Raw genomic sequence first — 144,179 nt, 5'->3', positions numbered from 1 at the left:
ATAATCAGCCCAGTTCACATGTGTCAGAATAGAGTCACCTCTGACAATTTAAAGCAGCTTGATTTAGGATCTATATTAATGCAGATAGGTGTTGGTGAGGTATGCAGCTGCTGGGTCAGAGTGCTCACCCACTAGCTAAGTGACTTAATCTTGATCATCTCTCTCCCAGCAGGCAATTCAAATGCAGGTCTCTGGAAAATTACAAGGCACTACACATCATAGACATTCATAGTCACTGTTAATTGTCAAAATGATAAAACACAAACCTGTCAGTGTCAGTGGTCTACTGTATTCATTATAAATGTAACACTTAGTATGGTGAAAATAGATTTCGAAGGTGCAGTGATTAATGAGATCTGTGATTACCTTCATATTGACTTTTTAAAGTAGGTAAAATGGTACTGCTGTATTTAAAGGCACTTAAGTCAGATTATTATTCCACCTAGGAAGGGCATATTTATAAAAAAGAAATCAACATCATTATATTGTCCTCGAAAAGTACTTACTAGAAAAATTATACCGAGAGGGTAAAGATTAGATTCCAAATCCTTTTCAAAGAAGGAAAGACAAATAGAGGTTTTCAGGTCACTTTTGAATTCGATGGGATTTAAACCATCTCTCTATCCAATAAGGGGCCCCCAATTCAAATATCACCACTTGCAGCAGTATTTGGCACTGATCCTTGTCCAAGTTCAAATTGTGTTTTTGAAATGTTCTTATTACATATTCCTTTCTCTTCTTGAAAGGTATATTCTAATTATATTTCATCCGCTCTTTAGTTTGTGGATAAAAACCATAGATTAGAAATAGAAATAGGAAGTTCAAGGCTAGAGATCCAAGCTTTTAATGGTTCACAAAACAACAAACATTGACAAAGTACTGAATAAATATTCTCTTCTCGAGGTATTAATCACAGTTCCAATTATACAGTGGGCAGGAGATCTCTTGAGTGTTTGTTTAAAGAGCCTTTGTTCCTTGATGTGATTTTTCTTTTTAATTATAAATATGTTCACCTCCATTGTGTTATGGTTGGGTGAATTGCTGTCTCCTGCCTGTACCCACACCTTGTCTTCTGACAGGAACAGACTTTGCCTCATCCTCCACTTGTGGATATAGCGGCAGTTACTGCTTGTAACTAAAGGCCTATTGCGTTTCTGCCTGTAGCCACGGCTTGCTTCTACCTATGGCAGGTGAGGTGGGTTCTGTTGTCTGCCCAGAGCCTTATTATCTGTAGTGATTTTCCTTCTTCCTTTCCTGTGTTTGCTAGTACTATTAATCCAGGGTTGGCCTACCCTTGTGGCTTTCAGATTTGACAAACGTCTGAGAGCTTTGGGGAAGCTTTCAGGGCCTGAGGGAAGAGCGAGCTTTTGAATGCGTGGGCCCAGAGAAGGCGCTTTCTTAGAATTGTCTGCCTCATAGAGCAGCCTCATGTTACTTTCACAAAGGATTTGGTAAGGTCTTGCTCCTGATTAAAGCAAGAAGCCAAAAATGAAATCGTTAAGCCCTTAATCCCCATCCAACCCCACCCCCCATTTGCATTAGGAGGCCCCAGTGGAGGTGCTAGAAGAAGACCTCTTCCTGAGGCCCCAGACAAAAAGACCTAGGAATGAAGGTTCTGGGCCACGAATGTAAGTAAGTGAAGAACACGGCTGGCCAGTGAGTCTGCATCCTTGACGGCACTCCCCTTCAGGGACTTCCACGCCCAGGCTGTGACCTCAAGTCTGGTGTGAGGAGGATAGCTTTCCCAGGAGGCCTGGCAGGTAAAACCTCCATAACCATTGCCTATGATTTTGAAGAAACACACATGGATTTTAATGCAGAGCCAGATTCTTCACTAACCTTTGTTTTCTTATAGCTTTTCTTACCCCTTTCATGTCTCCTGAAAGCTGTACTCTAATGCACAACCTCTTAGTGAGGTCTTTTTCTAAATTAATTTTTTACTTTCTTGTATTTGCCCTTTAGGAAATCGTACCATTCAGCAAGGGATGGTGGCCTTTCTGTCAATTATCACTAAAATGTCACCTCTTTTTTGATCTTGTTCATTTTTGAACTTACGCTCCCAGTCTCTAGCACTGATGTGTTGTAAGGATAACTATAAACCTGTTGTGTTGTAGTGTCTAACATAGAAACTTGCCTGTCTTCTTTCTTCTCAAAAGGTGGGGCCTTTCCACACTCTTCTCTTACAGGTAGGTCCTTTTTCTGTTACAACATCAGGCATGTGTTATGTGCTCCAAAAATAATTGTTGACTTAAGTAAAGATGACCTCCATGAAAAAAATTAAAAAGAACCTAACCTTCCAGAAGGAAATAAAAGAAAGCTGTGTGATCCCTAACCTATACAGAAATATGTCATTAACAGTGCCATAAGTTAGGGATTCAGAGAGTGAAGGCAACATTTCCTGAGGCCTGGATAGAAGTGAAACACCTCATGATCCTGGACATGGGGAGGGTTGAAGACATAGTTCTCATTGTCCGGAGTCCTTGCTTGCTGTTATCCATGAAGGAGGAAGTTACGTAGAGGAAACTAACATTAAGTGAATAATTAGATGTGAAGGAAGGAAAGATAGGAAATGAGGCAAGGGTGACAAAAGATTTCAAGCCTCATCTTTCACTAGAAGATGTTGATTCTATTAATGTTGGATTCTGATTCCACTCCCACTCATTGCTTCGCCTATCAGAGACCAAAAAGGATATCAGCGAATGAAGCGGTTTCTTTGTGGACTGCACTATAGATTGTGAGACTAGCATTCAGCATGCTAGATTTTAGGTAGAAATGAGAAGTCATTGAAATATCCAGCAGACACTTTGAGGTGTGTTTTAAAATGAACAGAGATGTTGATTTGGATATCATCCAAAGAACGATCATCATTAAATCAATAAACAGACACAATAAAATGACCGCTACCCCCAAAACAAAAGCAGATAAAATCACTGACAGGCCAATATAGCTACAGTCCGATTTAACTTCCATATAAAATGCAAAATGATGTATCATTTAATAATAATGGAGAATATCGTAGAGATGCTATTTTGGAAGAAATCGATGTTAATACTTGATCTATAAAGGATCGCACAGAGGATAAGACAATAGATTTATTTCTGTTTTTGCCTTTCAACCATGTGAAAATTTGATTTGATATTTATTACTCTTCTTAACAAGAGTCAACTTCAGGGAAGGATAATATAAATGAGAATACATTTCTCTTATTTGGAAGAGGTAGAGGGGTAGAGTAGGGTATAGGAAAGATGTTATATTCTGAACTTCCTGTGTTTCCCTTTCTTGTACAAGAGAGAATGTTTTGCATTGGAGAATGCTTGGAGTTCATTGATTTAAGAGAGCAAAAATAGAATTAAAGAGAAAAGCACTTTTATTGTCTCTTTGTAAAAGAAAATATCTTTCCTTTACCATTCTGTTGCTTAAGATTAAATACCTCATTAAGTACTTCTTTCTGCAAACTACTAAGTTTGTTGCGTCGAAGGTGTTTTCACCTCTTAGCTGTATGGCAAACCAGTGATAAATTCAGCATCTATCAGTCCAGGTCATTGTGTCCCTGGGAAAGGTTGTCTTCTGCCCCCTAGATACACACCAAAATTATTATGTTCTCTTACCCCTGAAACATTGCATCCCTTGGGGTCAGGACAACTTATCACCTAAGTCATCTAAATGTTATTTCTGCCCTCCCTGAAGTTATAAGCATTGTCCACTCTGATTCTAGGTACAATATATGTTGTTTGTTTTTCTCTCTTTGGAATTTGGTTTTCTCTTCATAGAGCACAGGTGTGTCTTATGTGTATTTGTGGTACACTGTTGTATTTTGACTTTATAATTCTTCTTGTTTATCTGGTCTTTCTCATCAACCTATGATTTAGGATTTTCATCACCAGGGTCAAATGAAATGTACGACCTAGAGAATTCCCTCACTTTTTACAGATGGGACTCATTTGCCTGTCTTTCAGAGAAGGATTGCTAGATTGTACTTAGGATATGATCGCCTTTCTGGAAATGGGAGTTATAGCAAGACTAGTAGTGATAGAAAGGCTCCATTTTTCATACTGTGTTTTTAACTTCCCTGCATCCCCAACCTGCCCTTTTAGTCGCAAGGTCCCTTATTCAATACCTGTTCCCCTGGTTGGCTCCTATCAGTAACATATCTAAAGTTCTTTGAGGCCAAAATGTATAAACTCTTTCTAAGGCTATTTACATTTTTAAGCCTTATCTTCAAAATAAAAATGAAAAGTTTTGTCCCATTCATGGGAATTTCAAGATTAGTTTAAGGTTATATGCACCATGATTTTGACTGTATGGTAGTGTCATAAATTTATGTTTTGAACACAAGAGAAGGGCAGCCACATTACCTACGAACAGTTTAGATTCTATCTCCTTCCTACTCATTCTGTGAAAACAAATGGGGATCTTAAAGTTTCTTTATTTTCTCAAAGTACATCTGTTTCTGAAAAATGAATAATATTTTCACCTATAAAGACTTAAAACTGCCTATTGTTGACTTGTGAATGGTCACCTATAACAAAGAGATTCCATATAAACAGAGCATCCTGTTTTCATAATTTTTAGAATATGAAGAAGAAAATTCAAGTACATACGAACAGATGGATTTATTTTCAGAATAAATAATAATTGTCTGCCTGAGAGGAAAAACCAAGTTAGAACTGTGCTTCACAAAATGTATCTAAATCAGTAAACGGAATTCAGTTGATCCTAGAACAATGTGGGTGTTAGGGGCACCTACGTGCACAATCAAAAATCCACATATAACTTTTGACTCCCCAAACACTTAACTACTAGTAGTCTACTCTTGACCTGAAGCTTTACTGATAACATAAACAATCAACACATATTTTATGTGTTATATGTATTAGATATTCTTACAATCAAGTTAGAAACAAATGTTATTAAGAAAATCATAAAAGAAAATTTATTTAGTGTACTGTATTGAACAAACAAGTTGGTGTATAAAGGGACTAGTGCAGTTCAAACCCATGTTGTTCAAGAGTTGACTATAATACGAAATCATAAAATATATACTCTATTAAATATCATATAATTTGTTAAATCATAAAAGAATAAGGAGAAATATGTAAATAGGTAACAAATAAGTGGAAAGGGAAAGCTTTTAAGTAGAAAGGCAAAGAGAAAGCAGATAGGAAAAAATGATGTATATATGTGTATCTGAATAAATTATAACATCTTCTATATATGGTAAAAAAATTAGACAAAAACAGGGAAACCTTGGCACATGAATTATATAATGAAATTAATATCTGTAATGTATAAGGAATCCTGAGAGAGTAATAATAAAAGAATGAATGATCCTATTGCAAAATGAGGCCAAAATAGGGATAGAAGACATTTATAGGACTAAAAACTGAAAAAGAATGTAACAGGGTCAACTTCATTAGTATTCAGGGCGATACAAATTAAAAGAGGAAAATGCAATTTTTTTTAGCTTATCAAATTGGCAAGTCCTTTTTTCATGTGGTGCTTAACCAAAGAAAAAGATGATCTATTTAAACCCAGCAGGAGATATGAGCTATGTTGGAGTTCTATAGAGAGGACAGATTAGACTAGCCTCAACATAGTTGCTTCCAAGAAGAGATTTTTAAGGGTGGCTTTATCTATTGTTTTGAGATTTTATTCTTTTGTTCAATCTGTATATTTTTAAGCTCCTTTATTGAGGCATGATTGACATACAAAAACTGTGCACATTTAATGTGTATATCTTTTTGAGTTTGAAGATATTTTAAATGAAATTTTGCAAGCATAAAAAATAAAGAGAATTGGGGCACCTGGGTGACTCGGTTGAGCGTCCAACTTCGGCTCAGGTCGTGGTCTTGCGGTTTGCAAGTTCGAGCCCCATGTCGGGCTCTCTGTGGTGACAGCTGGAGCCTGGAGCCTGCTTCAGATTCTGTGTCTCCCTGTCTCTCTGCCCCTCCCATACTCATGTCTGCCTCTCAATAATAAATAAACTTTTAAAAAATTAAAAATAAATAAATAAAGAGAATAATATAGTGAATCTTCAAGTATCCATCAGCTACATTTAACATTTATTGAGATTTGAAGGCAACATTGATTGAAAACATTTTTTGGCTTTCTGACCTAATCTTGGATACAATGCAAGTATATGGTTCATCACAAAAGACTTATAATGTGCAAATGGTACTTAAACCTCTTCGATATTATTCTAAGACAATAATCTAACATTTGAATGGTGAATTATTTTCTAGATGTTAAGACCAATAGAAAGTACCTTACTGATAAACTTTTCCTAAATGCACACTTCTATGCTTTATGAAATCAGGCAGAAAATAGCCACCCTGCTTAAATGAAAGTTGAGACACAGTCCAAATCATTAGACTCCAAAACTCCGCTCTTTTCACAACTTCAACTAGAAATTAACAGCTCTTAAATGTGTGGGGAGCACTTAGTGATTTAATACATATTTTCATACCCTTATTAAAGATCTAAGGTTGATGCTGTGGTTATCCCTCTCTCCAAGATGAGGATTATAAATGGCCCGGTATTAAAACATTGACATGATGTTAGCATCTGGCCATCAGAGATCTAGAGCTTCCATGGTGAAACACCAATTCCTGCTATGCTAAACACAAAAAATAAAAGGAAACTCTAAAAAATGAGTCAGTGACAGATGAATCCAGAAATGATGAGTCCTGAAGATACACTCAGCATTTATTTTGCTTTGTTTTGTTCTTTAAGAAAGGCATTGCTGCTTATTTATTTGTTTGTTTGTTTGTTTATTTATTTTTATTATTATTATTTTTATTATTTTTGAGAAAAGAGTATGTAAGCAGGGGAGAGGGTCCCAGGGAGACAGAGAAAGTCTTAAGTGGGTTCCACCCTCAGCACTCAGCCTGCTGCAAGGCTGGGGCTCTCTCCCATGACCCTGGGATCTTGACCTGAGCAAAATCAAGAGTTGGACACTTCATGACTGAGCCACCCACGTGCCCCTCCCTTTTCTTTTAATTGACTTTAATATTGTCCCACTAAAGCAAATGCCCTAGACACAATTGCAAAGAGCCTTATATGTAGAAAAGATATTTCAGCTCTTAGGTAGAGCTCAACTCTCCTATGAGACTTTTCTTTGTTGTTGTTTATATTTTTTTATAATAAAATACACTTACCAAAAAACCCACACAAAACAAATATGTGCTTCAATAAATTATTTCAGAGGACCCATTTTGTAACTATCATCGAGCTAAGAAATAGAACTCTCCTACCTACCTCAGTGTCCCTTGCCTATGCTCCTTCTCAATCATGTCTTTCCTCTTCCCTAAATAGCCATTACCTAAATTTATGGTAATTATTTTTAATGTTTTTATTCACCCAAATGTCCATCCTTAGCCACATGAGTTTATTCTTGCTCCTCTATTTTAACCTTATGTATCTTTTAAGTCTCTCTTAATCTACAGATTCTCACTCTATTCTTTTTTATTTCTTATAATTTATCAGCACAATATTACTCTTAAAACCATTTTTATATGTGGTGGCAGATTTTCCTGTAAATAAATTCAGCTGTTGAACATGGGTAGTTATTCTGTGTTCAAAGACTCATGAATCACCCTTTAAGTCACAACAAATAACTCTTAATTTCAGGTCCCCCAATATGAATCCCCCTCAATCGTTATTTTAATGCTGCTTGGAGAAAGAAATTGTTTTGGAAATTAAATTTAAAGTTTCATTTGTTTTAGGAAATAAAATTGATTGAAGAGGTAAAGTGGGGCTCTCTGGAGTCTTCTAGTAGCAGGTAGTAGAAACCCATTGTGGTTAGCTAAAAGACAAAGGGGTATTTGTTACAATAACCCAAGAGTATTGTAGGGAAGCAAAAGCAATGACTGAGTGAGGCATTGTAATAAAGTGCTGTAGGGCAGTGCATTACAAATTAATGATTGTACACAGCATCTGAGGAATTTATGAAAATTTAGATTGTGATATAGTGGGTCAAGGGCAGGGCCAGAGATGATGCATTGCTAATGAAACTGCCAGGTGAGGTCAGTACTGCTGGTCCCCAGAACACTCTCTGAGTGGCCAGAGACCACTCACCAACTGCAGCCAGCTGGGTTTTGTCGTGTTTATTATTGTGGGTCCTTCCACCATATTCATGTGTCAAAAAATAGGAGGAACATATACATGTGTGCAAGTGGGGTGGCAAGCACATAAAACAACAGGTACCCATTGCAGGCCACCAAGGTGGAAACCCTAACAAAATTTGGTCTCGGCTGATCACAGAGAAATGGGCTTCCCCTTGTCTGGAGAAATCACACCTGGAAATGATCAGCTTTCTGCTCTAGGCTCTCACGTCCTTCCAGTACCCCCATACACACCTCATTCCTAAATCTTCTCTGCCATTCTATGAAATGAGGTTCATAACAGCGATTAGAATCTGCCTTGAGAGAACAGATAAATCTATTCTATTGCTTCCTCTGTAAATGAAATTATCATTCTTTAAATTTTGTGGATGAGGTAGAAAGTTAAAAGCATAGAGCATGCTGGGCGGTCCTGGGTTTATTATTTAATCTTAACTCTGTCTCCTAATTAAGCGTGTATTGTTAAATGAAGTAACACCCAGGCTTAGAAATTGCCAAGCAGGTGTTTAAAAGCCATCAGTAAGCATTTCTGCGATTGTCTAATTAGTGTCCTAATACATTTTACAGTGCACTGTCATCAGTATTTCTAATTCATTAGTTGTTGATATATTCTACAGTGCATCTTGTAAAAACGTACCTACCAAGTTTCAGAAAATACGACCATCTCCATGGAACAAATGCTACAAATATGTGTTCTTTTAAACACATGAATAAAATATTTAGAAAAACAACCTCTAATCTATGCATAATGTTTATTTGAATATGATAAATAAACTTGTAAATATTTATATTTGTGTAATTCTATTTACTACGTATTGCAGAACATTGCACAGAAGGATGAGCCATAGTCATTGTCATTTTTGTGTCAGGAAGCTAGGAAATGAGGTATTTCACCCCTACTACTCCCCCGTCCTCTCACCACCACACACGGTACTGGGTAACAGCAGCTATCACGCACGCGTGCACATGCACACACACACACACACACACACACACACACACACATTTTAGCTCAGTTGAGTTAGAGTTGGCATATAACATTGTGTCATTTTAAGGTGATGATTTAATACATGTATGCATTGCTGCAAAATGATTACCACAATAAGCTTTGTTAACACCTCTATCATCTCACATTGTTTCCTTTGTGTGTATGTGTATGTGGTGAGAGTGTTTAAGGTTTATTCTCTTAGCAATTTTCAAGTTGATAATACAGTTTTGCTACCTGTAGTCACCATGCTTTATGTTAGTTCCCCAGAACTTATTCTTCTTATAACTGGAAGTTTGTACTCTTTGACCAACATTTCCCTGTTTCCCCTACCCTCCCACCCTGGCAACCCCCATTCTACTCTGTTTCTATGAGTTCAGCTTTTTTAGATTCCACATCTAAGTGAGGTCTTACGGTATTTGTCATTCTCTTTCCCATGGATTTCACTTAGCATAATGCCTTCAAACTCCAGCCATGTCTCAAATGGCAGGATTTCCTTCTTTTTTATGGCTGAATAATATGCTATTGCATTTATACACCACATTTTCTTTATCCATTAGTTTGTCAGTGGACACTTAGGTTGCTTCCATGTCTAGTCTATTGTGAATAATGCTGTAGTGAACATGGGTGGGGGGTAACACATATATTTTTAATGGAACGGAGGGAGGTACTGCCTGCAAAAATCTCTCCTTAAAGAAATTAACTGTAAGTTTAAGTTAATTAAAATAATCAGTATATTAATCAATTTTATTTTATTTTTTAATTTTTATTTTATTTATTTATTTTTAAAAATTTTTTTTTCAACGTTTATTTATTTTTGGGACAGAGAGAGACAGAGCATGAATGGAGGAGGGGCAGAGAGAGAGAGGGAGACACAGAATCAGAAACAGGCTCCAGGCTCTGAGCCATCAGCCCAGAGCGGGACGCGGGGCTCGATCCCCCAGACCGCGAGATCGTGATCTGGCTGAAGTCAGACGCTTAACCGACTGCGCCACCCAGGCGCCCCTATTAATCAATTTTAAATAAGTTTAATGAAATACAATTTTCCTCCTGAGGTTGGGGTGTGGAGCATGATAGAAAAGCAATGGAAACAAGGTTCTGGCTCTAGGTACAAAGAGCTAAAAGCACAAATCATGAATTCAGCTAATATTTGTAGGGCACCGGTCAAGTCTGAGGCACTGTACTGAGAACTCGGGGAAGTCTGAAAGAGAAAAGACTTGTCCATCTAAATTACTTAAGACGTTTTAATTTTTCCTTATATAATTCTAATGAAAACTTGGTTAAAAATAAGTACATTTGTTATCACACCTACTTGTCCCAGTCCAGTGACATGTCAGCTCCAGGTGAGACACTTTCACTAGATCAATACTGTCATCATCAGCTACTTGTTCCACCTTTCTTTCCTGTCCTGATAGCTCTTTATTCCCATTCTGTAAATTCTGTTCAGCAATGAGTTTCAATCAATTATAAAAACATGAATAGCCACAAGTTTATTTATCATAGTAAAATAAAGATTGAGGCTTGTGAGTGTTGGCTTCCATTGATTGATTCTGTGTTTATTGCTGCTGCCTAGATTGTCTAGTAGAGGCAGAAACCTGCACCCTTCACAGTTTCTCTTTATTAGCCGAAAAGCCCCTTATCCAAGCCCCAACAGCTCCCCGCCTCAGGCTACCTCGATAAGGAACAGGATCACAGACAGGCCACCATATCAATCATTAGCAAAAAGAATAAATTTTCTAAAATTGAATTAAATGGATCATCTCAGGTACTCTTTTTCTTTTTAAAGCTTTTAATTTTATTGTTATAAAAGTAGTGAGTTGAATTAAAGGTTGAATACGAAAAAATTATATAAGGAAAAACATTTGAGAATTTACCACATAAATTCTACAAGGCATGGTTTATATTTATCATCCAAAGAAATAATGATGAGCAGAAAAGAACAAATAACTTAGACCCACTGGAAAAAGCCTAAAAAACAAATTATGTAAGTAAGAAGAATAAAACATACTAGAAAAACACACCTGAATCGTATATTTTTTACTTTTCACTTTGCTCTTTTCCTAGCTCATGAAGGAAAGTGCTTTGATAAATGCCCAAACCCATTATGTTAATAATTTAATACATTATTCTTCTTAATAGTATTTTATTCCCAAATTTTACTTAGCTCATTCTGGAAAAAAAAATGCAGTCAAATTTTGACGTAAAGATAAAATCAAGTGAAGTATGAACAGAGCCCATTTAGAAGTTGAAGGGAATTAATTTCACCAGAAACCTGGGGTTATTTTTATTTTTAATTTTTTTTAATTTTGTAACATTTATTTATTTTTGAGAGAAAGAGAGCATGAGGGGGAAAGGGACAGAGAGAGAGGGAGACACAGAATCGGAAGCAGGCTCCAGGCTCTGAGCTGTCAGCACAGGGGCTCAAACTCATGAACCATGAGATCATGACCTGAGCTGAAGTCGGATGCTCAACCGACTGAGCCACCCAGGTGCCCCAAACCTGGGGTTATTTTTAGAAGCTTAAATTTTATTTTTAAAATTTCTTGCAATTAATTATAACGATGTTCATAATGAAAGATGTTCATGTGGGGGTAAAATCCAAGAATTAGTGGATTTTCAAATTGGAAATAGTGAAAATTCCAAAACTGGTGAGATTTCAAGGATGGCCCAAAGGTTTCAGGTTAGTTTTTTTTTTTTAGTGTTTATTTATTTCAGAGAGCGAGTGAGTGGGAAAGGGAAAGAGAGAGAGGGAGAGAAAGAATCCCAAACAGGCCCTGCACTGTCAGTGCAGAGCCCGATGCAGGGCTTGATCTCATGAACCGTGAGATCGTGACCTGAGCTGAAAACAAGTGTCTGATGCCTAATTGATTGAGTCACCCAGGCACCCCTATTTTTTAAATAAGCTTTTAATTTACTATAACATGCATACAATTATTTTAACTTATTATAACATATATGCATATTATCTGACTACAGCTCAATTTATTTTCCAAAAAATGAGCCCACCCATGTAGGAAGCACCTAGAATATTATCATCTCCCAGAAATCTTCATACTCTGCCCAATGGTACCCTGTACCACCAGAGACTAATTTTGTGTTTTGAATTTTACATAAATGAAACTTTATATCTTATATTCCTTTCTGGCTTCTTTTATTCAGTATTATGTTTATGAGTTTCATCCATGGTGCAAATAGTTTAGTTTGTTCTCATTACTGCATAGTATTACATAATGTAATAGATAATGATACTGTAAAAATGTTATTTATCCATTTAATGATGAAGGCATTTGGGTGTTTTCCAGTTTTTTGTTTGTTTGTTTTTTGGGTTTGTTTTTTTTTTTTTTTTTTTTTTTGCTATTTTGAACACTGCTACTATGAATGTTCTTGTGCCTATTTTTTGGTAAATATATAGACATATTTTGCTTAGGTATAGCATTAGGCGTGGATTGCCAGGTAGAAGGGAATGTACATACTCAATTCTTACAGATACCATTGTTGTAGACTCTGGGTCTAAAGTTCTCTCTTGTCTAGCAAAAGAGCAGGACGCAGGATTGAAAGTGAGAGATGGCTAATGTCTGGGAAAAGACAAGAGCCCTGAATAAGGGTCCTTGCCCCATTTTTATTAGGATCAGAAGGCTTACAAACATGGCGATGGACGTGCACAAAGGGACAATGAATCTGTGAACATTAACTATGGAACATGAGGGAAAGGGGGTCTTGAAGATATTTGGGGTTAGGGGTTTGGGTTAATACAAAGCAAAATCCTGATGCCTACAGACAGTAGAGTGGGAGGTTGGTTACAGCAGACATGAGGCACCACCTCTGTTTACCTTAGGGAACCTAGGGGAGGAGGCAGGTAGGGGGAATAATCTCAGGGTTGACAAGGCACCCTTTCTTTCATTAAACATCTCTACTCTGGGCTGCTTTGCCTGCAGTGCAGAGGTCCATAGTCCAATTCACCAATTTACCTACCATGGCCCTATTCTCCTATGAAAGCTTTTCTGCTATAGTACTAAATTGGGGGGCATTTTTGCCTTGCATGCCTGATCTTGCTTACCTCATATACCTTTGTATTGGGAGCCTTTGTGTCCATTCCTATTTTGGGACTTTGCCCCTCTCTATTCTGGGGGCTCTGCACCTCCTCTCTATTCTGGGGTGCCTTTGCACCTCCCTATTCTTGGTTGCCTTGTCTTGTTTACCCAAAATTGGGTGTGAGCATCCTATGGCTTTGTATTTCTTTATGCCTTGTTAGCCCATTGGTGTAAGCCTGGAGGATTCCTAAGCTTATAACCCACATACCATCCAACAATTTTCCCAAGTAGTTGAACCAATTTGTAATCTAAACAATTTACAGTGAAACATTCACTTAATCTGCATCCTCACCAGCACTTGGTATTATCATAGTTTTTCATTTTAGCATGACTCTCTCATGGTTGTTTTAATTTGCATTTTTGTGATGACTAATGAGATTGATCCTTTCACAGAAGTATGTAAGTTATTTTCCTATCATCTTTTGTGAAGTGCCTGTTTAAGCCTTGGATGGCAATGAGTTTTCATCTCCTATACACAAATAAAATAATGTTCACTGCTATCTTATGCTCTGTTATAGAAAATATTTCTGAGATTACACCAGGGTTCATTTGGAAATACATCTATGACAGGTTAGTGATTTCTGCCTTGGGAAGGGGAGAGAAGGTACATACACATATTTGCCAAACTTCATATGGATCATGACAAAAATTAAGAAAAACAGAATGGTAATTTTTAAAAAGCTTTCCATTGAAGGATTGTTTAAATGTTTTAGAAAAGTAAACTCAGTGGAGTGCCTGGATGACTCAGTCATTTGAACATCTGACTCTTGATTTTGGCTCAGGTTATGATCCCAGCGTTGTGGGATCAAGCCCCAAGTTGGGTTGCATGCTGAGTGTGCATCCTGCTTCGGAGTCTCTCTGTCTCTCTCTCTCTCTCTCTCTCTCTCTCTCTCCCTCTCACTCTCCCTCCCTCCCTCCCTTTCTCCCTCCCTCCCTCTTCCTCTTCCTCTCCCCGCCCCCCTCACCCCTGCTTGTGTTCTCTCTCTCTCTCAAAATAAATAAATAAATAAATAAATAAATAAATAAATAAATAGAAAACACTTAAAAAATAAAGAAAAGTACATTCAATGAGATAATTTTAAAATTGTCCTTCTTGTACTCCTTATAAAGTACTTATTCAGGGATGCCTGAGTAGCTCAGTTGGTTAACTGTCCGACTCTTGTTTTCAGCTCAGGTCATGATCTCACAGTTGATGAACTCAAGCCCCTATCGGTCTCTGTGATGACAGCGTGGAAACTTCTTGGGACTCCCTCTCTCCCTGCAACACGCCCCTCAAAATAAACAAATAAACTTTTTGTTAAGGTACACTTTCATCAGCGAGTAGAGCTGTGACTGGTCCTTCCATAGTTTATTAATAGACTATGTTGCCTAAAAGAATAGGATAGAGACCATATCTTATTTACTTTAATGCCAGTACCTGGTGTAACATTTGGAAAATTGTAAACCCTCAAATATTTTTGAATGAAATAAGACACAGCAATAAGATATAGAATATTAAAGTTGGCTATCTACTAATTAAGGACTTTTAAATGACCAGAATAGTATGCCAGTTTCTGTCAACCTGCTGATATATAACCTTTGGCTTTAAGCTTATCACCTTTTCAAAGTGCACACCTCAATCTTAAGTGGAGAAAAATTGATGAGAATCATTAATCCAACAAGTAACAGTACACAGTATAATCTAAGAAAGAATTTTATAAACCTTTCCCTGAAATGATAGCTTTCGCTTTGTAGCAGTGAGGACAAACAAACACCCATCAGGTACCTAGAATGTAAATTATCTTGTAATAAACCTTTTTTTAAATGTTTTTGTTTATTTTTGAGAGAGAGAGAGAGAGAGAGAGAGAGAGAGAGAGACAGAGCAAGTGGGGGAGGGACGGAGAGAGAGAGGGGGACACAGAATCCAAAACAGGCTCCAGGCTCTAAGCTGTCAGCACAGAGCCCGACGTGGGGCTTGAACTCACAAACTATGAGATCTTGACTTGAGCCGAATTAGGACGCTTAACCGACTGAGCTACCCAGGTGCCCAAAACCTTTTTTTAAACCTCCTCAAACTTGCCTCCTCTTGAATTCATTTTTTTAAAATTTTTTTGAATGTTTATTTATTTTTGAGAGAGAAAGAGAGCACTAGCAGGGACGGACAGAGAAAGATGGAGACACAGAATCCGAAGCAGATTCCAGGCTCTGAGCTGTCAGCACAGAGCCTGATGAGGGGCTTGAGCTTACAAACCATGAGATCAAGACCTGACTCAAAGTCGGACCCTCAACTGACTGAGCTACCCAGGTGCCCCAGTTCTTAACTGCACTTCTTCATTTCCTAAGCCAGATACATAGGGAATCTGTTGCTTGTCCTGTCACTCTCCTAAACAGCCAAAAGTATCCACTGGTTTCTTTTAGGAAATTTCTTTCAAATCTGTCCACTGTTCTCTGCGCCTAATGTCACTGTCTTATTTCAAGGCTTTTTTCCACCTTCATAGATGATATAAGTTCATTGTCTTGCCATGGCTTTGTCCCTACTCCAGTGGGCTTTCCATAACACTGTTAACACTGTAAAACAATAATGTTATTAGAAGAATCTAGTGGTGCTTATGTGCTACACAGGCTAAGATGGAGGCCCCAGGTCTGAGACGTGGTTGGTGAAGACAGTATGTCTCTCCATTCTGATGCATAATGCTGCTGGGACTCCATTTCGACCAGTATACCATACGTTTCCTCGTCATTGGCTGGCAAAGTTCTCAGAGATCTGCAACACGCCCCTTTCCCTGCTGGCTGTCCCAAACCCTCTCATCTTCTCTACGCTCCTCATATTCAATGTGCTTCACCTATACTGGCCTTTCTTGCCTATCCTTTTCACACCGGTTATGCTTCTGCTATTTTCCTTCCCATTCCCTCTGATAAGGACATGGTTATTCCTTCATTGTCTTCCAGTGTTTGTTGAAATGCTGCCTTGTCATAAAGGCCTTCTCGGATGATGCTATATATGCTCTTGAATTCCTTACACGGCTTTCATTTTTTGTTCTCAATGTGTTATCAGCATCTGGCATATTCTGTTTGTGGCCTATTTTCTCCTGATTAGAATGAAAGTTCTGTAAAGGCAGGCCTTGTTGTGTTGTATACACTGCTATAACCAGAGTGCCTACAAAAGGCTTGGTTGTATGTTTGTTATTCAATACCGATTTATCAGGTGACTGAATCGATGAATATTTGGGGGCACTGATGGTAAAGATGAATTTGGAAATGCTCATTATTACAGTGTTGATTACATGTTGATAAGGAGATGAAGGGTAGAATAAATGAGCTAAGTCCTCAAATTTTAACTAGATATTTAATAGTGTCTTGTATTGATAAATCTAGAAGTACCAGTGTAAGTGAATTATTTAGGATTAGGAAGTAATAATTAATAGATCTAAGATCAAAATATTTGAAAGTAGTGATTCTGTGTAATTGGAAGACAGGGAGGGGAATAGTAGAGCTAGATACAATTGTTTCATTTTTAGTACTTTGATTTCTTTACAACAGGAATTGTTTTGACATTATTTTTCAGTTCAAGAATGTTCCCCAGCTTTCAAATATGCACATTGTCTCTTCTTACCACTATGACCCACTTGCAAAAATAATATATAAGAAAGATGGGGAAGGCATAGACTTCACTTGAAATTTCTAAAAGACTCTACATTACAAAAGGAAACTATAGAATCTTTCAAGGAAAAAAGGAACAATTGATGTGACTGAGTACCTGTCATATTAACCATCACAAAATGCACTGGGAGAGGGGGAAAAAAATGAACACAGAAATTCAGAGTAAATTGGTGAAGCGGTTTTGAATTATCCACTGTAAGACTTTGACATTGAAGTTGAATGTCTGGCTTAGATCCATCTAATTCAATTTTTGAATTTCTTCCTTTGCAAGCCTCTGCCATGATGTCTGTAAAGCAACATATAAACATAATTTTTGAATAATCTCACTTACTTAAAATTATCCCTAGACATAATCTTCTCATTGTGCATCAACAATCCAAACACCTGTAGCTATGGTAAAAGAAAGTTACATAGGAATATGAACTGTAGTTCACAAAATCAGAAACTGGAAGACTGGGTCTAGTCTCGGTACCAATGGTGCAGAAGATAATAAAGCAATTTAGTATATGAGGCATGATGGACTGTTTCATGAAATTGTTTGGAATGGATCTTCGGGTTTGACAACTTGTTAAAAATAGGCTAGGGAACAATGGAGGTAATATTTGGTCTTGAGGCTCATCACTCCAGGAAGCTAAGGTCGATAAGTAAAAGCATGACACCACATAGAAATGTCACTCAGTGAAAACTACAACTGAAATAGCCATTTATTTTGACATATGTTGGAGACTAAAGAGTAACACTTGTTTGTTTCGTGTATAACACATTATTGAATGATGTCAAACAGTATAATATCAGAGTCGAATGCTACCAAACCTCTTGACAGAGTTTTGATTATCAGGGAAGGAATTCAAGTACACTTATGGTGTGTAGCACGTCTTTTCTAAAAAAGAGCCACATTGATTTGGAACTAAAATAATGTACAGTGAACAGTCGGAAAACAGTACAGAATAAGGAGTATAACATTGAGAATTAGCTCCCCTAATAAAAATAAATTTTGGATGAAGATTTAACTTGTATGTTCAAAACTGTGTTTTTCTGCCCCATCTCCCAAAAAGACAAAAATATAGACACACTGTTAATGAGAATATCGTGGCATATAGACAGAGTACAACAGAAAGGGTAGTCATACAGTTGATAATAGCTTAAAGCACGGATGTTAATTTTGAATTGACATTTTGGTCATCCCATATACAATTAGTTGTGTATGAGTTTCAATTTGTGCTTATCTGGAATGTTGTTGACTCTATGAAGTAAGCTGATTGACCTATTTATCAACTAAGTGTAGGAAAGCTATTGTGCTTTATGACCTCTGAAGTTATGTCCATCCATGTTAATGAACCATGAAGGAGGGTTTAAAAACCCATTACGATAGCAGTGCATTGCATACCTGATTATTCCTGAATGACAAGGCCTATTCTGTAATAAATGACTTAAGAGCCCAAATATTGAAAGTTCCTTTCTGGTATATAGGCCAAAAGAGTTTGAAGACAGACTTTCGTTGTTAAAAAAACCAAGTGAAAATCCAAAGCTCATTATTTTACGAATTACTCTTACCACATATTTAGAACGGCATATTTTCAGAGCTATATATTATTTGGTTCAAGCCTGTTCATTTTACAAAACTAAAAATCAGTGAATGTGAGTAACTTCCTAAAGGTGGGACATAGCCCTTGACATGCCTCTCTCCTGGGGTGGATTGAATGTTGTATCATATGCTCCTTCTGTTTTCCTTACCCGTTTTCTCTTATGGGTCAAATGAAGCTGGGACCTCTGATGCTCTTGGCTTCTTGGACTCACATCTGACTTTTCCTTCTGCCATTAGCTATTTTACTGGACCCTCAGGATCTTCAGTGAAACCAACACATTTAAAGAGTGTAGTAATGATAAAAGATTTCTGTCGAGTTCCTAGCCAGAGTACTCTGTACCTCTTAGGAGAATTTCGGCAAACTATGAATAATTCATGGCTCTGCTGTCCATGTGGGGAGACCACCTGATGTGTCCATGGCTTCTCTCAACCTGGGAGACATCTTTTTTTTTTCTAATTTTTTTCATTGGTGCAAAAGAGGCATGTTTTCACACCAAAAAATTCAGAAGAACGTAATAATGCAAAAAAGGAAATAATTTTCCTCTTAGAGAAAAATTGTAAGGTAATGTCCCATAACCTGAGCAGCCATCCCCAACCCCTAGTGGCAGTAAAGATGAGATTCCTATCTGTGACCAGGTCCCCTTTGTCACCATTTATTGGATCGGAATCCATATGTGATCCAAGTTAGACCAATGAGATCCTCCTATAACTTTTGAATTTAGGGAGACTAGTCAGCCTTCCCTAATTGATTGAAATGAGAATATGTAAACTGGGACATAGTTGAGTGTTCATCTTATGCCATGCACACATGGAAGCAAAGAGAGCCAGTCTATAGAGGAGAATAAAAACAGGTGTTCAAAGGAGCAGAAGCCTTGAGGAAAGCAATTCCAAGAATGTGACATCTTTGTTTCTCAACAGCTCTCCAGTGCCCTGTTCCCATTTCTCCTGAGGCCCAGCTATACTTCTCCCCTTGACTTCATTTAAATGCCCCAGACCTCATGATACATTCACCTTTCTTGTTTAAGCTTGCTCTAGTAGGTTTATATTCTTTGCGATCACCAGCATTTGCAAAGAAATTCCCAGAATCCCTTTATTTAGTGATAACCAAACATTTCTCTGTGCATGTATTAAAGCAGAATTAGAGTCATATTATGCATAGTTTTTAAGTATCTTACTTTGTTTTATATGTTTATCATGAACATTTTCCATGTTATTGTGTATTCTATGAAAATATTTTAATGGATTCACAGTATTCCATTGTGTAATTAAGCAATAATTGCTTTACTCAGTTCTCCTTGGACATTAAGTTGCATTGTAATTTTATCCTATTCTGAATTGCTTTGAAATGTACCAAGTTGATTACATGTAACCATTTAGGAAATATTCCTGGCATTAACTATGATGATTCAAATGGTGTAAGAACTTTTAAACCTTTGCAGCATGCTGCCAAATGCTTCGGAAAAGTTGTACCAATTCACAACTCCAATAGCATTTTTTATGTTTGTTGGGGAGGGGACCTGATAAGAGAGAAGTCAGTAATAATAGAGTTCTAGGTATGTAAAGGTGATTCAGTTTGAGCTTACAGATATTAAAAAACCCAGTTTTTAAATTGTGATAATACAAATATAATCAAAAGATATCTCTGGATTGGACAGGGCTGGCAGTAGAAAAGGATGTTTAAATCAGATAGACTCAGATTTGAATCCCAGCTCAGCAAGTTAACACTATACCTCTGTCTCTTGGCTTGAAGGGAGGGCTACTTATGCCTATCTGAAACAGTCATTGTGGAGACAAAATGAGAAAATGTACAATATACCCAGTTCAGAGACTGGCCCATTGTCAAAGCTCAATTTTAAAGATAGTACTTCTGGCTGTTTTATGAAAACATATTTTATTTAGTTAGGAATCTGAACTTTAATCATTCCTGTTCTTTGGAACTCAACTGATTACTTAAAATCTAGTTTAACTTCATCATTCCTACATTTAATTAAACATAATGACTTTGCTGAAGATAAAGAATTAAGTAGCTGAATAGAGACTCTCTAGAGAATCACCAAGACCTTAAGGGAAGTGGGGGCTTTTGGTTAGCTGGGTAGGGTTTGGTCTTAAGTGAAGACCTTTTGTGCCTTTAATCTCTGAGCTGTGTCAGGCATCATTTACTGAGCAATTCACTCTATTAAAATTGTATTAGTTATGAGGCTTACGTGCAAGTATCTGGCTTGGTTTTGCTACATTAGTTACTTTATCACATAATGGTTTTGTTGTCCATATGTGTATGTTCCCCCCCCCCCCCGCCCCCGCCAATTTTTGCTAACTTTGAGTGATTTGTTTTCAGTGGTAGTAAATTACTATAGTGTCCCTAAAAATGTAACCTCTCAGGTTCACATATGAGGTGGCAGGAATAAAAGTATTTCTGAGAAAGTTCAGAAAGATGCTATGTACTGGATCATATGTGCATCCCTAGACAATTGCCCGGACTAAAAAAAAAAAAAAAAAAAAAAAGTGGTATTCTCATTGGCTTAGATCAGGGACATATGATCCACTCTTGAGCTAAGTGAGAAACAAATTGGTTACTGAGAGGAAACTCTAGGTTACCCTTATCAGAAACAAATTGTCTTAATGCTATAATGGAAAAACACATGCCCATTAATTAGTTCATGCTACCTGGAAACAAAGAATTGCTCTGATTCATATCGTTTTAGAGAGGAAGTCATTCTTCTTTTGATATTATGAATTGTCCTGTTTCCTTTCAATTGATTTGTGTGTGTCTGAGTGTGCACATGCACCCATAAGTATATGTATGTGCTTAGTAACTTAAGTCTCTTCCCAGGGCTTGCAGTCAAGAAAGTTATGTGCATTTGCTTTCCCTCCAGCTATCCTGGTCATTTCTCAGTTTTTCCTTTATGGTCAGTAACACTTGTTTTAATTCTTCTCCCAAATTTAAACCTGTAACCAAAGGCAACAGAAAAATCTAATAAAATATATAAGACACAGTCAAAATTACTGGGAGGTATTACATATATCCTTTGTTTTCCCAGATATCAGATTTGTTGTTCAAAAATACAAGGACGTATCTAGCTTATCTCTAAGGTCATTTGTATAGTTGTAGAGTTTTTAATGTTGGAGCATCTGAAAATTTTTTTTTCAGGCTGTCAGGATAGTAATCAGACTTTGAAAATCAAGTGCAACATGTTTATAATTTGATATGAAGTTGATTTAAATCTCATTTCAAAAAAAATTATTATGGCCACACACAAAAATTCTCAGCTATAAAAAGAAATGTTCTCTCTCATGACTTCTAAAATTCTATTTCAGACACCAACTTAAAAATATGTTAATCAGGAAATCAACAGAATACCACCTAAAGTGAAAAAATAGCCATGATTTGGGGGCAATTTTGCTCCCTGAAACTTTAGGTTATATAGCTTTCTCAGCGTGTGGCCATTTCTCCTGAGAATCAATTATCAGAGGCCTATTCAGCTTATTTTACAATAATAATTAAACAAGCATTTTCCCCTTAAAAGACAAATGTAAAATTTTTTTCCTCATGATTCGTTGAAATACCCCCTTTCCCTGGGTGGTGGTGTTTGACTTTACAAACCAGAACCATCAGTATAATCCTTAGAATCTAATAAAGATTCCATCAGTGTAAAATTGTTATCCTTAGGCAGAAAGAGAACCAATTCAATTATGATGTTGGTTGAAAAATTGAAAGGCTTTTTAACTTGAGGGTGGAAAGTTGTAGTACATATTAAAATGGTTAGTACAAAATTCGTGCATCTAGGCTAACAAATGCTAATATGTTCTTTTGTTACCCTCTAATTTATATGATTCATGTAAGCCTCCAGCCAGCGAAACTTGTACTAAATTTCATGTGCATTAAAAAATAGCAATGAATTGTGAAGTTATTAGCATTTGTGTCTACTTACATTATTAAGCCATACACATCAAATCTGGTAGTACAAGGAGAGAAATGTCATAATGAAGTACAAGAGTGTTTAATCAGATGAATTTCTAAAGGTCATCAAAGCATCATATAATATCCATTCATGCATGGCTGCAATCTGAAACAAATATCCAATATAACATAATAAGAATAAGTTTAATAACTATTCCATGTACTGTTTCTGTTAATGAAGGGATTTACCATTCTAATGTTGGAGATAAAACTGAATCTAGTCCCAAATCATATGTGCTGCTTCCTAAATTAATTACAGATTAACAAGGAGATAAGAAGGCACTAACACAAAGATTAGTATGGGGCTTATTTACTTTCTACCAGTGAGCAGATGACTGACAATTCCAATGTATACTTAAAAAGAGTTGCTTGACTTTCATCATCTAGGGGAACCACAGGCTGTGCAATTCAAGTAAGCAATAATTTATTAATATTTCTTGTTTGTGGTGGTGCTTTATGTGCTTGGGGACAAGTATTCATATTTTCAGTACTTAAAAGCTGCAAACATTTGACCCCTCTAAATATTTTATATTAACGTTCTAGGGACTAATATGCTTTCTCCCTTTGTTGGGAGGCTTTAGTGAGGAATAACAAAGTAAATGCCCATATAAGTGCTTAACTCAAACTACAGTCCTGTCTCCAATTTTTAATACTTGGGAATTTTGCAGTGGCTTTAAAGGCGATTGTAGTTTGTGCAGTTGGACAGACCACCGGGGGAACAGAGCACAATTTAAGATGGTTACCATGGATTTGTGCCTGGAACCAACTATCGCTTTTTATCACTGCCCTTCACACTTGAGTTTGACCCTGCGTTCACAGTCCAAGAAAGTCTTTACGCTTTTATAGACTTATGCCTGGCCAGGACATCTTTTCTCTTACCTTAGAGACTCTGGTGACACCATGTGATTAGTAAGTAGTCTCCTGAATTTTCTTAGAGGCTTTCATTTGCTGCTTATGTTTCCTGCTCACCTCCTTGCTCCCATCTCCCAAGCATTTACCCTGTTTTACCGCTAAGATTGTTTGGTTCCTCTGTACTTTCTACCTTCTGCCCAGATCCAAACCAGGAAAATGAAAGTCTTAGATGATTTCACTTGAAGATGATAAACTGTCTGCTTGTATCCCGTAATGATTGAAGGATATGAAGTTGAATAGCCAAAGCAGCGTTTTCATAAAATAATATTTAATTGTTACCACTTGCTCCATTTAATACGTCAGTTGTATAGCTAGTCGCTCTGTTCAGTGGCCAATGAGTTATGTTGTTGTATATGTATATGTTATATACAACAAATATAGTTGTATAATATACATACCGAAAAGTATACACCTTATGAATAAAGATAACAATGCATTTCCCAAACACATCCATATAACCAGCACCCTTAAAAAAATTAACATTATCAGTGTCCCTAAAATTCTTCTCCTTCTCCATCCTGGTCACTTCACAAATTAAGGATAACCACTATTCTGACTTTGAACAGCTTTATTTGTCTCTTTTTCTACTTTACACACGGATTCTCATAGAACAAACTAATTTGTCTGATTTATTTTGCCAAATATTGTTTGGTTGATTCATCCATATTGTCTGTAGTTGTAGACCATTTATTCTCTTTGCTGTAGAGCATTCCGTTATGTGAGTGTACCGCAGGTTGTATATCTACCCATTGTAGTAGGGAAAGGTATTTTGCTATTTTCCAGTGTAAGGGTATTACCAACAATATGGTGGTGATGTGCCTTTTGTTCAATGTACCAACATGTGGCTATAATGAGTATAATTCTAAAAGCAGAATTGCAATAAATAGGAAAGCCAGGATTTAAAAAAAATAAAAAATAAAAGAATTGCTCAGCCATGGCTATGGCTATGTAATAGATACAAAAACGGAAGTAATCTTTGCTAAGTTCCTTTAATGCCACTGTGATGTGTGAACTCAGATAAAATGGCAACTGGGGAAAGCATCATACTAGATGCTAGTTATTATTTTAATTATTTGGGAACAGTATGGGACTGTTGTGAGATCTTGGCTCTGTGACTTGAGGAAGGGTATTGACCGCTATATGCTTCATTTTCCTTATTCACAAAATGGAGACAATACAGTTCACCTCATATGCATGTTGTCAGGATTAAATGGCATACTGTGCTTGGAGTAATTCCTAAGTGGTGGTAAGTGCATCAGTGTTGGCTGTTACTCTTTTATAAACATGAATTCCAAAAGGTTATTTCCCAGAACTTCAGACTCAAAGAAAGCAAAACAAACAAACAAACAAAGGAATTCAGTTATAATATTATAGCTTACAATTATGGTTTGATGTTATCTAATTACCAAACTCTTTGGGTAATATTAGAATTATAGATGAGTGGATAAAATTTCACATGAGTGAGTAAAATCATAACTTTCATTTCTAGGTCAGAGCTCCTACATGTACATTCTGCTCCTCAGCAAAGCCCCTTTTAAATCCCACGCCACCATCCTGTTTCAGTTTCTTTTCTCTACATAATCTCTAACTTATATTCGTTATTATTCTTATAGCACTTTATTGAAGTTGTTTATAGTGGGGTTTGCTTCCTATGTGAGGCTGGGAGCTTCCAGAGTGCAAACTCCATGTGTCAAAATAGAAGAATCGAATGAGTGTGAACTGAATTTAAAAGATAACAGAACTTTTCAATATCCAGAAGCATTACCTTTCCTTACATTGGTACTGGTGGAATTCTTGACCCTAATAATGCCATTAAGTCATCACCATTAAGGAATTGAAGTCTATTTTCCATAAAGTTTTTTTAATGCTTATTCATTTTAAGAGCAAAAAAGGGAGAGAGAGAAAGAGCGGGGCAGGAGTAGAGAGAGAAAGAAAGAGAGAGAGAGAGAGGGAGAGAAAATTGCAAGCAGGCCCCACACTGTCAGCGCAGAGCCCAACTCAGGGCTTGATCTCATGAACCGTGAGATCGTGACCTGAGCCAAAATCAAGAGTCTGAAGCTTAACTGACTAAGCTACCTAGGCGCCCCTTCCATAACTTAAAATGCATTTTTCAATATAAATGACACATTTAGTGATTGATTAGTTGAAATAATGCTATATTTTTCAAATACATTAAAAATTAAGCAGAATTGTGTAGAATGACTCTAGAAATGACATATTATTACAAAGTGAGAAATGTGTTCTAACATAGAACAAGTGCCTTAAAGCTGATTATCTAGGATGTAATTTATAAGCACTCTGGTTGACTGTATGTGATGGAAAAAATCTTGAATTGAATGGCATTTAGGGAATAGACTTCCATACTTTAGTTTTTTTGTTTGTTTTTGCATTTTATACCACTTTATTCTAATCTAAGCCCCTCCATATAAAACTAAATACTGGTGAACCATTTTCCTTACTAATTCTGAATTATTGTAAATGTATAAGTTCCACTAGCAGTTCAACACTTAAAGAGATTACATCATCTCTGGTGTGGTAGATTTCATATAAGTAAAATAACTAAAACAGTTAGTGCAATATACTGAACTGATTAAAATAAAATAAACTTTGTAAAACAAGGCTACAAGAGTGTTACTAGCATATCACAATACTCATGTTACAAATTACTGGTACAATGTTTATTATGGTTCTAACTAGTCATGTAGGAACAACAGAAGCCCCTTCTTTTCAATGGGAGAGGGAAGAAAAAAAATCAGATATTTTAGTAACTATACCTTTTATGTATTCCTAACCAACTCTTAAATATGACAGAAAAATGATAAACATATAGGGAGACTGTATGCAGTGCCCTGTTTACAGTACAGATGAAGATCAACTCGATCAACTTAACAATAATCAAGTTTGAAGGTACATAACTGTTAGCGCATTGACTATGACCAAAGTGAACTAAAGCCCCCTTCTTGCCATTGAGCAGCAAAACATATGTGAGGGCCAGAAGTCATTAAACTGAAATCCCAGACACCTCATTTGTTTCATTTTTGTTGAAGAGCTCACATGTTCGAAGGTAGCATTATGCACCAAGAGGCATTTATCAGTTTCCCTATTCGTAAAACAAGATGGGGTTACATTTGATTTATTTCTAGAGGTATACTTGTCACACAATATTATATTGACGTCAGGTATACAACAGTGATTGACATTTGTGTATACTGCAGAATGATCACCACCGTAAGTCTAGTTAGCATCTCCCACCATAGATGGTTTTTACAATATTATTGACCCTCTTGCCCATACTATGCAATACACCACCATGATTTTTAATTTTTATACCCGGAAGTTTGAACCTGTTGACCACTTCCGTCCTTGTTACTCACCCCAGCCTTGACTTGGGCAACCACCAATCCATTCTCTGTATCTGTGAACCTGCTTTTTGTTGTATTTTGTTTGTTTTGATTTGTAGATTCCACATATAAGTGAAGTTATGCTGTATTTGTCTTTCTGTGCCTGGCTTCTTTACCTTAACATAATAACCTCCAGGTCCATCCATATTGTCACAAATGGCAGGATTCCATTCTCTTTTATGGCTGGTTAGTATTCCGTTGTATATACAACATCTTAACCATTCACCTATCAATGGGCATTTAGGCTGTTTCCATATCTTTGCTATTGTAAATAATGCTGCAGTGAACATAGAGGTGCAGATATCATTTTTAATTAGTGTTTTGTTTTCTTCAGATAAATATCCAGCAGAATTGCTGGATCATATGGTATCTATTTTTAATTTTTTGAGAAACCTCCTGTTTTCCATAGTGACTACACCAGTTTATGTTCCCACCTTACTCTTCACATCCTTGCCAATACTTGTTATTTCTTGTCTTTTTGGTAATACAGCCATTCTGACAAAAGTAAAGTGATACACTATTATGGTCTTAATTTGCATTTCCTTCATGATTACTGATGTTGAGCACTTTTTCATGTGCCTGATGGCCATCTGTATGTCTTCTTTGGAAAAACGTCTGTTCAGACACTTCGCCTGTTTTTTCCATGTGATGGATCTGATGGATCCTTTAAATAAAGAATATTTAAAGGAGTTCTTTAAATATTTTGGATATTACCAACTTATTAAATATATGGTTTGCAAATATCTTTGCAAATAACCTACATTCAGTAGGGTTGTCTGGTTTGTTGATAGTTTTCTTCACTATTCAAGTGTGCAGAAGTTGTTGTTTTGTTTTTGTTTGTCTTTTTTTTAGTTTGATAGTCTCATTTGTTCATTTTTGCTTTTGTTTCCTTTGCATTTGGAGATGTGGAGTCAGATCCAAAAGAACAAAACAAAACAAAACAATATGAGCTCCTAAGAAAAGGAGCTCATTTTATGGTTTCAGGTCTTACATGCGTGTGTTTACTCCATTTTGAGTTAATTTTTGTATATGGTATAAAATAGTGGTCCATTTTCATTCTTTTGTATGTGGCTGTCTAGTTTTCCCAACACCATTTATTGAATATACTGTCCTTTCTCCATTGTATATTCTTGCCTGCTTTGTTGTAAATTAATCGACCATATATGAGTGGATTTATTTTTGGGCTTTCTATTCTCTATTCTTGATCTGTGTGTGATTTTCTGCCAGCACCATACTCCTTTTTACAATATAGTTTTGTAGTCTAGTTTTAAATCAGGGAGTGTGATACCTCCAGCTTTGTTCTTCTTTCTCAAAATTGTTTTGATTCTTTGGAGTGTTTAGTACTTCCATAAAAATTTTAGGATTATTTGTTCTAGTTCTATAAAACGTATCATTAGAATTTTGACAAGGGTTGTATTAAATCTATAGATTGCTTTGGGTAATAAGGACATTTTAACAACTCTTCCAATCTATGAGCTTGGAATATCTTTCCATTTATTTCTGTCTTCTTCCCTTCTTTTCATCAATGTCTAATAGTTATCATGCCTCAGGTCTTTTACATCCTTGGTTAAATAAGTTTAACTAGGTATTTTATTGTTTTTGGTGAGATTGTAAATGGGATTGCTTTTTTGATTACTTTTCAGGATTGGTTGCTACTAGTGTATAAAAATGCAATATTTTGTGTATTGATTTTGTATCTTGCAAATTTCCTGAATTCTTTTTTTAGTTCTAACAGTTTTTTGGGCAAGTCTTCAGAATCTTGTATATCTAGTATGTATAGTATCATGTCATCTACAAAGTGGACAGTCTTACTCCTTCCTTTCCAATTTGTATGACTTTTATTTCTTTTTCTTACCTAATTGCTATGGTCAAGACTTCCAGTACCTTGTTGAATAGAAGTGTGCATAGTGAACATCCTTGTCTTGTTCCTGATCTTAGAGGAAATTTTTCACTTGTCACCATTGATTATGATAATAGCTGTGGGTTTGTCATAGCCTTTATTATGTTGAGGTGTGTTTCCTCTATCTCCACTTTGTTGAGATTTTCTATTATAAATGCATGTTGAATTTTGTCAAATACTTTTTCTGCATCTACTGAGATAATTATATGTTTTTTTGTCTTTCATTTTATTAATGTGATGTATTGTGTTGAATGAATTTTGGATGTTGAACCATCCCTGGATTTCTGGAATAAATTCCACTTTATTACAGTATATGATCCTTTTACTGTATTGATGAATTTGGCCTGCTGCTGATACTTTGTTGAAGATCTTTGCATCTATGCTCATCAGGAATACTGACTTGTAATTTTATTTTTTGTCTGTGGTGTCCTTGTCTGGCTTTTGTGTCAGGGCATTGCTGGCCTTGTGAAATGAGTTTGGAAGCTTTCCCTCCTATTCAATTTTTGGGAAGAGTTTGAGAAGTATTAAATCTATGAATGTTTGGTAGAATTCACTAGTGAAGCAATTTGGTTCTGAACTTTTGTTTGTTTGGAGATTTATGATTACTGACTGAATATCCTTATTAAAAATCTGTCTATTTGGATTTTCTACTTCTTCTTGATTCTGTCTTGGAAGATTGTATGTTTGCAGGAATTTATCTATTTTTTCTAGGTGGTCCATTTTGTTGGTGTATAATTATTCACTTCAGTCTCGTGATTCTTTATATTTCTGTGGTATCAATTGTAACTTCTGTTACATTTTTGATTTTATTTATTAGAACCCTCTGTCTCTTTTTAATTTTCTTGGTGAATCTAGCTAAAAGTTTGTCAGTTTTGTTTTTTTCTTTTTAAAGAACCAGCTCTTGGTGTCACTGATCTTTTCTATCATCTTTTTAGTCTCTATTTCATTTATTTATGTTCTGATCTTTATTATTTCCTTCCTTCTACTCTCTTTGTGCTTCATTTTTTCTTTTTCTATTTCCTTTAAGTGTGAAGTTAAAGTAGGTAGACCTGTATTGCTAATTGCCTCTTAAAACTGCTTTTGATGCATCCCATATTTTGGTATGTCCCTCTTCTGTTTTCATTTGTCTCTAGGTATTTATTTATTCTTTGATTTTTTTTTCTATGACCCAATAGTTGTTCAGTGTCACGTTGTTTAATCTTCACTTATTTGTGGTTTTTCCAGTTTTATTATTGTAATTGATTTCTGGTTTCATGCTATTCTCTTTAGAAAAGATGCTTGGTATGATTTCAATCTTACTGAATTTATTGAGACTTATTTTGTGGCCTAACATGTGATTTCTACTAAAGAATCTTTCATGTGAACTTAAGAATAATGCACATTCTGGGGCACCTGGGTGGCTCAGTCAGTTGAGCGTCTCGCTTCGGCTGAGGTCATGATCTAACAGTTAGTGAGTTCGAGCCCCGCATCAGGCTATGTTCTGACGGCTCAGAGCCTGGAGCCTGCTCTGGATTCTATGTCTCCCACTCTCTCTGCCCTTCCCCCATTCGCACTCTGTGTGTATCTCTCTCTCTCCTCATCTCAAAAATAAACATTAAACAAAAAAGAATAATGTATATTCTGCTCTTTTGGGGTTGAATCTCCTGTATATATCTATTAAATGCATCTAGTCTAATGTGTTGTTTAAGGCCGAAGTTTCCTTTCTAACTTTCTGTCTGAATGATCTTGATTTTGATCAGTGACATAAGTGGACTATATGGTACTGTTATCACTTTCTCCCTTGAGCTCCTTTAACATTTGCTTTATATATTTTGGTGCTTCTATCTTGGGTGCATATATATTTATAAATGTTATATCTTCTTGCTGGATTGACCCCTTTATCATTGTATAGTGCTCCCCCTTTGTCTTTTATTACAGTCTTCATTTTCAAGGCTGTTTTGTTTTATATGAATATTGCTTCTCTGTGTTTCTTTTTATTTTCATTTGCATGAAATATCTGTCCCCATCTCTCCTCTTTAATCTGTGTGTCCTTACTTCTAAATGGAGTCTCTTGTAGGTAGCATAAAGATGGATCTTTTTTTTATCCATTTATCCATTTATCCATTTTATCCATTTTTATCCATTTTTTCCATCTATCTTATGATTGGAGAATTTATTCCATTTACAGTTAATGTAATTATTGATAAGTATGTTTATATTACCATTTTGTTGTTTTCTAGAAATTTTGTAGTTCTTCTGGTTTTTTTTCCTTCTCTTTTTCTCTTGCCTTGTGGTTTGATATGACTTAGTTTAATGAGATGTTTACATTCGTTTCATATTCTTTTGTGTATTTACTGTAAATTTTTGCTTTGCAGTTTCCTTGGGGTTCACATATAACATCCTATGTATATAATTGTATTTTAGGTTCACAGCACCTTAAATTTGAATACATTCCCAAACTCTACATTTTTACTGCCTTCCCATGTTTTATGTTTTTGATGTCACTTTTTACATCTTTTTATTTTAAGTATCACATAACTAATTATTACAGTTTCAGTTAATTGTACTATGTCTCTCTTTTAAATTTCTTGGTAGCATCATAAGTGATTAATCTACTGCCTTTACTATATATTTACCTTTTCCAGTGAGATTTTACTTTAGTATGTTTTCTTGTCACTAATTAGTTCTAATTATTTACATCCTAAAGAAATCCCTTCAATATTTCTCATAAGGCAGTTAGTTGTGATGAAGTCCTTTAACTTTTTCTTTTTCTTTTTTTCTCTCATTCAAATATGAATGATAACCATGCCAGGCAGAGTATTCCTAGTTGAAATTTTTTCCTTTTGGCACTTTGAATATGTACTACCACTCCCTTCTGGCTTGCAAAGTTTCTGCCAAGAAATGTGCTTATAGCTTTATGAAGTTTCCCTTGTATGAAACAATTTGTTTTTCTCTTGTTGCTTTAAAGATTTTTTATCTTTAACTCTTGACATTTTAATTATAATGTGCCTCAGTGTGGCTTTCCTTGAGTTATTTCATCATATCTGGAACTTTTTGGGTTTCCTGGACTTGGATATCTGATGTCTGCATCTTTCCCTAGGTTAGGGGAATTTTTAGCCATTAGTTCTTCAAATACATGTTCTGGTCCTTTCTTCTCCTTTTGGAAACCTCTGTAATATGAATGTTATTCTACTTGATGTTGTCTCAGAGGTCTCATAAACTATCTTCATTATTTTTTTTTCTTTTGGTTACACTATTTGCATGAATTTCATTGCTCTACCTTCCAGCTTGCTGATCTGTTCTCCTTCATCCAGTTTGCTGTTGAACCTGTGTATTTTTCAGTTCAATTATTTATTCTTCATTTCTGTGACTTCTGTTTTGTACTTTGTTTTCCATCTCTTTGTTGAAATTCTTGCTGTCTTTATCCCTTCTTCTCCCAAATTTGCTGAGCATATGCATGACTTTGATTCTTTATCAGGTATATTACTTAGCTCCATTCCAATTAGGGTCTCCATTTGAGGTTTTATCTTGTTTCATTTGGAACATATTTCTCTGTTTCCTCATTTTGCTTGACTCTCTGTGTGTGTTTTGATATATTAGGTGAAACAGCCCCCACTCTGCCTTGATAGAGTGGAGTTGTGTAGGTGATAATTCTCATTTAATCTTGCCTTAGCTCTTGGTTGTCTGTTAAACGTTGTGGTTGTCTAAACCACCTGATTTATTCTTCATATGCCCTCATTATTGAGGGTGTGCCAATACCTATTATTGATCCGAATAAAGGAGTCTTATTTTTAGCACTTAGCTTCAGGCTGATCAGAGGCCAGACCCTCAGGCAGCAAGCAGCTTTTAAAGTATACAAATATATACAGTCCTGTGGGAACACAATTGTAATCCCTCCTGGTTTCCAGGCCAGAAAATCTGGAGGTATCCCTGAGAGATAATTGCAAAGATCGGGACTCCAGTTGAGAATATAAGTTCTTTTTGGGAAGCTTCATTGAGCTGTAGCAAATCCAGGGGGGTGCACAAATATGGTGCTTTCCTACTCATGTTCCCTGGGAGCACTTTCTTAAGTTCTGGATGTGTGGGGCACCTGAAGCCTATCTGTTAGGCTGAAGCTCCAGAATAAGCAAATAGACCTTTTTCATAGGAAAACTAGGGTTTTATTTTGCTCTGCTGTCCTTCAAGTGCCCTACGGTGGTGGACTGCCAAGAACTATCTTATTGTTACAGTCTATGGAGCTCTGGAATTCCAGCCATCTTTACAACCAGGGCCAGGTGATCAAGGGGTGTCCCATGTGTGGATTGTGAATACTTGCTGGTTTTAGCAAGGCATGTGGAGACTGTAGGGGGTGGAGCACACTCACTAGCCTCAAGAAAGCAATGAGAAAATGTCCTGTGTGTGACCAAGGACTTTAGCAATGTAGCAGGATAGTGCTTTCTCTTTATGTGCCAACTTTATGCAGAGAATGGGAGAATGCTGTCACCGTTTATGCTCATCAGCCCCAGCCAGGGGACTGGGAAGTATCACAACTTCCCTAGCTTGCAGATTGTAGAGAGCAGAAGAACTCTTTGACCATTTGCACTCACCCACTCCAGTCAGAGAGCAGGGGAGTGCTGCATTTGTCCAGGCTCTTCCACCTCAACAAGTGCCAACTGCTCACCCCCCCATACCATCCCACTAAGGTGGCAGAAGGGTGCCTCATTTGATCTTATCCACCTGTGCTAACAGTTTATGTGGAGAGTACATCCAAGACATCTGCCATCACCTCTGTTTCCAGAGATTGTCTCAGCTTTCTCCTCCCCCTCCAGGCAATGCCCCCAAATCAGCAAATGAATCTCTCTCATATATAATCTAGGTGCCTTTCAAATGCCTGTATTTTCATGGTATGGGGCAATTAAGGTCACATACAAGCCCTGTAAGAGGGGAATCTCAGTTTCTTATAGCATTGTTGGACTCCCAGATGTCAGCTGTATTGATTTTCCATGCAGACATTCTGAGAGTTCATCTTTCTGGTACAAATCCCAGAGGCTAGAGTGCCCAGTGTGGACACCAATCATTTGCTTCTCTGGGAAAAATGCCTGTCTATTTAGAGATCCCTCCCTATTGTGTGCTGCAGTGCCACGGGTTGGGTATGTTGCAAGACAATGTCTCTGACTCTGCTCCTTCTCCCTGTGGTCATTTATCCTTTGTTATGGAAAGCAATCTTTCCAGTTTTCAGATCTTTTATTTTTATTTTTATTGTAGTTAGTTAACATACAATGCAATATTGGTTTCAGGTGTAGAATTCAGTGATTCATCACTTACATGCAACACCCAGTGCTCATCCCAACAAGTGCCCTCCTTAGTACCCATCACCCATCTAACTCATCCCTCCACCTACCTCCCTCTGTCAACCCACAGTTTGTTCTCCATCATTAAGAGTCTCTTGTGGCTTGTTTCCCTGTCTTTTCTTCCCCCCTTCCCATATGTTCATTTATTTTGTTTCTTAAATTCCAAATATGAGTGAAATCATGATATTTGTCTTTCTCTGATTGACTTACTTCCCTTAGCATAATGCATTCTAGCTCTAACCACATCATTGCATATGGCAAGATTTCATTCTTTTTGATGCCTGAGTAGTATTCCATTGTATAGATATTCCACATCTTTTTTATCCATTTATCAGTCATTGAATACTTGGACTCTCTCCACTGTTTGACTATTGTTGATAGTGTTGATACAAACATTGGGCTGCATGTACACCTTCAAATCTTTTTATTTGTATCCTTTGAGTGAATACTAAATTCTGCAATTGCTGGATTGTAGGGTAGTTCTATTTTTAGGTGTTTTTTTTTTCTGAGGAACTTCCATACTGTTCTGCAGAATAGCTGCACCAGTTTGCATTCCTGGTACAAAAGTGTTGCCCTTTCTCCACATCCTCGCCAACATCTGTTGTTGCCTGAGTTGTTAATTTTAGCCATTTTGACAGGGGTGATATTGTCTCATCATGGATTTAATTTGTATTTCCTAGTTTTCAGATCTTTTTTAGAAGGAAATAATCGTTATGTAGCTGTAGATTTGATATGTCCATGGCAGGGGGTGAGTTTGGGATCTTACCACACCACTGTCTTGGATCCCCTCCAGTAATCTACATTTGATTTTTTTTTTACCCGATTTATAAAATAGCAGAACTGGCTATAATTTCTAAAGATATGGTGTGATATAAGATGTCTGAGGAAAGTGGTAAGTCATTATTAAACAGTTTTTAGCTTTTCTAGAGGGGACATCACATATGTGCATTTGTACACACAGTAACCCCAAGGATGAGTATTTTCAGATCTCAGACACTTAAGGTTGACAGTCCTGAAGACAACTGAACTAGCAGATTCAGCGTGTTTGTGGTTTATTTGCTCTGTAGCACTGAGTATTGATTAATGACATAATAAATCTTTTTGAGACTTATTTTCCACTGTGAACATACCATCCTGAAATGAGAGCTACAAGCCCGAGTAGAGGTGATGAGATGTATGTCAAGTAAGATAAGTTGGTCTGAGCTTGTGACTGATGAATAAATGCTTTGGGGAAGTAACCTGCTTACTTTTCCTCAACCTTACACTATAAAATGTCTTTCAAAGCCATCAGATGCTTTCATTAGTTTCTGTAGCATTTATTTGGATCTAAAACTTTCTATGGTCTGCGTAATTCTAGGAAGCAAAATGAAAAAGGTTGATACTATAATAGATGATTCTACTTTTTCTGGGAATGTTAATTTTAACTCCATGATATCAAAAGAACACTAAGTCTACATGAGGATTTAAGAAGATATGCAATGAAACCTTGCTTCTGACTCTTACTAGTTGTGTGACTTTGAAGTAAATACTGGTTTTCTTACCTATGAAATGGGATTCTGTCACCATCTGGTAATTAAGAGTTCATTGCTATAATGTATGTAAAGAATTTAGGACAGTGCCTTTGAAAGATGAGGACTCAGTGCATGGGAGGAGGCATTTCACCCCTTTTAAAAAAGGAACAATTCCTCCAACCAACCAACATTCATATATTTAACCATCATTCATAAAATACCTCTCATAAGCCAAGCACTGAGCTAGCTACCAGATATAGATAATAATAGGGTGATGATGGTGGAATAACCCCCTTCTATATTAGAATATATAATATTTAATTCTAAATAGACTTCCCATCAATTATTATATAATACAAGTTATAAAATATAATATTTATACAAGAGCATGAGGCCAGATAATTGGGAGTTAACAAAGTGACATAAGATCAAGTCCCAGCCCTCAAAGAACCTAAGACTAGAATAGTGGTTCTTAATCAGAAGGTATATTTGGCAGTATTTGATATTTGGCAGTGTCTGGAGAAATTTTGGTTGTCACACAATGGGAGTGGATGAATGTTCCTGGTATATAGTATCCTATAATGTCACTAAGCATTCTACAATACACAGTACAGCCCCCGACAACCAAAAGTTATCCTACTCAAAATGTCATTAGTGCCTGGGCTGAGAAATCCTGGGCTATGTGAAACAATAAAGCAAACATATGCAGAATTAATCCATAAAGTACATTGCACAGCTATTTACAAAAGTACAAACAGTGGTTGTAATCATAATAACCACTAAGTGTCTTGGTGTGGTTTTTTTGTGTACCTATATGTCTTAACCCATTTAATCCTCTTTTAATTCTATTTTATGGAAGTATGATTATTAAATCCATTCCACAGATGAAGAAACTGGGTTCTAGAAAGATTGTATTAATTGCTGAAGTCACAAAATTAATATGAGGCACAGATAAAATTTGAAACCAAGTTGTCAGCTTTAAAGCCTACTATCTTAACCATTACCCCAATTATGCAAAACTTTTTGGGAGCTCTTCTAACAAGAATAGCAATTTTTTTGTCAGAGGAGGAGTCTGAGGATCTGGGTCTTTAGGTCTCTGGTAGCCTTGAAATTCGGCAGCCTTCCAAACCCAGTATACTTTGAAAGTAGTGGCTTAGCAATAACTGGAGGTGCAGAGTTGGTTTAGAGCTTCCCTCAAAATCACACACCCAGAGAATTGTCACTATCTGATCTGTCTGATAGCTCCCCAGAAAAGCTCCATTTCTAGGGTTTGTCTATTTGACTGAGTCAGACCATACTCACTGGGGAAAGCCTTTTCCTCAGAGTTATGGTTAAAAATAATCAGGAGCAATTGTTTAACTTTAAAGCTTTCTGAGGCAGTCATATAGCAGTTAAGAAACATAAGAAGCTGGCCAAGAAAACATAAAAAGAAAAACTGAGGAATGAGGTGTCATAGCAGGCTTTGAAAAGCTCTGACATATTCTGGATGATCTTGGAGGCTGTGCATATATGCGGGGCTATGCACATGCCAGGAAAAGCCAAGAAGGAACTTACTTCTCATCTCTGTCTGACACTGAAGCTCTGTGCAAGGAGGAAGTGGAAACCAAGGCAGAGATGTAAACTGCCAAACTTTAAAGATTTCTCCCAGAATACACAACGGCCTTTGGCAAAGGATGAGAGAGTTATTCATCTAAGACAATTAAGAAATTCTCTGTCCATTGATCAGCCAGTCAAAGTTAATTGAGCTGAGAGTTCAGGGGCATATAATAAAGAATACAGACTTCACATGAGTGGTGCAGGAAAATCATTAAACAAAAAGACTTCTACAACAATAACAACAAACTGGGGGGTGGGATGGGGAAAGTAGGATATAATTTCCAGAGTTGTCCCATTAAATGATTTACATCATCCATTACAGTAGACACAAAGAAACTTTCCCATACTTATGGTAAAGTATGTCCCATAAACAGGAAAAAAAAAATCAGTGAATAGAAAATATCCCAGAAGAAGTGCAGACATTGGACTTACTAGTCAAAGACATTAATCAGCTTTTTAAAATATTTTCAGAGAATTAAAATAAAACATCTCAGCAAACAAGAGATTAAAATGATTTTTAAAAGATCAAAAGGAAATCTGAAACTAAAAATTACAATGACTGAAACAAAAAATTCGAAACAGAGACATACTAGCAGATCTGATTCAGCAAACTTGAAGATAAGTCAGTTCAGATTATCCACTCTGAGAAAATAAAGAGGCAAAAATGAAGAAAAACAGAGTCTCAGAGAACTGTGGGACACCATCAGGTGGTCCAACATATGCATAATTGAAATTCCAGAAGGAGATGAGAAAGAGGCAAAAATATTTGAAGAAATAATGGCTCAAAGTATCCTAAATTTTCTGAAAAACATGAATCCCATGTAAGAAGCTCAACAAATTCCAAGCAGAACGAACTCATAGAGATCCACAGGTGGACGCATTATAGTCAAAATACCAAAGGTCAAAAGCAAAGAAAGTCTATTAAAAATTATGCACATGGATGTTTATTGAAGTTTTATTCATAGTTTCCAAAACTTGGAAGCAACCAAATTGCCCTTCTGTGGGTGAATGGATTAATAAACAGGGGTGCATCTAGATAATGGGGTGTTATTCACTGCTAAAAAGAAATGAGCTATGAAGCCATTAAAAAACCATGAAGGAAACTGAAGTGCACATAACTAAGTAAAAGAATCTGAAATGGCTACATACTGTATGATTCCGACTATATGACATTCTGAGAAAGATAAAACTATGGTGATAGTAAAGAGATCATTGATTGTTAGGGGCGGGGGGGGGGTAGGAGGAGGGATAAATAGGCAGAGCTCAGAGGATTTTTAGGGCAGTGAAACTGTTCTCTATGATATTATAATGATGGATACATGTCTATACATTCATCCAAGCCCATAGAAAGTACAGCTCCAAAAGTAAATGCTAAGGTAAACTGTGGGCTTGGAGTAATTATGATATATCAGTGTAGGTTCTTCATTATAACAAACATACCACTCTGGTGAGTAATGTTGATAATGAAGGAGCCACTGGATCTGTAGAGATGAAAGTAAGTCTCTGTACCTCTGTCTTAATTTTTCTGTGAACCTAAAACTGCTTCTAAAAAATAACATCTTAATACAAAACTCATCACCATACAAAAAAGTTGTCTTCAAAACAGCAAGGAGAAGTGATTCATGAAGTAGAGGGAATTCTCAGAAAGTTTAATAGTAGAGTTTTCATCAAAAACCAATGAAGCAAAAATTACTTGTCCCATTATTAGAAGCTAAGGAATGAAATTAAAAGGTCACAGCCAGGTTTCTGGATGAAATTCAGAAAACAGGACTGGTTTTTACTGTGACCTTGCTGAATGGAATTGCAAATAGTGATGGGGGTGGGATTAATGTGCCATCTAAAGAATAGAATCATCTACAAGAAAAATTCATTTCTGGCTTTTATTATTTTATAAATCATGTCCCCAATGTCTCTTTGAAATGAAATTAAGCCTAATCTCTCATATCATAGGCTTACTCTTTCTAGAACAAGTCAAATTGATGCAAATAGTTTACAAGTGTAATGACAGATGTAACTGGTGGAAGAGGTGTGTATTACGCATTTGATACAGGTTTTATAGATTAGTACAAATATAGAGTTTTTATTTTTTTAAGTTTATTTATTTATTTTGAGAGAGAGAGAAAGGGAGAGAGGCAGAGAGAGAGGGAGAGAGAGAGGATCCCACGCATGCTTTGTGCAGTCAGCACAGAGCCTTATGCAGGGCTCAAACCCGTGCACCATGAGATCATGACATGACTCAAAGTCGGATACTTAACGGACTGAGCCACCCAGGTGCCCCAACTATCTAGAGTTTTATACTTAGAACTGTCAGCCTCCAAACTTTTGACTAATAATTTATTTGCATACATTGTTGGTATGAGTGACAAAAGAAAACCAATAGCCTGGATGCCAGAAAAACAAATCCAGAAAAGATCTTTGTAACCTAAGAAGTCCTGCAACAAAAGAATTTTTCTGAGATCAAGGATGGAGAATAGATATAAATTGTAACTAGTCAAGCTAGACCAATTAAAAACCTTACTTGACTTCAATTAATTAATTTAATTCAATCCTCATGAGTGAGGAATACTTTCATTGTGTGGTCACATGTATGGTGAGCCACACTCTTATTTATGAGGCAATAAATCATCTATGGTTTCTTTATTGATAAGAAATCATTTTTTATATATCTTGATCTGGGTCTCAATGGCACCCATCCTGTCACTTCTTAACTGGTTCAGAAGAGCTTCCTGTCACATATCATTTTGTAATTTGGTTCCATTTTGTGACCTCCATTTGAGCTTTAGCTGACTGTGAAGAAAAATAAGTGTCACTTTGAATCATGCCCACTCAGACACTTACATAAGCGTATGTGTGATCCTTTATTTCCATACTGTTTCTTATTAGTACACATTTTCTGTCATTCTGAGCATAATCGTTGGCTGTTTGAGGCCAGGGGCACTCCTTTATTTCTCAGTTCCTCCTACCTTGGTTCACAAAAACAGCTTAAAATGTGTCTGGGTGAATGAATAGCTACCCTTGGTATGTAAAGCAAATCTAATCAGTTTATGGTAGTTTGGCTCTTTCCTAGGCTACAGTTTCTTGTTTTCCATATACATGTTAGAGCTAATTTCCAGTAGCCAGCCATTATCCACTCTGAAATTTGAAAGTGAGTACATCACCCCCTCATATGTAAAATGAAATAAAAATAGCCCTTACCAGGTAGGGCTATGATACAGATTAAATATTTAGTGTATAGAAAGTACCTGTCACATTCATTCATTTATTCTGCATATTCAAATGAGAGCCTACTGCTAGAGATACATCAGTGAACCAAGCAGCTAGAAAATTCCTACTTTTGGGGAGCTTATAGTCTCTCAACAATAGGAACACATAGTACAGGGTTTACACGTAAACTTGCCACTAAGCCAGATAAAATCCAGAATAATGAGTAAGGTAGACTTGTAAGCACTTAGAAAAGGTAGTAGTGATTGCTTAAATCCAATGAAAAATTTCACAGTGCACTCAACCCATTCCCATTATATTTTCAAGGCCAGTAAACTATAAGAATGACAAATAGGATGCCCTTCTCTCTAGTCTAAATATTCCAGCTGTGCCGTTACAGGGACAACACAATGAGTTAAACCACCTTGTGTGGGAAATCTTAAAGAGTGTAAATGACCACAAGATCAATACGAGGAAGTAGTAAGATACGGATACAAAATGAAAGGGAGAGAGAAGGAATTTGCTTTTAATTCTAAGGCTGCCACAGAAGCGTAATTCTACGAGTCCTCTGATACTCTGAGTCATTTCTGAGCTGAGTGTGGTAAGAGTCTCAACTCTGAAAGAAGTATGAATAAACCAGAATGCTTCTGGGTAAGACCAGTCAAGAACAACCAGAGTACCAATGTGTGAAAAATAATGTTATGTGGTAGGACAGGGATTCTTTTTTTTTAAATTTTTTTTTTATGTTTTCATTTATTTTTGAAGGAGAGAGAGACACAGAGCATGAGTGGGGGAGGAGCAGAGAGAGAGAGAGATACAGAATCCAAAACAGGCTCCGGGCTCCAAGATCCGAGCTGTCAGCGCAGAGCCTGACACGGGGCTCAAACTCACAAACAGATCATGACCTGAGCCGAAGTTGGACGCTTCACTAACTGAGCCACCCAGGTGCCCCTAGGATTCTTAAAGAAACTCATCGATCTCCCTTGCAGAGAAGGTTTGAGGGAAAAGTAAGAGCTGGAAGAACACAGGGAGGAGAAGCAACAGGACAGAATTCAGATCCAATGAGCAAATCTAGAGAAAAGCAGATTTAAGCTAAATGTAAATATGAAGAGCAAAAAGAAAATAAAGTCCATGAGCTAGTGAGATACATGAAATCAGTACTTACAGAACAGTTTCCATGGAGGCTGGAGGAAGGCGGTGTCCAGGTCACGCCCAGTTTGGCACCTTTTCACTTTGATCTTCTTCTCAAGATCTAATAGTTACTTTTTTGGACAAGTTTACATAGGCTCGAAGCCTGTAAATTTAGAGCAAATAAAAATAAATGTAGATAATTTTCAAAAGAGTAGGTTTTATTTTTACTGCTGTTAATGAAAGACTTGCTCTTGGGAATCTACCAAGCATGAATTCATAAGATGGTTAGTGAACCTTGAAATTCATTTTTCCCTCAAAAAGCAATGTCTTAAATCATGATTAATTATCCCCACAGGCCCTTTAAATCATAGAATCGATGAAGATTGAGATCAAGAGAGTATGGGAGGCCTATAACCGGCCTCCCTTACTTGAAAGCTGTGTTGACAGGACAGGTGGCCAATAGGTTTCTTCTTTTTGATCAACTGCATTTAATTGGAAACAACTGCCTCTATATCTGTGTTGAGAAGGATTCTGAAGCACAGTCTCTGATCGCTGAGGGGAAAAAAGACCACGCTAAGCATTGTTTACCATTGGCAGAGGACCTGTACTTTGTAACATACCTGTCACATAGCAGATATTCCTGATGAAATCAAGAGAGCTGTTTGCCTTGGTGGGTTATAGTTCCTCCTTCCAGATTTCAGTTTATTCTTGGGGCCCCACTTCATGTCCAGCTTCCCCTGCCAGAGGACAGCCCATCTGAACCATAGCCAGCAAAGCCCCAAATCAGATGCAGAAGCTATAGCCTTGCATGGACCTGCCCCCACCCCACCCCCTGCTCCCACATTCATGTAAGTTCCTATAATCATAAATCACTCACAGTAGTCCTCCTATGATGAAGCCATCACGGATCCCCTTGCTGAAAACCATGCATGAACTGGGAACAGATGTGGAAGGCTGAGAAAAATGTACAGTATTTTCTATTTATAATAGTCCCTGATGAGAACAAATGCCTAGTGGTTTTTATTTGATATCTAAACCATTAAGGCAACACAAAAGCCTGTAAAAGCTCTTGATTCAGTAAAAAAAAAATTTAAGTGTATTTATTTATCTGGAGGGTGTGGAGGTGGGCAGAGAGAGAGGGAGAGCGAGAATCCTAAGCAGGCCCTGCGCCGTCAGAGCAGAGCCTGATGCAGGGCTCTATCTCCCGATGGTGAGATCGTGACCTGAGCCAAAATTAAGAGTCACACTTTTAACTGACTGAGGGACCCATCTGCCCTGATTCAGTCAAATGTTGAGTCAAACTTTATATAGATGGCCACTCTGATCAAGCAATAGGAGGCACCCACACTGCATTTCATGTGTTCAGGTTGCTTGTTTGTCAGATAAATTGGAAATGAAATCCTCTGGGCAGCTCTGTTTCCGAGGGTTGATTTGGAAATTGATTTTAAAGTTAATTGATATACCTTGTAGAATGTTCAGATACAATGCCTTAGTTTTGGAGAAGGGAAGTGATTGGATCCTTTTGTCTTATTGTTGCTACCTGTGAATAAACATTTTTTTTTTAAATGCACAGATACTTCCATGAAAACAGAGGAGCCTGGATGGCTCAGTTGTTTAAGCACCTGACTTTGGCTCAGGCCATGATCTTGCAGCTTGTGAGTTTGAGACCCACATGGGGCTCGCTGCTGTCACTGCAGATTCCAGCTGGTGAGTTTGAGCCCCTCATCCGTCTCGCTGCTGTCAGCGCAGAGCCCGTTTCAGATCCTCTGTTCCCCTCTCTCTCTGCCCTCCCCCTGCTTGAGCTCTCTGTCTGTCTCTTTCTGTCTCTCTCAAAAATAAATAATAAAACTTCCATGAAAAGAAATGAAAATACCATATAAATGACTTTTCCCTCTTTAGATTTATTAATTACAGGAAATGCAAGATACCGTTATGTAACATGTATTGTTTTTATAGCTTCTTAATACCTACGGGCAGCTGATGAGGAAGCCCTCTCTCTCTCCCCCTCCCTTCCATCTGTGTCTTCTACGCACACGTGAAAGGGGGTTACCCCTCAAATTAACAAATTAAGGCAACTCTGTCCATTTGGTAGAAGGAAAACATTTTATAGATGCAGTTTCCTCTCCTTAATAGTGGACAGTTTACAATGTAGGAAAAGTTCTCATTTCTACCTAAGGCAATTAAAAAAAAAACCTCATAAAATACTGCAACATTTCTGCTCACTTATACATGGCTCAATTTCTACAGCTGGCTTGAAGAAGATGCCAAAACCCCTATCTGAAAAGAAATAAATAATAGTTCTCTTATTCTGAAAATGTGTGCATAACTCAAACTCAATTTTGAATGAGAAACAGAAATGGAATTCAGAGCTCATGGTGAGTTTATTTGACGAATGTAGCAGTGTTTTCGCTTTTTCAATTGTATGCTCAACTTCCTACTTTAAAAATATCCTAAAATTCATTAAGTGTTCAGCCCTACTGGGCTGTGAGGAGATAGAGGCACAAGTTTTTTCCTTAGGGATACTCCTAATTAAAAAATGTTGTTGCTTGCAAGTAGCTTGAGTTGTTCTGTACAGAGAGCACCATGAATTCTCAACCTCTATATGGGTGAAGATTTCGTATAATGAAAAAAAGGAAAAACCTATAGCAAGTAGAGTAAAGTGAAAATGTCTCTTGGATGGCCAAGTAAAAAAGGAATTCAAAGATTCCAGATTTAACACTCGTCTCTTCTGCTTAGAATTCAGGGTTTTTTTTTTCTCTTGATCTCTCCAGTTCAATGGATCTTAAATGTCAGAATGCATCAGAATTGCCTGGGAAAGTTGTCTTAAAAAAAGGCAGATTGGGATGCCTGGGTGGCTCAGTTGGTTGAGCATCCACCTCTTGATTTTAACCTGGGTTATGATCCTGGGGTTGTGGAATCGACCCCTGCATTGGGCTCTGTGCTGGGCGTGGAAACTGCTTGAGATTCTCTCGTTCTCCCTCTGCCCCTCTCCCTTGTTTGTGTACTCTCTCTCTCAAATAAAAAAAATAAAAAACATTTAAAAGGCAGATTTTTCAGGGCTCCCTCCATTTATTCTTAACTGAATCGATAACAAGTCCTGGAAGTATACTTTTGTACCAAAGTCATAGAAATTATGGCAAAGAGACCATTTGAGTGCAACAAATCCCAGTACAAAGCATCCAACCAATAATATGAAACTTTACAGTGAAAAATACAAAAACACCTAGTGAAGAATTTACACTGTACCAGACCAGAAACCCTGATGATGTAATTCTCCTTGTTCTCTGTAGCCTTAGTAAAGGAAGAGGGTTCTCAGATCTTTCTGTATGTGAAAATCACCAAGTGTCTGAGCAAAATGCAAATTTTAAGGCCTCAGCCTTTCCCCTGGAGATTTAATACATTTGGTTATGATTATAGGAATGTCTGCTGTTCGTCACATGTTGTGGGATCCTGCTGCATGTGGTTCATAGAATACACTTGACACACTTTTGCTTAGGAAATGCCATCAACACAACATGGGCACCAAAGGCATGATTGTGACAACTATAACTTGATGCAACCACAAATGAATTGAGCAATGAATCCACGTTATGCTATGGACCACACAGAAATTTTTCACCAAGCACATGAGCTTTGGGTATTTCTGTTAGGATCCTTTATACCTACTAATAAAATTTCAAACCACCCTAATTTTATTAATAATAAAAAAAGAAGGGGCGTCTGGGTGGCTCAGTCAGTTAATCATCCGACTTCAGCTCAGGTCATTCTCTCATGGTTTATGGGTTCTTGCTGCACTTTGGGCTCCATGCTGGCAGCTCAGAGCCTGGAGCCTGCTTCAGATTCTGTGTGTCCCTCTCTCTCTCTGCCCCTCCCCCACTCACACTCTGTCTCTCTCTCTCAAAAATAAATAAACATTCAAAAAATTAAAAAAAAAAAAAAGAAAACCACTGGGCTTATGAATTTAAAAAGTCCAGTGTTAGCTCTGTCTTCAGGGATCATATGGGGTCAGCAGAACTTTGTCCTATTTCTTGCCTCTGTGGTCTGCGTGTGGACTTCTTCCTCTGATGCCAGCCTCCCTGCTGTGATGGAAAAGTGGTTGCAGGAGCTACATTTTCAAAGCCTCTCAGGTTCTTATACTGTAGAAATGACTAGAATCTTGTCAGCTACTTCCTATAAAATCTTGAGAGTTAATGCAATTGGACAAAGTTAGGTCATGGGATTGAGGAGGTGTGATATGGTGATTGATGTAGCCTTGTTATATAGGTTGGTGGGAGTGAAAACTCCCAAGACCGTACTTACTGAAAACATAAGGAATATGTCCATTCATTGGTTGCTGTTGCCAGAAGGAGGGGGATGGATCTGGAGAGACATCCCTAATAAACATCCACTGTGGGATTATTATGTGTGTACACAATCAACCAGAAGTAATATGCAGGGATAGTGTCTATAAGGTTGCCAGATGATTGGTATTGAAAGAGACACCCTAATATTTTCAGCTTTTTTTGCTAGAAAACACAGGGAAGTACTAGAGCTATCAGTATTTGGAGTTTCTAATTAAGTCAGTTTAATTATTACCTTGTCGGGATCTGTGGTTTGTTCTTGAATTCTTGGCTACTTCCCCGACCATACCATAAAAACCTTGTCAAGAGTCTGTATGCGTGTGTAATCTTTCTTTGGGGATTCTGTGCCATAGACCCCTGTGGCAACCTGATGAAGCCCATGGACCCCTTCTCAGAAAGATGTTTTTTTTTTTTTTAATTTTTTTTCAACGTTTATTTATTTTTGGGACAGAGAGAGACAGAGCTTGAACGGGGGAGGGGCAGAGAGAGAGGGAGACACAGAATCGGAAACAGGCTCCAGGCTCTGAGCCATCAGCCCAGAGCCCGACGCGGGGCTCGAACTCCCGGACCGCGAGATCGTGACCTGGCTGAAGTCGGGCTTAACCGACTGCACCACCCAGGTGCCCCAGAAAGATGTTTTTAAAAGCATTAACTAAAATGCATAGGATTACAGAGAAAACCAATTTTATTAAAACAGTTGCATATGTTGTAAACAAATTTTTAATGTAGAATTATGTGCTGCTTTATGACCACATTACATTGCTTAGTAAAAACAAATATGTTACTTTTTTCCCTTTGGCCACCCCCGTTCACAGACCCACTGAATTTCAGGCAGTGTTCAGGACTCTGGATTAAGAATTCCTATCACATAGATGCTGGTGGCCTCTTAGCAGAAGTGACTGTCTAATTCCCCAGTTTAAAGCTCTCCAGTTGCTCCCAACTTTTCTCAGGATAAAGTCTGAAATCCCTAGCATGGCACACAGGCCCTATTATAACTTCAGTGGGCTCAGTCTCTCAAGCTCCCTCATCTTATAATTTAAACTCACACTATACTAGAAAGCATGCAGTTCCATGAAGAAGCAGTGTTTTCTCAGCTCCGGGCATTTGTAGCCTGTGGGTATCTGCCAGGACACAGGCTGCCTCTCTCTCTGCCATGTCAGCTGGCAAAGTCTTCGTCATCCTTTAGGATTTGAACTCACTTCATCCAAAACTGAGCTAGTCGCCCCTTCCATTGCCCCTCCTCACCCTTGTGTAGCACTTACATTCTAGTCCAAGTTAATTAAGGGGGGGGGCGGTGCGTGCCTTTGTGGCTCAGTCAGTTAAGCCTCCGGCTTTGGCTCAGGTCATGATCTCACAGCTCATGAGTTCGAGCCCCATGTTGGGCTCTGTTCTGACAGCTCAGAGCCTGGACCCTGCTTCAGATTCTCTCCCTGCCCTTCCCCACTCCCTTTCTCAAAAATAAATAAACATTAAGAAATTTAAAAATATATAAATAAACTGGAGAATCTACTGGGCAAATATCAGAAAGATTGCAAGCAAAATAGAGCATTTACTTCCTTAGCGACTATAGCTATGGCAAATTGTCAGGCTTGGGTCTCCTTTAAATAGTCAGTGCCCTTATTATTAAAACTATTTCAAGTATCTTACACTTTTGGGCCAACTGCTGGTGTGAAAATAATTTTAATTTTCTATTTAATACATAAATCCGTGATCAAAACAGATTAACTATTGTGTCAAATAAGAGTGAGACTTCTGTGCATATTTTTTAATGTGTATTTATTTCTGAGAGACAGAGACAGAGACAGAGTATGAGCAGGGGAGGGCAGAGAAAGATGGAGACACAATCTGAAGCAGGCTCCAGGCTCTGGGCTGTCAGCATAGAGCCTGATGTAGGGCTCAAACCCACAAACCTGAGATCATGACCTGAGCTAACATTGGATGCCCAACTGACTGAGCCACCCAAGTGCCCCAATTTATGTGTATTTTATTTTATTTTATTGTATTTTATTTTATTTTATTTATTTTTAAATATGAATTTTATTGTCAAATTGGTTTCCATACAATACCCAGTACTCATCCCAACAGGTGCCCTCCTCAATGCCCATCACCCACTTTCCCCTCCCTCTCACCCCCCATCAACCCTCAGCTTATTCTCAGTTTTTAAGAGTCTCTTATGCTTTGGCTCCCTCCCTCTTTACCTTTTTTTTCCCCTCCCCTCCCCCATGGTCTTCTGTTAAGTTTCTCAGGATTCACATAAGAGTGAAAACATACGGCATCTGTCTTTCTCTGTATGACTTATTTCACTTAGCATAACACTCTCCAGTTCCATCCATGTTGCTACAAAAGGCCATATCTCATTCTTTCTCATTGCCAAGGAGTATTCCATTGAATTTATTTATATTTTAAATTGTACCATCATATCAATAATGATAGGGGCACCTGGATGGCTCATTTGGTTAAGCATATGAATCTTTGTTTCCGTTTGGGTCATCACCTTACAGTTTGTGAATTTGAGCACCACACTGGGCTCTGTGCTGAGCAGGGTCTGCTTTGGATCCATTGTTCCCCTTTCTATGCCCCTCCCCCACTCATGATCTCTCTTTCTCTTTCCCTCTCTTTCTCAAAAATAAACATTAAAAATGAATACTTTAAAAAATGGATAATAATGTCACAGACATATATAATGTCATTTATAATTTATAATTTCCTAGACTCAGTTTTCAGTGCATTTATTATATTAACATTATTTTTATCCTTGAAGCAACCCTACAAGGTAGCTACTATTCTTCTTACTGTTTCAAGGAAACTGAAGCTTACAGAGGTTGAAAATCTCATCCAAAGTCACATAGCTGATAAGGGATTTGAATCCAGAAAATAAGGCTTCAGACCTCTCATTATATATCAGAACATGTAGCATAATTCCCATTTTTATCCAAAAACTCCATGTCATACATGCATATAATGGATGTGTCTGTATGTGTGCATACATAAATACATACATGTATGCATGTCTATTTTTTGGTGTATATATCATTTTCACCATATTTTTCTGGTTGAACATCATGACTGCTGTGCAGATCCAGTGTTAACAATTCTCCTCCAATACTTGGTCAAATTTTAATCGGGAATAGATAATGAAGTAAACATGCCCATTGTACCTGAGACTTTTACCATTTTGCTAACCATACTGATTCTCTGCCTTGACACGTTTTACCAAAATGGGAGTGTCTGAGTAGGTCTGTCATTTGAGCATCAGACTTTTGATTTGGGCCCAGGTCATGATCCCAGGGTCTTGGGATCACACTTCAAGATGGGCTCTGCTATAGGCATGGAGCCTGCTTTGGATTCTCTCTCTCTCCCTCTGCCCCTCTTTCCAACTTGCATGCTCTCTCTCTCTCAAAAAACAAACAAAACACAAAAAAACAACAATTTTTACCAAAATGTCATCTTGAATTAGTTGCTAGAATAATTGTTACTATGGAATTTGAAGGGAATATGCCTGTGTTGAAACCTTAACATGGCCCTTCACACCTTTGAGATTAACCCACTTAACTCCATACCTCAAGCTCCTCTTAGGTTAAAAAAAAAAAAAAAAAAAAAAAAAAAAAGTATGTATGACTCCTGCTCGCATTTAAAAGTTAAAGAATGTAACAGCATTTTGGAATTTCTAACTATTTTTACTTGTTAACATTTTAGGAATTTGAGATATAGGTCTCCTTTAATGCAAAATGTGTTCTATCTCTACAGTCTTGCAAAGTCTCCACTCCTGAGAAAGGACAGACTTATATATGACTTTATTTGCCAGGTTGCATTATTCTCAGTCCACCTTGATAATTTGTGTTGCATCTAAGTATCGTCTGTTCACACTATTGTTATTTATCCTTTTCTTTCTAAATTGACCCACTTCTTCTGTTATGGAAATAATGCAAAAGGGGAACTTTGTAATTTCTAAACTCACCGGCTAGATAAAATTTTTTCTTTACTGCATCAGGATAAGTATAACACAAAAAAAAAGCATTCAAAAAAAGGTCCACTAAAGTCCTATCATCTCACCTATCAATGGTAGTACATGCACTTCCTTTTGGGAAATGCTGCCATAACATTGTCACCTGAAAAGCCCTTCATCAAACTTCCCCTTACTGAAGTGTCTGGCATGAAAAGGGGTCTTCTGTCACTCACTAGAACTTACTGTTGAACTCTTTAGTTACACACACAGCTTTAATCCTATGACATTATATGTACAGACCTGGTCATGGTCAGGAGCTAAGGGCAGAGGAAGCCCTTGGCAAGAGGACACAATAATTAAAAAAAAAAAGGTTTAACTTTGACTTCCTTCAACTTCTTCCTTCTCCACCTGTCTTACCTCTTCAGGTATTCTAGGTGCCCCTGTGCTTCTCTTGCCCACTTTTCACTCAAAGCCCAATTATGGTTTGTCCTCTAGAGGCAGAAACCCTTTTTGGAAGAGAGCATTTCTTTCATCTGTATTCATTACCTTGTTCTGCCTCAGAACTTCAGAACATAACTTTCCTGGGTAATATTCTCTCAGATATATGGTTGGTAACTCTCTGATCTAATATACTGATTCCTGATGAGTTTTCTAATTGATAATAATGTGGCCAAATTTCTTAGTCTCTGCTAGAGAGCGATTTAAATTTTAACTAGGGGAGTGGCCTTGAATCATTCTCTTTTATTCTAAATAATAAGTGCCTCAGAGAAGTTAAATGCCCTTCCTGGGTAGATTTTTCTCGAGCAAAGAACCGTCTAACACCATCCTTCAGATCATACCATGTAGCCTAGGAATTCTAAATCTTTTGGAACTGAAGTCCCATTAATTGTTCTGGGAAAGAATCTGGAATCTTCAGAGAAATAAACAAGAAAAACTTTCCCTTCAATAATTGTAAGTATGTGTTAGTGTTCTCATCTTGGAGAAGCTTTACAAGTGTAAAGTAGAAACAGAATAGTTCACAGTAAATTGCATTGCAACTTCCTAATCATTTTTATGAAAATCTGGCATCTGGCTATTTTGTGGAAGCCTCAACCTATCAATAGTGATATTATAAGCTAAGAATGCCTGAGAGGGTGCCTGGGTGGCTCAGTGGGTTAAGTGAACCCATCATGATTTTGACTCAGGGCACAGTCTCGCGGTTTGTGAGTTGGAGCCTCACATCCGGCTCACTGCTGTGAGCTCATAATCCACTTTAGATCCTCTGTCCACCTCTCTCTTTGCCCCTCCCCTGCTTGCACTCTTTGTTTCAAAAATAAATAAACATTAAAAAAAAAAAAGAATGTCTGAGGCACTCACCTGCGCCTTTACTACTTGTGGTGAGTCCCCACAGACGTTTATCTAACTGACCTGAACCAGTGTTGTACCTGGACTGGTCCCTATGGTTCTTACTTGTGATTGTAACATACATCTCAGCAACAACCATCAGGAACATTGGTCCTTGCAGATACCGCATCTGTCCAGGGACCACATAGCCGGATTACAGAGAAGGGGAGAGCCGGAGCAGAACCTATGTTCTGCCTTTATTGGGTCCTAGGGTGGGTGCCTAGGGTTCCACAGGTTTAATCTTTTTTGGTGAATTGAAAACAGAGAGATTTGGGGCATGAGAAGGGAAAAGTGGGGTCACTCAAGTGGTCAGTGATCTTTGTTATCCAGGGCTTTCTATGAGGGGATCTTCCTGGGTGGGCCAGCTTGATTTCTTACTTAGTTGTTTAGCTGGTAGCTGTCTCATACACCTAGCAATATATTTATTCAGAATGGGTCTCTTTGAAATAGACGCCTCAGTAATCAAACACTTACACTCAGGCCCTTAAATTAGAATTAAAACTTAATGTCAGTTTCTTACACTTTGCTGGTCCACACCGTTTCTGCCTCCTACAGGTGATAGCCTATGTGTAGCTGAGAAGCACCAGTAGTTGTGTAGAAGCAAATTCACTCTGACGATGATGGAGTTGCTGGACTCCTTGCTTACATGGGCTCTTCATAAGATTCTGGGAGGAGTCTTAGAATGTGTTCACCATAATGTGCGTTTGTAAAATTTGCAAAAATAAGACATTTTGACTTCAGTTGTTCGAGACTACTATCGACCTCCTCTGATTTGCCTTCTGTCACATTTCCCCTCCTGTTGAGTGACCTTGGCCATGACGGTATGTGGGATCTGCTAAAGGAGATTAAGTTGGATGAAACACTTAGCTTGGGTGTATATGGCACACAGTCAGTTCTACGAAACTATGGCTAGCCGTCCTGGCTTAGGAAGACTCCAAGGAACTTCTGCTGGTGTCATTGGCATTGTCACCCAAATACAGGGTCAAATTTGTGTCCAAATATTAACTAAATATTTTGGGAGTTTTTCCCCCTGGATTTTGTGTGTTTGTCATATTATTAACATTCTTGATTAGCTGGTTGTGATTTCTTTTCTCATCTGAAATAAGCATCCCCTATTATACCTGGTTTCGATTCAGTAATTTTTATTTTTTAATTGTTTATTTATTTATTTTTTTTACTTAGCAAGAAGGCCCAAATAGCTATCGCTTTTCCCACGCTTGGCACTAGTGAGGCCACTTCAGCAGACTCTTGTCCCTCCTGAGATAAGTTCTAGAACCGTATTTGGTTTCAGGAATTTCATCTCTGGAATACGGATGCCTCAGTTATTATTTTGGCAATTGATTAGTAGAAACGCCCGGTGTCATTCTCCATTTCTAACACCAACTACTTCAGCGAGAATGTGTGCCACTTCGGTGGCTATTTGTTTTCCATTTTTCCCCCCAAGAAGTTTTCATTTAGGTTATTTCCTTCATCCTTAAGGCACTCCTCTTAAACCATTACCCCTGATATTTGCTTTCTATCTTCCATGCCTTGGAACAACTTCCCAAAGATTTAATTAGCTCTCACATTGATGAAGCAGCTCTTTGCTTTACTGCCTCTGTTTGTCAACAGGAAAGTCTTTTATCTTTGGCCGCCTACAGAATTTGCTATTCAGAATCCATTTCCCCATCCAGGTTATTACTTCTCAAGTTCAGAATCATGCATACCTATAGTTATGCTCATAGTTGCCTTACCTTAGGGTCTAAGACTCAGTGACATAAATGGCATCTTCCACTTCAATATTGGATTCAAAAGAAAAAACACCCCAAAGACTCCATTTCACATCCGCCTTTCATTACTTGGTGAATTCTGTATCCTTAACAAAGTGAGGAATTTTTTTCCAACTTTCTAGCCGGTTCCAATGCTATTAAATAGTCTCTCTTTTTCCAATGACTAATCAATGTTTGTTCACATCTCACACTGTACTATTGTTTCATTTAAACAGTGAGTGCTTTATTCCATTATGTTGACTCACTTGTCTTTCTTCATGTCTCCTAAAATGACTCTGTCTCTTAACTTACCCATTCCGGCAACTATAAACAATAGCTAGAGAGGGCATACTCCAAAAATCTTTTAAATTTTCCTCTGAAATAAATCTCACTAAATCCACATTTAATGCAAATGAATTGTTTAAAGTCGTTTAACCTGAAATGTCTTTCAGTTTTAAGATTTGTTGTTGAAAATGATTTTAAAATAGTTTTTTTTTTCATTTTCATGCTTTATCCTAATATATTTGACCTGATTTAATTAAATATTACTTAGTCCTTGAGGATTTCCATGTGCCTAAGGTCATTATTCTGATCTTGATAATTTCCAATCGTACAACATTTATAGAAACTATAAATGTCAATGGGACTGCGTTGAAGGCTGATTGATACCAGAATTGACTAGGAAAGTTTAAAAAACTAGATAAAAGGAAGACATGTTTCTTATCGCAGTTTTTTTCCTAGTAAATTATATAGATTTAAGAATATAATACAATGAATCATTAAAGTGTGGGTCTCAGTTAGGACTTTTATTTCTATGTACCAGTTTTCAAGATGCCAGATTTGTTGTCTGAATTACTTTGTGACTAGTATTGATTTGAAATGGGCTTCAATTTGAACACACAGTTGATAAGAAAGCAAGTTGTTTGAAAATGCTCTGGTTGGTATTTAACCATCTGGCTCTGATACCTAGGCTTCTAGTTGCTAAACTGTCCCATCTCCCCAAAGCAACAGTTATAAAATAATGAAAATACACTGTATATTTAGGTGGAGCTTTAGCTAGATATAAAACGTATTTGCGTACAGAGTTTGATTTTATTTCCTTAATTGCTCAGTGGAAGAAAGAGAGGAGATGTTACACCCCTGCTCTATAGGAGATTAAATGGATTCCTTGAAAAGTTGACTGCTACATGGGAAGGATACTTTCCGAAGATAAATGCATCTTTTGTTTAAATGTGGCATACTTGACAGAATTCAAGATTATAAAAGGTACATGATGGGAAGCGTATTTCTATCTCCTATCCTCCGCCCATCATGTTTCTTTTCCCTAGAGCAGCAGGAATTGCTGCTTAGGTTTTGTGTTGTGTTCTAAGGACGTAGAAGGCACCTTCCAGAGCCTGCTGTGACCCAGGATTGGCACACCACAGCCCCCAGGCCAAGTCTGGCCTGTTGCCTATTTTTGCAGAAAGCTTTTTAGAATACAGCCATAGCCATCCATGTATGTATTGTCTATGGCTGCTTTTGTACTACAACAACAGAAGCCATCTGCCCCACAAAGCCTGAAATATTGATTATCTGTCCCTTTACAGAGAGTTTGGCAAACAAAAAGTTTGTCAAATTTAACTCTCAAATACCAAGTGTATAATGCCTCTTACTCCAAAGCTTGCATACTAGTCGTGAGTAACCCATATGCTGTTTGTTGACACTGACTAAATCAAAGAATAATCTTCATTTTGGTTTATGAACCTTGTCCATGTAGAGGTGAATGTGCCTGTTAGTATGTTATTGATTAGGGTTGCTAAGAAGGTGACTGAATATTGAGCAATCTGTTTTAAACAAGTTCGGTCAGTTGATTTTGGGGCTTTTTGAGCATTAACCTCTGGATTCATTTCTCACAGTGTTGGTTATCTTCTGCAGAAACCCTCAGGACATCTGCAAGGTGTCCACAAACTCTTGGCCCACTGACAGGCAATAATGATGTGGATATGGATCCTATTGTGATAATTACATGGTATCAATCAGAACTTGTCAGATGCTCAAATTCTTAAATTAGTAAAGTGAAAATTAGGCATTGTTCAATTACCTTTGACAATTCAGTAAATTTCTGTACACTGTACAGGGATATTGCCTCTTACTAAGCCCAACATGAGGAGTTTTTCCTCCATTTTTATCTTGTTGTTTGAGGAATAGATGAAGGTTTGGGTGGGTGTTCAGGAATCATATTGTATGCAAGTTCCTAACCTTCACTAGAATCACTGTCAGGGTGATAAGATGCTCATACTAAAACCACTAGGGACTGATACCAAGGACAGGGTGTCTTCTTTTCTTTTAATGTTTGTTCATTTATTTTGAGAGAGAGAGAGAACCCTTGCTCATGTTGGTGGGAGAGGTGCAGAGAGAGGGAGAGAGAGAATCCCCAGCAGGCTCTCCACTATCACTGCAGAGCCCCCCATGGGGCTCGATCTTATGAACCATGAGATCATGACCTGAGCTGAAACCAAGTATCAGACACGTAACCAAGTGGGCCCCCCAGGTGCCCCAGAAAGAGTATCTTCAGTTTTAGGATGATATGCTGAGTGGCAAGAGGGAGGAGAATCACCAATTCTTTTTTTTTTAATGCTTACTTATTTATTTTGAGAGAGAGAAAGATAGATGGAGAACAAGCAGGAGAGGGGCAGAGAGAGTGGGAGACAGAGAATATCAAGCAGGCTCTGCATGCTGTCAGCACAGAGCCTGATATGGGGCTCAAATCCACAAACTGTGAGACCATGACCTGAGCCAAAATCAAGAATTAGATGCTTAACTGACTGAACCACCCAGGCACCCCAAGAATTGCTAATTCTAACAATTATTTTTCTCCTTTACTTTTTCATGCTTTTAATTCTTTGAGGAAACTGTGTGTATGATTGAATCTCACTAATACGTCTCTTATAATTTTACGTATTTAAAAATTCTGCAATAATATATTTTTGTTACTAATAAATGATATTTACTTTCTTACAAAATATTTAAAAATTCTGTAGTAATATATTTTTGTAACCAATAAATGCCAAAAGTTCACCAACTATTATTTTGGATGTTAAGAAGAGAGGGTTTTTTATATGCTGAATGCTACCTGCCATGAACCGTTTCAAATGACCTTTTCTCTTCAGTGGGATTCTCATTTTCTAACTTCCTCTAACCAGGCAGGCAGCGTCTTCTTATAGGCATAAATTAAATACAGGATATCAAAATTCCTGGACCCTCTCCTTAGTGTCTAGGGGATACAGGCTTCAAATAATAGATAAGTGGAAGTTTCTGAGGTCATTATGTGACTATACATAATACCACGTGGTATTTGAAAGAGAAAACAAGCGTTAGTTAAGGCACAACGTACTATTCTTTTTTTTTTTTTTTTTTTAATTTTTTTTTTTTTTCAACGTTTATTTATTTTTCGGACAGAGAGAGACAGAGCATGAATGGGGGAGGGGCAGAGAGAGAGGGAGACACAGAATCAGAAACAGGCTCCAGGCTCTGAGCCATCAGCCCAGAGCCTGACGCGGGGCTCGAACTCCCGGACCGCGAGATCGTGACCTGGCTGAAGTCGGACGCTTAACCGACTACGCCACCCAGGCGCCCCCACAACGTACTATTCTAATAAAACTCCTGATAAAATAATTTCATGGTAAGGAATGCTTGCAATAATTTGGTTTAGGTGAATGATTACAATATTTTCTCCAGAGCCCATACTGGAGGACCAGGTTAAAATAACCCCTCCTAATGGGATGGGGCGCTTGGGTGGCTCAGTGAGTTAAGCGTCTGACTCAGGTCATGATTTTATGTTTCATGGTTCTCGAGATCAAGCCCCACACCCGCTGTCAGCGTGGAGCCTGCTTGGTACCCCTCCCCCCACTTGCATGCTCTCTCAAATAAACATTGAAAAAAAAAAGCAGCAGCCTTTATAAAAAAATAAAATAAAATAACCCCTCTTATCCACTAATAACATATAAGTAATGGGTCATATACCTTCATAATGAAGGGTGGATAACATATGAGAGGATTTGGAAGAATTTCAAAACTCCCTTATATATACATCTTTACTAATCAATGTGAGAAAAGTTTGGGGAAATCTGTTTGCTTTCCAAAAATAGCATTTTGTTTATAAAGCACGTGAGACATCCATGATGAATGATAAGCCCAAATTATTATGACATATGATCCTCTGCTCTCACAATTTTCTTAGGAATGAGGATTAGAAAATAGCATTCTACCTTGCATGGCATGAATTTTAGAAACTTTAAAAAAGTGGAAAAAATTCTCTCTGGTATTATAATGCATGCTGCATGATCCATATTATTAAAGAAAAGAAAACCAGGTGGCTACGTTACCACTTTTATTCTATGTTGAGTTTTCAGTAAGTGTTTAAAAAAACAAAACTGCAGTGTGTGTACAGAGAAAGCTTTTGGTTGCAAGCTGCTTTGGTTTTGTTGTAGAAACTAAGAAACAGAATTCATACCCAAAGAGAAAAAAAATATCATTCCTTATGAGAAAAATCTTACTAAATCATACATGCTCCTGCTACTAAACATATCTACTCCAGCTACTATACATTCCTACTAAATCAGGAGGCTTCAGGTAACCCACTTTCAGCTGTGAGTCACTTGAAGCTTATAAAAAAAATTCCATGTGTCAACAATAAGAAATTCAAACTCAGAGTCACAAGATTGAGAATGTTAGGATGACGTCACCATCATGATTCTATCAGAATTATCTTTTCATTTAATGATAACCCTGATAAACACAGCTCAAAAAAGCCACAGATAATTTTTTGAGCTCAGTAAGTATACTTTGCCTGGGATTAGAATCCATGGGAAAACTTCTAGAATGGCTCTCAGGAAGGTTGGGTGCCTGTTTTTGCTGTAAATGTAGCAGAAACAGTGCTCATCAAAATCTCCTCAGTTCCCCTACATTTCTCAGTCTTTCTTGTAGTTAGTTGGGGCATCCTGTGACTAGTTTTGGCCAATGGGCTGTCGCCAGAAGAGAGACATGTGTCAGTGGGGAGTCAAGACAGCTAAGAGGATATCCCTCCTGCCTATCTGTCCCTTCCTGTCTTTGCTGCCTTAGAAGCCACAGATAGCATAGCTCCAAGGGAAGAGGGTCACCCAACCCTCATTAAACATTGTCAGAGAGAGGGATCCAGAAGGCTTATGTTTTTGTTGGTTTGTGCAATGTTGTGCCTAATATGAATTAACAACTGATATGGTGAACACAAATCATAGATTCTGTTTTCATTCAGTTTTTGTATGATGGTAAACCACCTACTGATCTCAAAAATCATTTTTGTGAAGATACTTGGTAAAACTGAATGTTAGGAAATTGCCAGCCCAAGAACCAGGAATAAGTTGTTTTAAACTGTTATAGATAAAGGAGTCCATCTGCTTAAACCTGATCCCACAAAGTATTTAATACTGCATTTTTATGAATGTTTAGTTACTCAGGATTTCTCCAGCCGCAATCTAAGGCTTTAACATTTTATTCAGTTTTTGAATAAAGAGGGGAAAATCTGATCACTACCTTCAATATAAAAAGCTATTAGTTGCTTGAAATAAATACTTAAAAAATATTTTTAACATTTCTTTATTTTTGAGAGACAGAGAGTGAGCAGGGGAGAGGCAGAGAAAGAGAGGGAGACATAGAATCTGAAGCAGGCTCCAGGCTCCGAGCTCTCAGCACAAAGCCCAACATGGGGCTCATACTCACAAGCCATGAGATCATGACCTGAGTCAAAGTCAAATGCTTAGCTGACTGAGCCACCCTGCTGCCCCGAATTAAATTCTTTTTAATTCAGTAGAAATAATTTAGCACCCTTTTTTTAAAAAATCAAAATGATCTGTTTTCTTAAAAAAATTTTTTTTTCTAATGTTTGTTCTTGAGGGAGAGACAGACATAGTGTGAGTCAGGGAGGGGCAGAGAGAGAGGGAGACACAGAATCCGAACCAGACTCTGTGCTGACAGCACAGAGCCCGACGTGGGGCTTGAACTCACCAGCCGTGAGATCATGACCTGAGTTGAAGTCAGATGCTTAACTGACTGAGCCATGCAAACATCCCAATCTGTTTTCTTTTTAAAGAAAGATACTGTTTCTCAAGGAGGTAACTGAAGAAATTTCACTATTTGCTCTCCTAAATTTTGGGGCTAAAAACTATGCACACAATTTATTGATGATGGATTCAGGCAGTACCTATAATTTTGATGTTTAAGGTGTATATTCAGATTGTAGTTAAGCCTGCTTTATATTAATGATTCATTTTTAGCATATTACCCTGGGTCACTCAGAACTCGTTCTCTCCCAAAAATAGAACAGAAATCTTATCTCACTTTATGTTTTCCATTTTTTTTCTAAATGCTAATTTGAAACCAGGCCATGGAGCAGGAAAATATGTGAGAATTTGATTTGTCTTAACAGTATTTACTTACTGTTATACATACTATTACATGTACACTGTTATAGATTATATATATAATGTATATCATTATATATACTTCACATACAGTGAATATGCAACTTGAAATGAATGATTCACCTTTTTATTTTTCCATATTTCAAAATAGATTATTATAAGATTAAGCTTACCTTAGTTGTGGGGTAGGCGTGACCCAGGGGGAAAAATTCATCAAAGGCTTAGATTATTTCCTCCGAGTACTTGCGGTAACTGGAAAAGACATGTCCACACATGGATAATGTTACATTGTAAATCAGCAAATGATTGAGCTCAAAGTGAGAAGGAGCCACTCAGTGCCTTTAAATGTTTTAGTTGGAGTTAGACAGACTTAGGCTTGAATGTTGATCCCAACACCTAATGACCTTAGGCAAGTTACTTGACTTCTCCTGAACCTTAGTTTCCTCATCTGCTAAAACAAGTACAGTGGTAATACCTATCTCACAGAGCCACTTAATAAGCGTAGCCATTGGCATGAAGCGATTACTCAGTGAGAGCTAATAAACAATAATAATAGCTAGAAGGACGCTATAGGGCAAAAATGACTACATGAGTCCAGACAGTTCATTAATTCAGTTATTCTGTGACTATGCTCTAAGCTCTTGCTATACTTCTTAATATTTTTTTTAGTATTTATTTTTGAGAGACAGAGTGTGAATGTGGGAGGGGCAGAGAAAGAGGGAGGCACAGAATCTGAACCAGGCTCCAGGCTTTGAGCTGTCAGCACAGGGCCTGCCATGGGGCTCCAACTCACGGACAGCCAAAGTCAGATACTTCACTGACTGAGCCACCCATGTGGTCTGAGCTCTTGCTATATTGAAGGCCCGGACTGGTCTCCCTGGGCAGAGCACAGTTGTGTCAGCATGGCGAGAATGGCTAGTTAACCACATAACCTCCCTTGTGTGAAGTTGTTGGTAGCAGGCTGCTGTACAGCCTGAAACTATACCTCGTACCCTCCTTTGTGCCTCTTTGTGTCCACGTGACTAACTCTTGTCAATGGAATATCAGAGGAAGTGTGACTCGTCATCTAGTCCTTTAAAGAAGCAAGTGTACTTCCTTCACTGTTTCTTTCCTGTGTCTTGGCTGGTTGCAGGAGACTCCCAAGCCAGAAGGGAGCAGTCACAAGATGGACAGAGCCTGGATCCTTGAAGAACGATACAGACAAAGCTTCCCACGTTGGACTATTATGTAAAGAGAACATTTACAGTTTTGAGCCATTGAAATTTAGGGATTCATTTGTTATAGTAGGCAGTGCTCCTCCTAACTAATATAATCAGATAGCACTTTACCCGAAGTCACTTTAGAGCCTATACGAATACACATATGACAGCAGGTTGCCTTATTATTGTGAGCTGATAGGTGTGTCTGAGCAGGGCAAGCCCTTTAGTGTTTTGAGAACTTATGGCCATAATAAGACAGCCAATACTTCCTTTTTCCTCTTTTTTGCCTTTAATTTCCCCTTGATTAGAGAGACGTGAAAGGAATCTACAGATTCATGTGTTTCACTTTTATTTCTGTTCCTACTACTCACCCCCCTATTGGTGAAACTCCAGGCCAGTTTGAGAATTCTTCACCACACATAATGAAACTGTCTACCACCTTTTCTGTTTCTGTTCACTCTGCCATGCTGGTGTGTGGCACACTGAAACTGGTTCAAGATTTAATGAAAATTTGAAATAAAATAGAGTGATCTAAGAGTTCAGGTTTCTCTAGACTGTGAATATAAAATGACATCAAATTCACTTTTAATGGCTTATTTAGAATGACTCAAACCTTATCTTCAAATAGCCCTTGCAAACTATTTATGTCTTACTTTTAACTGATCCAGAAGAAGTCTTTTAAAAAATGTAAATACCATTTCTAGGAAATGTTTGAGGTCTTCCTCTCGTCAGCTTTAAGTCTGCTTCCTCTAGTATTGTTAAAAACTTTCCCCGTTGTGGTTTGGCAAAATGTGTCCTATAATTTGCCTCTATGAACTTTTGCATGACTTTTCTTAGCTGTCAGGTGGCATACACAAATCAACATTTATGTCTCATGTGTCAGTGCATTTCAGCTGATCCAGGCCAGGCTCAGCTGGTGGGCCCAGTAATGTTGGTTTGGCTCTCGTACACATGTGGGAGCTGGCAGGGGGTCAGCTGGGCTTGGATGGGGTTACTCAGATCCCTTCCACTTGTCTCTCTTCCTTCTCTTGGGAGCAGTGGGCCAGCCCGGGAACATCCTCTTCTTGGCAATGACAGAAGCACAAAAGCATAAACTCAATCTTGCAAATAATTTTCAAGCTCTGTTTGCATCATGACTGATGACATCTTGTTTGCCAAAGAAAGCCATATGATTAAATCCAGGTTCAAAGGATCAAGCAATATACTCATCCTTTTCCTGGAAAGACCTGCATGATTACATGGCAAAGGCAGGTCCTACTAAAATTTAGTGCTTGGAACTTTGGGGGGGGGGGGGCGGGGGGGGGGCGGCGGCCTGGGTGGCTCAGTTGGTTAAGCGCACGACTCTTGGTTTTGGCTCTGGTCATGATCTCCCCAAGTTGGAGCCCTGCATCAGGCTCGGTGCTGACAGTGCAGAGCCTGCTTGGGAGTCTCTGTCTTGCTCTCTCTTTCTCTGTTCCTCCCCCACTCACACTGTCTCTTTCTCAAAATAAATAAATAAACCTAAAAAAGATGATTTAAAATTTAGTGCTTGAAATTTCTGGAAATCCAGAAGGTAACATATTGATTATTGCCTATTATTTACCTATTGGTAAATTGCCTAAGGCAGTTTGCCTTAATTGGGAAATTCAAGCTCTTTTCTTAAACACAAACATTTTCCATTTGAAGCAAACTCTTTTTTTTATTAATATTAAGGAAAAATATGTCCTTAACCAGAAAAAGTTACCTAGGAAGCAGCAAAGCAGTATTTTTCAGGGAATTTTTGGTGTTAAAATTTCAGCCAATAGCAAAATTTATCTTTCAAAGAGCATATGTAAATATGTATTCATAAATTTATTCTTTCAACAAATATTTGTGGCACTAATAATGTATAGAAAGCCCAAATGCTTTTTAAGGACAAAATGTTAATAAGATAATGACTCTGCATTTTTAGATGAATCTGAATTGGAAAAATGACCCCTCCCAGAACCACCACCGACATAATTCATAACAGTACAGAAATCCAACAGGGAAAAGGACTTTTAAAATTTGTTTTGTTTTATTTAATATGGTTCTCATCACAACTTGGACCAAAGAGCAATGTGTACCATTAGATATGTAACTTAGTATTAAAATGTTTGCTAATAATCAATGATATTGGATTTATATGGGATTTGCCACAGGGCTCTGTTAAACTGGAAGATAGGAGCCAAATAGAAAGGCGGGCAAGCATTGAAATTTGCACAGTGAGTTGAAATGAGCTCTGTATAGAAAACAGCAGCAGACCTGAGACCACTATCCTTAGAAAAGACTGCTTACAATGTTGGCCCTTGACTGGCCTCTGAGAAACGAGATATTAAAAGATTTTCCACCATGCCTAGAACTGATAAGCCTCTCTTACTGTGCCTAAACTGTTTATGCAAACAGTATGATTTCTGCTGCACACTGACTTTTCTTCAGTGAGTTTGGAATTCTGGTACCTACCCAGCAGCATATGCCTTTGTGACCAACGCCTGGTAAAAACCCTGGGCTGTGGGTCTGATGAACTTCCCTGATAGACAATGTTTTCCATATGTTGTTACAACTCGCCGCTGGGAATTCAAGCAAGTCCCATGTGACTCCACTGGGAGAGGGCTCTTGGAAGCTTGTGCCCACTTTCCTAAGGGCTTCACCCTGTGAGCCTTTGCCTTTTCTGACTGTGCTCTGGATCCTTTGCTGTCATAAATCATGGCTATGAGAACCACTGTATGCTGAGTCCTGGGACTCATCAAAACTGTGTGTGGTCTTGGGGGCCTTTAACCGAAGTGTAATCTTCTATTTCTTTGTTCTTAGCTTCCAAAAGTAACAGTTTCATCCTTTCTTTTTTAAATTTTTTAAATGTTTATTTATTTTTGAGAGAGACAGACAGAGCATGAGTGGGGGAAGGGTAGAGAGGGAGGGAGACACAGAATCCAAAGCAAGCACCGGGCTCTGAGCTGTCAGCACAGAGTCTGACACCGGGCTAGGTCTGACCTGACACGAGATCATAACCTGAGCTGAAGTCAGTGGCTTAACCAACTGAGCCACCCAGGTGCCCCTCTTCCTTTCAATGGAGATTTACTGGGCACCTACTAGGCAATAGTCTTTGGGCTAAAATCTGGGAGTAAATTTGTGAATAAGACCTACATGGCACTGACCTTTGTGGAGCTTTGATTACTGAGTTGAAATAATACAAAACAAATTTATTTTTAGCATGTCCTTCCCACCCATCCACCCCCACCCCCTACTTTTTTTTTTCTTTGCTATCATGGTAAACATGCCAAACAGTTACAGAGCAGTAAATAGAGGACCTGACACCTTAACAGAACATTTCAGTAAAATTTAGTGCTTGGCTTTTCTGTTTTCTCCTGGAAAAAAAAATAATTATATAAATAGGGGTAGAATATGAATTTAAAACTCCATAAAGGTATAAAGGCAATAATTAGATAAGCATTGTCCTGTTATGTAGGATGATGCTAAAATGGTTACTGTGTATTTTCATAACCAAGTTTTCCAGAGTGCTCCAAGGACTCCACTTACAAGAGAAAATAACAGATGTCATACATGTATTATAACTGGAAACTCTGCTGCTATGAATTCTGACAGCAAGTTTCAATAATGAATTTGTAAGTAGAAACAAAACATACTGGGTATTGTAATTGATTTTTTTAAAGCAACTTCAGTGTTCTTGAAATAATTAGGTCAGATGTAATATTCGAAATATAGGTGTGAGTTTCAAAAGGGATCAAAGGACGAAGTGAAAAATGGTGGCATTATTACCCCTTTGGAATGAAGACAAAATTGCAGTGACATATTGGAAATTTAAATTGCTTGCCTCCTTCAGCTTTATACACAGTTCTTCTGGGTGCAAATCAGCCTCCAGTTTTTATTTTAAGATGTTCTTAGAACATATGAACCAGATTAAGTTAGCTTCCATCTGCACAAAAGTGGAAAGATTCCACTGCCTGTTGTATCGACCGGCAAATATTTTCTCTTCTTACATCAACTTCTGCTGGGAGATTGGAAAGGAAAAAAAAAAAAAAAACTAGATGGAGGAGAAAGAAATGCCACCATGATCTAATTTCTTTCAATTACGTTGGGTCTTACTGGAGCATACGTCTTATATTTTATGGACACCCATTCATCTCCTGTGCTTTGCTGCCTTTGTAATCTCATCATTAACAATGTGAGAGAAGAGTAGGTCTTCAGATTTAGCCATGGCTGTGATTTCTTCATGGCTGCCAGCATGGCAGGGGGTGGATTGGCTTTTGTTATGAATCATTTGTGCGCATGGTTTAATACATGTTTGGGCTTTAAGTCTGGCTTTGATTTTTAAACATTTGACAGATTGAGTCGATCTTGCATGAAAGTAAGTAAAATGCAGTATACCCTCAAATATCTCCTTAAGCATGGGTTTTTCAGCCATGTAATCATTTGAGGTCATGGCTTTGCTGAAGTCACAATCATTTTGAATTAGAATTTAACCTATGCTTGTTGCCCAAAATCTTAAATAGAAAGAACTGTGAAGAGAGTTTGAAAAAACATTGAGTTAAGAAGCATTGAAAATGTTAATTTAGTGACAAAGTTTAGTTTAGCATCAGAAGGTTATGTGTATAAACCTTGGGATTCTTTATGTTGTATACGCTTGAGGAGGTTAATCACTTTCAAGAACTTATTTCTTCATTCGTAAAATGAGGCTAAAAAAAGGATTTGCCTCCTGAACTGTTTTTTTTAACATTAAATGGCATAATTCTTGGCACCTGATAATCTCAGTGACTCAATAAATGTCACCTATAGCATATAGTGTACTTTTTTTGTAGTAACATACATAAAGAAAAGTGCCCAAAACCTAACGTGGTAGGTCAGTAAATTTTCAAAAAGTGAACACTTCAGGGTGGATGGCCCTGAGATCAAGAACCTGGCTGTTATTACTGTTCCTTCCAGAAACTACTTCCCATCACCACACGGAAATAATTATTACCCTGACTTCTTGTCATCACACTTCTTTTGCTTACTTTTGAACTTCGCCTGCTGATTCTTTCTGGTTTTCTACAGGTACTCTCGTGTTACCTGTGAATAAAGATGGATTCTTCCTTCCCAGCTCTTGTCTATTCCCCTGCTTCCCTCATTGCACTGGCTACGAGTTCCCACAGTGCGTTGAATAGAAATGGTGATAGCAGTCATCTTTGTCTTATTCACTCAATCAGAAACTACTTAATATTTGATCATCATGTATGATCATCGATCTCTTTCAAAGAGATAGTATCATATTAAAAATATTATTACCTATTCCACTTTGGCTTTTTGTGATTTTTTGGAGTGGTTTTATTTTGCTTTGTTTTGTTTTTAATAAGAAGTATGTAATCTATCACAAGCTTTATCTTCACCCATATGATTTGCCTCTTTTTGTCGTTAATATGCCCACTTACATCCCCCCCCCACCCCCGTCCAATGTTAACTAACCTTGCATTCACAGAATAGACCTCACTTAATTGTGGTGTACAATCTTTACTGGATAGTTTTAGATTTCATACAGTACTTTATGAGGATTTTATATCTCTTTTGATGGAAAATATTTGCCTGTAATTTTTCTTTCTTCTAATGGCCTTATCAGGATTTCTGTCAAGTTTTTTTTTTTTTTGAAATTCACATTCTCTTCCTTAAATACTTAAATGTTTGAAAACACTCACCACTGAAACCATCTGAACTTAGAGTTTCTTGTATTGGGTTCGGTAATCACAGCTTTTAAAAAAATATGTATTTTTCATCTAGATTGTCAAATTTGTCCTTTGTTCTTTATTGTTTCCTTCCTTTACTTTCTTGGGAGTCATTTGCACTGCTCATTCTAGTTTCTTTTTTTTTTAAGTTTATTTATTTATTTTGAGAGAGAGAGAGAGAGTGCACAAGCCGGGGATGGGGAGAGAGAGAGAGGGAGAGAGAGAGAATCCCAAGCAGGCTCCATACCACCAGCACAGAATCCCACACAGGGCTCAAACCCCCAAACTGCAAAATTATGAACTGAGCCAGGGTCAGATGCTTCACCAACTGAGCCACCCAGGTAGCCCTCTTTTTAGTTTCTTAAGATAGGTACTTAGTTCATTGGTTCTTAGTGTTTGTTACTTTCAAATATATGAATTTTAAAGCTATAGATAAGCCTCTAAATACTGTATCACAATATATCTTAGAAGATTTCGTATTTATTATCATTTAGTTCCAAAGGTTTCCTGATTCTTTTTTGTGATTTATTTCATGACCCGCAGTGTATTTAAAAATGTATTGCTTAATTTCAAAGAAGATGATGGATATTCTAGTTATTATTTTACTGGACTAATTAGTTAATTAATTGCCACATGTTCCAAAACCATAATTTGAATGAATTAAATTCCATCCAATTTCTTTAGTGTTATTTGATTATTTGTTGTATACTTTATTTTGGCAAATGTTCTCTGTGGACTCACAAAGGGTATATATTCTTTCACTGCTGAGTGCAGCATTCTGTGAATGTCAGGTCTATGGATGTCAAATTAGGTTAAAAGTGTTGTTCAGATCTTTTATGACACTACTGATTCTACTTGTTGGGGGTTGGAGCTCTGGGATCCTGCCCATGATTCCACCTCACTTTTGAATGGAAGTCACTAATCTATAGTTTAACTTATTAATTCTGGTACTTAATTTTAATAAAAAAGTCTTAATTTTGACAGAAATTGAGTATTCATTTGTAAATTGATGCTTGAATAATGAATGTTAATATCAGTTTATTTAGAATTTGCATTTAGTACATTGCTTTATTTAGTTGTAAAGCCATTTGACTTATTCACTAATTTAATTTTTCTAGAAGACCTTGTTGTCATAAGTCATGACATATTTTTTTCATGGATACCTAAAGGTTGTTGAGAATGAAATGCTAAACCTTATTTTAGAGCTCAGTCAGTGGATAATACTGATGATGCCTAATTGTCCTGAATTTGGAAAGTTAAGTGGACCAGCTTATGCCATAACAATTAGGGCTTCATTAACTCTAGGTAATTAGTCATCCCGTGTTCCCAAGTGGAACCCTCAGAGGATTTTGAAATAGTAAACGAGTGAACTGTCAGACCACGATCTCCAGTTGGTAACTGTTTTTCATATAAATGAGCTAAACATTTCAGGCCAAAATATTGAAACATTTGTTGCCAAGCAGGGAGTTCTATTGTGTCTAATAGCATAAAACTCTATAACCATAAGGCTATGGTTCAACTCAAATATAAGAGATATGATTCCAAAGGTAGTGTTTATGAATGAGCCAATTGGACAAGTTTTCAATATCAGACACTTTTTTAGTTATCACCTAAGAAATGTCTTTGCTGGTAAATTTGGTCTAACCTGTCATATATATGAGCAAATATATGGAACTAACCCAGTTGGCTTATTGCTGGGAATTCATTTTCGACGTTTTAATGCATGCACTTGATACAATTGTAGTTTAGAAGTTTAAAATTGGTTACTCTGCATTCCAAGACAATCCATACACTGAAAGAATTTAAACCAGGCCAAAATGTTGCAGTATTTCTTTGCCAATCTTTTCTTTTTGTAATTGCCTTGTCTCTGAAAATAAGAGCTACAATGAATGAAGTGTTTTTATCAGAGCATTCTGAACAATCCCTGTTAAATATTGATTGTACCCAAAGCCAGTGGTCCAACACTCTTCAAAAAATACATGATTTCTATTTTTCTCTAATCCAGAAAGCAGACGTTTCCATGTTCGCAAAATGGTAAAAAGTTTCACTTTCACTTTTAACTTGTCTTTTGGAAGACCAAAGTGATGCTGCTTGGGAACAGCAGGCTGTGAACAGTGGAGGTAGAAGGAGGGGGTGCGGGAAAGGAGACTGTGTAACCTTCTAGGAACTTGGTTTGTAATATTTGGAAACTTGGTGTTAGGATTGGCAGAAATGATATTGATCATAAAGAGGATTTAGACTATTGAGGAAATAATATTTGAGGGATATTCTTATTTTTATTTTCTCTGCATTTTGTGATTGAATATCTGTCCCATCCTATCTCACTGTGAAAACATTTTGCATCCATTTTCTCCCAAGGCAAGGTGTGCTTTGATATTCAGAGATAAACTACAAGATTTCCATCTAAGAAAAGAAGCTTAGCATTCAAAGTCACCAGAACACAGCTGACCACATTCCTGGTCTTAAAAGAATTATTTTGAATGCACATTACAGAATTGGTCACACGCTACATATTCAGTTCTTTTATTCTGGAAATGCTACAATTTATTTTCTTCTTAGGTGTATTAGAAAAAAGTGAATGAAATAGAATGCTTCCTAGAATTTCTTATAATATGGCTAAAGCTTGTGTTTTAAGCACTAGCCACCTTGCTTTTTTCTCTCTTTTAAGGTAAAACTCATAAAGAAAAAAAAATCAAACATTAAAAAAATCTTTTCAATTAAGAAAAAAACCAATATGAGTTATCTTACTTTATTTTCGAAATAAGTTTTAGGATAGATCACAATTCTAATGCTAGACATCATAATCAGTATGTAGTCTTAACTAAGACTTTCATCTTAAACTTTATATACTTGAAACTGTGGCAGATGACAACCATTGTCAGAGAAACTGATTGAACTTTTTGTTAAAAAGAATCTTTCCCCATCGAATGGTCTTGGCACCACAGTCGAAAATCAGTTGAACACATACAGGTGAATATTTATTTCTGAGATCTTTTTTATTCTCTTGGTTTGTATGTGCTCATACTGGTACCATGCTGTTTTGGTTACTGTAACTTGAATTAAGTTTTGAAATTAGGAAGTATGAGTCCTCCAAATCTGTTATTTTTCAAGGTGTTTTTGTCATTTGGAGTCCCTTGAGATTTCAGGTGAAATAATGGATGGGTTTTCCTATTTCTGCAAAAAATATCTTTGGAATTTTGATAGAGACTGCTTTGAATCTATATATTGTTCTGTGTTATGTTGTCATCTTTAATGAGTACTAATATCTTCTCTTTAACTTAGGTCTTTAATTTCAGCAACATTCTGTAGTTTATAATATTCAAGCCTTTTGCCTCTGTAAATTTATCCTTATTTATTTTATTCTTTTTGATGCTAATGTAAGAGCAATTTTCTCAACTTCCTTTTTTCATTGGTCATTGGTAGTGTATAAAAATGCAACTGACTTTTGAGTTGATTTTCTAACCTGTCACTTTGTGGAATTAGTTTATGAGCTCTTACCCTGTGTGCGCGTATGCACGTACATGTGTGATCTTTAGGGTTTCTGTGGACAAATTATGTCATCTGTGAAGAGAGATAATTTTATTTATTGCTTTTCAATATGGATTTCTTCTATCACTTTCTCTTGCCTAAATGCTCTAAAACTTTCAGTACTCTCCTAATAGAAGAGGGGAACATTCTTGCTTTGTTTCTGACTTTAGGAAAAAAGGTTTTAGTGTTTTACCACTGAGTATGGTATTATCTGTGGGTTTTCTCACAGGTGCAGTAAGTTTTTCAGGTCTTATAGTCCCTACTGGATTTGTAGAAGCTACATAATTTGTACATTTCATTATTAACATGAACTTGGAAATGCACATTCCTAAATGTTATTTCCAGAATGTCTTTAAGATGTTTATATTAGAAAACCCAAATAAGAATGGCTTAAAGAAGATTTGGGTTGATTTTTTTCTCATGTAGTAAGTTCACAAGCTAAAGTCTGATAAAATAATTCCACAAGGGGTCCCTGGTGGCTCAGTTAGTTAAGTGGCCGACTTCAGCTCAGGTCATGATCTCAAGGTTGGTGAGATAGAGCCCCACATTGGACTCTTTGCTGACAGCTCAGAGCCTGGTGCCTGCTTCGGATTCTGTCTGTCTGTCTCTCTCTCTTCCCTTCCCCTGCTCACACTCTGTCTCTCTCTCAAAAATAAAGAAACTTTAAAAAAATTAAAGTAATTCCAAAAAAATATTATGGTACTTGCTGCTCTGTATCTTTGGGATAGAACTGTGTTCATTATGTATATGGAAGGTAGATAGAAAACTGGGCCAAAGACAAAGGCTCTTGCCTACTGAATTTCTTACTTAAAAAAAATCTTTTTTAAATTTTATTTATTTCTTTTTTGGAGAGAGAGACAGAGCACAAGCAAGGGAGGGGCAGAGAGAGAGACACAGAACCCGAAGCAGGCTTCAGGCTTTGAGCTGTCAGCACAGAACCCAACGCGGGACTCAAACCCACAAACAGTGGGATTATGACCTGAGCCAAAGTCGGAGGCTTAACTGACTGAGCCACCCAGGCACCCCTGAATTTCTTCTTTCTTTACAAAGAGTTTCCTGGAAACTTCATTTATTTACTTCTGCTGATATTTCATAGGCCGGAACTTATTTTCATGGTCACCCTTATGTGCAATGGTTCCAAGGAAGTGCAGTTTTTAAGATAGGCACATTGGTTAAGTCAAGGAAGAAGGATAAAATGATGATGGTGAAGTTAACAATCTATTCTACGTTACTGTGCATCATAAAAAATAAGGGAGGAAGTATCAATATTTTAAATATATATGTGCAAATGCCTGGCATACAATAAATATTCCAATAAATATTTACGCAATGAAATGAGTGACTGAATATGTATGTAGGTTTGAAATGTTTGAAATCAAAATATCAGAAAGTTGCTTTGAGACATACTTTCCATTTTCCATTGCCTTAAGAGCAATAGTAAAAGTAACGGGATTCTTCCACTCTTCACATTCTTCAAATGTGAATATTTTTTTTTTTTGCCTGATTTAGGTGAATGGTAAAAATTAGTAAACCTTACAGCATGGCTCTATGAAACCATTATTAGTTCATTCATTATTAAACAAACTTGATAGTAAAAGATAGTTTAGGGGAGGTAGATTTAGGAATTGAAAATCCTTATTGTATAAAACACATATATAAATATTTATTGAAGGCCTAAATATCTCAGAGTTCATGTCTTATATGATCTATTGCCAACTTACTCCAATTGCTTATTTTACCCAACAATTTTATTAATATACTCTAAGGCCAAGAAGATTCTCTTGTTGTTATTGTTGTTGTTATTTTATTGCGATGTAATTGAGATTAACATTAAATTAGTTTCAGGTGTGCAACATAATGGTTTGAAATTTGTATGCACTGAAACGACCACCACTGTAAATCTAGTTATCATCCATCACCTTACAAAGTTACAAAATTCTTTTTTGTGTGTGTGATGACACCTTTTATGATTTACTCTTAGCAACTTTCATTTCTGCAATATAGTAGTATCAGCTGTGGTCACCACAGTGTACATTACATCCCCATGACTTACTTATTTTATAACTGCAAGTTTTACCTCTTGACCCCCTTCACCCAATGTGCCCAAGCACCCACCTCTCCTCCCCTCTGGAAACCACCAGTCTGTTCTCTGTATTTATGAGTTAAGCCAAGAAGATTCTTGGAAGATAAGTACCTTACAAGAGCCAATCACATTTGTCACTTCAAAAATTAAAATGTTCTCTGTTTACTCTTGCTTTTCATATGCATTAGTTAAGGAATGCAAATTACACAATTAGATGCATTTTGTTGCTCAAATGAAAATTCTATGTGCCAAAATCTCAGCTCAAGAGTGCCAATTGGTAAATCCCAACCTCAGACCCTGCACTGCATGCTGATTTGTATTTTTGCTTGCTTAAATCTTTCCTACTTGAGAGTTTAAAGTATCACTCTTCATTGTAAGTATTGTTTTGTTAGAATGCTTTTGATTTCTAACTAAGAGTTGTAAGTGATGGATTGAGATTAGATAGTTACACGTGATTCACTGAGTGTTGAAATGTTATTTACCACTGTTTTCCTTCTATATCACAAGATAAAAATGAATCAAAATGAGAGACACACTAGAGCATGGGAAATAGTACTACTTTAAATGGATCTCTCAGGACAAATCGGAAAATCTCTTCATGAATCCATCAAGGTTTTTTTTCAGATACTATAGAATAATAGGTTTGAAAATATTTTACCTTTAATCCAAATTATTGCTAAGTTCTGTGATAACAGGCCCAAATATTTTACTATTATATTGTAATGGGTAACATTTATTGAGCATGTAGCTGGGCTAAGCCCTCTGTTAAAAGTGAATTTGTCTTATCACATTTAATCCTTACAAAAACTCTGTAAGATATATAATTTTATTATCCCCATGTTATAAATGAATTTACTCAGGCACAGAATCACAAAGTTAATAGACGGTGGAGCCAGGACTAGAATTCAGATAATCTTTATTTTAAGCTGATGATCTTAACTGTTAGGTTATATGTATTCACTGAAATAGATATTGCATTAATGGAAATATACATACATGTGTCTACACATGGACTGGTGTGTGTGTTTGTGTGTATGTGTGTGTGTATATGTACAAACCAAACCGAAGAATAGTTTTCCTAGCATCTATGAAGAAGCACAAATAATTAACAGAGAAAGGTTTAAAATTGTAATTTAATTGGCATTTAGGTCATTTAAAGTGGTGTATAAATTATGCCATTCAGAAGAGACAAGTTAATGCATTTATTGAAAATTAACTCTTCTTTAGAAACCTAGGAGATATTGATTAGGATTATTGTAATACAAACTGAATCTAAAAACATGTTTGCCTTCATTGTTTAATAACATGGGAAGTGTTGCCCCAAATAAATGTAAGAATAAAATGTAGTAGAGAATAATTCTGCCTATAAAATTTAGGTTCATGTATTTTGGGAAAAAATACCATGGTTTAGAGAGTAGAAGTTATTCCAAGGTACTGCATTAAAATAACATTGTGTCTTACCATAATAGTCTTTACTATTTCAAGTAGTTCTATTTTATACCAAGATCCATCTGAGTTAATTACTAATCTACCAACAGACATTTTTTTCTCTAAAGTGATGCCATAATTTTGGGTCCCAAATTCTGCTATGCAGGGTAAGAAATGATATAATTTTACAAGAAACACTAATACTTTGAAAAACTAGTAATTTACTAAAGGCTTTAAAACAACACAACAAAGCAATTGAATGCTCAGTGGTCTCAAAGAATTAACATCATAGATAGATTTACATTTTTACAGGTAAACTATTCTTTGTGGCCCTTATTACATTCAAAGCCTATAGTTTTGTTCCTTACTATTAATTAAATCATATTTTAACTATGATAAAGGAAACATAAAGCAGTAAAAATCTAAAATTTCAGAGAAACTGCTATCAAATTAATATACTTACAATTCAATATATTACATTAATGGACAAACTGAGAGGCAGTGTGGACAAGAGCCACTCCTGACAGTTGCGTACCCCATCCTGACAGTTGGACATTCTAGAGGAAATCATGTCAAGGCTTTGTGCCTCAGTTTCCCTAGCTGCCAAATGGGGATAGTAAGAGTCACCATCATATGTGGCATAAAATAGATAATGTATAATTTATTTAGACAGTGCTTGAAGTACGTACTTTATTATCTATAATTATTATCCTTTTTACCAGCAGTGTAATCCTGAAAATCCGTATTTTCACTTACCTGTCTGAATTTTATTTACTTTTGCCCTCAGGAGTCCTGCAACACAAATGTGGTTGTTTCAATGTATCCTAACACATTGTGCAGATAAAACATCAGGAGGCTTTAAAAATAATGTTTGTTGCATTTTTGATGAAAGTCCTTGATTATTTGCTGAGTCATGCCTGCATTAATACATTTATTCAGTGAATACCTTTCAAGTGTCAGTCACTAAGGACAAGGGATTTCACAAGATCAGCATGGTCTCTACTCTCAGAGTGTTTAGCAGCCATGATGGAGACAAACATTAGACAGTGATCACACATGTTACCAATTGGGATGCATCCTACAAAAGGATAAGGAATAGTGAGGGATTTTAACAAAGGAACCCAACTGAGATTGGTGGGGACAGTTTTCTGAGGAAGTGACATCTAAGAGGTGACCTAAAGGACTAGTAAAGATTTGTCCAATAAACTAGTTTCTAGAGGCAGGAACAGAATGCTCAGGGGTTCTGAAGTAGGAAAGGCCAAGGGCACAGTGTTGTAAGAGCATGCAGAGCAGAGGTGAGATGAGGCTGGATTTGATTGGAGTATGGACGGGGCCAAGTCTTGGGGGTCTTCCAGTTTGAGTGAAAAACCTAAGATGTTTCTTCTATTCGTGTTAGGAAGCTCTTGAAAGGTTTTTAGCTGGAAGGAAATTGGACCGAGTTTGCATTTTGAAAGAAGTCTGTTGTCATGCGGAGAATGGATTGCACGGTCAGATTGGGATCCTACAGGAGACCATGATGGCTGGTGGATAAGAGATGACAAAGTCTTGGATGCTTAACATGAGGTGCTGGCCCCTTAGATGGAAGAACAGGCAGAAAAGAGACAAAAGTTTGGGGGCATAATTGACAGAATTTGTTAGTGGAATAAAGGTATGACAGACCTTTGTATAGAGCTCGCTACGCATTCCCCTTTGCAAAATACTCTAAATTTCTTTCCCTCTTTTCTTTCAAATGCAGAGTTGCCATTGCATGGTCTTGCCTTTCTATTCCACCAGTAACGATTCTTAAAATCTTTGCTTCCTTCAAGAGATTTGTAAAAATTCTACTTTTCCCATAAAATCTGCTCTCAATTGGAATGAACTCAGTGCTGTGCGATTTGCATATTGCTTCACCTCCATGTGAGCATAATGATATTGTGCGGCCTAATGGTCACCTGTGTAGAAGCCTACTTTCTCCTCCCGCCCTATTTCGTGAGCATCTTCAATGCCACATCTATACTTTGCTCACCCTACAGAGCAGACCACACTACTCTGTAGTCAGCAGATGTTTCGGCAATTGGTTTTTGTTGAAAGGTAAGAATAAGAACTTTGGTGACAGAAGCCCACAATCCATATTTTGGAGGATGTTATGGATTTTTAAAATAGCAGCATTACAACCCGTGCATAGTTCAGGGATTAGTGTGTATTTGACTGGTGCTCTCTCGGACTCTTTACAAGTCTATCAGCAAGGGACACTTTAAAAATCTAATATAAATCCTGCTGATTTTCGTACTTAATTATGCTCCCCAACCTTGATGTTTAATTCTTTCCCCCATGTTGGCTCTGTGACCACCAATGTGACTACTTTTTTTAAAAAACAAAAACCATATTTTTCTTTGCATCTTACAAGATGTCTTTCCAAGTTCCTGTTTTTTTTTTTTTTTCCAAATTTTCTGTTTTCCAGAGCTACACTGTTCCTACACCTCAAAGGATTCTTTCTGGACCTACCTTATCTTCTTCTTTGGAGCTCCCCACCTTGGCTTAATTTTGAGTATATGCATTCCCCATCCTAATCCTCCGGGTTTTTCGCTCTTCCCATACTCTTGGAATCAACAATTGTCTCCTTAGTTGTTGCATGTTCGCCAAATTTTGTTGGAGCCATACAAGGGTTAATTTTTTAATATCACAACCTTGCCATATACCCTGGAAGGTGAGTACATCCACCTTTGGCTGTCCTCATGGGGATTTTACATCTTAACTATCTGATGTGTGATACACTTCTCAGCATATGCATGTAATTTTATGGCTCAGTGATCTAGAAAGAAAGATAATGGAGAAATACCGAATAGTCAATTGATGTAAAATTCACATTTTCACCTAGGTTAATGTTCATGGTGGAAAATGCTGGTTATTTCACGGATCCATTCTGTCCTTTTCTAGTAATAGAGCTGCCCATTTGGTGTTGGGCACTTGGCCACCCAGCCATAGATCATACTTGTCAGCTGCTCTTGCAAACAGATGAAGCCATGCAAGGAAATGCTGGCAATGGCATGTGAAGGAAAGTGCTATGGTCTGAATGTTTGTGTCCCCCTAAAATCCATCTTTTGAAATTGTAACATGTAAGGATGAGGGTCTTAAGCGATGGGGAGTTTTAGGAGGTGCTAGGTCATAAGAGTGGAACCTTTATGAATGGGATTAGTGCTCTTATAAAAGAGACCCTTGCTCTCCTACTATGTGAGGACATAGGGAGAAGATAATGTCTGTGAAGCAGGAAGCAAGCCCTTGCTAGACCTTGACCAGCCTGGCAGCTTCATCTCGGACTTCCCAGACTTCAGTACTGTGAGAAATAAGGTTCTACTGTTTATAAACTGCCCATTCTTTGTGAGTTTGTTAAAGCAACTTCAACAGACAAAGACAGAGAGTGACGTGAGCAACTTCAGGGTCATGGCCTTAAAGCACAGGAGCATGGACACTTCTTTAGTTGCTGGAAAAGTGGACATTGGTAGGTCTGGGTAGCTATGACAGACCACAAAACAGAAGCCATTTCTTGTGGCTGACAGCATACAAAGATCAAAGCCTCTTGGATCCTCAACAGTGGAGAGCGATGACTGCGACCCTAAATTACCTCTGTTCTAATACTTTGCTTTGGATAGAGCAGCCAAACTTGAAACCAGACACAGTGTTGTTTCCACTGATTCCTGAAGAAGCACCTGCTTTTTGTTAGGTATTATATGTGATCTCATTTATCCCCACAGTAATCCAGAAAGGTTGATAATGATGATCCTGTTTTACATGTGATGAGGTTAGATTTGAACTCATCCCTGATTGTCTCCACTTTGCATTTAATAACCACCCATCATGGGTCTTGGTATTGTACTTCCTGGATTCTTGTTTCTCCACCATCATTTCAGGTAACTGCCAAGAAACCTTATTCCATAAAATACAAGAGAGTATATATTTTAGACACAGAGGGCTGTATGGTCTGTGATAAAACTATGCAACTCTGTCATTGTAGTACAAATGCATCTGTAAACAAAGAGTAAATAAATGGGTGTGGCTGTGCTCTAATAAAACTTTATTTACACAAACAGGTAGCAGACTGGATTTGACTCATGGTCCAGGGTTTGCCAGCCCCTGCTCTAAAATATTGTTCTCTCCCACATGTTTGATGCTGGGTTCCCACTACATCCATGCTCTAGCCCCTTTTAAGGGGGAATGAGGAAATAAATGGAGGGTGGACGATTTTCTTTAAAAGATGTGAGAGATGTTGCAAGTATCAGTTATCCTCACAGTCCCTTGGTAAGAAGCTAATTGCACTTGACTTGTAGGAAGGCTTAGAAATATACTCTCTAGCTTCTTAAAATGCAAGGGGGAGATGGTTTAATCATGAAAAGGAAGTAAAAGAGAAAATTAGTCTTCTCTGCCACAGTGTAGATTTGTCCATGAGTATTTCATGATTTAGAAAGGGATATAGTTAAATAAACAAATATTTATAAACTTTGCCTTATTTTTTCTAGAAGATTTTCTAAAATTATAGAGTCACTTGCTCAAAATAATTCAAATTGGATTCTACACAAAAATTAATCCATAGTTAGATCTATTGAAGTCGTCTTTAGAACTTCAAGTTTATATAAGTAAGAAATTCAGTCCCCAAGCTCTTTAAACTGAGGTCTAGCTATATCAAGGTCTAAGAAAAGAAAGCCATAAGCATCATTTTCTTTAATGGTTTGCAGTGATAAAAATCAGGAAATAATATATCCTATGCAATGACTTTTAATCCCACTAGGAAATAACTTGTTTCTCTTTTGCACTCTGTGATTTCAATTTTGAAATGTATCTCTGGCTCTAAATATAATTCTAACTATACTTTTAAAACTTTAGTACGACAGAAAAAGAAATATCCCATTAGAGAATTAATGATCTTATGCTTGTTTCTTACATGGAACATATGAGTATTTCAGCCTATACTTAAATATTGAAAATTCTGTGTGCTCGTTATCATTGGAGACATTCATCACTCTATCTTATAAGGAAAAAAATCCTCCAAAGGGTAAGGAAAGACATTATTTTAAGGTTTCAAGGGATCCAAACCTCCCAGGAGAAATTTGACAAAGTCACGCCTTAATGAAAGTGTTTGAGTTTTTCCCATTCTTAAGAATCCAAAGGTTTGGAGCGCCTGGGTTGGTTCAGTTGGTTGAGTGTCTGGCTCTTGATTTCAGCTCAGGTCATGATCCCAGCCCATGATCTCAGAGGGCTCTGTGCTGAAGCTGGAGGCTGCTTAAAATTTTATCTCTCTATCCTTCTGCCCCTCTCCCCAGCTCACCCTCACTCTCACTTTCTCTCTAAAATAATTTTAAAAATCCAAATGTTTTCTCTTTTTTAGTATAACTGATATATACAATTATATTAGTTGGAGGTGTACAACATAGTTATTTTCCATTTATATACATTACAAAGTGATCACTGTAATGTCTGGTTACCATCTGTCATCATAGAAAGTTATTTCTATTTTTAGAAATATTTTCTGTATTTTCCATACTGTACATTACATCCTTGCGACTTACTTATTTTATACCTGGACATTTGTACCTCTTGATCCCTTTCATCCATTTCACCCATCCTCAACCTTGCTCACCTCAGGCAATCATCAATCTGTTCACTGTACCTAGCAGGTTTTGTTTTGTGGGTGTTTGTTTTTTTCAGATTCCACATATAATTGAGATAATAGGGTATTTGTCTTTATCTGTCCGATTTATTTCATTTAGCATAGTGAAGGTCCATCCATGCTGCTGCAAAATGATAAGATTTCATTCCTTTTTAATGGCTGAGTAATATTCCATGTGTATGTGTATGTGGTGTGTGTGTGTGTGTCTGTAGATATATAGATCTCACATCTTTGTTATTTAGCATCCATTAACGGATACTTATGCTGCTTCCCTAACTTGGCTATTTTAAACAATGCTGCAATGAACATAAGGGTGCAGATATTTTTCTGAGTTAGTGTTTTTAAGTGGCATTGCTGGATGGTATGGTATTTTTAATTTTTTGATGAAACTCCATACTGTTTTCCACAGTGGCTGCAACCAGTTTATATCCCCACTGACCATGCATGCGAGTTCCTTTTTTTTCTTTACATTCTCACCAGTGCTTGCTATCTCTCTCTGTCTCTCTGTCTCTGTCTGTCTGTCTGTCTCTCTCTCTCTTTATTTATTATTTTTTTGATAATGGTCAAGCTGACAAGTGTGAAGTGATATCTTATTATGGTTTTGATTTGCATTTCCCTGATGAGGAGTGTTGTTGAGCTGAGTGTTAACTCTTGCAATGCCATAGCAAAGTGTGTTGATGGTATGTATGTAATCATTAGGTTTCACAGAGGTTGGGGTTTTTTTGTTGTTTTGTTTTGTTTTGTTTTTGTTGTTACATTGCTAGTCTAGATTTCAGGTGAACTTGTCATGCTGGAGTGCATGTGTCCTTGTTCTGAATCTCTCCCGTTCTCGTTACTATAGTGACCAACAGAAATCCAAAGGGAAGTGGAAAAGAGGAATCTTCATTTAAATAAGCAGGTTCATCCAGCACCGCTTTAAGTCACAGCCCTCTTTCCTTTACTTGTGAAGGTTTATGTAGCAAGGAGTATTCTCCTATTTTGCAGTTGGAATTTTATTCTCATGACTCTTAAAAAATAGATTTGTTGTTAATTCCAAAGAAATAATTGTAACAATTCCAGAATGTAAGGGTCAAAAAGAGACAAAATATTTATATTCTGGATTACAGCTTTAACATTATTTTGATAGAGAGTATTCTATGAATTTCCTTATTTTCATTTTTTATTTAAAGCAGCGGTTCTCAACCGGGAATCATTTTGTACCTTAGGGGACATTTGACAATGTCTGAGCCTTTTTTGGTTGTCACAAAAATGTGGGGCTATTACTGGCAAATCTAATGGGTAGAAACTAGGGATGCTCCCAAATATCCTACGATGTATTAGTCCTTCAAAACAGTGAATTGTCTGGCTCAAAATGTTAATAGTGCTGAGGTTTTGAGACCCGATTTTAAAGCATCTGTGATTCATTTAAAAAAAAAAAAGATACTAAGGGTGCCTGGGTGGCTCAGTGAGCTAAGTACCTGACTCGATTTCAGCTCAGGTCATGATCTTAAGATTTGTGAGTTTAACCCCCATGTCAGGCTCCTCACTGATGGCACAGAGCCTGCTTGGGATTCTGCTCTCCCTCTCTCTGCCCCTCCACTGCCCTCTTTCTCTCTCTCTAACATAAACAAATAAACTTAAAAAGTATATACTACACTGTGAATTTCCTAAGTAGACAAGTTGACAAGTCTGAGTAAGGGCTGATGTACTAATTCTTGGTGTGGGGTGCGTAGAAGAAAGACGAAACATTTATACATCTAATATATTTCTCTGTACATCCATAAATCATTGGAAGAAGTAGTTGCCACATAAATGTATTTGAGTGTTTCTGAACTATTTCTTTCATCAATCCTATTTATATAACTCAGTCTTCGAAGCCTTTTCCCTTTTTTGCTTATCTTTAAAAAAAACTTGCAGTATAAGCCTGAGAATTAGATACAGTTTCAATTTCTGTCATGAATTTCTGGGAGCTGGTAATTACATTACTAAAAAGAAGGTATATTTTGAGTCTTAGGAACCTAAGTTGAAGTTCTGGTCTGCCTCTTCCTGAATGTATTTCATTTTGGAAGATAGACGCTTTTTCTGCAGAGATAGGGTTTTCTTTGTTTAGGTTCCTTAAAAGCCCTGACTGTAACAACAGTAGGTGGATAAAGGAGAGAGAGTAGTGCATGTCACATATTAGCACTTGGCCATCTTCAAAAGGGACAGACTTCACAATGCGGCAACACAGTCCACAAAATCAAGAAAACACTCGCTGAGTATGGCTTACCATAGTGTGGCTGGTGGTCTCATCCTCCCCTGTGTCCTCGTTTCCTCGTTCTGGGCTGTACTGTCTGTCGTACTTGGGGATTTCATGGTTAGAAACATCAGACACTTTTTCTTTCCTAAATTGAAGTTGATGCATGTGTATTGAAAGCCCATGCCAGAGTGTGTAAACAAAGGTGAATAAATTCTCTAAGCCTATGTCTTTTGGAATTCTTAAAAACAATTGTTATCTCATGCAATTGTTTAAACGGCAAATAATGCAGGGGCCTTTGCACAGTGTTAGGTTTGCCTCTCCATCCCTACTCCCTTTTCTGACATCAATACTTTGATTATCATTTAGGGAGCCCCCACCCTCTCCTCTCAGTTCGTGTAGCTTAAACAGGGCTAGCCTAAATAAATAAACGTTAAAAAAAATTTTTTTTAAATAAGGGAGGGGGGGGGGAGTGTGCGCCTGGGTGGCTCAGTTGGTTAAGCGTCCAACTTCAGCTGAGGTCATGATCTCGCAGTCCGTGGGTTTGAGCCCCGCGTTGGGCTGTGTGCTGACAGCTCAGAGCCTGGAGCCTGTTTCAGATTCTGTGTCTCCCTCTCTGTGACCCTCCCCTGTTCATGCTCTGTCTCTCTCTGTCTCAAAAAGAAATAAACGTTAAAAAAAAATTAAACAGGGCTAGCCCTATCTCCAGCTCCATAGGTTGAGCACAGAACACAGATACTGCCAAGAAGCATCTCCTTCACCTAGCAATCAGATTCAGTGATGGGCAACTAAAATCAACAAAGAGAGATATACCGTGAGTTTATTGGATATAATGGTCCATTATTCCATAAAAACTAAAAAGGCAGCACAGAGAAAAATCTTCGCTTAGAGAAAGAGACCAGCTCTGGCATCATCTGAGCATCTGGATCCAGCAATGCCTGAAGCTAGACACCCCTTAATATTTTAATTATATGCACCAATAAGTACATCTTCTTTTCAAGTCAGTTTGATTTCATCTTCTGCTGTTCATAACCAGGAGTGCTAAAAATGTACTGAGAGAAAAAAATTGAGATGTGAAATAGCTGAAAATCAGAAGGTATTTGTGCCTTAGAAAATGAAACGCTTACTCCTTTTATCTTCCCTTTAATATGTAAACTTAATTTTAAAGCGTTGTTTCAACCCATTTAGCCAATTTGTTTTTTATCTGACTCTCTTTTTTTCTCCTAATGGATGTATTACATTTTGGAAGATTGGCTCTCGTTCTATAGAGAGTTGATTTTCTTTGTTCTCAATATCACAAAATAGCCTTCCAATGCATAAAAGAAAATTTCCTTTCAACGTTATCCATTGTGTAATGAAAATGATTGACTCACTAAACACAACCATGAGACCAGTCAATCTTGTTGATTCAACAAAAGTATCACCTGCCATTGAGAAATCCTTTCAGTTCCTCAAACTAACTTGTAAAGCATTTGTGATAATCATGCCTGGAAATACTGAAAATAGGTAAGATTTTTTTATCTTCTTTACTGAGGAATGATTTGAGAAACAAGAAAGAGGAAATCAATCCATTGAAAAAAACCCCACCCTTGAACTATAAACAACGTATTTAAAAACAAAGAATCCTTAACATTTCTGAGTAGAGAACGTGGCAGTCTTTCTGGATTTCTCTGACCATTTGTCAGTTATGGATCGATTGCAATTAAAATGAATGTGAATGTCATTAGAATTTTAGAAATTTTATATCATTAAAGTTTGGAAATTTAATTTGGAATTTTCTATGATAGAATTTATTGCTTTCTTAATATCTACCTCACCAGGAAAACCTAACTGGTAATCAGTAAGTTTAGAGCATGTTTCCATTTGAATATCAATATCACTATTTTTAAGGCACTGATCCTCAAACTTGTCTGCATTTTGTAATCCTTTAAGGACTGGTAATGAATGTATACAATTTTAAACCACCTGTGCTAGGGATATTTGAAAATCTCTCCAGGTAATTTTTACGTACAAGGTTTGAGGATAATTGCCATAAAACACTATTCTATAATTTTACTGCTCATATAAATCACTAGGGGCTGCTGTTAAAATTATATTCTGATTCCGTAGGCCTGGGATGCATTCCAAGATTCTGCACTTCAAACTTTTCAGATGATGCTGGTGTTACCGGTGTGAGTTCCACACTTTGACTGGCAGGGCTTTAAGGCACTGACTGTATTTTTTGAAGTAATTGTGAATAATGAAATTTTCTAGACTCACCGCTTATCTTGAATTGAAGCTGGCAATCTGTTGTAACATAGGTGTTGTTGGTAATCCAGTGTGATGTATGGGGGACATTTTGTTGTAATGAAGACCTGTTGAAACGTCTTGTTCCTTCTGATGGTCTCACCTTTGCAAGAGTAGGGGAAAGAACTTAGGCGCAACTGAGTCTGCTGGTTTTCACAGGCTCTGACTCTACTCACACAGGGAAGCTTTGGGCAAAATGGCAAAGCCTGACTTTCCCATCTCCACCCTGTCACTCAGAACCTCCCCTCTCCTACTTGTCACCTGGCCCAGCCACCCTCCTCCCTGCATTGGTCTCTGGACTTCTGGAGCTTTTGTTTTAACTAATGACAAGTACAGTTTTGAATAAATAGGTTTCAAGATCTTACTCCCTCCAGTTACACCATAGCACAAACCTCCTAATGAACGAGTGGCTGGCAGGCCTGTTAGTGGATAATTCAGGCACGTATGATCCTCGGTTTGGAAATGGAAATGAAATCTCCTTTTCTTCACCTTCAGTTCAGTGTTCTACTGATAGTTCGCCACGTCCCACTGTCGCATCCTCTTCTGAAATAAAGTGTCACTGCTAACACATCATAGACCATGTGCTAAAGTACTTACTTCAAGGAAGACCCCAATTTGTAAGTCTCAAAAAACCCAATTTCAGGTCTAGTCTAGTGTATTACAAGAATAGTTAGCATAAAAAAACACAACATGGTAAAAATTGTATTTTCTGAGCAGTAAAATTATCTTGAGGGGAGGACCTGGTTTTCTTGGGTGAACATTTTCATATGTGCGGGTAGAGTGGAGCCTTTCAAGGGCATGCTTGAGAAAAAATAGAAGTTTGTTCTGCAGTTAATTAGACTGTGTTGTTTTGCCAAGTGAGGTATAGAAATTGAAAACGAGAGCTGAGAGTAGCAGGAAAGAGTTTTGGCAGCTGTGTGTGGAAGAAGGCAGAGAGATGGTGTTACTAGCACAAATACTAATGTTTTGGGGCAATTGGAGATCAGATACTGAAGGGAATTTTAAGTTATTTCTTCAGTGTGGTGTGCAATAGGAGTCGTCTCCCATATCTCCTTATGGTACCTCTAGTAGACTCTCCATTTCTCAGGAACCTGCTGGAGTACTTTGGTATCTACTTTATACTTTTAAAATGTGAGTTAGAGAATTCCTTGCCCACACTCAAAACTGTCTGGTAGCTTTCCACTGCAAGCAGAGTAGGAGCTAATGGCTTTACAATAATCTACAAGGTCCTACATGAGCTAACCTCCTGCTCCGCTCTGACCTCATCTCTTTTTCCTCCTTTCTATACCTCCTTGTTCTTAGAACACGTGGCCATGTTTCCTCCCTTGTGGTCTTTGCCTTGGTTATTCCTCTCTCTAGAGTGATCTGTCCTCAAATGCCTATTCAGCTCATTCCCCCCTCAAGTGCTAGCCTTTGCTCAGATCACTTTCTCAGCACCTAGACTGAAAGTTGAATGCTCCTTTGCCACTTCCCAGCGTTTGTCATGCTCCGTTTTTTTTTCTTTCGAAGCACTTCTCTCAGTAAGCTGCAGAATTTATTTATAATTAGCATCCTCCTCCACTCTCAGATGTACACTCCATGAGGATAGGGATTTATGCCTTTTTTTCTAATGATGGAGATACAGCAGCTAGAACATACTTATTGAAGAAATGAATGTATACAAATGCCCATGAAGACTTCCAAATTGCCCATAAGAAGTTAGTCACAACCAAATCATTTGGACATTGTTCATCATAATGCTTCCAGCCAGGGGATGGTAAATTTAAAAAATTAAAAATATGTGAATTATTGCCCCATGACCCCCCATCCCAGCTCTCATCTCTTTTGAGACATCTATATTCTCAGCCTAAATCCGGGTGCACCCAAAGCAGTACCATCGTTCTTGCAGCACATGTGAGGCTGTCCCAGCAGTGGCGTATGCTGTGTTCATACGTTCATGTCTCCCTCCCGCCCTGTAACTCACAATGGCTGCTTTCCAGGTTCATCTGTGCACTTCCTTGTAAAACCCAGCATTGGCAAGAACCATGCAGAGTCATTTTAATCAGAACCCCCAACCCTTAATATCAGATCGTGTTCCTCACCCTCCAGCATCCATCCTCGGACAACACTGTCTGGCTTGTCTGTAGCAAAAATCCTTTTATGCCAGGTTAGCCAGAATCCCCTTACCTCTTAGGGTTTCCTCTTAGAAATCTTCCACCCACTGACCTCCGCACTTGCTCCCTGGCTATAAATTCCCAACTGCCTGTGCTTACTTAACACTGAGTCCACTCTGTCTCCTCCACTGTAAAAATCCCACTGCAGTGGCCCCTACACCTGCCATGATGGTCCTTACCATCTATCGCGAGTGTCACTGACTTCTTTTTCTTTAGTACTTTTCCTCTCTCTCGTAATAGTTTCATATACAGTTTTTATTCCATTCAGGACCTTTGCTCAGAGACAAAAACAATAGAGGTTCAATCCAGGCTTTGCTATTATACGGCTGTATGGTGTTGGATATAGTATTTATATACTCTAAGACTCAGTTTTCATGTCTGTGAGAAGGGCCTATTTCTTCTTGTGTGTAAGATGGAAATGATGATTTCCATGAGCTGTGACCTCATGATGAGTAGTATTAAGTGAGAAGTTGCATAAATAGTGTTCTTAACTAGGTGGTAAGTTAATGTTTCTTCCTCCTTTCTTATCCTTCCTCCTTTTATTAGCTTCGCTGAATCACAGAATCATGAAATCTTTAGTTTGAAAAGGACATTAAGGCCATTTGGTGCAGCTATTCATCTACAAATCCATTCTTTATCATCTTAGCAAGTGTTCATTATGCCTCCTGTTAAAGCTTTTATTTCCCGCCAAAGGAGCTTGTAATCTATTTGGTGTAGATATTACTAGTGTTCCTCATGTATTGAGATTGAATTGCTCACCCTAAAACTCCCATTCTCCATTGTAACATATAATACTGGGGGTTCTATAGAAAAATTTCAATGAATTTTTACTGCATGATAGCTTTTCAGAGAGTTGAAAATAGTTATCCTGTCTTTCCGTGTTTTTAATCATCCAGACTAATTTCCCAGAATGATATTCATTACTCAAAAAATGATATTTTGATTTCTTTCCCATCCCAGTCATTTCTTTAAGAAACTCTTGTCTCATGAGGTACTGGAACAAGGGGGTTAAAGATGCAGCCAGAGTTTCAGTCTGAGCTCTGTCAGAGACTAGCAGCAAACCTGGGATAAACTCTAAATCTCTGTATCTTCATATGCAAAATGGATCATATTAATGAAAGGCATTCCATGCAGGTGGTTGGGGCAATAAAGCATAAGATGTGTTCCGTGGACTTAACACTTATCCTGTGGTTCATGCTCTGCAGGTGGGAGGGGTCGCCATGGAGCCCCGCCTGCCAGGTGCAGCCCAGGCAGTGCAAAACTAGAGCAGCTGTCCCACTTTGTTCTGGAAACTTCAGTTTTGCTTCCGTAGTCTTAGATAGAAGGGGCTTTTGTTGGCACCTCCATCAGTCAACTCATGCTCATTTCATTTAGAATCAATAATACAAAGGATATAAGTAACATGTTCTCACTGAAGCAGTCAGTACAGATGCCAAGAAAATGAATGGTAAAGCCTAAAGAAGTTTAAAAGGATTGAAATCTAAAAATTTATTCTATGACCAGAGAGATGACATTTTAAGAAAAGAGTTTAGTAAGACAGGAAGGCTTCACTTATTCATTCATTTTTTTTTTCAATAAATATGCATTCAGCCCCAGCTCTATGCCTGACACTGTGCTAGGCACAGGTAACTTCTTCCCTTTACATGCATTCTCGGTAGTGGTACATGCAAAAAAAAATATATCTAATTTCAGTTTTATTTAAATTGAGTTGTCTCCATAAATACAGACGACAGAAGAAAATACCGTATGGTTTTATTTGTTCTAACTTGGATTGTAGGATTTGAAGGCCTACAACATGAAAATACTCATACAGTCTGACCGTGTTCTAAACAATAAAGCAATGCAGGTCTAAAATTTTAAAAATTCCTGAGAGTTGTAGAATGTCATGTTGGGTGACCTGTTGACTGTGTCCAGCTTGTTGCCACGTGGGACACCGGCTGGCATTTGTCAGAGTGTGGCTTCGATTATGTGAGTTTTAAACTGTGCAAGGACTTTAAAAGGTATCATGTGCCAAAAAAAAGAGTGACTTTTGCAATATGTGATTATCAACCCTATTATCATCTGTTTGGTTCTTAAAATAAGGGATTTATGACAGCAACACAAAATATCCTGCAAAGTATCAGTAAAGCATCAAAGGATGGAGACTTTTGATCATGAGCAATTGGTGGGGAAACAATACAGCATTAAACCTTGCAGCACAAGAGGTTGCCACCATGCCTTAGCACGGTTATAACTGTGAGGGTGATAACATTCTGCAGGCGTTCGACAGACAAGGGAAAATAAATCTATAGAAAGATGCTTTCCATTGAACTGATCTGGAATAACAAAAGGATGTTGAAGGATTTGTCTCTATTATCTGAATACTGACTGAGCTACTCAGGGAAGACTACCCTCTTTCATTTGAACTGAATACTTTGACCAGCATCATGCAGAAGGAAAAAGAATCCAGGCATATGCATGTGGAGAAACATATGATTAAAATATACAATAAGTATGTACGTAATTCTTAAATATTAAAAGAACTTTGACATGGGCTGACAGTTTCCCTCCATGGGGATGCTATTTTGTTTTTCTGAGGAAGAAAACTATTGAGGTCTAAACCAGTGAGAGGTTAAGCAAAGGGAATCATTCCCAATAAGCAATTTGATTTTTAGAGGAGGAATTTTATGTACTCTGTGATAGAGGTCCTGGGTCTTGCTTTCTCTGCACTAAGCATAACAAAAATGCACTATATCAAAATCGTGAGTTTAGTTCTTGTGATGTGCAAGGAAAAGACACTCAGTAGGCATGATTCGTAAAACATGAAATCTCTTTAACCCGCATAGCGTGCAAGGTGCATAGAGAGGATTTTTTGGATTGTTTTTATTTTAACTTATTATTAAAATGGAGAGAAAAGGGGTGCCTGGGTGGCTCAGTTGGTTAAGCGACCGACTTCGGCTCAGGTCATGATCTCACGGTTTGTGAGTTTGAGCCCCACATCGGACTCTGTGCTGACAGCTTGGAGCCTGGAGCCTGCTTCAGATTCTGTGTCTCCCTCTCTCTCTGTCCCTCCCCCACTCATGCTCTGTCTCTCTCTGTCTCAGAAATAAATAAACATTAAAAAAATTAAAATGGACAGAATGGAGACAACAAAAAATTGTGGATAAGTTTGTTTTTAAGCATAAAGGATCTGGTCAGAGCTTCCCTCTACTAGGAGGGCAGCGTGTTTTACTGATAAAAGCATGGACTCAGGGACCAAATTCCTTGAGTGGGTGTCCTGGCCATACAGTTGGGGTAATAATAGTACCTACCTTTCAGGGTTGTTATAAAGTCACATGAATACATTTGTAGAGCTTAGAACAATGCCTCACATAATAAACACTCAGTAAATATTACCTATTAGAATTATATCAAAAAATGAATTCAAATCAGCTCACAATGCCAGCAAACACTAACTTGCCTTCCAGTTTCTTTCTGAAATTTAAAAGAGGAATAAAATATGTAATAGAACAGAATCAATTTCAATATTCAAAAAAAGCTGCATTTTCTGGATAAAGGAGGTAAAATGTGCATGATCTCTCTTTCCTGCCTGCTTTCTCTGCACTGTCTGCAGTTCTCAAAGAAATGATTAAAGGAATAGAGAAAGAGCAAAAGAAAGTAAGCAAAAGGGTTTGGCCCGTTCCCCAAATGCAACAGAATATCTAAAAGTTAAAGCATCAAAGAGAGGGCTGATCCATTCCAAGGAAAGTACGTCTAGATAGAAGAATACACAAGCATCGTACTGCAGGAACACTCTCTATGAAAGAGGGGCACGAGCTAGCGTAGATGTGGTCCGTAGAAGATTTGCCAGGACCAGGCACTGGGCCCCACCCAGTGTGGCACTCCTTCTCCAGTACTCAGGAGCAGTGAGGCTCAGCCTGCGTGGTGGGTGATGAAGACCAGCATCATAGCAACAACAGCCATGGGGCTTTCAGGGGGTTTGCTAAAACAACATGGACACCGCCTCCCTTGGGTTCAGAGAAGGAGCTTGCCAGGGTTGCTATCTTTCTTCATTTGCGTAAATGGTAAATATTTCCTGTGCTGTTTCTCACTACACCTGTCTTTTTTTCTCTTCTCTTCAGCACAAGTTACTCTTCCTCACCTTTCAGATCTCAGCACCCCTTCTGAAGACTCTTCCCTGCTCCAGCCACCTCTGCTTATAGTCCTGAGGGGACAGTATTTGATAAATAATCTCTTCTGGAAATGTTTGAGCCTGGTGAAGGAAGCTTAGAAAAGGCAGTGTGTTAGCTGCCTGAAGGATGACTTTAAATGGATTGTTATTATTATTTATTTTTTGAAAGAGAGAGAGAGAGAGAGCGCACATGCATGCACACACAACTGGGGGAGCAGCAGAGAGAGAAGGAGAGAGAATCCCAAGCAGGCTCCATGCTGTCAGCACAGAGTCTGACATGGGGCTCGATATCACAAACTGTGAGATAATTCCCCGAGTCAAAATCAAGAGCAGGACGCTTAACCCACTGAGCTACCCACGTGCACCAAGACTTCTAATATGTAATAGCATCCACCCTAGTTTCTGGATCCAGAAGATACTATAGAAACCCAAACACTTGAGCTTTTGACTCATGAGAATTCTGGATAGATAGGCAAGTAATATATTTGTCTCTACTTCTGCTTTGATTTCAAAACTTCACTTTCTTTCTTTTCTGCTCCCATCTACCTAAGGAATGGTGTTTTTTTCTACATGGAAGATCATTTCTAGCAATGGCCTTCCCCATTGGCGTTTCTAACTCAGACTGGGGTTCAGGAATAGTTTACACAGACTCTTAAGAAGAAGGTGATACTGCTGTTATCTCCTATTAAATGTTGTTATTATTATTTTTTTTTTTTTTGCTTTTATCAGCAGCTGTTGGTAGATCTCTGGGTTTGACCCTTTTTGAAATTTTCACAATGGTATTCAGGTTTGGTTGGATCAGGGGATGATTAAAATATATGACAGGTGGTAGACAGCTTAACTTGCCTGGGTTACCCTGTATACCAAAATTGATATTCTAGCTATGGAAATTTAAAATGGTTTATTGGCTATAATGAAATTCCAGACATGCTACCACAAAATACAGGATAGTGAATCCCTCAGATGAGCATACTGAATATCTTAAGCTGAAGGGATTTGAGAAAATGGCAGAAACAGGAAACTTACCCTCTTATCCCCTGTCTCCAAGCCCTTTTTACCCCTGAAACAAGGCATAAAAGTCTCATGTGAAAGGTACCCTCCTTGTACCAGGAAGAAAGAAGATATTTTCACCACTACAGACTGGGAATTTGGGGCTGAGAAATCTGTACAAACTTTGTTAAACTAACCTTTATCTTCCTGGTTCTTCACCATTTATTACCCTAGTTCAAACCCCTTTGTCTTGTCAATTATTTTACAGGTTTTTTTTTTTGAGGAGGTGTCTAAAAAGTATTAAAGCTTCCAGCTCTGATCAAGTGATCAGGTCTTTCTCTTATGAAGGCTCTCATGTACATGTAAAAATTCCATGCTCTTCTCCTGTTCATCTGTGTTTCTCAGTTTAATTTTCAGTTACAACCAGGGACCTTAAGAAGGTCAAGGAAAACTTTTTTCCTCCCCTACCACTGAAAATCATGTACTCATTATAATACAATGAAATCGCAATCCCACAATGTTTTCTTAAAATGTTTGAGTAGGAAAATCTTAGTTTAAAAACAAGCCGCAGGTGCGAATGCACCCTCATAGACAGTCACAGAATTTATTGGTAATTTGAAGTTATTGAAATCTGATAGGAGAGCTCTTTGCTCTAACATTCATTTGAACTTGAAAATAACAATAAAATGTGCCAAGTGAAAGAGATGATTTTTCTTCTCTCTCTCTCTTTTTAACTAGTCATCCTGGTTTTAACACATGAGACACAAGTAATCAATTCTAGTGTGACTTAGCAATTTATTTACACAGTTTTACTGCTTTGGACATAACACAGCTGAGTTTCAAGCTTGATGAAATATTGTTATCCACATAATTCATTTTCTGCTGTTTCAACAAGGTGTTTGGATTTGTGGGAGCTCCCGTTTGAGGTTGAAATTGAATTGAAAATTCATGTGAAAGCTGTACAGACGAGGCAGGTCTGAGTATCAGAGAAGTGTCAATTAAATTTACTCTCTAGTCTCTGGCATAAAAACCTGTTTCGAAGGCCTTGAAAATAGCTCTCATTATCATATCGACTGGAGTCAACAGATATAACTCAAATCTAAGGTGAGCATAAGTTTATTCCTAGATATTTGTAATAAATTCCCAATATATTTATATATATATTGTCATATAGAGTTTAGTGTAAGTTATTAACAGTTACCATAATGATTTATTGGCTTTTAATGGGCAGTCCTCACTTATTAAAGATGTTATTGATTGAGGTGAAATTAACAATTCCCTATTAATTCATAATTCATCTCTTAGTGGTAGTCATAAAATAAAACAAAGCCTGCATCAGCTGTAAATTCATTTAAAAACAGACACGGAGGTGGAAATAAGACAACCACAGCTGTTTTCTCACAGGGTACTGAGTAACTTAACAGTAGAGAAAAATTTGAATAGAAAAAACTTCTTCTTCCCCTAAACAGTTTGCTTTTATTTAAATGAAAAGCAATTTGCTAGAGTCCAAAGGCGGGGGTGGGGGCAGGGAATGCTCTCACCATCTGTGAGAGCCCAATATCAAGTTCTTTAGAAGATCTTTTTTTTAATTTTAAAAAAAGTTTATTAATTTATTTTGAAAGAAAGAGAAAGCATGAATGGGGAAGGGCAGAGAGAGAGGGAGAGAGAACCCTAAGCAGGCCCCACACTGTCAGTGCAGAGCCAGATGCAGGGCTCAACCTCAGGAACGGTGAGATCACGACCTGAGCCAAAACCAAGAGTCGGACACTTAACAGAATGAGCCACCCAGGCGCCCCTCTAAAGAAGATCTTTAGGTTTTAGATAGTATTCCAACATTACAAGTAAAAAAATTTTTTGGTGGAAAATGCCATTGAAGGAAGGGTCCCCGAAAAGAAATGTTTAGAGCTCTCCATTGGAGAATCTTTCTGTAGATTGTACCTCTAAATCCTCACATCTTTAGGAATGTGAAGGAGATGGCTGAAAAGGTGGGGGAGGGTCCCACCAGTTCTGCTAAAAAGGTACTGCTGTTGGTCAAAGGCTGTGGAATTTATTCTGCTTTGGGGTAAATACCGCTCATTCTAGTCAATTAATGTATCCAAGTGCCGTGTATACAGTTCCATGGGACAAAAATCAAAATCATAAAGATAAAGGGTTAAATTAGGTTAGCAGAAATGATAAAGCCTCTGCCCCTAAAGAACATACACCCTAGTCTTTGTATTCCCAGTGGATGGATTAAAAAATTTTTTTTAATGTTTATTCATTTTCAAAAGACAGAGGGAGACAGAGCACAAGCAGGGGTGGGGCGGAGAGAGAGGGGGACACAGAATCCGAAGCAAGCTCCAGGCTCTGAGCTGTCAGCACAGAGTTCGACGTGCAGCTCGGGGCTTGAACCCACCAACCGCGAGATCATGACCTAGCCGAATTTGGACGCTCAACCGACTGAGCCACCCAGGCGCGCCCCCCACCTTTTTTTAAAATTTTTTTTAAAAAATGTTTATTCATTTTTGAAAGACAGAGAGCCCCATGGAAGGATTTTAGTCCCAAGAGCAACTTAGGGAGGTGACCATGAAAGCATGCTTGAGAAACACTGCCCTGGCCTAAAGCATGAGAAAATCATTGAATTGATGCAGTTTGGCACGGTATTTAAAAACAAGGGATTCCTGACACCTCACCTGGATGGTTTCCTAACTTCTTCACTTACTGTGTGATTTTGAGCAAGCATCTTAACCTCTCTGCTTCAGTTACCTCATCCTTAAAATAGAGATAGAGTATCTTCCTCCTGTAGATGTGGATAGAGTATATACCTCACACTTAAAATGTAGTAAACTTAAGTGTTTCTATCATTGATCTTTCTGTTATTATTTATTATTATCATTTTGTTTCTTATTAGTGAATGAATGTGAGTTACCACCCCAGGAAACTTGGGTTCAATCCCCATTCTGTGATTTACGAGCTGTGACCTTGGGCGCGTTGCTTAAACTTAACAAAATCTCCATTTACCCACGATTTAAAACGTGGATCAATCCACCTTTTAAGGCTTTTTGTGAGTGTAAAGCAACTTGGTATATGTACATGGTATGACCCTTCATGAGCACTCAGAAAATAATTCCTCTCCTTTGTGACACAAAGAATGAAAGGAAAAAAGAAGAAAGAAATGAACGTCTGTTAAGACTCATAAAAGAAAATGAACAATTTAGTGACCTCTGTACATCACCTCTGTACATTCACAATCGTGAATTACTCATACTAAGTATCAGCATAAGAAATTAAAGTGGCTAGTAGAGAAAGGTAAGGATAGCAAGTATTGAGTAAAAGAAAAATAGGAAAATATAAGTGTTTATGGATAGTTGCCCTTTCTTATATAGCTAACCAAAAAATTCTCCTCCCTCCACTTTTTTGGCTATTTCAATTCATTCTTTTCAACACTTTGTACGTTCATGCAGATGAGCTCTCTGTCACTATCCATACTAAGTGGTTGAGAATAACAATACATATCTTCATGAGATCGATTGTATCAGTCAAATGCAAAAACAAAAACAAACAAACAAAAACAAAACCCACAAGATTAAAAACCCAAAAAACCCAAACCGAAACCCAAACCCTTACCCTGAAGCTGGCTATAGTCCAAAAGCAAGGTTAATGGGAGTAAAACAGCTTCAGACATGGCCGCATTCAGATCAAAATGTATCAGGTCTCTGCCACTCTTTCTTGGCTCAAAAGATAAAGATCGATGATATAAAGTGTAGGTGAGTCTATCAGATGTTCTTATGCATTATAAGAGAAAGAAATCTCAGAAATGTCCTGGGGAAAGCTTCTTTTCCTGTCCAGTCCTAGTAAAAGTTCCCTAGCCAAGTGCAGGTAAGCAGTGAAGCTTCTGTATCCATTGCATCCATTTCTGAACCAGTCAGTGTAGTCAGAGGGCCAGAATTAGACTGAATTATAGATTAAAGGTGTCTCGGTGAAGAGTGATTCTGGAAAGGCTTCTAAGCATGGCTCCCTTTCCCAGATGGCTGCCTTTTGAATAAAGTGTTGGCACTTTGTACAATAATTGAATGTTATTGCAGTTAAGAGAGGAGTAGGATATGTTACTTTTAGAGGTGAAATTGTAACCATTTAAATGTGCTTAGATGCTTTCTTGAAACTTAGTTTCTATCATTGTTATACTTTATTGTGGAGAGAGCAAGGGGTGTTTAAAGATGAAAGCATGAGAGCACAAAATAAATGAAAACTTGTTAAGGTCAGTAGACCAGGAAAAGAAAGACGCAGAATTTCCTTGAATGCTAATCTGCAAAAGGATGTTAGCTTTTCTAAGTACAAAACACATCCATTAAAAAAAATCATGTAGTTCCCTCCCCTCATCTCTGGAAGCTTTGGGGCAGAAACAGAGACACCCATCCCTCAGTTTTCAGTTCTACGGTTTGTTGGCTCTCCAGGGCTCCTCATTTATCAGACACCCAGATTACAATAGGTTTTTCTTTTCTTTTCCTTTCTCTTTTTTCTTTTTCTTTTTCTTCCTTCCTTCCTTCCTCCCTCCCTCCCTCCCTCCCTCCCTCCCTCTCTCTTCCTCTCTTTCTTTCTTTTTTTTCTTTCTTGTAAACCTTATAACCAAAATGGGACTTGAACTCACAACCCTCTGTCTCTGTCTCTGTCTCTCTATCTCTTTTTGGCTTCCAGTCTGTAGTTCATCCTTTGAAATTTTATTAGCATTCAAATGCCTTGTTCACACTGAGGCCTTCTTTCCTCTGACTTGAATGAAGAAGTGGACATACCTGCTCTTTTTATTTAGAAAGAATTCTTTTAAAAAAATATTATACGTGTCAGTATATGAGCTCCAGAGGGATCTTGGATCTTCTCCCAGGTCCCCGAGGATGACTCAGTGATCCAGCACTTATGAAGATGAAGACCAAAGAACTGAAGCTGGAGTCCATTCTGCCTGGAGCCCACTGGTTGTTAAACATTCTGATTATCTACCTGGGCCCAGCCCATCTTCTTCTTACAGTGTTAAATCTTCTGATCTAGAAGAAACACTGGAAATCTCCCTTTCTACATCAAACTTCACAAATGTTCCGGTGGTAGAAATGAATTCAAAATACTGAAATATTTAAAAGAAACAAAAGAAAAAGAATAGTTGTGAAGAAAGGGGATAGTTGTGGTAGTTCTAGGCTGAATGAAGACAACAGAAAAAAAAAACAGGGAAGCCTCTGTTTACGGTTGAGTTTAAGTGATTTTTAAACTGGCACTTCTCAGCCCAGGCATGGACAGTTATGTGTTTGTTTGTTTTGATTGACCAGTAACTGGGTCACCCTACATAGTTTTTTAAAAAATAACTTATCTTTGAGTTCATATATATTCTGTAATTTTAAAAGATATTTATTTAATTAAACATTCAGATTGCTTCCAAATCTTGCGGTTATAGTCTGGAGGAATATTTTGCACATAAAATAGTTTTTGACCATCTCTCTTCTGTAGTGGGAGGAAACCAGATAAAATCCTTGAAGTAAAATGGCTGGATAAAAAGTACATGGACGTTGTAATGCTTTGGCTGCATATTAGCAATTTTCCCTTTACAAACTTTGTATGTATTTGTACTTGTAGCAGCCTGTGACCACCCACTTTTATAAACCTTCTTTGGCCCGAAGTTCACATTTATATTTCAATAAATACAAACAGTAGTTTCCTGGAATTTTAATAATATATAATATATTATTAAAATTAAACTCTTTTCAAGTGCCTTGTCAAATGAGTTTGGACCAGCTGCACAATTTGCAGTTAAAAAAAAAAAATCTCCCTAGGCCTCCTATAAGAAGAAAGGTTATCTATTGGATTTTATCAACCAAAGAAACTCACTTCTAGGCTCTTATGCTTATTTTTACCCTCCTAGTACCCGGGCAAGATCTTCTTATGGTTCTGGCTTCCTTCTCTCAACAATGGATGTGGCTGAAAATGAAATCTTGTTGATGGCTTGCCACACTACTGTGTCTGGCCCAGGTTCCTGTTCAAGGAGAGTGGGAGTAGGCGCAGTCATAGAATACCTTGCAACAGGACAGATTTTATGCCAGTTCTAGCAGTTTTGGCCTGCATCCCAGCCCGAGATCTCCTGTAGTCTTCCGTTTTCACCTTCTTGTGCATCAGAGCATGGCTGGGTAATGATTGGTCCACCATTCACAGGGAGTTTGGATGAGAACTGGGGACAGATCTCTTATTGGCTTATCTCCCTTAACCCACTCTGGGGTGTAGATGTCTAATAACTATTGGCCCAATGGATTGAAAATACAAATTCAGAAAAATCTAAATAGTTTCTGGTCAAGTTATGCCAACCTGGATTTCCATGGCAGGTGCTGAGTATATAGAGATGGGCGAGATCAAAATGATATGCTCCTAAAATACAAGTTGTATTTACAGCACTTAACTTAGACTTCTGGTAGAGTTTATACCAAAAAATAAGTCCAGTATTTCACCTGAATGTAGTTAAGTACAACTTTTTCTTTTTCTAAGGGGAGAGAATTTGGACTATCTATGGAAAATTCTTTAGTATTGCTGACAATGTGTTTTCCCTTTTTTCTTCCCGTGTCTCAGAGCAACATAGTTGTACAAAGAACTTTAAATTTCATGAAACTGTAAATCATTTATTCATCCAACATATTTATTGAATGCCTAAACTATGATAAATGCTGTTCTAGGTGCTGTAGGTATGGCACTGAACAAAAAGATCTCATGGTAGGGTGATAGAAATGAACGAATGAATGAATGAATGAATGAATGAATGAATGAATGAGGTTTGTGTAGAAGGCACTTTTAGGCAGCAGGCTTGAGCAATGGAAACTTGATCAAGGGAAAAAGGCCCACAGCGACTACCGAGCTGAATGCAAACAGGCTCATTAAGCGACCACTCGAAATAGACTTGAGCCCTAACTGACCAATGACAACAAGGCACCAAAGGGGACATTTCATACATTCCCAGACTCCCTCACTCCATCCTGTGACAGAGCCCCCCCCCCAACACACACACTGCCTCACCATACACAGTCTCACTGTCCTGCCTGCTGCTTCCTTGTAGTGTATTCAATAAACTTTTATCTCTTTATTTTCTGCCCTGGATGAATTCTTTCACTATCCATGCCCTTAGCCCCCATCCAACTGGGACACCTCCACATTTTGTGGCCTTCCCATCCAATCTAATCAGGAGACACCATAGTTAGTGCTCCAGAGAAAAGCAAAGCAGAGTAAACAGGGTGCTAAGAGAGAAGAGTTTGCTATTTGATCTGAGCTGGACATGAATGACCTCTCAGATACGGTGACATTTGAGCCAAGAACCAAAGATATGAGGGAGATCCATGCTGGGGGGAAGGACATTCTGGGCAGAGGGAGCAGGAGGTAGTAGCCCTGTAGGAACGCACCTGACATAATGGATAGGATTATAAAAATGCAGCTGATAGTAGTCGAGGTGGGAAGTGGTCAGGTTATGCCTGCATTTTGATGAGATTTGTGGGCAGATTGAATATGCAGTGTGAAAGACAGGAGTAAAGATGGCTGCAGATTTGGGGCATATGAATGTGTGAATCTGCCTTTTACTAAGATGGAGAAACCACATAAACGTAGTTGGTTTGTTCACGAGGTTCCTTGTATATAAAAATATGAATCCCTAAATGGCAGAATCACAATTAGTACCATGAAACAAAGAATTTGTTAGTCCCATTTCCCTTCTCTGACTCATTTAACGCATATGTTCATGGAGAAGAATAGCAGGCAGAATAGCACAGAATATTTCTACCTTTGTTATCTTTGTGGTTAGTATGGATGATACCTGTGTGAAGGTAGCAAGCTCTTCTAGAGTGACAGGCCTGGAACTGTGGAAAAATACAACAAGACAGACTTGTACAGAATGCACAATACAGTTTCATGTTCATCATTTCTTCTTTGATTACTTTTTATTCTTGCAAACTTTTTTTCCTTTTGGTGATGCTTATAAATAAATCCTTTAACAACATTGACCTTTACCTGTGGGAAATAACCCCCCTGACACAAAGGAGGGGCACGAAGACTTGGAGTACACTGAAGGGAGGTTTTAATCAATGCTCTTGCAAGAGCAGGTGTCTGATGGAGAGGCACACATGGGGCAGTTACAGCAGACAATTTGTTTCCTAGCATGCAAGCCCCTCCCTTCCTCACTGAGTCCTCATTGGCTGAGTACTATAGAGGTTACAGCCTTATCCAGACATCACCTATGTGCACGTAAGGCAAAAAGTAGTCTCATTAGAACAAATGTACATTCCGTGAGGTGATGCAGAGACTTTCAGTCCCCCTTCCCTTTGTTCTTTGGCCCATGGTCATTGCAAAGCCTGTGAAAATAAGCCCACAAAATGGAGAAGGGAAGAAGAACCAAGAAGTGAGTGTCTAAGGGTTTGGGACTCCATTATTGGGGAAGGAGGTTGTCCATATTTCCATTAGGTTGTAAACCTGTTAACTAGACAGTACAGCTTTTATTTGGTATGTCTACGAATGAATCATCTCCCTTACTTCTCACATTACCTGAGCCCATTGCCCCTAGAAAATAGCTATTGTCAACAAATCTAATTCCCTTTTTGGTTGGTTAAGAGGAATGGCTCACTGCCAAGAGCTACACATCTCCATAAGACTTGGATAAGATTTGTGGATGCCCCCACCCTCTTGTTTACAGGCCAGACACAGAGAACTTCCAAATTCCTATTCTTTGCTGCATGAATGATTAGCTGACCTGTTTCCTTCACTGGTTTGACTAAACTTGAGTCAAACTTCTTCCTTCCCCTACACTCCAAGACATTTACCCACCCTTGAGCTATCATTGGAAAGTCAGTAGCACCACCTTAATGGTCCCTAGGGAGAAATGGCTAACCTCTGGGAAAAAAGTTCCTGAGGAGCTATCAAGGTTATCACCTACTTATCCCACTCACTCACAGCCAGTTCCTCCTAACCTTGTTTATCCTCCCCGCCCCCTCAAAAAAGAGAGGACTTTCTACCTGTCCTTTGAGACACTTCCAATTAGGGTGTTCTCTGTTTTGCAATAGTCCTGAATTTCTTAACTTCAATGCTCTCCTTGTCTACATTGAGTAGTAAATTTTTTAAGTCTGCTTATTTTGAAAGAGGGGTGAGGGGCAGAGCCTGATGTGGGGCTTGATCTCGAGAACTGTGAGATCATGACCTGAGCTGAAATCAAGAATCAGACACTTAACCAACTGAGCCACCCAGGAGCCCCACAATAGTATTTTTGAATTCTATCTCTCCTTCTCTAAGTCCAGATTTGTTTTCCACTTGACAACTTTTACTATTAGTAGCTTACTGTAGTATGTTTATATTTTCATTCACTTACATTCAACAACTTTTCATTCTGTCTACTGTGTGCATTCCTGGAGCTAAAGCAATGAACAAAACAAACAAAATCCCTTCCCTGTTAGAGCTTACATTCTAGTTTGAGGAGACAGCTAAGTAAGGGAAATTTTTAATAGTGCAGATGGTCTTTCACGCTATGGAGGAAATTAACTATAGTGAGAGATGGGTTGTGATGGGAGGATTACATTAAAAAAATTTTTTTAATGTTTTTATTGTATTTTTGAGACAGACAAGATGAGTGGGGGAGGGGCAGCGAGAGAGGGAGACACAGACTTTGAAGCAGGCTCCAGGCTCGGAGCTGTCAGCACAGAGCCTATTGTGAGGCTCTAACTCACTGATGGTGAGATCATGACCTGAACCGACTGAGCCACCCAGGTGCCCCGGAAGGATTATGTTTTTAAGTAAAGTGCTTAGGGTTAATTTAGGTTATTTCTACATTTCAAAACATTTGTTTTAATGTTGATTATTTTTGAGAGAGAGAGAGCGCGCGCGCGCGTGGGCAAGTGGAGGAGGGGCAGAGAGAGAAGGAGACACAGACTTTGAAGTAGGCTCCAGGCTCTGACCTGTCAGCACAGAGCCGGATGCAGGGCTCAAACCCGCAAACTGTGGAATGATGAACTGGGCTGAAGTCGGAGAATTAACAAACTGAGCCACCCAGGTGTCCCTATTTCTACATTTTGAAAGAAAATGCAGATTGCAGGTCTCTAACCCTAAGGCCTATAAATTGGAATTATTGCAGTTTAAGAGTTAAGTAAGGAGGTTCCCTGAACCATTTGGAAAAGTTTATTTGCGTTTATTTCAAATCAAGATCTTAGAAGTAAGTAGGGTTAAAAAGTAGGATTTTCAAACTGGAGTCCTTAAGGATCTAGTATTGTCCTCCAGCTGACATATTGAAGAGAAATTCCCATTCCAAATTCCTCACGCCCGTGCTGTACTAGCAGTAAAAGTGAGTACTAAATGGACCATCTCCAGCCAGATTTTGGTCATTTTCTTTTGGATTTTATCACTCCAAAAGATTACCACATCCTAGTCAATTACTAAGAAACCCCAAATAAAGATTAGTTGTTGTTTTAGAAAGTTGTGTTTTCTAGGGTTTTCTTTAAAGAGTCCGTGATTTGAAGTGAAGTGTTTTGCAGTGTTTAGACAGAGTTTTGTAGCATTGTAACTTACTTAAGTAAAACATTTCCCTTTTAAATGCTTCGTGTTATACATCTGTCAAGACTCTGAGACAGTTTAAATGTTTAAAAAAATGACACTGTGACTCAGTGCAGGTTGAAAGCATTTTGTTTCATAGAAGAAAAAGGCTGAAAATGTGAAGGCTCATAGACCATATTTATGAATTAATTGAGATTTTTATTAGTATTTGGTATGTTCCAAACAGACCCATCCATCTGTAAGCAGGCAATATAAATCAAATGAAGACATAAGTGTTGACTCTGTCCAGGGTTCTCCAGGCTGAGATACTAAATACCAAGGCAACATTAATTATTCGATATTTCTTTTATAAAGCCCAAGAAAAGAGCCAAGGTGAAGCCTTGGTATTTTTTTTCCCTCTTATATCTGGCCCAACATATTCCATCAGTGTCTAATAAATTTCTCATAACCGGCTTTCAAATAACACTGCAGAGCTTTCAAATAGGTAGCACTCAGAACAAAATGGATAAATTGGAAAGCTTAAATCAAATCTAGTAGGTTGATCCTCTTTGGTACAAATACTCAGAAATAGAGCTCCTTCAACTCCCTAGGTACTTTAAAGGTAGCTAGCTGGTATTTAAACTCACTCTGGCATTATATCCCAGATCACTCAAGAAGCAATAATAGAAGGTAATCACTAAGCTATGGTATCTTGCCCTCTAAATAATAGTAAATTATAAAAAGTGTTGAAATGGCTCAATATTGTCTAAACTGGGTATGATTAGTGGTTCTGCTGGTAGCCCCTATCATTAAACTGGAGCAGTATAGAATAAGTCCTTACTCCTGAAGTATTTCTAATCAGTGTGTATAGTACTTAAGCTTATCCCAGTATGCTAAGGTATTAAAAATGGGGGGAGGAGAAATCATACTCTTTATTTTCAGTTTTCCTATTTTGTTCATATCAGAATCAGATTCAAACATTGAGATTTTCTCATTTCTGTTCTACTGCTTTCCCATTTGGAAACAAACATAAATCACCAAATGTTTCATCTTAGCTCACCACCATTGTTCAAATTTGTATGGTAACTTCAGGCAGATGTTGCCAGGGTGATTGCCAAGCAAATGAGAAGATTTTAATTGATTTATTTGATTCAGGCTTCAAAACACTTAAAAAAAATTCTAGACTATAGCTTCAATTATTTCAGTTATAAAGACAGTCAATGGGATTATCTTTTGGGCAATTGACCGATTGAGCACTTGTCAGCCTGGAAAACAATTTAAGCTTCAAGTGGTCAAATATTGACGATGTAGCTATGGCCTTTGTTATAGAGTATGACTTGAAATTAAAAAATGGACTGAATTATTCACTGATTGATGGGTTGCATAGAGGTCTGAGCTGTCACATGGCTTTCAAAACAGAAGGATTTAGGAGAGAATGATATCACTTATATTCACTAATGCTAGAAACTAACACAATTTCAAAGATGTCGTGTGTGACACAGGATTCAAGCACAGTTGCCTGCATCTAAACTGAACTGTTTTTCTGTAGTTTTCAAAGGAAATGGATTGCACTAAAAGAAGATGCCCAGTTTCCACCTGTTTTTGCTAATTGCAGCAATTTTCAGTGGTTTCTTGTTGGAATGGCCATCGTTTGCCTTGCTGATGCAACCATTTTGCCATTGGAAAATCTGCTATAGAGAATTAAACTTCTAGCAGCACAAACATTTATTTGTTTATTCTTTCAACAACAATTATTGAGATACATTCTTTGAGAAGACTGTACTAGGTACTAGGATTAAGCTGTAAATAAGACTCAATAGGATCTAAAGGAAGTTTCTAGTATGACATATAAATAAGTAAACAATTATAATTGAGTGTAATAATTGCTATGTCAATATAAGTTCGGGATGTATGGACCCTAATGACAATGTCACCTAATCAATCTTGATTTAGGTCTTCTCAGAAAAAAGTGGAGTCTAAGCTGAGACCAGGAAATCAAGTAGGAGTTAGGTAGAAGTGAGAATGTGGAGAAAAGTGTTTTGTACCCAGAAGTACCATCAAGTGCAAATTTCCTTGACTGAGAGGGAACAGGGGACCAATCCAGAGACTTTGCCCATCATGTCAAGATCATGGACTTAGGGGCTGGAGAGGATGCCTGGGGCCACGTACAAGAAGCATTGTCAAACATTAAAAGCATGTGATACTTTCTCCAGAGTTCAGGGAAGGGCTATTGAAGGTTTCTATGCAAAAGAGTGGAATAGCAGAAGCCTTAAGGGTGAGGGGTAGGGGAATAACACATCAGCAAATCTTAAAAAGAGAAAGAGAAAGCTCTACAGATATTGTTATTAATCACATACCTATTCACTAGAATAATAAAATACAGACAGCTGAGACTGAGAGCTTATAGTATGGATATTCTGTATATTCCAGCCCTGTGTGGTAAAGTTATTGTGACTAATTATAGTGCCTATTTGAATGCATCATGCCCCATATTGCAAGAAGAGTTCTATCTCTCTTCTGCAGACTCAAAAAGACAGCCAAATAACAGCTTTGTGTATATAATTTCTTTCCCAAATTTAAATTTTAAAATAAGTAAGTGAAATTGCAATAGCACAATTCTCCGTTTCTACTGTGGGAATGAACTTTGTTTTTAATTCCAGCCAAATATGAGAGTGAATAATTATAGTAAAGCCAACTTTACTGTATACATCTGGTTCTTTCCATGATTGCCTTAATTATGGGGTGAAGTCCCTAGGAAACAAAGAATAATCTTTACTGGAACAGATTACATTATTATATTTTATGAACTTCTGAGGCTTTGTTAAGTCACTATTTTTTCCTCCATGCTTAAACACATGTATCTTTGAATACCAAGGATCTATTGCTGCACTTTCAGGGTATTTAAGATTCAGGTTCTACCTAACTCCCAGGAAGTTCCCAAGACATCCTGATGCCTATCTTTGGAAATGTGACCCATTAAAGACTGGATCCACCTAGTCCTGTTCCAGAATAATGTCATATCAAAGACATGTAATCCAACAGCCAAAGTAATTTTTAAGGAATCCATCCCTTAAAAGATAATGTAAAGCAGAGCTGCCAGATTTAGAAAAGAAAGAAAAAATGAAAGAAGGAGGGAAGGGAAGAAAGGAAAGAAAGAGTACCAGATGACCCAGCATTTGGGGTGCACTCACACTAAAATATTATCTGTTTATCTGAAATTCAAATTTAATTGGACATCAGTATTAGGGGAAAACCAGTTTTTCCCTCTTTATGTCTCCTTAACTTAAAACATTTTTTTTCTTTAACATTTATATATTATTGAGTGACAGAAAGACACAGAGCGTGAGCAGGGGAGGGGTAGAGAGAGGGGGAGACACAGAATCTGAAGCAGGCTCCAGGCTCTGAGCTGTCAGCACAGAGCACAATGCAGGGCTCCAACTCACAAACTGCGAGATTATGACTTGAGCTGAAGTTGCATGCTCAACCGACTGAGCCACCCGGGTGCCCCAGTGTCTCCTTAACATTTATACATAACATTGCTGACCCCTGTGGTTACCAAATGTGTGGGAACTTCCTCCAAGCAATTCTCAAGACACCCAGTGGGTGTCCTACAACTTAACTCAACTGTGACACTATCTACTGGAGATAGCATCACATCACAGATTAATGTCCCCCAAGACTGCTCCTACCAAACTTCTGATACCAATTTCAAGTCTGAACTGTGCCCTGTACATCTGACCAATCTGAGGTTTCTATGACCACCTCCTCGATTTTGATTAATGTGCTAGAGTGGCTCAGAGAAATCAGGGAAATGCTTAGGTTTACTAGTTTATTAAAGGATGTGAGGGCATCTGGGCTCCATCAGTTGAACGTCTGACTCTTGGTTTCAGCTAAGGTCATGATCTCGCGGTTCCTGAGCTGGAGCCTTGCGTTGGGCTCTGCGCTGACAGTGTGGAGCCTGCTTGGGATTCTCTCTCTTTCTGCCCCTCCCTGCCTCTCAAAATAAATAACTAATAAATAAATAAATAAATAAAGGAGGTGATAAAGGAGGCAGACAAACAGCCAGATGGCAATATATGTTGGATGAGGTCTGGGAGTGTCCCTAGTGTAGGACCCTCTGTGCCTGTGCAGTTAGGGTGTGTCACCCTCCAAGTCTGTGGCTGTGTTCACCCACCTGGAAGCTCTGGAAACCTCCTCATACTTTGGGGATTTTATAGACATTTGCTCACATAGGCACCTGTGATCTCTCTGAAGGATGGGGAAATGGAGTTGAGATTTCTAAGCTTCTTTATCATGAGTTGATCTTTCTGGTGACCAGCCTCCATCAGGAGCCCACCCAGACTCACCTCATTAGAAAAAAAGATGCTCCTAGTTGCTATTATAACTGAGGAATTTACAAGGGATTCAGGGGTTTTATGCCAAGAACTGTGGGCAGAGACTGACATATATATTTTCTGTTATCTCACAACATTCTATTTTGGGGGAAGCAACCTTACAAAAAGGGGATCTAGGGACATGCCCCTTTGTCTTCTACCCACTTCCATCACACGTACAGCACAATTTCTCTTTCCACAAATTTTTCATAACTTCTCCCTTTTCTATAACATCCATTCCTTTCTAGGTCTCTCCTATGTTCTTTCTCAATCCATTCTTTTATCCTATAGCTTAACGTAGCTTCTTTACAGCAGAATGTGATATCTGCTATTTAGGAAGGGGAAAGGATGGAGGAGACTTTTGTGCCAAACATGAGACCTTCTGTGGAGGACCAAGGGAAGGTATAAAGAATACGAACATTCTGCAATTCATTTGTGTCCTGTTACAGATACAGAAATCTTAGTATCACTGTGACTAGGCCTCTAATTTCAAAGGTGCCAACGAAATTTTTTTTTGCATATATGTCAGTGAAATCTACAAGTAAAATAAATTGTGTCATAATAATAAAATAGTTCTTTGACTCTTAGACAATTAAATGAACTCCTTCAACTTAAACTGTTTTCTAGTTTGCTCTACATTTTATCATTGTTTTCACTTTCGTTTCACTATCCATATGCTATTCTAAATGTTAGTGTTACTCCTTCTCTTAGAAATCAAAGCTAGGCTTTGAAAATAGAGTTAATTATGTTTCTAATTGTCAAACAAAAGAATTCACTTGCATGTTAAAATACAAGAAAATTTGATGTCTCAGTAATATTCAGAGTTGGGAATTACAGACAATATTCATTAAAGACTGAAATGAGGAACAAAGCTATTACAATGCCATTTTTTCTTCTTAAGACAAATCCAAGAGTACTTTTTTCTAATTCTTTGTGATTTAAAAAGGGCTTTGACAGCTGATTGTGTTTATATTTCATGGAAAATTTCGGGTTTATTGTAGAAAATTGTAACACTGTTAGCAATAATGGCAAAGCCAAACGTTTTACCATATAATTACCATTCTCCTGGCAAATTTGGGGTTAGGGAGAAAGAAAATCAGACAAAGAACCTCTCAAAAATTCTATGTGTCCAAGTCCTTTGTCCAAAGATGAAATAATAGGCACATTTCAGAATAATCATTATAATTTTAAGAAGACATTATGATCTTTTGCTCTTATAATTATGAAGGTTTATTTATTCTAATTTGGGAGGACATTTTGGAAGAAGACAGGATAATTAATCAGTGTAAAAACATCAAAGGAAAGAGGTCGCAATTCTCAGATTTAAAATATCTGCCTCAATGTACATTGATTATAGACCCTTCCTCCAGATGGTCCAGTTGTTCTTTCTGGCTATTCCAACAACCAACATCAAGAGAGAGGATTTCCTTATAGTCTTGGGTTACTGTGATATCCTGGTCACCCAACTCAGCTTCTCCCCATCCAGCTTTTATTCTGTTAGATTAATTTTCCTGAATGATTATTTTCATTATAAATAATTATAAGCTTTTACATACTCTACTGAATTCTTCAAATGTGCACCCCTCATTCTTTCTGCTCATGTGAAACTTGCCACCCCTTTTTCTGGAGTGGCCATCTGCCAGCCACACTCTGTGGTTTTATCCTTCATGGAAACCACCTACTGACAGAAAGAGCTTTGGACCAGAAGCGAGAAAGCCTGGCCTGACCTTTTTTTTTTTTTTCTGTCTGAACTTGAATAACTCACTCTCATTAAGCCACAGTTTCTTTATTCGTGAATCAAGGCTAATAATTCCAATGCCAGAGAGTGATGTGAAGAGCAGCAAATTGACGAATTCTAGCATATCAATAAATATGTCAATCAATATATTTTATTTAATGGATTGTAAACCCTCTTGAAAAATTTTCCATGGTTCTTCTTTGCTTCCAGGACCTATCAAGGTGAGATTTCTGATCCTAAAATGTTAACCCCCCTTACTCTCTGGTTCACTCATACTTAGGCAACTATTAAATTATCATTCACAATTATCACATACATATTATATTCTGGACAGTGTGACAAATGCTTTGTACCCATTTTCACATTTAGACAGCACAACTATACTATAAGAAAGTGCCGTTTTTGTGCCTTTTTATGGAAGGAGAAATGAGGCTTGGAGAAGTTAGATAATTTGCCCAAAGTTAAATGGCTGGTGAGGGGCAAAATCACTATTCACATCTGGGCAGTTCAATAACAGAATATGATGTCTTAGCCATTGAGCTATACTCTGCAAAGAAACTCCTGTTTTACTTGGGCTGATCAATTGTCACTGAACACACTATATACATATATATGTGTGCACCTTCAGTTGTATCTATTTATACCTCAGGGCTTTTTCTTTTCCCTTTTCTCTCTGTATCTTCATATTCCACTCTTATGACTTTGTGCTTTTTCCATTCTCTACTGTGTAAATACACTCAAACCTAAGCTCTCTGGCATTCAGTGAACACTTTTGTATTGTACTGACCAGAACCACGGTGGATTGTATTACCTTGTATTTTTCTCTAATTCATTCATGTTTAGAAACCACAAAAATGGACCACCCTCAGCAGTAAAGAAGTGGTCTTCTACCTTTTTTGCACATCCTAAATTGTGTGGAAAAAGCTGTGGCCAATAGATGGTATACAAATTACATAAAAGGAATAATTGTTAAATTCTATAATAGTCGTTTGAGATTTACAGTCATGCATTGTTATGGATGCTGTCTACTCAATTCCCAGCAATCTTTTCTGACCAAACTCTTGAATGAGTCAGCTTATGGCAAATACTTCCTCCTCTTCTAAGCTTCCATTCTGCTGAATGCAATGTTTCCTCCCATGATAACACCTGGCAAAACTATAGTGCAGTATCACAAGAAGGTTATTAGTATTAATTCAGTCAAGATATAGAACATTTCCTTTGTCATACGAATTTATGATATAGGTCCTAAAATTAAGGTCCAATATTGTGTTGCTTTCTTATCTGGGAAAATAAAAGGCACTCGAGTAGCGTAATCGTAAATTCCCTTTCCCATTCTGCTTCTGCAGATAAGGTCCCCTAGGCAAACAAGCTTCTCTATCATGGGGACCAGCACAGTTCCTGCTTATCCCTGGAGTTAATAACTCCAGTTTCCTGGCTGACTGTGGACATATTCAAATTAGCCAGTCGCATCCTTTCATTGCAATCCTCTTGAAACTGCAAAGCCTCCCTCAAACAACCTCTGAGTGTTCACTGTGCTCCCTAGTACAACCCTCACTGTGATCCTGCATGATACAGTGTTTCTCCATCCCTGGGCTGTAGGTATATGTGACTAATAAACTGCAGTCAATCTCATTTGCCCCATGCGGGGTGTCAGGTATTTGGCCATCTCTATAACTGTAGGGTAGGAATCTGTTCCTCACTAGTGGGGTGTAAGGGAGGGGAGTAAAACAGACTTTCTCACATAGCCTTTTGCAATGATACCACTTCCCTTTTATCCATACCCCCTTCTCAATCCCTGGTGGCCACTAATCTCTTATCCATTTCTAGGATTTTTTTTTTCATTTCAAGAATGTTCACTGGAATTATAACAACATATAATCTTTTCGGATTGGCTTTTTTCTTTCAGCATCATGCTCTGGAATTCACCCAGATTCTACATGTGTCAATATTCTGTTTCTTTTTACTACTGAGTAGAATTTCAAGGTATAGAGGTACCAGTTTTTAACCATTCATTGAAGGACATCGGATTGCTTCCAGTTTTGAGCTCTTAGAAATGAAGCTTATGTATACATTCACGTACAGAATTTGTGTGAACATAAGTTTTAGTTTCCCTTGGACGCTCAAGAGTGCAATTGCTGAATCTTATGGTTGTTGCCTGTTTAGTTTTCTAAGAAACTGCCAAACTTCTTTCCATAGTGACTACTATTTTACATGACCACCAGTAGCTCATTAGTAATTGAGTTCGTCCTCATCCTCACCATCCTTTGTAGTTCTATTTTAGCCTTTCTTTTTTTTTAATTTAAAATTTTTAATTTTAATTTATTTGTTTTTGAAAGAGAGAGAGGGAGCAGGGGAATGGCAGAGAGGGAGAGGGATAGAGAGAGCATTCCAAGCAGGCTCCATGAGCCCTATGTGGGGCTTGAGCCCACAAAACATGAGAATCAGATGATTGACTGAGTCACCCAGGCACCCCTATTTTAGTCTTTGTGATAGGTACGCACTTATGTCCCATCATGGTTTTAACTTGAATTCCCTTAATGGGTAATGATATTGAACATCGTTTCATGTTGCATCTCTATATCCTGTCTGGTGAAATGTCTCTTCATATCTTTTGCCCACTCTTGAGGTGGATTTTGTGTTCATTTACTTTTGAGTTTTGAGGGTTCTTTGTATATTCTGGAACCTAGTCCCTGACCAGATACGTGGTTTGAAAATATTTTTTTTTCCATTCTGTTAATCAGATGCCTTTCTGAGGCACCTTTTTAAATCTCTGGACTTAGTTGTAGTAATCTTTCTGTGATTAGTAGATTGGAAAGTCTGGTGGCAATTTGAGAGTCTCCTACAGAGCTAAAATGAAATACTAAAAGCATAATAAATACTATAAATATACTAATCACGTCAGTGTGCTACAGTGAAATGAGCCCCAGATTATAAATTGAAGAACATGATTCTAGTCCTCATTCAGTCAATAAATAGAAGTTGTTTGTCTTCTCTTGACCTGTTTCTTTATTGGTAAGGAAGGTTTAGTCCCCTAAAATACTCTCCTTCTCTACCATACTGTGATTCTAAGTTTAGAAATTAAGCTGCATGAAGCTAATTTTTATTTCAAAGCAAAGATACTATCTTCTATGTTTGAGGTAACTGAGAGCCTTAGATGGAATATTTTTTTTAATTGAGAAATTTTCAAAATAGCACATTGCAACTATGACCTTTAGAATTCTCTTGATGTTTACCCCTAGTGGAAGTATTATATTTCATCCTCTTAAGAGACATGTTTGCAAAGTAAAAGTTTTAATTTTGACAGAGTTCAGTTTATATTTTCCTTTTATGGATCAAGTCTTTGGTATCAAGTCTACGAATTCTTTGATAAGCCTAAGATACAGGAGATTTTCTAAAACAAAATTATTGTTTTACATTTATGTCTGTGAACCTTTTAGAGTTAATATTTCTATAATATGTGAGACTTGGATTGAGGTTCTTTTTCCATCTCCCTATGGATATCCAGTTTTTCAAGCATCATTTGTTGAAAAGGCTATTTTTATTCATTGACTTACTTTTGCATCTTTGTCAAAAATAAATTTGTATATTTGAGTGGGTCTGTTTCTCAGTCCTCTATTTCATACCATTGATTTGTGTTTATCCTGCCACCAATACTACTTGGTCTTGTTTATTGCACATATACAAAACTTTGTGAAATTAGAAAGAATATTTCCTTCCACTTTGTTCTTTTTTTCATTTTGTTTTAGCTATTTTAATTCCTTTGTATTTCCAAGTATATTTTAGAGTGATCTAGTTTATATCTACAAAAAAAAAAAACATGCTGCCTTTTTGATAGGGATTGCATTCATGTATATAAATTTGGGGAGAATTGCTACATTGGGTCTTTCAATCCAGGAAATTAGATATCTCTCAAACTATATAGATCTTTGATTTCTTTACCAGTGTTGTAGTTTTCAACATACAAGTTTTGTTAGATTTTTACCTGAGTATTTCTTTTTTTTTGAGCAGTTATAAATGGTATTACATTTTAAAAATCTTGGTGTCCAGGTGTTCTTTGTTAATACATGAAAATATAATTGCTTTTTATATGTTTATACCATATCTTGTGATCTTGATCAATTTTCCTGTTGGCTCTACTATTTTAAAATATTCTTTTGGATTTTGTACATAGTCAGTTATATCACCTCTAAATAAATGTAAAGCAACAGTTTTGTTTTTGCCTTCTAATTTGTATGTTTTTGTTTCCTTTCCTTGTACTATTGCATTGACTAAAACTTTTACCACTATGTTACGTAGGGGAGGTGAGAGCATGCATTCTTGTCTTGTTTCCATTCCGTGGAAAAAAGAACTTAGTCTTTTACCATTAAATATGTTAGCTTATGTATTTGCAGATGTTCTTTATTAAGCTGAGGTAATTCCCTTCTATCCCTATTTTCCTGAGGGTTGGCATCACAAATGGGTATTGAATTACATCAAATAATTTTTCTGTAAAGATTCATAAGATTCTATAATTTTTCTTCTTTAGTTTATTAATATGGTGGATTATACTGATTGTCTAATTTTGAAACAGCCTTGCATTCTGGCTATAAATGCCATTTGGTCGTGGTGTATAATCCTCTTTATATAATGCTGGATCCTATTTGTTAAGTTTTTAAAGAGCTATTTTTGTCTATATTCATAAGGAATGTTGATATGCCATTTTCCTTTTTTTGTGCTATCCTTGCCAGATTTTGATATCTGAGTAATATTAGCTTCATGAAATAAACTAAGATGTATTTCCTTTCCTTGTATTTTCTGGAAGAGATTGTTTACAATTGGTGTTAATTCTTCTTTAAATATTTTGTAGGATTCTCCAGTTAAACCATCTATGGAGATTTCTTTGGGAGATTTTGACATTGAATTTTATTTACTTAAATGATTGTAGAGTTATTCAAATGTTCTATTTCACATTGGGTGTGATGTGGTACCTTAATGTTTTTTGAAAAATTGTTCAATCTCATTTATGTTATCAAAAATATGAATACAGAGTTCTTTGTACAGTTTACCTTTTATTCTTCTGATATCTGACATGTCTGTAGTGGTAGCTCTTTTGTTTTTGTTTTTGTTTTTTTTTGTAGTGTTGGAAATCTATGTCTCCTTTTTTCATTGTCAGACTTGTTAGGTTTGCCAATTTTATTAATCTTAAAAAAAAATCAGTTCTGTGGCATCTGGGTGGCTCAGTTGGTTAGGCGTCTAACTCTTGGTTTCAAGTCAGATCTTATCATGTACTCATGGGATCAAGCCCTGTGTCAGGTTCTGTGCTGTCAGCTCTAGATTCTCTCTCTCTCCTTCTTTCTTTGCCCATCTCCCATTATGCTCACTCTCTCTCTCTCAAAATAAACAAACATTTTAAAAAATAAAAAAATAAGTTTGTTGTTTCATTGGTGTTCTCTTTCTCCATAATTTTTGTGTTTTCATTTTCATTGATTTGTGCTTTGTCTTTTTCTTTCTCTCCTTGCTTTGGATTTGTTTTATTATTCTCTTTCTAGGTTGTTGTGGTAGAATCTTAATTAATTAATTCGTTAACTAATTAACTCATTCATTCATTTTAGAGAGAGGGAGACAGAGAAAGGGAGGAGCAGAGAGAGAGGGAGAGAGAGAATCTTAAGCAGGCTCCATGCTCAACACAGAGCCCAATGTGGGGTTCAGTCTCACAACCATCAGATCATGACCTGAGCCAAAATCAAAAGTCAGATGCTTAACCAACTGAGCCACCCAGGCATCCCAGACCTTACATTATTAATTTGAGATATTTTTCTCTTCTTTAATATATGCATTTAGTGCTATAAATGTCCTCTCAGCACTTGTTTAGCTGTTTCTCATAAATGTTGCTGTATTATATTTTCAATTTCATTTACTTTGATGTATGTTTTAATTTCCTTTGGGACTTTTTCTTTGACCGATGGGCTATTAGTAATGTGTTGTTTCGTTTCCATGTATTTGGAGATTTTTTTCTCTTATATATCTTTATTTTACATTTTGATTGCATCATAGTCAAGCAACATACTCTGCATGGTTTCATTTCTTTTAAATATGTTGAGATTTGTTTTATGGCCTAGAATATGGTTTATCCTGATATGTTCATAATCACTTGAAAAGCATGTGTATGCTGCTGTTGTTCTGCAGAGTATTCTGTAAATATCAATTGAGTCCCACTGGAAAATGATGTCGAGTTCTATGTCCTTGCTGATATTGTGACTTGATATTTTACCATTTGTTGAGAGAGGGTCATTGAGGTCTCCAATTGTAATTATAGATTTTCTATTTTTTTTTCAGTTTTACTAGTGTTTATTTTACATATTTTGCATCTCTGTTGTTTGGTACATACATATTTACAATCGATATTTTTTTTGGTATCCTTTTAATATTATATAATATTCTGCTCTGACTCTGGTGATATACACTGCTACTATGTGTACTTTATCTTCTTTTAATATTACACTCTTGTATTCTTTTGATTAATCATGTATTTTCTTACTTTCAACTACAGTAAAACCTTGGTTTATGAGCAAAATTCGTTCCAGAAACATGCTTGTAATCCAAAGCATTTGTATATCAAAGCAAATTTCAAGAACCATTGGCTCAGTGGTAATCATATTACATTTAGTGTCACATACTACTCATATTGCAAGACATCGCTTGTTTATCAAGTTAAAATTTATTAGAAATGTTCACTTGTCTGTGAAACACATGCAGAACAAGTTACTCCCGAGCCAAGATTTTACTGTATTTTTGAAGTGAATTTCATATAGACAGGATACAGTTGGGTCATGTTTGTAAATCCATTCTGCCAGTCTCTGTCTTTTAATTGGTGAATTCAAACCATTTACACTTAATGTAATTATTGACATATTGGAACTTAAAACTGCCAACTTTTTCTCTTTTCGGTTTTCTTTTTCCTGTCTTCCTTTGGGTCACTTGAATATTTTTAATCGCCTTTTCATTTATTTCTAGTGTTTTCAGGATATATATTTGCATAGTTTTTAGTGGTTATTGTAGGTAGTACATCACATGTACATAGCATCATAATCTACTCATGTCATCAATTTTCTATTTAGATTATACTGAAGACATTTGATTTTCCTTTCTGTCCCTTTAATCTTGTGTATTTGTAACATGATTGTCTTGAATATTCCTTTTTGGTTTCTGCTTAGAGAACTTAACTTAGCCACTCTTTTAGGCTAGGTCTATCGGTGACAAATCCTCTAAGTTCTTTTTTTTCCTCTGAGATTATCTTGATTTCCCCTTCATTTCTGAAGGTATATAGAAATCTGGGTTAATCGCTCTTTCTCTTAGCATTTCCTTCTGAACCCTATGGTTTCATATGAGATATCTGCTGTCAATTGAATTAGTGTTTTCTCTTCAGGCAGTAGATTTCTTTCTTTCCATCTGCTTTCATAGTGTTTTTCTTTGTCTTTATTTTTTAGAAGTATAATTATAATGTATGTTTGTGTGAACCTCTTTGGATTTTCCTTTTTGGAGTTTATTCTAGAATATTTAAGTTTGTGTTTTTTGACAAATTTAAAAAGTTTTCAGTCATTACTTCCTTCACTACTTTTGTAGTGCTACTTTCTTCTCCCATTTAGGAACTCCCATGGCAATATTATTAGATCTTATATTATAGTCAACAAGCTCTAGACGGTTTGTCCACTTTTGTTATTTGTTTATTTTCTCTCTGTTGTCCAGGTTCGTTAATTTCTCTTGTTCTATCTTCAAGTTTTCTGAATTTTTGTTCTGTATTATCTCCTCCATTTTGTGATGAGGTCATCCATTGAGTTTTACTTTTTTTCCATGGTTGTATTTTTTTAGTTTTAAAATTTCCATGTGGGTTTCTTTATAGCTCTTATTTCTTTGCAGAAACATTCTATTTCCTGACTTTCTACTTTTTTCACTTGTTTCAAAAGTGTAACTTGATTGCTCATTTTTTATGATTGAGACATTTTTATGATGGCTGCTTTGAAACATTTGTCAGATAATTATACATTTCTGTCACTGCAGGACTAGCAGCTATTGATTGTCTTTTTTTCCATTCATTTTGGGACCTTTCTGGTTCTTTGTATAATACATGGTTTTAGATTAAAGCTTGCACTTTTTGGGTACTATGCCAGACTGGATCTTATTTTATGTTTTGTATAGCATCCTTTCACACTGCTAAGTCAGGGAAAGATATTTACTGTTTTGTTATTGCCAGGTGGAGGTAGAATTCTTTGTTCTCCACTCAGTGTCCATTAACACCCAAAGTAGTGGGTAGACTCCTCATTGCTAAATAAGGGTGGGAATACTAGATCTCAAATAGCCTCCACTGATATGATAGGTCCCTTGCTGGAATGGATAATAGTTCACCATTACTGCTCCCATGTGTCTTTTACTGACATTATGAATTGGGGTAGGGGTCTTGTTACTACCACTAGGTGTTGGTAAAATTCTTCACTTTCCAGCAGGCTTCTTCTGACATCATTCTAATGGAGATTAAGTATATAGCATCATTATTGGTAGGTGGAGCTGAAATTACAAATTTGCCATGTGGTCTTCATTGACATTACAGCTAGGGGGAGAGTGGGTTTCCTATTGTCCCATTGGGTGCTAATTCCCTACTCAACCTACCCTGACACCAGGTAGGAGGGAGGTTTGGAGTACGCCATTACAGTCCAGAAAGGATGAAAGTTCAAGCTCCCACTTAACCATTGCTGGCATTGGTACAGGTTGGTGCCACAGTTTTTTCTGTGATGGTTTACTGGAGCAGAGTGTTATTGTCTAAATGTTTTCTGTTTTGTTTGGCTGTTCTTTCCTGGCCCTTTGTCTATATAGATCACATTTTTTTTTTAATTTTTTTTTCAACGTTTTTTATTTATTTTTGGGACAGAGAGAGACAGAGCATGAACGGGGGAGGGGCAGAGAGAGAGGGAGACACAGAATCGGAAACAGGCTCCAGGCTCTGAGCCATCAGCCCAGAGCCCGATGCGGGGCTCGAACTCACGGACCGCGAGATCGTGACCTGGCTGAAGTCAGACGCTTAACCGACTGCGCCACCCAGGCGCCCCTATATAGATCACATTTTTGTTGGGACTTATTGCCTGCACCCTTTGGCATTGCAGCACCCTATCTGGTATAAACAGAAAACCCAGGAACCCATCACCCTTTTGTTCTTTGTGTTCTAGTTGCCTAATCAATTTCCATTCTTCTTATGCTTGCTTTATATATTGATTTCCAGGGCTTTGAGTTGTGCTTGGTGATGAAAGCACATCTACTCAATCTTCTCAGAAGTGGGAGTCCTCTGCTCTGTTTTTATTTTACTTAGTGCTCTATTTACTTTATATTAGTAGCATTCATGTCAGTAAAGAGTTTAGATTTTAGTAAAAACCCCAGAAATTATATATTGAATCGGATTAATGATTGGGAATACTTTATGGAACATTAATTTTTTTCTGAAAAAGATTAGAAGAGATAAAACACATAAAGTTTCAAATATACTTTCTGGTGCACTGAAAAATCATTCAATAAATGTATCCCAAAGTTTTTTGGCTTTGTTTTGCTTTATAGGATATTGTAGTAGTTAACACTCTGGATTTGGAGTCTAGGGTGGTCCTACCACTAAATTAGTATATGTGCATTTGGAAAATTACTTAGTTGCTACTATTGTCACTTTCCTGATTTGTCATTTGAGGATAATAACACTTACCATAAAATATTTGTGTGAGGATAAAATAAAATAATCCAGAGACTAATTCTCATTCATTTCCTACTGACACATAATAAGTGCTCAATATATTTTAACAGCTACTCTGGTCGCTGCTGCTATTATATTAAGTTACCCCAAAAGAGATACCTAAGGTGCAGCTCTTAAGCGTTTGGGGGGGATATTGAGAGAAGGAGTGGATTCTTCTGTTTCTTAATTTTTCTGAAGCACAATGTGGCTTGCAGCTAGTGAAACTGGCACTGACCATTGCCCTGGTATATTTACCAAGTATAAAGCTGGCAAAGGGAGGAATGTATTCGCATCTTTTAGCAATTAATGTTCCTCATCTCTCTTGTTTTTATAATCTCTCAAACTCCATTAAATTGCTTTAAAATATCCCCCTTTTATTGTTACATATTCCCCCAAATTTCCCTCTTAGTCTTCCTTGTTGCCTTTTCTCTTTTCTCTCTAGAGAAGCTCTAGAATAAGAATTCTGTCTAGAATAAGATCTTTATTATGTAGACCTACTTATGCTTGTTAACTCGCTACTTGTTTTCATTTCCCCTTATGTGGACTTTGTCCATTCAGGAGCCCTCAGGACCTGACCAAGTAGATAAGAATAATTCCTTTCTTGGAAGTAGTGAGTGATATTTCCAATATATGTAATTTAATGTCTTTTTTCCCCTATAATTACCATGTAAGATACCAACAATAAGCCCTGGGGCAGCTTCTAGAAACCCCAACTTGATGACACTAACACATTTCAAAGTACTCCTTTAAAAATCTCAAATCTCCTCTCAAATTATAACATTAACTTTCTGCCCGACAAGGCAGGACCATTGGCAAGAATTGGGATATTGATGCTTTGTTAAGATTCTCATTCATTTCCCACTCCATTTCTTGCATTTCCAGGCTAATTACTTTCTATTCCAAGAATGCAGTTACTTCTCTACATGGCTGCCTTTGTTTCTTTTTACACCTGCACAATAACTACTTCTTATAGCCAAGGGGTTAGATCATTAATTTTAAGACAACAGCTCTGAATTCTGTGGATTTTTCAAAGCAGAAGTTTTATTTCACAGCAAGTTGAATTCTTCTCTTCTTAATGGAATTAGTGAGCTAGAATCATATTATACTTTTTTTCCCCCAGAACTGTGATGACATAGGTAATTAAATTAAACTAAGAAGCACAATTTATGTCAGCTGTTTACCTCCTTACAAATATATCAGGGCAACTAGGGAAATAATTGTACTGAAACATATTAAATTTGGTGCAGGTTGCTTTTAGATATCATTTTTATCTGTCAGGTAGGACCTCCTCATCCATTGGTTTGCCAGGAACAGGGGTGTTTATGCATATAGGGTTGCTACAGTACACGTCTTTATGAAAAATACACAAACATGAAATGCTGTCCCTACTTTCAAGAGCTTACTACCTATATGGAAATACATACAAATGAAGTGGAATTAGAAGAAAAGAAGTCAGTAATAATCTAGGATAAAGATAAAGGAAATCTACCATGCTGTGCATAAATAAGAATCAGATAAACGGTGGAGGCTAACAGTCATTGGAAGGAGAGAAGGATGCTGTAGGCTTATTAGGGGTAAGAATTACCTCTTAATGACTGTCTCTCACCTGCCAGGCATTGTGCTAGACATTTCATGTTTGATGTTTCCAATTTAGGAAAACCCTAAGATATGGTTAATTTTAAAACTACATTTCACATGAAGACAATGTGCAAACTTTTAAGAAATACTAGTAAATGGCCCAGGTGAAATTTGAACACAGAAATATTTGGCTCTCAAGCCTGGGTTCTTTTCATTACCCTATGCTACCAAAATATGCTTGGCAGTGGGAAGTAGGATTGAATCTGATTATTAAAAAGAAACAGGAGATAGGGGAGAGAATTAAGGAGGGAAAAGGAAGAAAAACCAACATTTTGGAGGTACAAAAATGGAAGCAACAAAAAAGCATAGCATGTTGGTGGACAAGAATTATATGAATTTGTCTGGGTCAACTGTAAATAATGCTTATGAATGTCACCAAGAACTCTGGATTTTGATGGATTAGTTTAAATTCAAGCTCATCCATTTGTAACTGACTTCCCTTAGATCGATTCCAATACCACATAGAATAGTTGTGATGGTTAAAAGAGCTGATGGAATGTGGGTACAGGTTATCCAGATGTGTTTGCTCTATGAAAATTTATCAAGCTATATAATTATGCACCCTTCTCTGTATGTATATCAAATGTCAGTAAATGATTTTTTTTGATGAAAGGAGCTAATGCTTGTAACAGTGCTGATATAAGTAGTAATTCATTGCTTTCAGTATCTTAAAGGCAGTAAGGTATTAGAATAAGGTCTTAATAGAATGTTGGAGAAATTATAGAGCATCTCTATATCTTTATGGGGGTCAAGGAAAGATTAGAAAGATGAAGGCATATTCACAGTGTTATTTAGGAAACTTGGTCTTTGTGACATTGTGTAGAATGTATTGGAATAAAATGTATAAACCAGTAAAAGTATAAACAGAGATCTGTCCTAGTGAATGGGTTTAAACAAAATGGTATAAACCAGTGAAACCAACAAGATTTTGCTGTTACACAGGCATCAGGGAACATGGTTGTGGATCAGATGATGGCAAAGAAAAGACCATGAATTCCATGAAGGAAAGATCAGTAGGATTGGGCAATGGGATGTGATAGGGAAAGAAAGTAAAGATTCACAAATAACTTCTGCAGTTTATGCAGTAAGAGTGACTTGAAGAACAACCTGATGGGGTGAGATGGCAAGGCATTTGATGATAAATCAAGTTCCAAGTGTCAACATCTTGGTGGCAGCTTGAAGTGTCCATCACTTCTAGAGGATATCATCCAGGAAGAAACATGGCTTTCAAGACCCAATTTGCAACTATATAAAATAAAAATAGTTTCTTGTGGTGATGTAGCAAAGAAAAATGCAAAAATCTGTTAGTTCAAAGAGAATAATTTTGGGTATGATTATGTTTATTTTGTAATTCTATATTCTGGTCCTATAACTTAACTATGTTTTCTTCTCTCTAAAACTTTAATTATTTTTTAAATGTTTCTTTATTTTGAGAAAGAGAGAGAAGAGAGAGAGAGAGAGAGAGAGAGAGAGAGAGAGAGAATGAGCCAGTCGAGGAGAGGCAGAGAGAGAGGGAGAAAGAATCCCTAGCAGGCTCTGTACTGTCAGTGTGGAGCTCAATGCAGGGCTAGATCCCACTAACTGTGAGATCATGACCTGAGCTGAAATCAAGAGTTACACCCATAACTGATTGAGATACCCAGGTGCTCCTCTAAAACTTTAATTATTTAAAAAAAAAAGTATCCATGTCAACCTATAGAAACACCTATGTTCAATACTATTTTCATTATGGGGAGTTAGATTTCTATAGCCACAATGGATAGAGTTTAAATGAAATGAATGTCCCTTTTTGAGTAAAAGTACATTGTTTTTTGTTTTTTTTTTAATTTTTTAACCTTTATTGATTTTTGAGACAGAGAGAGAGAGCATGAACGGGGGGAGGTTCAGAGAGAGGGAGACACAGAATCTGAAACAGGCTCCAGGCTCTGAGCTGTCAGCACAGAGCCCGACGTGGGGCTCGAACACATGGACTGTGAGATCATGACCTGAGCTGAAGTCGGACGCTCAACCGAGCCACCCAGGCGCCCCAAAAGTACATTGTTTTAAGTTTATTTGAGAGAGAGTGTGTGTGTGTACACCTGGGGGAGGGGCAGAGAGAAAGGGAGAGAGAATTCCAAGCAGGCTCAGCCATATCAGCGCAGAGCCTAATGTGGGGCTCAAACCCACAAACTGTGACATCATGGCCTGAACCAAAACCAAGAGCTGGACACTTAACCAACTGAACCACCCAGGCGCCCTAGTATAAGCACATCTTTTGAAGACCCTATGTATTCTCTCCTTTGAACAATATTTATTTTGTCCTGAACTTAGTTTTAGGACATTTAGAAATAAAGGATTAATTATTTTGCAATTATGAGAACAGTTATATACATTTTTTTTTAAATTTTTTTTTTCAACGTTTATTTATTTTTGGGACAGAGAGAGACAGAGCATGAACGGGGGAGGGGCAGAGAGAGGGAGATACAGAATCGGAAACAGGCTCCGGGCTCTGAGCCATCAGCCCAGAGCCTGACGGGGGCTCGAACTCACGGACCGCGAGATGGTGACCTGGCTGAAGTCGGACTTTTAACCGACTGCTCCACCCAGGCGCCCCAACATTTTTGAGGACATTCTTATATATCTACCAAAATGCTAATCAGTCTTAAGATATTGAAAACATTTATGCCCTATTCAAAAAAAATTAAAAACAAAATCTTATACAATATTAGGCTAATATCATTTATATTTTTCTGTGACTAAAGTAAAATAAAGTAAAATTAAGTGTTCAATTATAGACTCCAGGAAAAATAGTTGCGTATGTAGGTGTGGGTATGTGTGTATATGTGTGTGCATGCATGTGTAAATATGAAAGGGTGGGAGGAAAATTGTAAAATAGGCTTATTCCAGTTCCTATCCAAGGGATATTAATTTTATAATTAAATGCTTAGAAAAAATTATCCTGGGGTGATTAAGTGTGTTGAGAAGCAGGAGACTGACATTTTAAAATAGTTGTGTTAAAGGCTTTTAACTAATAGTTAAACTAATAGCTTTTAACTAATAGCTTTTAACTAATAGCTAAAGGCTTTTAGCTAATAGTTGTGCTAAAGGCTTTTAATTTTTTATGGAATCAAACATTAATTTGATTAATTAAGATGCTAGACTATGCAAAGAAATGCCATTGACACAGAGGATATTGCTTTACCAGTCATGCCTCAAAATAGCAATACTCCTTCAGCAAACACACTTTGAGGTATCCAGTGGAACATGAGAACTGAATCAAGTCCTCAAAGAACATACCTTTGAAATCAAGAGCTAGACTATGTTATTGCTCTCCAAACCTTCTCTCCCCTCTATCTGCTCCAGACAAAATGTGAGTCGGTCACTGGTAATTGCTTCAATGCAACCTCCTCATTATTTCCTGCATGCATCCTACCACCAGGTAGAATACAAAATAGAAACACACTCCCTGCCCTCAAACAGCCTAGCTGGCTATGTGCAACATAAATACTTACAAAGGAAAGCTGATAATACAAGGTGTTACATGTACCTAAGACCATGTAATATGCAATAATTTGCACTTTAAAGGGAAGGAATCCAACACTGATGATGTACTGCATTCTAAGCACTATATAGTATATTTTATACTTGGGTTAAGTTGTTCCTCACTGCTGTACCCTCAGCATATAGAAGAATGCCTTGAATTCTTGGACACTTAAGTACTTATTGAGTAAATGAAGGAATAATTCTCTTATATAAGCCTCACAAAATCTCTTTGCAGGAGATAATAGCTTCCCATTCTACAGATGTTGAAAATGAAACCTGGAAAGTACACACTAAACCCACAATCACACAGTGGCACAAGATTGAAATCCAGGTCTGCCTGCCACCAAAAATCTTACTTGTGCTGCTGAGACCTGGCAGAATTCACTGAAAATGACCCAGTTCAGTGTTGAATTGGACCAAAGTACATAGTTTAAGCAAACTGGCCACAATTTTACACAAGCTTCATTATTTAAAAATGAATATACTTGATAATATTAAGCACTGAAACTGTTAGAGCTCAGGTACATCTAATCTAAGCTAGTACATTGCCAGCCTATCAATATTTAATTTCCAAAGAACACTAGCATTGTTTATAAAGGAATGTTTGTCTTTTCCTACACTTAAAAATGAACAGACAGCAAAACTGACTTTCAGCTTTTTACAGGATTTTTACATCCAACAGTAGAAAGTGCCACATGTAAGATTCACACTTGACTAGCCTGGTGACAACGGCAGCTACTGTCCTAACGACCTACAAGAAATGCGGGGACAAAACAAGAAGATGAAAATCATGACATAAAGCCTTACATGAAAGTTTGATTTTGAGAGTGAGAGTTATATAGGGTGCAAAGTTTCACAGTTGGATCAAAGCAATTTTTCCAGTTCCCCAAATATTTACATGCTGTTGGCAAATACTCTATTGTAAATGAGAGTATATTAGATTTAATGACAAACTTCAACTCAAGATCTCCTAAGCCAATTAAATACAATATCATGAAAAGATAATGTAACATCTGGTGTGCAAAAAGTAAGCAAAATTGTTTTAGAACAACAAGGGAAGGAGATGTCTCATTTGTTTATTTATGTGGAAGATGTTTATCGGTGTTACCATTCAGTGCAATGCAATATAATACAATACATGCAGTAAGGAAGAGACAGCATCACATGTCATCTACTATGTTCCACAATTTTTATTTTTGACCCTCAGAATTAACATGGATCTCATTCCAAATAGTAAACTGGAGTATTTTCAAACAATGGTCAACATATATTGTTGCCAAATTAAATCAAGAAGGACAACTAGATGCCACCTATGTGATCCCTTCTTGCGTACTTCCACAAGCCCTTGGACCCATGGCCAAGATCATTGCTCTCTATTGAAATAGTGTTAATGGCTTAATTGTGCTGAATAACATGCCCATGTTGTCCATGTGCTTTGCTAACTTGCTTTACATGCTATTGTCCCCTATAATCTGCCCTATAGTCTTTTCATACCCATACCACTTTGCAGATGACTGCATTAGGGTTCTCCAGAGAAGCAGAACCAATAGGATATATCCCCATCTGTGTCTCTGTCTAGAACCATCTATCTAGTTTTTATAAGGAACTTACACAATTATGGAGGATGAGAAGTCACACACTCTGCCACCTGCAAGTTGGAGACCCAGGAAAGCCAGTAGAGAAGCAGGAGAAGATCAGTCGGTGTTGCAGCTCAATAGCAATTTAGCAGAGAGAGGTACTTGTGTCCTCTTTTTGTTCTATTCAGGCCTCCATTGGATTAGAGGAGGCCCACTCACAATAGGGAGAGCAATCTGCTTTGCTAACTCTGCTGATTCAAATACTAATCTCACTCAGAAACCACCCTCACATGTGTATCCAGAACAATGCTTCACTAGTTATCTGGGCCACTCGCAGCCCAGGCACATTGACACATAAAATTAACCATTACAGTGAGTAAACAGGATTAAAGGGGAGAGTCAGTTTCATTGGTTCGACCCAGAGGAGTGGTAGAATATGCCCTGTGTTCCTTCCCACTGCACTGTGGTGACTGGCCTTCTCAGACAAGAACTCAGCACAGTGCATTGGATAATAACAAAATGTGATCGGAGTTGGCTTTCAAGATGAATCATATCCTCCATTCATGAGCCTTTTCATGGATAATTCTCAGTTTCAAAAATAAAATGATATGTGTTAGGGAAAAGGAAAAAGTAAGATTGTTTGCAGAGTGAGATCAGTTTTAAAAGAGAGAGTGAGGGAGAGACTAGGGAACCTGGATGACTCAGTCAGTTAAGTGTCCTCTTGATTTTTGGCTCAGGTCATGATCTCACAGTTCATGGGATCCAGCCCGGCATAGTTCTCTGTGCTGATAGCACAGAGCCTGCCTGAGATTCTTTCTCTCCCTCTCTCTCAGCCTCTCCCCTGCTCTCTCTTTTTCTCAAAATAAATAAATAAACCAAAAAAAAGGGGGGGGGGGACTGTAAAAGACCAGCAGAAGAATTTGGAATTTGGACGAGGAACTGTAGACTAGGACCAATATGTTCTGCTTTGCCAGTGGCACTCCCAGTTTTAACAGTGAAAGCACCATGTCCTGGGAACCCTCCTGGTCTCAGGAGAACAGAATGGTTGGCCACCTTACAGTAGAGAACTGTTGCTAAAGTTATAACTGGTGAAAACCACTTTTTATTTTATAACCCATCACTTAGCTATACTTATAGAAAATGTAAACAAACAAACAAACATGAATTAGTAGAAAAATGAGAGGAAAAAGAATATCCAAAATACAGGCTGAAAGCTTCATCATTTAATTGAATAGATATAAAAAACTGTGCCAAATAGTTATGAAGGCTACTAAAATTCCTTACTCTCCATGTCTGTACTTACCTTGTCAAGGGCCAATTACCAACCATTTGGAGATGGCCCTGGTACACAGACCACACAAGAATGAGGGAGTGTCTGTACCATCTGAGAAGGAAGAGACTGGGTGAGCACCTTTATTCTGGCACAGTGGATTGACATGGAAAAGCACTGGAGCCAGGAGACTGTGTGTCATACAGGGGGGAAGTAATGCAGACATGCAGGAAGCAGGAAAACTTGTGTTTGGGTATAGATTTGTGGAAAAACAACAAATGGAGCCAACTTTGAATTTCTCACCAAAGGGAGTTTTTGGCCTTAAAAGCTAAAAAACAAAATGTATAAGAAACAATTTTTTACAAATCAGTGCGTAGAGTGGTTAAGAGAATGGGCTTTGGCTATGAACTGCCTATGCTCAAGTCCTAGCAACTCTAGTTACTAGTTAATTAAACCACAGCCACTTATTTAACCCCTGTCTACCTTGGTTTCTTTATCAATAATATAGGACTCTTAGTACCCTTATTGAGTTGTAGTACTCAACTTAGTACTTTTATTGAGTTGTTAATGATATATTAAACATATAGAGATAGAGATTTATTTATCTATAAATTAGTGTTTTAATAATTGATATCTAGCTAATGGTTATTTGTTGCTTACTATAAGTATTAATAAAATATCTTAGCAATAATCATCCCCACCTCATATCTTTTGAAAAATACTTTTTTTGATATACCTAAATATCTATAGTAATCTGTGAAAAAGTGTGATTCCTTATTTATCAGGGGAAAATTGCAGAATATCCTTGCATTGACTCAAATTCGTCAACACTTGTCAACCCTAAGTATCTTAATTTTATGCTTGATTTATCCCACAATTGCTTGACTCTCTGGGAAGTATCAGGCCTTGTTGAAAGAAAAGGAGGCTCGTTAATAGTGACCAATTTGCCTATACTTGCCCTGCAGCTATTTGAAAGTCTTGCTGTAGCACAATACCCAAGGCATTCTTTTATTGCTCCTTAGTATTTCTCCATTTTCTCTCTGTTTTCTTTGATTCCATTCCTTTCTGAATCTCATTTACTCTCCAGACATTGCTTGTGCCTCTTGTTTGGGGTGTATATATTGTAACACTCCTAACCTTGGTTGATACCTATTCCGGTGAAATCATTCCCTGCAGTCAATACAGTTTTGTCTTCCTTGTGCACATTTGTCATGGTTGGAGTAAAACTTAACAAAGGCCCTGAAGTAGTAGGCTGCCTGAGAAATAGAAAGAGGAGTTATGGCCAGAAGAAGGGGAGGTGGCCAGAAGAAGGGGAGGTGGGAAGAGTGGTAGACACTGAGATCCAAGGAGAGGAAAGAGTCTGGTCATGGGCCCTTTAAATTATGGAGGTACTTTCTTTACACTTCAAATGTGATGGAATGTATTAGAATATTTGAAGATAGAATGATACAGACTATCACATAGACAGGGTCATCTGGCTGGTATATAGATTAGACCATATGGGGGCAAAGGTGGAAGTGATAGCACTAGGAAAGACTCACTATTATATAACCAGTCACTGTCTCTTTGGTGATCTTAGGTGCTCTGATAACACAGGAGAGTCTGGTTTTACTCTGTGGACTATTTGAACTTGGAAGCCATGCATAGCCATACAAAGTTGAGCAAAAGAAGAACAGAAGCAGCAAGAGTAATCAGGAAAGCCTTTGAAACCCCAGAGTTACGGAAAATAATCCGAATTGACTCCTGACTCTGTTCCAGGTCCCATCCCCAGTCTCAACTGCCGTTGTTTAGTATGGGGTGGTGTGACTGGAAAAATTAAAACAAAAAAATAAATCCATAGCCTTTGCTTATTTCCATGGTATAAATACTTTCTCCTTGGCCAATTTCAGGTACCAACAGGATGTCACTGAACATAGACTTGGGAAAAGATAGGCATAATCTCCCCCTTGCTGGAGTATCTGGCTAAAGGAGGCTTGGCACAACACTGGTGAGTGACATTAGCATGAATATATCCAGCAAATTTCCTATTTTATTAGTTTCTTTGAGTGGATATCTGTTTTAACTTGGATGCTGGATCATCACAGTCACATTTCACCATTTGATCCTTGAGCTTGAACTTCCTTTTAAAGAGTTACCTTGTCTTTCTGGCCTTTCCTCGATTCCCAGTTACCAGGAACATTAGATAGTTACAGAAGATGTTTTTAAGTCCTGGGATATCATACTTAACTACATGGATTCATCCATGTTTTAGTGTTAATCTTTAAAAAAAAAACCCTTTTTTTTATTCCTCATACCACTTCTCTTAGGCAAAATGAAAAAATGGAAAAACAAAATTATTTTTAATACACTGGCATTATGGTATAAGGAAATTACCTTTAATAACACCATTTAAAAAAAATGTCCACACGTCAGAAAAGTTTCCTGGAACTGTTGACTTTGTAACCACAAAAGTATTCCATGTTTTAAGTGCTATTTTATACCCAATTATTTCCCAAAAGTAGGTGAAAGATAGCAGATCTGTGGTGAGCTTGAAAATGAACTTCTCTTACCAGCCCACTGAAATTCTTATCTGTGAACAGGGAAACACATCCAGTGAATGAGAAATGAACGACAGAACTATCCATTATTTTTGGCAAGCTAAATTATAGTCTCTACTGCCTACTCTAGAATAAGTGGTTTCACCTGGTTTCAGAAGTGACAGGAAGGCTTAAAAAGAGAAGCTCTCCTGGGTCAATACCTTTGCATCACTAATACGATCAAGTCGTTAAACCATCGAAAGAACTGTGGAAACCTCAGAGTTGTTTTCAGAAAAGTAGCATTTTAGAAAGTCAGGAATATCACAGCTTCTTGTAGCCAGGGTGGGTATGAGAAAGTAAAGCAATTAAATTTGCAACCCTCAAACTGCCAGGTCCTTAGATGTTGCACGGTTATTAAGAGGAAGTTCTTAATTTGCAAAAGAGTCTCTGCTAATACGCCTGCTAATTAAATTACTAATCATGTAATAATTCCTGATGTTATATTACCTAGAAAATAGAATGACAAGGTCATAATCATCCAGAGCATTACTTTAAAAGACTTGGGGAGAAAAGCTAAGTAAGCTATGGCTGGTTGAAAAGGCAAGATGATGTGAGGACATTCAAGTGGCCATAGTCCATTAAACCACCTTCCTGGCTCTTCAGAAAATTGCATTCAATAGTATCTAGCTCATTTAATACCTGGAGCACCATTCAGATGGTTAAACAAATGAGATTCATACGAGCCTCGTCACCCTGTAATTCACATCTCATTTGCTCTTTCCTTTGTGCTAACATCTGCTACATCACTCTTACTATCTGGAGAACTCTTGTAAGCTCCCATGCTGAAAAACGTGTGAGGCAGTGTTCTGATACATGGACATGATATATGTGCTGCCATGTCTATGAAATGGCATGTAGACACCTTTAAAATGTTGTATTGGACCTTATTCTTTAGGGAACACCTATGCATTAAAAAAAAAATTGAACCTGAAGAGGACCAAATACTGCTTCACTGAGCCCAAAGTCATATGCTTGAAATCTCATCTTATAGAAGTCTAATTCTGCAAAATATTCTTTCACACATGCTGAACACTTTCATAGTGAGGAGGCATCTGGTATGTCTGATAAACCTGTGTGCTGACTTTACAAACCTGTCTCAAACCTCTAAAAGAACCATGCACAAGTATCTCGACTCTCCATTATTGTGGGGAGTTGCTGATGCTCAAATCTAGCTCATTTTTTTGGCCTTTCTGTTCGATGCAAAATGTTTGTGGGCATCTCTTATAAACTACCATATTTTATAAAGTAGTAAAGCAGATAGAGATTACAAATCCCCTCATTTAAATTTTAATGAAATGCTTTCTTTTCTACAAGGAAAAATTTTTTTAAGTCTAAGTGTCTCTTGAACTATATGGTTGAGAAAAAGGTTGAAACATCCCTTTGAAAGGTAGTTTTTCGTAGTTGTAGAAGTTCTTCTAAGACCCTAAAGACATTCAGACTTGGATATTTCTGGGATACCTAGAATTGATTAGAATTCATTATGCATTAGATAATCTTATAGAAAATCACTTTTTCCAGGTAAGATTAAAATAAATTTCTAAAAAGCTGACCTCAAGAGTCATCTCAAATATCAAGTAGAAGTCAGATAATCTGCAAGTCCTGATCGTCAAATGGATGCTGTCCATCTTGGGCCAAAATATTAACTGAGGGACTATTCCAAAGAAGATATATACAAAGCTGCCTAGTAAGATAATGTCATTAACTCTAAGGTGGTTTCAGCCTATTTTGTTTATATTTTATTGTAATAATCTAAGTCCTGTGATGTGTCACTGGTGGTAAGGGCTATTCCATTTTTTTCCTCCACTGTATTTTCAATGCCTGTTAGGATGCCCATGCATAGAAATCACTCTGTGAGCATTTGTTGAAGGAAAGAAGGACAGACATGTGTGATCATGGAACACAAAAAAATCACATTTTATCTCAGCTCAATTCAAACACTGAGTACTAGAAGGGGTTAAACCTGGTCTTCTACTGTGAATAAAAATTCACTGAGCAAAATAAGGAGGAGACAGGTTGTCCAGACAAAGGAAATGGAATAAGCCCGGACTCATGAAATAGCATGTTGTGTCAGAGAAAAAGTAGCAGTTTGGTGTTATGATGGAGTAAAGTGCATGATGAGAAGAGCTGGGAGGGGAAAGCTGGTGAGAGTGGAGGGCAGAGAAGCCTGTGGGTGCTTTGCTGTACAGCAGAGCCTCAGGGAGGTTTTAGAGCAGAGAGTTACTTGGGCACCTAGTTTTTGTGATAGCTCATTCTGGCTCAGACAGGAATAGATCAGAAGGAGATCTGGATATCTGTTCCCAAGCTATTGTAAGAGTAGGTGAGAGATATGATGACAAGAACGAGGGCAGTGATTTTAGGTGGAGAGGGTAGCAAAAGAAATGGAGAGGTGGTATAATCAGCAGCAGGTAATAGATGGGAAATGGGAAATAAATGGCAAGTGGCTGACGCAGACTTTGTTAAGGTGCTCACCACCAACTGAGAGAATACATAAAGAGTGGGTGTATGGGGACAGGTGATAATGTCAAGCTTTGGTCGCTTTATGTTTATGGAGCATCCATGTGGATGTATAACCCATAGACAATTGGATATGTGGTGGAATTTTCTTGGGTAAGGTGAATCTTTGGGATTCACTAACATCTCAGTGGTAATTGAAACCTGTGAGTGGATAATGTCACTCAATGATACTATGTGGAGTGAAAAGAGATAAGCCCTGAGATCACCACTGTGTATTTTAATTTTTTTAACATTTCATTTTATTTGTATTTTTGAGAGACAGAGAGAGACAGAGCGTGAGCAGGGAAGGGGCAGAGAGAGAGGGAGACACAGAATCTGAAGCAGGCTCCAGGCTCTGAGCTGTCAGCACAGAGCCCAACAAGGGACTCGGACCCACAAACTGTGAGATCATGACCTGAGCCGAATTCGAATGCTCAGCCAACTGAGCCACCCAGGTGCCCTGAAATCACCGCTGTTAAAGGCTGAGCATAAGGGCGCCTGGATGGCTCAGTCGGTTGAGTGTCCAACTTCGGCTCAAGTCTTGATCTCATGGCTTGTAAGTTCAAGCCCCGCATCCATCTCTCTGCTGTCAGCACAGGGCCCAGGTCAGATCCTCTGTCCCCCTCTGTCTCTGCTCATGCTCTCTCTCTCTCAAAAATAAATAAACATTAAAAAAAAAAAGAATTCTCTAAAGGCTGAGCATAGGAAGAACCCCATGGGAAGGACAGATACATAGGAGGAAGGCCAAGGGGGGCAAGAATAATTTCTCTAAACATTCGTGCATGGAGAAGCACCCCCGGAAGCTTGTTAAAAGTTACAGTCCAGGGTAGGGTCCAAGAATCTATATTTTAACCAGCTCCCTAAATTATGTTGATCTACACTAGATTTTAGGATTTGTGGGATAAAGTTTTCCCACAAGAAGAGAATAGTCTGGTACCATTTGCTACAGAGAGATCCATTAAAGATCCATTAAAGTTCAGCCCTTTTGGAATACACTTTGGCAGTATCTGTTAAAACTTTTTCTTTTGACCCACCAATTACATTTCTAGGGATTCATCTTGGAAAAATATCTCTCCAGTGTGTACAGAGAGAATCTACAAGCATCTTCATAGCAGCAGTGTTTTTTTTTTTTTAATGGCCAAAGGTGGGAAATAATCTAAATGTCTACAAATACAGAAATTCTTAAATTTTTTTTTCAACGTTTTTATTTATTTTGGGGACAGAGAGAGACAGAGCATGAACGGGGGAGGGGCAGAGAGAGAGGGAGACACAGAATCGGAAACAGGCTCCAGGCTCCAAGCCATCATCCCAGAGCCTGACGTGGGGCTCGAACTCACAGACTGCAAGATCGTGACCTGGCTGAAGTCAGACGCTTAACCGACTGTGCCACCCAGGTGCACCTACAAATACAGAAATTCTTAAACTACTTATTGTACTTTGCATAATATCAGTGGAGTAAGGGGGGAAATTCAGATTAGAAGTGGCATAAGAAGGGAGAAGACCCAATGAGGAAATGGAGACATTGAGTGTTTTAAGAGGTTTAAGGAGGAAGGCACAGGAAAGAGCAGTAACTTGATGAGGTTGCCATTTGCCATGGAACAGGTTTGAGCATTGCATAGACTGAGTGGAAAAGGGAAGAAGAAAGAAGTAAAAGGGTGAGTGCTGAAACATTCTCCCCCATTTCACCTGTATCCCACATGACACTTAGAATGGATTTACTATTATTCCAAGATGCCATTAGGTTTAATCATGGTGAATGCTTGTCCAGTTTTTATAGACCTTTGTCTTATGTTGGGTAAGACAGGGCTCCTATGTTTTATGTATTTTTGTAGTAATAGCCCAAGAAGGGAAAATAAGACAGGGTTATCCGTGCTCTGTCTTCAAGGTTGCAAAGTGCTAACCAGCTTTTTTTTTCCCCATCACGTTCAAGACAGCATCTACATGGTCAGTCATGTAGCACATGTAAATTGATGATGAAACATTAAAGTAAAAAAAAAAAAATCATCTTTCTATCAAAGAATCAGTTGCCCAGCCTTCTGGTATGGTTGCTTCCAAAATCAACAATTCCTTCAAGGCAATCAGATGCCATGCTTCATCGTAAAACATCCCTGGAAAATGTTGTCTAGTTTATGATTCATGGTTATAGACTAGATCTGATTTTTCATAAAAATAAATATATAGCTATAAATTGCTTTTTGATGATAAAATTTTGCCCAGAAAGTAAATACATAAAACTCTGTTTCTCTATAGCCACTCAAATTAATAAAATTATGTAGCCCGATAAAATCAAGGCCACATTATGCTTTTCTTGGGCTCTAAGTGTATTTGCCTTTGTGGGCCCCTTCCCCCCCCAAAATTAAGAATTTTGTATTAAAACATGTGCTTTGACCTAAAAGTTCTTTTTTTTTTTATTTTAAAAGAAATTAACATGTTTTTGTGGCTCCTCAGTATTTGGTCCCTCAGTACTGTGTCTACTGTGACTGGGGATAAATAAACTGTATCCTATGTAGGTACATGTAGCATGTGAAAATGGAACCACATCTATTTTTTTTAAGTTTATTTATTTATTTATTTTGAGAGAGAGAGAGAGAGAGAGAGAGAGAGACAGAGAGAGAGAAAAGACAAGCAGGGTAAGGGAAGAGAGAGAGGAAGAGAAAGAATCCCAAGCAGGCTCCCGAGCACCAGTGCAGAGCCCGATGCAGGGCTTGATCCACAATTATTACAGTATGATCTGTGCCAAAGTCAAGAGTTTGACACTAACCAAATGAGCCACCCAGGCACCTGGAACCACATCTACATCTTAGTTGCTAGTTGTAGAAAATTTAGTTAAATCTTTCTTTAAGACTTTGTTTCTTTAAGACTTCTGTGCCAAAATCGAGAGTTTGACACTAACCAAATGAGCCACTCAGGCACCTGGAACCACATCTATGTCTTAGTTGCAAGTTGCAGAAAATTTAGTTAAATATTTCTTTTAAGACTTTGTTTCTTTAAGACTTCTTAAGACTTTGTCTGTCTTTTTAGATTATGCATATGTTTTTCTGTTTGTTTTTCCATGTGTGAATCAAATAGCCCACATCTCTTAGGATCTGATCTGGAAAAGATTGAGTCAACGATTGTTTATTTCTTTCCTTGTGGACTTGAAAAAAAGGAATTTATTGAATATAATCCTTTCATATCTCTTCATTTATTAGCTCTCTTTTTCTGTCGCTGCTACTCTGCAATGTCAAGGGCACCTTCAAGAAGAAAATAAACCATAAAGGAAAATGCAGTTTAAAACAGCAGAAAAAAGATGCCATTGCACAATCTGTAAGTTTGGCAAAAATTTAGAAGTTATGTTCATATTGGTGCACTCCTGGATAGCCACAGCCTCAGTGTTGTGGGACCAATCAGACAGGTCATAACAATACCTGAGATAGACACCCAACAACCCCAACAAGCAGCAGGTGCAACTCCTGGCAGAGATGTATTTCTCAGATTTGAAATCTTAAGACAGGTGTACTATCCTTGAATGCTGCGTAATAATAAATAATGAAGAAAAAGATGAAAAATTATTTCTTAATGATGCTTCATGTTTTATAAATTCAATAGAAAAATCCGGTTCTTGTTAACCCTGAACAGTTAATTTAAAACTTCAGGCAAGACTGTATGGCAAATATTAATGTTATTGAAAAGCAAAAACAATAAAAGGTATCAGCACAAAAAGAATTATACTAATAGTGGAAGCACTGAGGGATCTGGAAGCCTTGTGCCGTGCTGGTGGGTGAGGAGTTGCCATTTGATGGAGATCCCCTCAGCAGTGCTGAGTCTCAGCAAGCATATGGATACCATTAGATCCAGAAATTCATGTCTGTCTCCCAGACTGACAGGCGATAGATGCTAGGAAGGTCATTGTTGCACTGGTGGGGTGGCAGACAGTTGGAGGTGACTTCGGTTCCATTATTAGGAGAAAGGATGCAGAAATGTGTTGTGTACATATAATAGGATGCTCTGCAACCATCATAAGTAATGAACTTTACTTACGCATGGCTGCATGGATCTCAAAAAATAATATTGTGTAACAAAAGAAGAAACAGAATGAGATATGTGTTGTACTACCCTTCCTGCAATGAAAACAACATGCAGACCAGCACTGCATTTTAAAGAATCCATAGATCTAAATAAATGTTTCTAAGGAGCCATATATCTAAATAAATCTATAAAATATGGATTGGAAAGACATTTTTTAAATACACTGGAGGGAATGCCAATGGTAAGGGGAGGGAATTGGGAGTGGAGACACATCCATCCATTAAAAAAAAAAACAAAAGAGAAGACAGAGTAATGGTGAATGTTGTGTCACATGTTGACAAATGTCACTAACTCAATTCTCAGTACCTTAAGGCCAGAGATTTTCAGTGAAAAATAAATAAAAATTTTAAAAGGGGGCATCCTGACAATGTGTGAAAAGTAGGGTTTGCAAACTTGAATGCTTAGTGAGGACTATGGAACACTGGTGAATACACCTGCCCTTCAACTCAGCACCCACCATGCACCTAGAACTAAGTGATCCCATTTAGACCTGCCAACCTGGGATAGCTGAAACTTCTCGTTTCTTCAAGATAGAACATTGAATTTGATTTAGGGCTATCATCTTCCAATTTGAAAACATTGTTTATGGAGTATCATCATAAGTCTCATACAAATACAAAATGAATACATGTAAAATGTTTTACTGAATTCATTAACGAGGAAAAGCAGTAAGATGTTCAAAGGAGAATCTAAAGAGACAACAAATATGTAGACAAACAGGATTGCTGAAATGAATTTGCTTACTTCATGCAAATTTGGTCAATATCCATAGGGCAATAATAATCAACTCTATTACAGCTGGGACAATTTGCATTTCTATGGATAAGAATCATTTGTGTTGTTATCAGTATTCTACAGCTTTCAGAGTTGTAAATAGCTCAAAGACAATGTGGATACAAAGACCCCATAGAGTCAGATAACCCTGGGCAGTGCCTAGTTTTCTGTTGAGGAAGGGGATAACCAGTGATGCTTTTAGTCAGTAAGTATTTCACCTTTTTCTCCTATAGTGATGAAGTCAATTTTAAAAGAATAACGACCACCCTACAGCACAAATATAAGCTGTCTGGTGTGCATTTGGCTACCAGGCCTCCCCTATATTGTTGGTGTGTATGGAGAAAGTTCAGTCCTTTTATTTGGTGACGGTCAGAGGGTCATCATCCCTCTGAACTTCTTAAGCTTTATTTTCCCTCCTTTTGAAAGCTTCCTTCCGCCCCCTCTCCTTTGTCATCTACATGTACAGACTGGCACCTGCCTTATTGCCTCAGAAATTGTCAGAAAATGGGAAAGAAAATATAGGTGATAATCAGCCTGTGTTACAAAGAATGGTGAACTGGAATACATAGAAACGCAAGACTGTGTGCATCTTAAAGAAGCTGGTTCTTTTAACCAAACAAAAGCTTTCTCATATGATTCAAATCATTCTTTGCCAGAGAGAAAGGTCAGATCTGGGAGGAGTTGTAGCATAAGAGCCAAGTAGAGGGGAGAAGTTGAGGAGCCAGTAGAGTGCTTCTTGCAGAAAGTCTAGCTTTGAAACTTTTGCCGGTCGCTGAGCTGCGGCTTTCCAATTATTTTGTGATAGTTCGCAGAAACTGCCTGCTTGGTTTTTAGTTTAAAAGTCACTTGATCTTTGACAGAATTTACAATTTTGCGAAGTGTCATCTAATCACCTTTCCGAAATTCAAGTAGATTTATGCCATTGGTTCCCTTTTGATTAGGGCTAGAAGAGGAATGCTTTGTCTTTTTAGGGTAACGGGCCCCCTATAGTAGAGTCATAAATGTGGTCTACAGTCTGATCTTGGCTTTTTCCAGATTTCTGTGTTGGTATAAATCCTGAAACATTAACTTGAGCTAAGTTAATTGCAGTCTTGAATTTAAAATACCTACTTCATAAGCTTTCTCTCTATGGGGCAATAATTCCTGTGGACTCCAAACCATTTTGTCACAGAGTTAGGTGAGATAGGTAGATATACGATCTGAGAGCCTGCTTCCAGGAAAGCTTTTGCCTTGCTGTTGAAATAATTTAATACTTGCATATTTGTGTTAATTCGAACGGCGTGACCTGTGGCAGCAGACATATTTAATCACCAGCACAGAAGTTGCTATGTAAAGGATAAATTTGTTCTGAGTTAATGTTTGCCACGAAATGTATGCTATCAATTCCCCTCAGTGTTTTGGTTTAAAGCAGATGCATCTCTGTCTTGGAGAAGGAATGATGTGCAACTAGCTCTGATCTACTTTTTGGGCAGTGTTTTCATTCCATGTAAAGACAAGGACCTTTCCTGCTTTGCTTGGCTGATTTCACTCATCACTGGTGGTATTTTAGAAGTCACCTAAGGGCCCATCTCTGGTCACTATTTTTACCTGATCTGGCTTTGAGCCTGGAGCTGGCTTTGCTCATGCCCTCTTTTGGGGTGTCAGTAAAGCTCACCACTGGTATAAACTGCCTTTTCTCTGGGGCTTCCTTGCCTGTAAGCAGACGCTTCCCAGGAGTTCGGATTAGAAGGCTTCCTTTGGACATGTGTCCTAAATAGCAAAGGAAAGAGATCCTCCCATGTGATTTCAGAAAATATGATTAGCTTTCACAGGATGACCTCTCTGTTTCTGAACGGAAGGAGTTAACAGCCCCTTAAGATTTAGGGCTCTTTACAAATTGTGGCTCCATCACAATCTCTGCTTTTATCAAGAGTCTGAATGAAAAAATTTGGAAGGCTGGGCAATGGATGATTTTTTTTTTAAAGTTTAATTATTTACAAGGGTAAGAAAATAATCAGTGCATCTAGTTAAAGAGGTTGTTTGTTTGTTTGTTTGTTTGTTTGTTTCCAGCTTTGGTGCTATTGATGTTTTGGACTGTTGATGTTCTGGGCTGTGTTGTGCTTTGTAGGATGTGTGACAGCATCCCTGGGCTCTACCCATGAGATGCCAGCAGCATAACCCACCCCCACCTCTGGTTGCAACGTCCACATGTGCCTTCCAAAATTCAAATGTGTCCCATCACCCCCCCTGGTGATCACTGGTTGAAAGTCAGGTGGCGTGGTAAACAAGTGAGGTTGTCAGCTTTTCACTTTTTCAAATCTGATTGATTGCTCATCGGGACCCTGGTATTTGGAGGAAAAGCAGAGGGAGTCACGCAGTATTATCAGTGAGAAATCCATTCCATTGTAACAAACAGTTTTATACAAAACACCAGTTCACAACAGATACTGAGCAGGTATGCTGCTGTTTGCTTCTGGACCACTGTCTCTCTCTGCTTGCTTGGTATGGTAGGTGCGTCTACGTAGATTCCTCTCTCAGATTGGATAATTTGATTCTAAGCACAAATTTTATAAGTCAATTCCATGGTGGACAGCAACCCTTTTGAGAACAATAACAAATTGATTTTGTCTGCATTTTTTTTTCCCCGCTCTGTTATAAAATTGAATAGAGCTCTCTTAAGAAAGGCCACAGTTGTGTGGTCTGTGTCAAATAATGGATTTGAGCTATTTGTACGAACTAATCAGCTCTCCTATTAGATTTGCCAATTAGTCTAAATTCTTCCTCATTATAGAAGATTTCAAGAGTGTAAACATTCTCCCCCAGTTAAAACCCCAAAGAGTGTCAAACTGAGCATTTATGATGCCTTTTTGCAAACAAGGCGGCTATGGTTGCTGCTTAAATAGCTTTCATGCTGCTGCTCGCTTCTTTGGAATACAGAATGCATTTGTTTAAAAATTATGCTTAACTTCAACTTCACCTCTGGGCCCAGGAATAAGCCATATATTTGAAGATTATTAAGAAAATGAATCAGATTTGTGCCATTTCTGTTGGTAGGAGGCTTTTCGTCCTGAGAGAACCTTGATTTAACGGCACTTTTATCTTCCTTAATTATATTCACTTTGTTAAGAAAAATAAAGACGGTAAATTACAATATTAAAGATCCAGAGGCTTAATCTTCTCAGGGTTCTAAGCTTTTCTGAAGCCAGTATCAAAGGGGCTCCTAGTCCTTTGGCAACGCAGAAGGGAAGAGGGACATCTATCCAGTTACCCCGCCTCTAAGACAGGAAAAGGTAGCTCAGTGTTATTCTTTCCCCCTCCACTGAACCCTTAAATTTTACAACCACTGTCTCCTGATTCCCAGTTTAAAGGAGCATCTGTTAAATTAGGGAGGGCTTTTGAGAAGGAATGTTGTGATTGTGAATTGTGAAACGCAATCGTGTCTCAGGCAATTCTAACCTTCTCAATCAGCGGTCTTTTCTTACCTAATTACACGATTCTAAGAAAATCTAATGAAGTGCTGTCAGATTTACATTGGAATTATTTTAAATGTTATCACAGTAGCCATGGTAATGATATATAAATGGACGAAATGGCAAAGATCTGGAGAACTGTCACAATTACACCCACAGTCGCTTTTCCCATAGGCATTAAGTCAATGTATTTTAAGCCTTTGGGGCCCTGAAGAAAAGGAGGGTATATGATATGTTTTTAAAAACTGTGATATAAAATGGAAATAGTTTAAATCACACTGTCGAATTGGTCTTTATTTCCTTTTATTAATGCTCCAACAAGTCAAAATAGGATCCAGATCTATTTCCTCCTGGTTTTTTAGTTCTGTCAAGTATGGCTCTTTGACTTTTTAGGGGATTTGTAATATGGCCTACCTTATGAAAATGTTAGTTATCTTAATACTTTGTGTTTTCTATGGCTTCTCAGGGAGCTGAAATAACTTGTTATGTGCATTTACTTTGAAAACTCTGGAAACAAAAGAATCAATTTTAGATTCAGTTGTCAATCAGGCTGCCACTTTTAGAGGCTAAATCTCTCTCCCATGGGGCCATGTGCAGCTAAGTAACCCAAGAACTAGATGCTTCCTTGGCCCTTGTGGTAAGAAAGGGCACAGACAAAGCATTTTGGAGTTTTCCAGGCTCTCACAAATCTTGAGAGATGATTATCTTCATATTTCCTTACATGTATGACCCAGACAAAGGAAAAAGCATGCAATGTTTCCCATTTCTGTAAAGAAACATCATCTGGCTGTACACCTCTTTAAAAATAGCAATCCAGAATAGAGTTAGCGAATATATATTTATGTCTGTGTGTATATACAATCTCCAAACTATGGCAGACATCACTAATTGATCTTTGTACAACTTTTGTCATATTTTTCAACCTGTTCTCCACAGAGCTTCTAACTGTGCATCAAAGTTGGCATATAAAAGGAAACCAATCTACCATCCCAGAAGTGGAAGCTATGGTTTACATCAATTTTAGGGGTGCCTGGGTAGCTCAGTTGGTTGAGTGTCCGACTCTTGATTGTGGCTCAGGTCATGATCTCATCGTTCATTTGTTTAAGCCCTGCATTGGGCTTGTGCTAACAGGACTGAGCCTTCTTGGTATTCTCCCTCTTCTCTCTCTCTCTCTCTCTCTCTCTCTCTCTCTCTCAAAATAAGTAAATATACTTAAAAAAAAAAAGAGGTAGCATAACACTGGTGTAAGATAACTTAGCTTTACAGAGTGACTGTCCTACTTACTAGTTATGTGACCTTGGATACATTTATTTAATGTTCTTGCTCCCCAATTTGCTCAAGTATAAAAAAGATAATAAGAATACTCACATCAGAATTGCTGTGAGAATTAAATACATTATGACACTTGGAACAGTGCCAGGACCCATACCAGCTGCCTAAGAAATATTAGCCATCATTATTATTTAGTGTTGCTATGGTTTTGATTAAATGATTAATAAATGCAAAGTGCCACTTAGACAAAGTATTGTAATCTTTAGATTATAAATCCCATTAAGTGAACGTCCATGTCTTTCTTGTTTAGTATTATATCTATAGTTAAGAATACAGTGAGTCTAAAGAAATACAAAGGAAAAAGGTAGAATAGGAATGACATGTGCAAAGGTACCAAGGATGAACCAATCTGCTGGAGGATTTTTTCTATTGGCCCGGCCTCCACTCCTAGCTGTGGAAGAATTTTAAGTACAGGCTTTTGGTCATAGCCGTGATGGAAGCATATTGTTTTGTAGTATCCATTTAAATGTCAATCTTTCCCTTGGAAGTATACTGCAAGGCAGGGAATGTGTTGGATATTTCCTTCAATGGTTAATTTATTGGTTGAGCAAGGGAAGTGATAAATAAACTACCGCATTGAAAATTGTTTATTAATTTCACTTTTAGAAATTGGATTTATGTGTATACCATCTAAATTTGAGCCTCCCCAAACTGGCTTTCTTTTGTCTCTGGGTTTTGTCCACATGGGTTCAGAAAGTACTGCAGAAAGCAAGAAGGTGCAGTGTCAGGCGGAATATAAGATTCTCTGCTCCCTGTGCTAAAACTTTTCGGTGTGCATGTTATTAAAAGGATGAACATCAAATTGTATACTGGGAATTAAACAAGGTCATATGACAAGGATACCTGTAAAATGAGTTCAAGTAATTACACTAGGCAAAGAGTTTGATTACTCTATCTGATCCGTTTACCTTTCCCGTAACTCAGAGATATGCCTGAGAGGGCAGGACTGACATCAACCCAAGTCAGTGATTCCAGAGTAGCAAATGATGAACATAATATGGGACACGGCCCCATAATAAAACCTGCTGGGACTAGAACTTGAAAACTCATTTCCTAATGGTGTCATGAGGCCCTTCATTTATTTGTCCTGGTGACTTTTTCCTTCATCAGGCTGATTGCTGATAAGGATTCACATACTGGAGCAAACATATCAGTCACCACGGCCACCACTGCTTGTTAATGATGTCCAAATCAATATCGTAACAGAATTTTTTTTCCTGTTCAAAAGAGAGGAATGTTATGAGAAGGAAGAGATAACTTTGCAAGAAGCAGCTAAGCATGTAGAGAATGACAATGAAGCCTCTGTGTGTGTGTGTATATATATGGGTATATTGAGTGTATGCATGTGTATGTGTGTGTATGTATGGGTGTATGCGTGTGTCCCTATGTGTGTATGGGTATATGTGTGTGTGTATATGTATTTATGTATGTGTGTTTGGGGTGGGGTGGGGACTGAAAAACACAAAGAGAAATTGAGTAAAAAACCTAATGTGTTAATGGAAAGATTATAATCACCAACCTGGAGAAAATTTTCTGATAGTTAAGGTGAAAGCTCTTTTCAAATAGTTAAAGCAAATACAGGTGACCAAGCAGGAATCTTTTAATGGGATATTAGTAATTTCTAAAGCCAATACTTGCCTCCTTCTTAGATTCCTCTGCACAGTGCATTTATGTCCACATGCCGGGCTATTTTTGTGGGGAAGTACACCAGAGCTCTGTTCCAGAATTGTGTTCTCAAATTACACAACCTAGAGCATCTCTCAAAAACACTATTTTTAACAGATGCCAGGAGATTTTCTCTGAAATTCTCGCAGAGTTGAACAATTCTTTGAATTTTGCGGTCTTAATGTATTTGAATGGGCTTCCAAAGGGATTTTCCAAAGTAGCCCTCATGCTCTTTCAATGACAGCAAACCTGAGAGCAAAAACTGATCGGTGGTGGTCATTCAGTCTGGTTGGTGAAGTGACTTTTCAAAATTCTCCTTCTACAAAAGGTAGTGAAGTAAATTAGACCAGTTATCTCATGAGATCTCTAGGCCCCTTGAAATTTTGACATGACTGACCTGATCCTCATGCCTGCTCCGTAAAAGTACAAACCCCTCTCTGGTATTTCAGGGGATTCCTGGGGGCTTACCATTTCACAATCAACTGGGAGTCCTTCTTCTGAACCAGATGTAAAATTCAGTCCATTCTCGGTTGATGCTGAAAAATATGTAAATAAATGAAGAGCATTACTCCTACTATGTACTTGTGAGTGTAGTGACTGGTTTTACTAAAGATGTGGAAATGAGTTGGGAGAGGGAGTTCATCACAGGTAGTCAAACACCTGATAAGCAAACATTGGAAATTTACATTCTTTCAAGGTCCATTGGCCCACCACACAATGGTCCCAGCCTCATTCCGCCTTACTTACTTTCCCTGCTCCTGAGATTATTTGCTTTGCTTCGTTTCCCCCTTCCTTTTGAGAAGCAACATTTCTCTTCCCTTCTCATGAGATATAGATAGACTTTTTCCCATGTGCTTTGGCTTATAGATAAACAAAAGGTGATATATTCATTTATGCACACCATGGGTTACTATTCAGCCTTAAAAAAACTGAAATTCTGATCCGGGCGCAACATGGATGGACCTCAAAAAACATTATGCCAGTGAAATAAGACAGTTGCAGAAACAAACAAAAAATCCCCAAGTAATCTATGATTCCACTTACAGGAGGTACCTAGGGTAAACAAAGTCATAGAGACAGAAAGTGGAAGAGAGTTTTCCAAGGGTTCACAGGAGGCACGAATGGCGAGCTACTATTTAATGGATACAGAGCTCATGTGGGGGATAGTGAACAAGTTCTGGAGTTGGATATTGGGGATGATTGCAAGCACTGTTGCCACCCTAAAATAGGCTGCTTTGATATGTTGATTGTTTTGACCTGTAGGCACTTGAAGGAAAGCTGATACAGGAAGAATCTTTCTCTGAACTGCCCTTACCTGGTTAAAGACAGATTTTCTGAAAGTAATTCAGTTGGCCTAGAAAGCCTCCCTGGGAATGCCAGCAAACAGGGAAGATAGGGTCTTAACCACTGCAGAGGAGACTGGAAGTAAATACCATACACAGACAGTCACAAACTACCATGCCTCCCATCCACTCTTCCGAAGGCCCATTCATCTTCCCTAAAAATCACTTAGTCTTCCCTAGGAGGCCTCCACCCTTTCTCCCTTTCCTTGGTAGGTTGGTATCTGAGTTCCAAGCCACCTAATTTCACATTTCTCAATTTTAAACCCCACATCTTTCAAGTACTTGCTGGGAGGAAACTGTTAAGGAGCTGAACATTGAGAAATCTGAAATTAGAACAAAAATGTGAACAGAATTGGCTTCATGTCAGCCTTTAACAAGATGTGTGCTATTGCAACGCTTCTTTTATTCTTTCCACAGCCATGAGTTTCACACTTAAATAATGCCCTGAATCATTTGTTGTGATTAGTCTTGTGGAAGTATCGACTGCACCGTTAGAGAACGCTTACAAGGATTTTATGAAATCTGGCCTGAAGTTTAAGTTCCTTACCATGTTCATGGAGATGTCATTCATTAGGTTCCCGAGGAGGTTGGACATACTTTCATTTCATGACTCATCAAGGTTCATTACATATGAAGAGAAACACATTTCCAAAATGTTGATTTGGTTTCTCATAAAATTGAAGTCGCAGGGAAATAAAACCAAAACTTAATACAGCCATTTCTGGTAAAATAAAAATTAGGCTGCTGAACAATTTTGTTCTTTACTCAAGTTAAATATTTGACCCAGATCATATAAAAAAAATCTAAAACAAATATCAAGAAATTAGTTTCTGGCTATTCTTTTAGGAACGGCAGTGAGTAAAAAGTCTCTCATTCAGTCTCACTACAGAACTATGTGTCTGTACATTCTAGACTCAGCAGCGAACAACCAAAGTCTCTTTGTGCCTAGCAGAACTTACTCTCTTAGTGTAGAGAAACAGAAATAAACAATCAATAGATAGATTAATATCAATAGATAATACTAGGGAGTGGTAATTACTATGGAAAAATGTGTAAAGAGTAGAGAGAGTGGCAACAGAGGGTTGCTATTTTATATCAGATGCTCAGAACGTATTCCTTCCACTGGTGCAATTTATTGTCAGTAATAGATTTTCTGCATCTCGTCTGCTTATCTAATGCCATATAACCAACCACGCTGACTCTTGATGTCTTAAAATAATGATTGTATCGATTTTGCTCATGAATTTGGAATTTGTGCAGCATCCCGCAGGGACACCTCCTCTCTGCTCCCCTTCATGTCAGGTGGGACAGCTTGAAGGTTAAGGCTGGCATCATCCAAAGTTCACTGACTCATGTACCTGGCGCTTGATCTGGGAAGACTCTAGAATAGCTGGGGCTGTTTAGGCATCTCTCTGTGTCTTTATGGGGTCCCTCCACATGATCTCTCCAGCATGGGAGAGATGAATATCCTACCCATTAGCCAGGGAGAAGTTGTGACCTTCTGGGAAGTCTCACAATGTTGGCTCTGCTAGACTCTAT

The sequence above is a fragment of the Prionailurus viverrinus genome, chromosome A2 (genome assembly GCF_022837055.1).
Source record: "Prionailurus viverrinus isolate Anna chromosome A2, UM_Priviv_1.0, whole genome shotgun sequence".
Taxonomy (NCBI): Eukaryota; Metazoa; Chordata; class Mammalia; order Carnivora; family Felidae; genus Prionailurus; species Prionailurus viverrinus.
This window is presented reverse-complemented; position numbering follows the sequence as displayed.